The sequence below is a fragment of the Gorilla gorilla genome, chromosome 9 (assembly GCF_029281585.2).
Source record: "Gorilla gorilla gorilla isolate KB3781 chromosome 9, NHGRI_mGorGor1-v2.1_pri, whole genome shotgun sequence".
Lineage (NCBI taxonomy): Eukaryota > Metazoa > Chordata > Mammalia > Primates > Hominidae > Gorilla > Gorilla gorilla.
In genome coordinates this window covers 110,273,623-110,417,801 of record NC_073233.2, presented here as the reverse complement: position 1 = coordinate 110,417,801, position 144,179 = coordinate 110,273,623, and the positions used below count along the sequence as shown (strand labels likewise).

Genomic DNA, 144,179 nt, shown 5'->3' with positions numbered 1-144,179 from the left:
TGTATATAGTGGCCACTAATCCAGCCTCACAGCAGCATTTCCATCTGCCTCCTGCCATCTTTCCCCTGTATGGAGAACCACAGGATGCTGGTGATGTTCTATTTCTTGACTTTGGTGACGGTTACAGTATTTGCTTAATTATTATTTCATTATTTACATGTTTTGTGCACTTTTCCAAACCTTTCAATTGTTAAGAATATATGGTACCATGTATTTAAGAATATCTGGTACCGCATAATAAGAATATATATTTAAGAATATATATTATTCTTTAAGAATATATGGTACCATAATGTCCTGAATGATACCTATGTGAGCAGTCATTCGACTTGGGCAAACAAATGAGGTTTCTCATGGAGTCAATTTATGCAGCAGACAGAAAAAAAATCCTTTGAAAGACAAATACATTGTGTGCTTCCTGCCAATAACGATGTAATACTTCCTCGTTTTAGTTAATGAAAAATCACACATACTTTCAAAGTTCTGTAGACTCTAAAAAGAAAGAAAACACTCAAATGAGTCACCTATTTCCACATTCGAGGCTGAGAAGCTATATAAATTTCTGCAGTCACTAGCAGAAAACACCAAATCAACCATAGGTCCAAGAACAATTGTCTCTGAACGGCAGCTATGCGACTCACCGTGCTGTGTGCTGTGTGCCTGCTGCCTGGCAGCCTGGCCCTGCCGCTGCCTCGGGAGGCGGGAGGCATGAGTGAGCTACAGTGGGAACAGGCTCAGGTATGTCACAGCCCACTTACCTGGGGTTCCATTCTTTTGCCATCTGCATTAAGAAATGTGTTTTTCAATTATTTCCCTTCCCATGTTAGCATTGCAGTGGAATTTTCTTTGGGGTAGTTTTTCGGATTATAAAAGCAATATATGTTTTCATCAAGTAGCCATTAAAAGCAGGGTTCAGAGTCTGCTAAAATCGGGCTTGAGTTCCAACCCTCCACTCACTATGTAGATAGACTCAGGAAGGTCATCAAACTTCTCTAAGCTTCAGGTTTCCAATTTGGAAGTTGGAGATAAGAATGGTATCAACCAAATGAGGGTGTTGTAAAGCATTCAACACAATACCTGAAACATTGTTTAAATTAAGTTCTTATTTTTATTTATTATAACTTGAGATTCTTTTTCTATAGTATACAGAATATTGCCTCTTAAGATACAGCTTGTAAATATACTGTTTGTATATTTACAATACTGTTTGTAATGGAGATATTTGAAGTCAGAAAACATGGGTAGAAGTTACAACTCTCCAACAAGTCAATGACAATAGACAAGGCATTAACATCTGACTTTGTTTTCTCATGTGTCCAGTAGAAAAAATAATATGTGTTTTGTACCTCATGGGGTATTCTAGTAAGTAAATGAGGTGATAACAAAACCAACTAGCATGTATGTAACAATTGTAGTTTATAAAGTACTTATATATACATTGTGTCATTTAATCCTTAGTTCTATAAAAAGAGGAAACCAAAGTTAAATTGATTAGTGTACTTATTAGTGGTAGAGATAGAAATCAAGGACAAGTGCTTCTGGTTCAAAAATCATGTTCCTTCCAATATGCTTCTTAATAAGCAGTCTAATAAATATAAGCAGTCTACTAATTATTATTTGGTTAACTAATGGGATGATTACTTTTAAGTATTATTTGTAAATGTATGCTTTAAGCATAAGAAAAGTCAATTTTTAGTTCACATTAACTTAGACTTTTAAAAAGTTCCAGTTATAATAAGTTAGATTGAACCACATAAAGTTACTAGTATTTAACTTTTAAAATCTCCAAAACAGTAATTTTATATGGTTCCACCTAATGAATTCTCCAGAAAGAGTACTCTGCATTTAGTTTCTTTACTTAGAGTGCAGGTTGGCAGAAACTTAGTCTTTACTTGGAGGGATGTTAGCTAGGTTTAACAAAAAAACAGGAAAAGTCATCTCAACAAAGCAGAGAGATTTCTTCCAGAGGGTGTCTTGGTAAAGCCTGTAGCTCTAGAAGGGATTAAATGGGTTATTTGTTTTTAAATAAGGGATCAGTTATCAATTGTCATGGATGAACAATAAGTATTTGTTGTATTTAATGAGACAATTGTTGGTAACAAGAAAAAAAGGCACAATATTAATAAGATTTCTTACATAAATTGCATATTCCTGGGCGGTCCTAAGACAGGTAACCATTACCATCTACTCCAAATAAACTGCAAATTAGTGAGCCAATGTTTAAATGATTTTAACAACAATATTATCAGGCATCATATAACCCTACACATGTTTCTAATGTATAGAAGTCAGAACACTTGAGTTCAAATACTGGCTCCTTCAGTTACTCACAAGGTGATATTGTGCAATTTATTTCACTTCTCTGAGCTGTGTTTCTTCATATATAAAATAGGGATAACAATGCCATACTTGTTTCATAGGGTGGTTATGAGGTTTACATAAAATAAATATGTAAGTGCCTGGCTCTAGTAAGTGCTTAAAAATGTTCCTGTGAGGTTGCTATTGTTGTTAGTTCATTCACTTTTGTCGTTGTTGTATTTGTGCTGCTGGATTCCTATCCTCATATTCAGATACTGAGAACCTTTAGAGAAATTCCCAGGGACCCAACCTTGCATGGAATAAACCTGTGAGTCCTGCTGTATACTGCAATCTCCCAAAGTGGGTTTGACTAGAGATTTAACAGCAGAAAGAAGGGCTGGGAATGGAACGAGCAGAAAGAGGGAAAAGAGGACCTAGGAGTCAGGAAAGTCAAGTCAAGTTCTGCTACTAATTTAAGGTGTGAACCTGGGCACATAAATCATTTAGTTGCTATAAGCTTTGGTTCCTTCACCGGATTATTAAATTGAACTATTTAATAATTTCCTAATATCTTTTCCCAGAGCTAAAATTTTAAGACCCTTTAACTTTTAGCTGGAACCGCATCTCAGCTGGACCTTAGATAGCGCTGGTTGACCTCAGATCTCCCCCACAGGGTCTATGATAACACAGAGAAGGTCCCAGTCGTACCCCTGAGGACAGACTTGTACATGCTTCCTGATTGCTCTTACACACATCTAGGCTTTATAAAGTGTATAGTGTATTTCTCCCCAAAACATTTAAATGGATTTTTTAAAAATTGAGGGATTCTTTTCTTTTGCTCACGAAATGGCACGCCAGTGCTTCATTAGCAATATTAAATTTTCTCCTCACTAATGCACACTTATTTTTCTCTGTGACTATGTAATTATTCTGTCTTCAAATCATTATTTGAATTCACAGGAACCAAAGGCAAGAGATGTATAGGCTTCTAAGATAAAATAATATAATAAACAAGAACTATAGATTAATTACTCTCTTTTCAATAGGACTATCTCAAGAGATTTTATCTCTATGACTCAGAAACAAAAAATGCCAACAGTTTAGAAGCCAAACTCAAGGAGATGCAAAAATTCTTTGGCCTACCTATAACTGGCATGTTAAACTCCCGCGTCATAGAAATAATGCAGAAGCCCAGATGTGGAGTGCCAGATGTTGCAGAATACTCACTATTTCCAAATAGCCCAAAATGGACTTCCAAAGTGGTCACCTACAGGTTAGTTTTGCTCTGGCTCATTTTGGCAAAAACAATAAAGCCTGTTTCCTAAGGGGTCAAACATTGTTTTCTTGTTTGCTACTAGGATCGTATCATATACTCGAGACTTACCGCATATCACAGTGGATCGATTAGTGTCAAAGGCTTTAAACATGTGGGGCAAAGAGATCCCCCTGCATTTCAGGAAAGTTGTATGGGGAACTGCTGACATCATGATTGGCTTTGCACGAGGAGGTAAGAAAGATTCCTGTAGGCTAATCCTGTGTCCTGTTTTGTTTGTTCATGGTTTATATCAGTGCTCTTTTCTTATGAAGATTAAAATCCTTTAATGAGATATGATTGGTAGATAGATAGGTAATACATAGATTTAGCATTATTATTATAATTTTTATAATCTGGTAATATAGAGCCACTTTTTATAGCAGCAGTTGGCAAACTACGATGCATGAGCCAAATCCAGCCCACCTTCTGTTTTTGTAAATAAAGTTTTACTGGAACACAGTCAGGCTCCTTCATTTCCCTATTATCTATGACTGTTTGTGCTCAGGCTGCAACTGTGACAGAGATCACAAAGCTTAAACACTTGTTATCTGACCCTTTACAGAAAAAGTTTGCCAACTCCTGTTTTGTAACGTGAATTATTATTTATATATACAGTCATGCACTGCTTAACAATGGGAATACAATCTGAGAATGAGACCTTTGGCAATCTTGTCACTGTGCTAACATCATAGAATACACTTACACAAACCCAGGTGATACAGCCCACTATCCACCTAGGCTACATAGTATAGCCTATTGCTCCTAGGCTGTAAATCTATACAGCATGTTACTATACTGAATACGGTAGGCAACTGTAACACAGTGGCAAGTATTTGTGTGTCTAAACGTATTTAAACATTGAAAAGGTAATGTATTGAGCTATGACATTATCACAGCTACTATATCACTAGGCTATAGGAATTTTTCAGCTCCATTATAATCTTATAGGACCATTGTATATGTGATCTGTTTACTGAAAGATCATTATGTAGCACATGACTATATGTTTACAATATATCTAGCTAACATCAATATCAAATCAACAGAAAGAGTCGCAGCTTCCAAAGGCCTCAAGAGGCCCCTGAGAAGAGGTATATGACCTGTTGCTAATGCCTTTCATGTGGCAAGGAAGTAGGAAATGGAAACTTTCATATTAAAGAACTTAAAAATATATAACACAGCAGGGTGTGGTGGCTCACGCCTGTAATCCCAGCACTTTGGGAGGCCAAGGCAGGTGGATCATCTGCAGTCAGGAGTTCAAGACCAGCCTGGCCAACATGGTGAAACCCCAACTCTACTAAAAGAAAAATTAGCTGAGCATAGTGACGCTTGCCTGTAATTCCAGCTGCTTGGGAGGCTGAAGCATGAGAATCGCTTGAACCTGGGAGGCAGAGGTTGCAATGAGCCAAGATCACACCACTGTATTCCAGCCTGGGCAACAGAGCAAGACTATGTCTCAAAAGAAAAAAAATATATATATATATATATATATATATATTTTTTATATGGGTTTTTCTGTATGTAAAACCCATTTTTTTTAGTATATGTGTTATATATGTGTGTGTGTGTATATATGTATATATAAAACCCATATATATAAATTGTTCATAATTGCTAGTGTTTCATGGTGCAAATTTAGAGAAAAATGTTGCCCATTTCAGTCTGTTCTATGTGGAACGGTCCGGCTACTGTAGCTGAAATTTGAACTTCAACCCACAATATTGACAACACTGAAGAAAATGTTATGGGAAAGCACTAATCATGGCACTACAAGCTTTTTAAGAGCTAGATAAACTGGACTGGCCTCATATCACCTTGAAGATAACCAGCTCTGCATCACACATTAAACGACTATCAAAAGCCATTTTAAGAGATCTTGAGCATGGCTCTCTAAGAGACTATTTACTATGCCCACGAAGAATAAGCTAGGTTTTTAAGAAAAGAAAAAAAAACCTATGAAATGGTGCACAAATTACTTGCCAAATGCAGTATTCATATTCATTCTCCCTCCCACCACCCTTTGGCCGAGCAAAGTGGTCAAATTTAACAAAAGCTTAAATGCAGCCATAAGTTAGATATAACTGCATTTTGAGTCCTGTATCCAGTAAGCTTTCAATATATGGTGATTATCAGTGATGAGCAATGGTTCTGTGAAAGGAAAGTGTCTGGGCCAAGAAAGCACCCAAACTACCCTGTGAATGCAACCGACAGCACATAACAGTGTCAGCTACTTGCACTGGGCTGCCTTTTTTTTTTTTTTTTTTAATTTATTTTTTGAGATGGAGTTTCACTCTTGTCACCCAGGCTGGAGTGCAGTGGCGCGATCTCAGCTCACTGCAACTTCCGCCTCCTGAGTTCAAGCAATTCTCCAGCCTCAGCCTCCCAAGTAGCTGGGATTACAGGCATGTGCCAACATGTCCAAATTTTTGTATTTTTAGTAGAGACGGGGTTTCACCATGTTAGCCAGACAGGTCTCAAACTCCTGACCTCAGGTGATCCGCCCACCTCGGCCTCGCAAAGTGAGCCACCATGCCTGGCCTGGACTGGGCTGCTTTTTCTAGCCTCAATAATCATATAAACTGAAAAATAAAATGACTGGATAAAAAAAAAATCAGTCGCTAAGAACAATCACTCCATTTTCTTTCAGCTCATGGGGACTCCTACCCATTTGATGGGCCAGGAAACACGCTGGCTCATGCCTTTGCACCTGGGACAGGTCTCGGAGGAGATGCTCACTTCGATGAGGATGAACGCTGGACGGATGGTAGCAGTCTAGGTATAGCATCTCATGTCTCTTCTACTCCACATCCTTTTTAAAATCCTGGACTTACACTAAGTTAAATAATTATATTAATTTATAATAAGTATTGAGCCCTTGCTAAGTGCCAAACACTGTACTATATGCCTGAAATGCATTGTTTCATGTAATATACTCATAATGCTATACACACAGAAGATGGACACTCAGGCTGTGGAGTCAAGCACCACTGATCCAATTTGCTGTACGTCTACCAATTACTCTGTGTCATTGGGCAAGTTATTGAATTTCTCTGAGCCTCAGTTTCCTCCTCTGTGGAATGGAAATATAAATAGTTCCCACATCAAGGATTCTTTAAATTAAATGAGATAATGCTTATACAGTGCTTGGAATGTATTAATAATTAATTAAATTATAGCTCTTTCTTCAAATTTCCAAAAAATACATGCCCCAAATGGAAAAGAAAGAGAAGTAGAAACTATGATATTTGAGAAGTATATGCAATTCTGGAATTATTCACTATTTTCCAGAAAGAACCAACTCCATGATTTAGTATATCATATTTATCATTTTACATAGTAGGATATTATAGGCACATGAGAGAACTAATGGAGAAAAGCTCTGGCATAAATAATCCCAATTAGAGACAATTTTTTTTAAGGCTACCAAGTGGCCCTAAAAGGGAAATTTGTACTTGTGTTTGGCAAAGGGAATTCACCATAGCTTGCTGCCTTGCTGTGAAAATCCATGTTAAATTGTGATGCTGCCTCCCATTTGCATCTGGCATATTCTTTTCATTCTTCTTTCTTCCCACTTAAGGTAGGTTAAAGGCAGCTTCCTTCAATTCAATGCAACACCACCAGAGCTCTGGCCACTCCTCAAACGCTCGGGCTCACACCTTCCACATACTTGCAAAGCTTTTCAATGAGTATGAGGGAGAACAAAGGATATATGTAATACAAGCTAATGCATCAAAATCAAAAACAAAGCCCAGCATTGCCTAGAGACCCTGCCTTTCAATCTTCGCTTTCTCAAAGCCACCTTCTGTCTTCTGATATCCAAAGTCACTAACATTTATTGAACGGCCATGACTTCCCAAATATTGAGAAACTCTAGTTATCATGACAAATCTAGAGGGCAGAAATTACTGCCTCTGTTTAACAGATGAGAAACTGAGACTCAGCAACATCAATTAATCAGTCCAGAGTTGTCCAGCTAGTAAGTAGTGGAGCTACATTTCAAACCTAGGTCTTAGTGCTTTTAAAACCTTTGCTTTCCACTGCAGAGTATTGCTGCCTGAATGAAAGAAGCAAATAAAAAAAATTACACATTTTTAAGCAGCAGAAGTAGTGATGAGATTAAAGCACTCCTATTCTGATTAACCTTCTAACCCCTCTCCACTTTTGAAAGCCTAGAAACAAATAAGTAAGCTACCGTGGGCTAAAACTTGGGTATTTTTCTTTAGTTTTTTTAAATTATGATATCATATATTATATATAATATTACATAATGTATGTAGCTATTTTTATCATTACTGTTTGTCACTTCTTCGGTTGTAGGGATTAACTTCCTGTATGCTGCAACTCATGAACTTGGCCATTCTTTGGGTATGGGACATTCCTCTGATCCTAATGCAGTGATGTATCCGACCTACGGAAATGGAGATCCCCAAAATTTTAAACTTTCCCAGGATGATATTAAAGGCATTCAGAAACTATATGGTAATATTTATTATTTCAAATAAGAGGATTTCCCATTTTCCTTTTAGAGTGGGGTAGGAAAAGAAAGGCTGGGAAATGGGTATTTACCTGGAAAACCACACTGGAACTCATATCAAAAAGCCTATCGAGGGGAGGAATTGGGTACCTTAGATACTTAAAATATAACTAGGCTGTAATATACTATGAAGATGTTGATTGTGAGTTTCAGTAACATAGTATCATGTAGTAAAATTATGCAAATGATATTGTCCAGATTTTCTTCAAGCTGCCACCCACTGCTCTTCCTCTCTCAGTTTAAATAGTTTAGGAGAGTGTCCCCTGTAGGGGTGGATTGAAGGGACAAAACACCTTTCTTCATAGCGGCCCACTCCTAAGGATTCAACCCTAGATAATTATAAGTGACCCTGCTCTTCCTGTTTGCACGTACATGTAGAGAAAGTGGTTAACCACGGACAGAAACTGCTTATCATTCCTGGTCTTGATACCTATGTATATCCCTTGTCCCAATCTATGCTTTTTTGGTTTAATCAAGTTCCAAATTCAGTTTTTTTAAGTGCACTGATTTGGATTTACTGTATCGAGTCAGCCAAAAGTAGTATTTGAGAAAGAAATCAAAGGACAAGAATGAAAAGCTCTGTCTCCGGATAAAGATAAGGAAAGTAAGGTTCAAAGAGGCTAAGTGGACTGTCCAAGGTCATGTGACTGTCAACTGCTTGAGCCATGATTCCAAGTGAGGGCTATGTGACTTCATACTTTTTCTACGACATATTCCCGCCTATCACTACCCAGTAAGCTTTTTACCCTAGTAAGAATAAAAGAATACAGAATGACATCTTTAAATCAGCAGATATAACTAAACCTAGCCAGTAAAAATATCAGGATGAAGAGAATACACTGCAAAAAGATCACTTAAGATTCTTCAAATGATCACGTGAGCAATCAAAGTGCTTCCACATAATAGAGGACTGTCCTCAGGGGAGAAATATTCCAGTAAGACACTGGATTTAAGATATCAGTTCAACCTAGCATTTGCTATAAATCAGCATGTCCCAAACTGTATTCTCAGAACACTAGTCCTACAGGGTGATTCCCAGAAAAGGAGGCTATGGAGGAATAAGTTCAAGAAACACTACCTACTGTATTTCAGGTGTATAGACTATTAGAGAGTATAGAGTATTGAACAAATGTTTAACTCAGTGTTTCCTAAATTATAATCCTTTTTATGGGTCTCAATGAGTCCCATAAAATAGCACTTCAGAGAACACACTTTGGAAAATGCTGTGTAACTATTCCCAAAAGATATGACGTAAAGAACCACTGCTGTCCAAAAGATTCACAAAATGCTGACTATTGTTCGTAAAGTTATCATGAATAAAACTGAAAATACTACCCTCCCCTTACATAAAACTGTGGAACTCAAGGAATATTCTACAGCAGTCTATAAATATTTTAGAACCCTAAGAAAAATACAAAGAGACTAAAGAAGGTCTGAGGAATGCTGATTAAATTTAACAGGAAGAAAAGAGACTAGTGCATTAAAACCTTAAGTATTAGACAAAAGGGCATCTCTGGTCAGAGTTGGAAAGAAGTAACTTCCGGACAAATGGAAATAGAATTTAATTATGTGGGCTGTATATGTAGGGAGTTAATCTAAAAAGTAATATGAGCAGAAAACGTTGATTCCAAAGAAAGTGATTAAGATACAAGATTCCTAGTGCTATACTCAGAATGATAAAAATAATAGCTGGCTGGGCGCAGTGGCTCACACCTTTACCCAGCACTTCGGGAGGCCAAGGTGGTTGGGGATCGCTTGAGGCCAGGAGTTCGAGACCTGGACAACATGGTAAAACCCCATGTCTACTAAAAATACAAAAATTAGCCGGGCGTGAAGGTGCATGTCTGTAGTCCCAGCAACTCAGGAGGCTGAAGCATGAGAATTGCCGGAACCCAGGAGGCAGAGGTTGCAGTGAGTCAAGATCACACCGCTGCAATCCAGCCTGGGCAACAGAGTGAGACTCCATCTCAAAAAATAAATAAATAATAGCTAACATGCATTGAGTACTTGCAGTATCCCAAGACTTCATATGGATTAACTCATTTAATTCAAGAATTCAATGAGACATTATTATCCACATTTTACAGATTTGTAATCTGATGTTAAGAGAGGTTAAGTAGTAAACTACCTAAGGTCACACATCTAGTAAACTGGTAGAAACAAGATGCAAAGGTACCTGAGCCCTGGGCCCACACTCCAGTCAATCCTGCCTTCTTAGCCTCTGGAGGTTGTTCTTCAGAATCTTTGTCCCAGGCACAAGAAATGGGCTGAGTGAATAATAGATTATACTTTCTGTGACATTTCCTTTGCCTGTATAATCTTAGGATGGTTTTTATGCATTTTCTACATATCAGAATGTTCTTTTTTTTTTCTCTCAATAGGAAAGAGAAGTAATTCAAGAAAGAAATAGAAACTTCAGGGAGAACATCCATTCATTCATTCATTGGATTGTATATCATTGTTGCACAATCAGAATTGATAAGCACTCTTCCTCCACTCCATTTAGCAATTACGTCACCCTTTTTTATTGCAGTTGGTTTTTGAATGTCTTTCGCTCCTTTTAAGGATAAACTCCTTTATGGTGTGACTGTGTCTTATTCATCTATACTTGCAGTGGGTAGATGTCAATAAATGTTATATACACAAATAAATAAAATGTTTATTCCATGGTAAATTTATTTATATTTGGGAGCACTCTTTCTGTGAAGACATACTATACAATGAAACGAAAGACTAAGACAAAAAAAGAATCCCACCACACTATTTTGGGGTCTTCCGCAGCACCTCACCCTTCCACCCAAGAGGGAAGGTAGGAGCTCCACCTCTTTATTGTTCATTAGTGTGGCCCAAAGTTACACTAATTTCCCCTTACCTTTGTGGCCCGTGCTCTCACTCTGAGTCCTCTGGAAAGTCCAATTCTTCCCACAAATGTCTGAGAATTTCCAACAACTTAAGACTTACCACCTCACGGTCACTTCCAGCTCCAAGTTCCTACCTGCCCCTCACCTCCTGATTTTCCTGCAACCTCTCCTGCTGCAGCCACTCTCTAGGTTCCCTTCCCTTTTCCCCATGCCAACGCAGATGTTGGTGTCACCCTGTTCTCTTTAACTTTCTACAAACCAGTGCTACAGGCTTTAATGAGAATGTAGATGTTGCTGGAGATTTGCATAAATAGTGGAATTTTCTACTGTGCAAGGGTCATGAAATTGAACAAAACTAAAATTGGATATTATGGATATTATCCCCATCCTTCAAATCCTTTTTTTTTTTTTTGGAGGCAGTGTCTCATTGTTACCCAGGCTGGTGTGCAGTGGCACGCGATCTCGGCTCACTGCAACCACCGCCTCGTGGGTTCAAGCGATTCTCCTGCCTCAGCCTCCCAAGTAGCTGGGATTATAGGCACATGCCACCATCCCTGGCTAATTTTTGTATTTTTAGTAGAGATGGGGTTTCACCATATTGGCCAGGCTGGTCTTGAACTCCTCACCTCAAGTGATCCACCAGCCTCAGCCTCCCAAAGTGCTAGGATTGCAGGTGTGAGCCACCGCACCCAGCCCAAATCCTTTACTTATCCCAGATCAGGAATTTCTCATTGGCCACCTGCTTCTGCAGGCTGCAGCCTCTTGCCACCTGTCTCCCAACTCCTCTTGTCTTTAAACCCCACTCCTTCTCACTTCCCCAGAAACTCATTTTCCTGATGTCCTTCAGCTCAGGTCCTCCCTTTCCACACATAGAAACCCACTGTGTTTCTCTGGGTGAAGCACTCTCTATGCAAGGTTTAACCTTTTAGAAGAACACGGAGCTGGCAAGGGCTTTGCTGTTTCAGCCTTCTCTTTCTTCCTCCTTCTCCACACTCCCAACACCCATGAATGGCTTTCTCTATAGGGAGATGAAAAATTGAAATTTACTTTCTTACTGATAAAAATTATCCTTCCCACACATACCCTAAAAGCAGATCAATACCCCGAAATTCAGAACTATCCTGCAGCCTTAGGAAGCCATTCCAAGAATAGATCAAATGAGAGGAGAATCCACAATCCAGGCAAAAAATAAAGTATATGTGAACAAGCGTTCAAAGACCCTTTTAAAACATAAGGAAATATATATATATGATGCTAGAATGAAAAGGAAGTTATGTCATTAAATTCAAGTTCTTCATTTTGTAGAAGACAAAACAGAGATTAAATGATTTCCCTAAGGTTCACAGTAAGCAAAAGTGGTGATTTAAGCATTTTGTTGTTTGTTTAGCTCTTTGTATTTTGATTTTAGACAGCAGGAGGCAGTATCTACCTTGCAGCTAAAGTGGATATCTATTGTTCTTACCTGCCCAGCATCCCATCACCCTACTTCTGGGGACAAGAAACTGCCTCTTCCCTTTGTGTACAATCTTCGTGAGATGTCACATAGGTTGCCTCAAGCTGCCTGGGCTGAGAGAAGAGTACTGGACCCAAGCTTGGCCTATCAGACACTCTCCCAAAAACACTGGAGGGGTTATAGGTGGATTCATCCCGGCCATGGGGCTCTGGAGACACTGCCTATTGAATCCTGCACCCAGACAGATTCCCTGAAGCTGACCTGGGCCCTGTCCTTCTCATAGCTTAGGTGTAGGGCTTCTCTTCCAGATTTACAACTGACTGCACTGCCTTCCAGTACATTTTGTCTATTGCTTAAGTTATCCATAGTTAGTTCATTTCTGTGGTTTGCAAATTCCTGGCACAGTAGCTTAGTTGGCTTTCCTAGGGTATCTGCACACACGGGCTCCGTTCTGTATTTCACCACATATTATCCTTCAATCTTGACAATGAAGTAAGCTCTAACAGAGCATAGAAGTAAATAAAGTGTTCTTTTTCTGATCAAATAGCATAAAACTAACTGGTAAACAGAAATTTTTCCTAGCAAATAAGGACCCATTTTTTTAATTGTGGTAAAATACATGTAACATAAAATTTGCCATCTCAACCATTAAGTGTACAGTTCAGTTATTGTTAAGTATATTCACATTGTTGCACAAGAGAAGAAGTCCTTAACCTCAGCACTATTTGCATTTTTGACTATATAATTCTTTGTTGTGTCCTGTGTATTAAGAATACTAGGCCAGGCATAGTGGCTCATGCCTATGATCCCAGCATTGTGGGAGGCTAAGGTGAGCAGATTGTGTGAGCCCAGATATTAAAGACCAGCCTGGGCAACATAGCAAAACCCTATCTCTACAAAAAATTTGACAATTAGCCAGGCGTGGTTGTACGTACCTGGGCTCCCAGCTACTTGGAAGGCTGAGGTGGGAGGATTGCTTGAGCCCAGGAGGTCAGGGCTGCAGTGAGGCATGACTGTACCACTGCACTCCAGCCTGGGCAACAGAGCATGACCCTGTCTCAAAAGAAAAAAAAAAGAATGCTTACAGTTACCCCTGGCCTCTATGCACTGATGCCAATAGAATATCCTCAGTTCTCTCAACCAAAAAAGTCTTCAAACAGTACCAAATATCCTCCAAGAGGAAAAATAGCCCCCAGTTGAGAACCACTGAGCTAAAGAGAATAAACTATTTCATTGTATTATACTTAGTATCCCTTCTACCATTTTCACCCAGGACCCTATCATACTCTAATTCTGTACCATCCCATGAGAAAGGAAAACCAGTAAAAGATTAAGGTGACATTGCCTGTTTTTGACACTTATTTGAGGAAAAGATTGTCATATTTTAAGAAATAGAAAACACCTGAATTCCAGCTGGGCACGTGGCTAACACCTGTAATCACAACACTTTGGGAGGCCAAGGCAGGTGCATCATTTGAGGTCAGCAGTTCAAGACCAGCCTGGCCAACATGGCAAAAGCCCCTTTCTACTAAAGATACAAAAATTAGCCAGGTGTGATGGCAGGCACCTGTAATCTCAGCTACTTGGGAGACTAAGGCATGAGGATCACTTGAGCCCAGGAGGCAGAGGTTGCAGTGAACTGAGATCACGCCACTGCACTCCAGCCTAGGTGATAGAGCGACACCCTGTCTCAAAAGAAAAAAATCTGTATTCCAAAGCCAGGGTACTATGTATTTATAGAAGTCCGTAAGACTTGGGTGTATTTTGTAAATTACTTGTTATTTTTCCGGTTTTAAAGTCAATAAACTCCAGTTTAAGAAAGAGGTCTTAGCACATGAATTTGTCTTCCCTCCCTTCAAAGATTTCCTTTGAGCAGTAGTGAAGGAATAAAACAAAGCAGGAGGAGGTCTGCAATGGACAAGGGATTTCAATTAATTTCTGTAAGATCTAATACAGCTGATAGACAAAACATACCAACCTCAGCCTAGGATGTACAAAGAGGCCTACGGTGAAAATGGGAGTTAAAATTGTCCAACTCCTGAGAGGCTTTGAAATCTCAGTTAGAAGGTTTAATGAAGGCAGGGTGAAAAATGGTATTAGGTGATTAACTGTGTATGAGTACATGTGTATAAGACAATTAACTTCATTTCATCCCTTTAACAAAAATGGCAGAGAGCCAGATGTTCACTTCCAGGCAAAATATCAAAGGGTTCTTTGCTAAACAAGTTTTTTTAAAAAATTGAGAGAGAACAGGACATTTAAATTGGGTTCTGTGCCTCTGAACAAAATAACCATATTTTGGCTTTGAGGCTGGGAATAGGGAAGGCTCCATCCATCTGCTCATCCTAACTTAAATGTACGAGTGAACAAGAACATCCATGGACACCAAGCTCCTAGTCAGCTTTCTTATTGCATTGTTCTGTGGTGGACAGGTCTAGGCAAATCTACCCACAAAGGCTGAGGAAGCTGTGGGGCTGAAGAAAGAGGCTGACAAATCCAGTTTCTCAGAAAGAAACATTTAATAGTGACTTACAAACAGAAGCCTTATCTTGGGCAGCCATAAGACAAGAGGGTGGATTCCTGCACCATTACCCGCAGAACCAGTACTCACATGCCATAGGGAAAGGGTATACGTGCTTCAGAAGGGACAGGTAGGGGCCGGGCGCGGTGGCTCACGCCTGTAATCCCAGCACTTTGGGAGGCCGAGGCGGGCGAATCACGAGGTCGGGAGATCGAGACCATCCGGGTTAACAAGGTGAAACCCCGTCTCTACTAAAAACACACACACAAAAAAAAATTAGCTGGGCGCGGTGGTGGGCGCCTGTAATCCCAGCTACTCGGGAGGCTGAGGCAGGAGAATGGCGTGAACCCAGGAGGCGGAGCTTGCGGTGAGCCGAGATCGCGCCACTGCACTCCAGCCTGGGCGAAAAGTAAGACTCTGTCTCAAAAAAAAAAAAAAAAAAAAAAAAAAGAAGGGACAGGTAGGACAACTGTAGCACAGTAACGTCAAGGTTGTTTTGACCAGAAATTTATGGTAAGTACCTACTCTTACACAAGGAACAATAAATAAGCTGGAAATCTGGGAGGCCTTCACGGAACTGGGGTTAATGACAAGATAACATGGTGGATTAACATCCAAGATGGAATTGCTTTAGTCTCCACACCCCTTATTAAAATAAGATTGGGAACAAAATAACAACTCATTGAAAAAGATGGTGATACCAAAAAAATTCACCCCATAAAAAACAGAAATAATTTATAGAATAGAAGAGGTATGAGAAAAAAAAATAGGACATTCTCACAGAAATTTGGGAAGACATTACACATATAAAAAACAGTAACCAGCCAGGTGCGGTGGCTCACGTCTGCAATCTCAGCTCTTTGGGAGGCCAAGGTGGGCAGATCGCTTGAGGTCAGGAGTTCGAGACCAGCCTGGCCAACACGATGAAACCCGTCTCTACTAAAAATATAAAAATTAGCCAGGCGTGGTGGTAGGTGCCTGTAGTCCCAGCTACTTGGGAAACTGAGGGAGGAGAATCACTTGCACCCAGGAGGCAGAGGTTGCAGTGAGCTGAGATCGTGTCACTGCACTCCAGCTTGGGAGACAGAGTGAGACTTCATCTCAAAAACAAAACAAAACAAAAAAAACAGTAATACTAAGATTGTATTAAAAATTATCAGAGAATAAGCTGAAACTCTTGAAAATTGAATTTATGATTGTCAAGAGAGAAGTATAACGTAAAAGAGTTGGAAGATAAAGAAAGCCACTCAGAATGAAGAGCTGAAAGACAAAAAAATAGAAAATAGGACAGAAAAAGGAGGAAGAAAAGATCAATTCAGGAGGTCCAATACCCAACTCTGTCGGCTTTGAAATATGTCAACTTAACTAAGCTAAACTTTATTTCCCAGAATTCCTTTCTCTATGTTTCTTGTTAGGGCTGGCCACAAGAAAAATCTACATGGAATTTGGACCATGGAAGTAAAGTAATACTTGCTCTACCAAGGTTGATATGAGTCTGGTGCTGTTGCAGCTCATGCACAATTTCGTGGTTCTGCTCATTCACATTGTGAGCACAAAACACTGCAGGCCCAGGGCTCCAGCTCTCACATTATCTCTTCCTTCAACTTCTCCAACTCCTGAGTTAGGCCTGAGTGTGGATCCACACAATAATACTAGTATCTTCTATGGGGCACCCACAGAAGCAAGGTTGGAGACTTAGCAACAGGGAGAAGCCATCACAAGCACCTGTGATAGAAGGAGAAAAGTTCCAGCTTGTTACTCACTTCACAGGTCCCAGGTGTCCTGCTCTCCCCACTTTACTTCTGTCTTTTAACCGCTAACACCTGTCCTGTAACTTCAAGTTCAGCACCAGATGCAGAAGAAACAGCCAAATCAAGATCGTTTTACCAGCTCCCACAACGGTATGAGTATAAATCCCTATAATAAGTGCCTTATTTTACATCATTCTTAGTGGTTCTGCTCCTCTCATTGAACCTTGTCTGCTACAACAGCCAATAAGATTTCCAAAAATGAAGAATAGACAAAATAAAGAATAGACAAAATAAAGAAAAGAAAATTATCAAAGAAATAATTGGACATTTTCCAGTCTTGAGAAGGATGAATGGTTTGGAGAAAAACAAATCTTCAAATGAAAGAGCCAACATCACGTTAAAATTTTAGAACACCAAGAATAAAGAGATTTTAACCATGCCCCAAGATTTTTTTTTTAAAAAAAAGGACTCCAACAAAATAGAATTAAACTGACATCAGATTTCTCATCAGCAAAAATGATTCTAAGCTAGACTGAATTAAGGTCTTCAAAACCCTGAGGATGAGTTATTTTTATCCTAGAATTCTATATATACCCAGCCAAACCATCTATCCAGTGTGGTTGCGGGTTGAATTGTGTCCCCAAAAAGACAAGTCGAAGTGCTTATCCCTTGTACCTGTGAAAATGGGACCTTATTTAGAAATGGGGTGTTTGCAGAGGTAATCAAGTTAAAATGAGGCCATACTGAAGTGGAGTGGGCCCTAAACCCAATGACCGTTGTCCTAAGAAAGCCATGTAAAGACAGAACACAGAGACACACAAGGAAAACGCCAGGCAGTAACAGAGGCAGAAGCTGGAGTGATGCAACTACAAGGCAAAGAACACCAAGGACTGCTGGCAACCACCCAAAGCTAGGAGAGAGACATGGAACAGATTCTCCCTCAGATACCAACTTGGCTGACACCTTACTTTTGACCTTCTTGCCTTCGGAACTGTGAGACTTATTTCAAGCCATACAATTTATGGTACTTCTTTATGTCAGCCCTAGAAAACTGATATAAGTGTGAAGCCAACATAAACTCAATCTTGTACGACAAGAGTTCAGAAAGTCTATCTCTTGTGTACATTTTCTGAGATAGCTAATTTAAAATATATTGCAAACACAAAGGATGAAATCCAAGAAAGAAGATGTGAGATAGGGAAATGATGGAAAAAGAATCTCTGAGTGATAGCTGTGCTCTGGGGCTAGAAAGCAACCAGTCCAAATTACAACAGTAAGTCAATGTGACCTAAAAAAAAGATGGTTTTTAAGAAAAAATGAAATAGCTTCTAAACAATATATGAAATGGTGAGTAAAAATCTGTAAAATATATAGGCTGTGGTGAAGGGACATAAACTTCATCTCCCAATGGAGAAAAATGACAATCAGATATCCAAGGGAAAATGAGGAATTATAATAAAAATCATGATCCAAGTATAAGGCCACAAACTCAAACGTGACAGGAGTAATTCTCAAAGAGTAATCAGAGTAATCACTCAAAGAGTAATCAGAGAAGTGTGAGAAAGGAGAGCACATTTGAACTGAAGGGAAAATTCTCCTGTGAGAGGCAGGGGTCATGTTGGAACCAGAGAAAAGAAGTGTGGTTGTAGCTCACTGCTCAGCCCTGAGCTGAATAATGTTGACACGGTGATTAATTTAAATGCTCTTTATTGGTTGTTCAGTATTCATAATGAGCACACTGGTAAAGCTCAGGCAATTTAATGATGGATACAGAATGAAAAAGTTGTATCAATCATGACAATGTAACAATATGGGAAGTTGGGAGGTGAAGGGAAGGGAGAGATGCAGAGAATGCCAGAGGCTTTGAGAGCCTCCTATTACACGGTGGGGAATGGAGAGATGCTTCTGAAACTAACGGAACAAGAAGCAAAGATTTACATAGATCATGTAAAGTTACAAGCAAAAGCAATAATGATATAACTCTCAAAATTGGGACAGAAAGGAAGGACAGCAGAGAGTAGTAGTACAAGTGAGCAAATTTTCTGAGTAGAGGACACCTAACACTGATAAAGAAATAGTGATGGCCGGGCGCGGTGGCTCACACCTGTAATCCCAGCACTTTGGGAGGCCGAGGCGGGTGGATCACGAGGTCAGGAGATCAAGACCATCCTGGCTAACACGGTGAAACCCCGTCTCTACTAAAAATACTAAAAATTAGCCGGGCGTGGTGGCGGGCGCCTGTAGTCCCAGCTACTCGGGAGGCTGAGGCAGGAGAATGGCGTGAACCCAGGAGGCGGAGCTTGCAGTGAGCCGAGATCGCGCCACTGCACTCCAGCCTGGGCGACAGAGCGAGACTCCGTCTCAAAAAAAAAAAAAAAAAAAAAAAAAAAAAGAAATAGTGATATAGGCTGGGTGTGGTGGCCCATGACTCTAATCCCAGAACTTTGGGAGGTCAAAGCAGGAAAATCACTTGAGCCGGGGACTCATTTCCAAGTCATCAGTTCCCTTCTCTGACAGTCTTTCTTCTCTAATAAGTATGCCTGACCTATAGCAGGCCTTCATGCCAACTGTGTACTATCCCAACTCCTGTCACAGCTGTTTGGAGCAGGGGCAGACACCTGACCCACGCAGGACCAACATGGCAACGTGGTGAAACCGCATCTCTACATAAAATTTAAAAATTATGGCCGGGTGTGGTGGCTCACGCCTGTAATCCCAGCAGTTTGGGAGGCCAAGGCAGGTGGATCACTTGAGGTCAGGAGTTCAAGACCAGCCTGGCCCACATGGCGAAACGCCATCTCTACTAAAAATACAAAAATTAGCTGGGTATGGTGGCCCGTGCCTGTAATCCTAGCTACTCAGGAGGCTGAGGCAGGAGAATCGCTTGAACCTGGGAGGCAGAGGTTGCAGTGAGTCAAGATCGCACCACTGCACTCCAGCCTGAGCTATAGAGCAAGAACCTGTCTCAAAAAACAAACTGACCAGATAGATAGATAGATAGATAGATAGATAGATAGATAGATAGATGATAGATAGATAGATACATATAGGTAGATGATAGATGATAGATAGGTAGTTAGGTAGGTAGATAGATAGATAGATAGATAGATAGATAGATAGATAGATAGATAGATAGATAATTAGCCTGGCATGGTGGCACACACTGTAGTCCCAGCTACTTGGGCAGCTTTACTGGGAGGATCACTTGAGCCCACGAGGTCAAGGAGGCTGCAGTGAGCCGTCATCCCACCACAGCAATCTAGCCTGGGTGACAGAATGAGCTCCTGTCTAAAAAAAGAGAAAGAAACAAAAGAAATAGTGATGTAAGCATATTATTCAATAACATGGAGGTAACTATTTTTAGACAACTAAAAATAAAAGAAAATGTATTACTTCTGGTGGGGGAAGGAAAAAGAGAAGTTGCTTTTCCTTCTGGGAACACTTTTCCCTGTGGGTTTCATTTTCTAATTTATATAAAAGTGTTGTTTTTATTAAAAATTAAATAAATGCAATATATGTCCATGGGAAAATTTTTGAAAATAAAAATGCATACAAAGAGGAAAAATAAAATAATTTAAAATCAAACAGAAATAATTACTGTTGACATTTTGAGATATTTTATTTATAAAAAATGTGAGGAAACAAGAAAGAGGAAGGCAAGAGTGTTGCTCATATGGTATAATTACAGGTATGCTAAGGAGAGACTTTGATATCCAATGCTTCCTCCACTTCTAAGCAAATGTCTGAAAATTTATTCCACAATTGCAAACACATTTTTGAAAAAAAAAAAGGAAAGAAGTAATATATAAACACAAATTTATACCAAGAAGAAAATAACTGATACTGATCCTCTCCTGAGGCCACACGAATGGGATGAAATTATGATTCTCTGAATGGGGCAGAAAAGACAAAAAGATCTTACATGGAAATGACCAAGACAAATATCATCCAATTTATGCATTTTCTTAAGGCTGAATTTAAAATACTTTAGGGCTGCTAAAATTATAAACTAGTCTTTCTGTGATTGCTGTTCCAGGAGACGAAATCATCTTTGATGTGCCAGGAGATTAAATCTTTTCTGATTTCCATATATTTCTCCTTTTATCATTGCCTAGCTAAACTCTCCTCACCCTCTCAAAACCCACTTTTATTCTATGGTTAATCTGTGAATTTAGGATGCTGGAGAATTGGATGAATTTCCACAATTACTCAGCACATTGCCAATTTCACAGATTGTAAAACATACATTTGTACATGTTTACACTGCTAAAATAAGATGGCATCTTACAATAGCTGCTGGCAGTTCTCCTGAAGAGGATTTGGTTTTGTTTATGCCAAACATATGGGGCTCTAACAACCTGACATCACTTGATATTAAATCATTTGCTTGAGATTGTTTAGGCCACACTGTTTGTGTGAATTCTGTCAGCAAACCTGTAGGAGTGCAAGCTTAGCATTCATACATTAAGGCATTATGATGTTTTTTCCTCCAATTCCTCAAACTACAATTGAGATAGTCATTTGTCCTTGCTGCGTTTTTGTTTGTTTGTTTGTTTTTTAAACACAGTCTTGCTCTGTGGCCCAGACTGGAGTGCAGTGGCATGATCTCAACTTAGGGCAACCTCCGCCTCCTGGGTTCAAGCAATTCTCCTGCCTCAGCCTCCTGAGTAGCTAGGATAACAGGCGTGTACCACCACGCCCGGCTAATTTTTGTATTTTTAGTAGAGACGGGGTTTCGCCATGCTGGCCAGGCTGGGCCTTGCTGTATTTTTGGTGTAGCAGGTTTATTTCTCATTTATCTTTGTACCGCAAGATTAGTCATTGGTGTCTGAGCTTCATGTCAGTGTTTCCTATCAGACTCTACTTCTTTAACATCTCTTCTTTTTTAATGGCACACAAAGAAATGGTTCATCCTACAATAGATGATATTTTATTTCTTGGAAATGTGCTAATTGGAATACCAAGTTTAGATGCGGTACATGAAAAGACACCAAAGTTTATACAACAATCTTTTCTTATTTTAAATGCCAATTCTCCAGAACTGTTGGTTGCCTGTCAGTCTCTTAAGAACAAACATAAATAACTCACTTTCAAGTCATCAGCCCCCTTCTCTGACAGTCTTTCTTCCCTGAGGAGTATCCTGACCTATAGCAGGCCTTCATGCCAGCTGTATACTATCCCAACTCCTGCCGCAGCTGTTGGGAGCAGGGGCAGACACCTGACCCAGGCAGGACCAACCAGGTGCTTTCTCCATGGGGAATTGTGGAATTCCATTCACTTACTCATTCAATATGTACTGGTGGTTTACCATTGTCTTAGTCTGTTTTGTGTTACTATGCAGAAATACCTGAGGTTGGGCAATTTATAAAGAAAATAGGTTTTGGCCAAGCCAGGCACAGTGGCTCATGCCTATAATCCCAGCACTTTGGAAGGCCAAGATGGGCAAATCACTTAAGGTCAGGAGTTCAAGATTAGTCTGGCCAACATGGCAAAACCTTGTCTCTACTGAAAATACAAAAATTAGCCAGGTGCAGTGATGCACACCTGTAATCCAGCTACTTGGGAGGCTGAGGCAGGAGAATCACTTGAACCTGGGAGGCAGGGGTTGCAGTGAGCCGAGATAGTGCCACTGCACTCCAGCCTGGGTGACAGAGCGATTCTCCCTCTCAAAAAAAAAAAAGAGATTTATTTACACCGTAGTTGTGCAGGCTATACAAAAAGCATGGCGCCAGCATCTGGTTGGCTTCTGGTGAGGGTTTTTGTGCTAAGTCTTAACATGATGGAGAAGGTCAAACAGGAAGTAGGTGTGTGTGAAGCAGGGCCCAAAACTGAGGGACATCATGGTTTTATAACAACCTACTCTCAAGGGAAATAATCCGTTCCCCTGTGAACCAATCCAGTCTCCCAAGAACAACAACTCACTCCCTACTGCAAGAACAGCACCAAGCCATTCAAAAGGGATCTGCCTCCATCACCCAAACATCTTCCACCAGGCCCCACTTCCTGACACCACCACACTGGGCGTTACATTTCAACATGAGATTCAGTGGGGACAAACTGTATCCAAACCATAGCAACCATTTTCCAGGCCCTGTTCTAACCTGAAAGACACCATCCTGAACAGAGCAAGCCCTTGTATGCACATAGACACCACAGAGTAACCACAGTGAATAGAGAGGCCTAGAGACTGGGAGCTCTGAGCTGAGTCTTGTTTATGATGAGATCCCACAGGAAAGATCCCTATATTTCAGACAAGCTGCTGAAGATCCCAGAAATACTGTAAAAGTTTTCTTTCCCATGCCCTGGTTGTTCATTGGTTTCTTTAGGATTTCATAAAGCATTCTAATGTTCTTCCAATAAATTATTTTTTGGCCATGCTAGCACAAAAACAAATGAATCTAACTATAAAGGGAAAAAATAGAATGTAGTAGTATTCCTCTCCTTGTTGGTGTTATTCACCATTTTTGCCATGAAACTTTCCAGAAAAATAGAGTCGAACAATGCAGAATGAAGACCAGGTCAAAGGTGACTGAAGTGGTATATAAACAAGTAAGTTAATTATTTTTTTCTACCAGTGCCAACCTAGTGTGAAGCTAACCACAGCTGTTCTCACATCGTTGTTGTTGTTGTTGTTGTTGTTGTTGTTAAGTTGTTGTTGTTGTTGTTGTTAATGTAAAAATAATCACATGAAACAGAAAAAATATTGAACTATGTCTGAAGTTCTGTTTTGATCCTAATTATGCTCTAACTAGTAGGGAGGACTTGGGCTTTCTTCTCTTAGCTACGGATCATCATTTATTTTAATTCCCTTACTTTATAAAGCAAGACTTACGATCCTTCTAGTTCTAAAATTTAATGATCAACTAAAAAGATACTATTTGTTGATAATCTTTTATGATTTTAGAATCCTTTACATGTCAAAATATTTTGCTTCACCCTGGAGTAAATTTACGAATGCTACCAATTCTATTATGAAAAGCAAGGATGTGAAGGAAAACGTGTGTTATGAGAATCACTCATTGGGGCTCTACGAGGGAAACAACCTAGCTTACAGAGTTTAAAACTGATATAAAAGGAGCCACTTCTCTTCACCTAGCTACTTCTGGAGTTCTTCACCTCTCAGTCTATATGTCTTGATGTCCAGAATACCTTCACTGATCTCACACTCACCTAAACCTGCTTAGATGCTCCTCTTAAGAGCTGCCTCGGTAACTAACACTTTACCCCTCACATTCATCACTTACCTCATTAAATTAACAATCTTCTGTTTAATTAAGGAGTCCACTCTAGATTGTCAGCTTCTTAATGGAATTGGATATATATGTATGTGTAAAAACAGTTATTTCAGAAATTAAATGAAAGCTTCACTAACATAAACTTCCATTAAGGTTATATTCAAATTATTAAATAATTCAAGTCACTCCCAAAATACAGAAAATTGAGTTATCCACAGTACATAATTAGATCAATGCCTAAGAAATTAAGGAAAAGGAGAACTTTAAAAAGAACCACAGGTGAGGATTCTAGGAAGATGGCAGAGTTGGAACTACCAGAAATCTAGCTCCTCACCTAGACGACAATTGCACTGGAAGAATCTGTCTGATGTAACTATGTTAGAACTCTGGAGTCAATGGAAGGCTTCCATCTTCCAGGGGACAGCTTAGATGGTAAATGGTAGTGAATTTTGGTGAATTTCAGCTCTTAATACAGTAGCGGCTACCCATCCCCCACTCTAAGCCCAGTGGCAGGCGATTGTGCACCTGTTCCTGGAGCAGCTTTATATAATACAACTTTCATACAACTTTGAGAGCCAGGGTGGACGAACAGGACCCTGTCCTGCAATTATTAGGTATTTGTGCTCTGATCTCCAGATTGCTGCTTCTGATCACACAAAGAGGTTATGGCCATTGTTTTTGCATCTCCCTCACTGTTGCAAGCTCTCCCCAACTGACTGAAATAACTTCCAGGGGATTTAAATGGCCAGCACTTTTTCCTCCTTCATTTTTCTCTTTTTCCCCTTTTGGGACCAGACATTGAAGACACAACCTTAACAGACAACTGCATGTACAAGGGAAATCAGAAAGCCATCATGCATGCTCTAGGGTAGGCTCAGGCTCAGAAAAGACCTGAGAAGACCTTAAGTTTATACTTCATGCTGATCCTTGGCACAGAGACCACCTATAAGAATACAAAAAAAGGCCGGGGGCGGTGGCTCACGCCTGTAATCCCAGCATTTTAGGAGGCCGAGGCAGGCGGATCACGAGGTCAGGAGATCGAGACCATCCTGGCTGACAAGGTGAAACCCCGTCTCTACTAAAAATACAAAACAATTAGCTGGGCGTGGTGGCGGGTGCCTGTGGTCCCAGCTACTCGGGAGGCTGAGGCAGGAGAATGGCGTGAACCTGGGAGGCAGAGCTTGCAGTGAGCCGAGATCGCGCCACTGCACTCCAGCCTGGGCGACAGAGCGAGACTCCGTCTCAAAAAAAAAAAAAAAAAAAAAAAAAAAAAAAAAAAAGGATACAAAAAAAAAAGGCAAGGCAAACCCTAGGGATGGGAGAGAATCTGACTTCCATATCATTAGATTCAAATGTGATCCTTTGGAGGAGAAGAAGCATTCTGGTTTTTGGAATATATGTATTGCTATAACGCTTGGAAAGAAATAAATACAGAGTTATTTCTAATTAAAAACAAAAATAAAGGAACACAGGGAAACCCTGGGTGGTGTTAGATATTTCTATTACCTTGATTGCGGTGTTGATATCATGGGTGTTTGCTTATGTCTAAACTCAACCAATTGTACACATTAAATATGTGTAGTTATCTGTGTATCATTTATAACTCAGTAAAGCTTTTTAAAAATAATTTCAGGTGGCATAAAAGAGCTACCACAAACAAAGTCTTATTGAAGTTCCTTGGAGAAACCAACATTTACCTATGAAGAAAATGAAGAAGCATAAATTAAAAAGCAGTAATTCAGAGTTCTATATACCTGTCACCATGAACTTTCTGATGTTTCTGGTCATTTTCCGTAAACTGGAGGCCATTATCCTTAGCAAACTAACACAGGGACAGAACACCAAATACCACATGTTCTCACTTATAAGTGGGAGCTAAATGATGAGAACACATGGACCCATAGAGGGGAACAACACACCCTGATGGAGGGTGGAAGAAGGGAGAGGATCAAGAAAAATAACTAAAGGATACTCAGCTAATCACCTGGCTGATGAAATAATCTGTACAATAAATACTTGTGATGCAAGTTTACCTACGTAACAAACCTGCACATGTACACTGACCTTAAAAATTAAAAAAAACAAACAATTAGTTTATATTTTCTTTTAATTTTTACATAAAAGAAATTTCAGGTGCTTCCTTTGGCAAAGAGGAATTTTTGATTTCATTCACTAGCGGATTGAAGAACTTCTTTCTGTTTCTAATCAAAATGAAAAGGGATCATTGAAATTTCACTCAGGCTTTTCTTTTTGCTGAGGCACTGACAGGGTTCTTTGAACTGATAAAACAGACTTTAAACCAACTAAGATCAAAAGAGACAAAGAAGGCCATTACATAATGGTAAAGGGATCAATTCAAAAAGAAGAGCTAACTATCCTAAATATATATACACCCAATACAGGAGCACCCAGATTCATAAAGCAAGTCCTTAGAGACCTACAAAGAGACTTAGACTCCCACACAATAATAATGGGAGACTTTAACACCCCACTGTCAATATTAGACAGATCAACGAGACAGAAAGTTAACAAAGATATCCAGGAATTGAACTCAGCTCCACACCAAGCGGACCTCATAGACATCTACAGAACTCTCCACCCCAAATCAACAGAATATACATTCTCTTCAGCACCACACCACACCTATTCCAAAATTGACCACATAGTTGGAAGTAAAGCACTCCTCAGCAAATGTAAGAGAACAGAAACTATAACAAACTGTCTCTCAGACCACAGCGCAATCAAACTAGAACTCAGGATTAAGAAACACTCAAAATCACTCAACTACATGGACACTGAACAACCTGCTCCTGAATGACTATTGCGTACATAACGACGTGAAGGCAGAAATAAAGACGTCTTTGAAACCAATGAGAACAAAGACACAACATACCAGAATCTCTGGGATGCATTCAAAGCAGTGTGTAGAGGGAAATTTATAGCATTAAATGCCCTCAAGAGAAAGCAGGAAAGATCTAAAATTGACACCCTAATATCACAATTAAAAGAACTAGAGAAGCAAGAGCAAACACATTCAAAAGCTAGCAGAAGGCAGGAAATAACTAAGATCAGAGCAGAACTGAAGGAAGTAGAGACACAAAAAAACCCTTCAAAAAATCAATGAATCCAGGAGCTGGTTTTTTGAAAAGATCAACAAAATAGATAGACCGCTAGTAAGACTAATAAAGAAGAAAAGAGAGAAGAATCAAATAGATGCAATAAAAAATGATAAAGGGGATATCACCACCGATCCCACAGAAATACAAACTACCATCAGAGAATACTATAAGCACCTCTACGCAAATAAACTAGAAAATCTAGAAGAAATGGATAAATTCCTCGACACATACACCCTCCCAAGACTAAACCAGGAAGAAATTGATAGACCAATAACAGGCTCTGAAATTGAGGCAATAATTAATAGCTTACCAACCAAAAAAAGTCCAGGACCAGATGGATTCACAGCCAAATTCTACCAGAGGTACAAGGAGGAGCTGGTACCATTCCTTCTGAAACTATTCCAATCAACAGAAAAAGAGGGAATCCTCCCTAACTCATTTTATGAGGCCAGCATCATCCTGATACCAAAGCCTGGCAGAGACACAACAAAAAAAAAGAATTTTAGACCAATATCCCTGATGAATATCGATGCAAAAATCCTCAATAAAATACTGGCAAACCGAATCCAGCAGCACATCAAAAAGCTTATCCACCATGATCAAGTGGGCTTCATCCCTGGGATGCAAGGCTGGTTCAACATATGCATATCAATAAATGTAATCCATCACATAAACAGAACTAATAACAAAAATCCCATGATTATCTCAATAGATGCAGAAAAGGCCTCCGATAATATTCAACAACTGTTCATGCTAAAAACCCTCAATTAACTAGGTAATGATGGAACATATCTCAAAATAATAAGAGCTATTTATGACAAACTCATAGCCAATATCATACTGAATGGGCAAAAGCTGGAAGCATTGTCTTTGAAAACCAGCACAAGACAAAGATGCCCTCTCTCACCACTCCTGTTCAATATAGTATTGAAAGTTCTGGCCAGGGCAATCAAGCAAGAGAAAGAAATAAAGGTATTCAAATAGGAAGGCAGAAAGTCAAATTGTCTTTGTTTGCAGAAGACATGATTGTGTATTTAGAAAACCCCATTGTCTCAGCCCAAAAACTCCTTAAGCTGATAAGCAACTTCAGCAAAGTGTCAGGATACAAAATCAATGTGCAAAAATCGCAAGCATTACTATACACCAATAACAGACAACAGAGAGCCAAATCATGAGTGAACTCCCATTCACAATTGCCACAAAGGGAATAAAATACCTAGGAATACAATTTAAAAGGGATGTGAAGGACTGCTTCAAGGAGAACTACAAACCACTGCTCAAGGAAATAAGAAAGGACACAAACAAATGGAAAAATATTCCATGCTCATGAGTAGGAAGAATCAACGTCATGAAAATGGCCATACTACCCAAAGTAATTTATAGTTTCAATGCTATTCCCATCAAGCTACCATTGATTTTCTCCACAGAATTAGAAAAAACTACTTTAAATTTCATATGGAACCAAAAAAAAAGCCCACATAGCTAAGACAATCCTAAGAATAAGAACAAAGCTGGAGATATCACACTACCTGACTTCAAACTATACTACAAGGCTATAGTAACCAAAACAGCATAGTAATGGTACCAAAACAGATATATAGACCAACAAAACAGAACAGAAGCCTCATAAATAACCCCACACATCTATAACCATCTGATCTTTGACAAACCTGACAAAAACAATCAACCGGGAAAGGATTCCCTATTTAATAATAGTGTTGGGAAAACTGGCTGGCTATATGCAGAAAACTGAAACTGGACCTCTTCCTTACACCTTATACAAAAATTAATTCAAGATGGATTAAAGACTTCAATGTAAGACCTAAAACCACAAAAACCCTAGAAGAAAACCTAGGCAATACCATTCAGGACATAGGCATGTACAAAGACTTCATGACTAAAACACCAAAAGCAATTGCATACAACAAAAGCCAAAATTGACAAATGGGATCTAATTACACTAAAGAGTTTCTGCACGGCAAAATAAACTATCATCAGAGTAAACAGGCAACCTACAGATGGGAGAAAATTTTTGCAATCTATCCATCTGACAAAGGTCTAGTATCCAGAATCTACAAGGAACTTAAACAAAGTTACAGGAAAAAAACAACCCCATCAAAAAGTGTGCAAAGGATGTGAACAGACACTACTCAAAAGAAGACATTTATGTGGCCAACAAACATAGGAAAAAAAATCTCGTTATCACTGGTCACTAGAGAAATGCAGATCAAAACCACAATGAGATACCATCTCATGCCAGTTAGAATGGCGATCATTAAAAAGTCAGGAAACAACAGACGCTGGAGAGCATGTGGAGAAATAGGAATGCTTTACACTGTTGGTGGGAGTGTAAATTAGTTCAACCATTGTGGAAAACAGTGTGATGATTCCTCAAGGATCTAGAACCAGAAACACCATTTGACCCAGCAATCCCATTGCTGGTTATATACCCAGAGGATTATAAATCATTCTACTGTCATGTGTGGTGGCTCACACCTATAATCCCAGCACTTTGGGAGGCCAAGGCAGGCAGATCACCTCAGGTCAGCAGTACAAAACCAGCCTGACCAACATGGTGAAACCCCGTCTCTACTAAAAATACAAAAATTAGCTGGGCATGGTGGCAGGCACCTGTAATCCCAACTACTTGGGAGGCTGAGGCAGGAGAATCACTTTAACCTGGGAGATGGAAGTTGCAGTGAGCCGAGATCACACCACTGCGCTCCAGCCTGGGCAACAGAGGAAGACTCCGTCTCAAAACAAACAAACAAAAAAAATCACTCTACTATAAAGACACATGCACACGTATGTTTATTGCAGCACTATTTACAATAGCAAAGACTTGGAGCCAACCCAAATGTCCATCAATGAAAGACTGGATAAAGAAAACGTGGCACATATACACCACGGAATACTACGTAGCCATAAAAAAGAATGAGTTCATTTCTTTGCAGGGACATGGATGAAGCTAGAAACTATCATTCTTAGCAAACTAACACAGGAACAGAAAACCAAACAAAAAAAAAATTCTGAGAAGAAAGCACAGGGCAAGTGCTTCATGATATTGGATTTGACAATGATTTATTGGATAGGACACCAAAAGCACAGACAACAACAACAAAATGCACATACTGGACTTCGTGAAAATGTAAGAATTTTGTGCATCAAAAAACACTCTCAACAGAATAAAAAGGCAACCCAAAGAATGGGAGAAAATATTTGCAAATCATATATATGATAAGGAATTAATATAGAGCATATATAGAGACCTCCAAAAATTTGACAACAAAAAAATTTTGATTTAAAAATGGGCAAAGAACTTAAATAGAAGTTTCTACAAAGAATATATACAAATGATCGATAAGCACATTAAAACATGCTCAACATCACTAATCATTAGAGAAATGCAAATCAAAACCACAACGAGATACCGCCTCACATCCCCTAAGATGGCTTCTATTTTTAAAAGCTGAGAATAAGTGTGGGTGAATATATGAAGAAATTGGAACCTCTATGCACACTTCGAGGGAAAATTGTATAGCAGTTGTGGAAAACAGTACAGTGGTTCCCCAAGAAATAAAAGCAGAATTATCATATGATGCAGCGATTCCACTTCTGGGAAAGTATGCAAAAGAATTGAAAGCAGGGTCTCAAAGACACAGTTGTACACTCATGTTCATAGCAGCATTATTCCCAGGAGCTAAAATGTGGAGGCACACAAGTGTCCACTGACAGATGAACAGATAAACAAAATGTGGTATATATACACAATGGAATGTTAGCCATAAAAAGGAAGAAAATTCTGGATAAAACTTGAGGACCTTAGGCTCAGTGAAATAAGCCAGTTACAAAAAGACAAGCACTGCATGACTCCACTTACATGAGGTACTTAGAGTATAACATTCATAGAGATGGAAAGTAGAATGATTGTTTCCAGGGCCTTTGGGGGAATGGGCAACAGAGAATTATTGTTTAATGGGCATACAGCTTCAGTTCTGCAAGAAGGAAAGTGTTCTGGAGATTGATGGGGTGATGGTTGTACAAGCATACGAATGTACTTAATACCACTGAACTGTACACTTAAAAATGATTAAGACATTAAATTTTATGTTATATGTATTTTTCCTCAAAAAAGAGAAACATTTAAAATGAAGAAAGATCATAATTTAAAATTCAATTTGTAAAATACTATGTATTGAATTATCAGTTCTATTTTTTAGTATATTTTAAACATATTTTTAAATGTATAAATATAGTATAAACATATGTTTAGGTGTGGAATGATAAAGAACAAAATAGTATGCATGGTCATATCCAGGTTTTCATTATATGTGTTTTTATAATGGACAGGAATTTATTTTGTAATAATAACACCATAAAATATTTTTCAAAAGCACATAAAAAATAATTATCACAAAGTTTCTTTAGGCAAAAAGTTTCCTTAATAAGGAAGAGAAAGTTAGAAACAGGATATCTCATCTGAAAAATGAAGTGTGACTGTTAGGAAGAAACAATAACACAAGTTACCATGGAATAAAAGTGTCTTTTAAAAATGTTTGTATGAAAAAGGAACCAGCTATTTATCATTGCAGAGTTAATAATTTAGTGAAGAAATTATAGCTATTCCAGGTTTAGTTTTATTAGGCTGAAAGAAATCATTTTTAATAACACATCACCGTTGTAGAACTTCTTTTCTTCAACTTCATGTCTTCTGGAATGTTCTTGACAATAATTAAACTATATTTAACCACACATACCAATGCACTTCATGTGACTACAGATGAACAAACTAAGCCATTGCTAGGGCTTGAATGTTTGTCTCTTCCCAAACTCATGTTGAAACTTAAATATCATTCTAACAGTATTAAGAGGTGGAAGCTTTAAGAAGTGACAAAGCTGTGGGGGCTCTGTCCTCATGAGTGGATTAATGCCATTATTGCAGGAGGGAGTTTGTTATCATGGGAATTACAAAAAAAACAAGTTTGGCTCACTCTCTCATTCTCTCTTGCTCGCTCTCTCTCTCTCCCTCCCTCTTGCTTTCCACCATAGAATGATACAGCAAGAAAGTCCTCACCGGATGCCAGTCCCTTGATTTTGAACTTCCCATCCTCCAGACTCTGCAGATGTCAATTTTTGTTCTTTATATATTACCCGGTCTGTGGTATCTTGTTATAGCAGCACAAAACAGACTAAGACAGCCACTGAAAAGGCCAACTCATTTTCTCCTGGTGTTTAGATAGGATGGCATAGACTAGTAGATGCCTACTCAAACATTCATTCTCTGCTTCTTTTTTTTTTTTTGGAGAGCCCCAATTTTTAGCTGAGAATATTTCCATTGTAAATCAAAGACCATTTCTCAAACTTTCTTAACAGCAAGTATACAGAAATGTGATGTGGGATATCTAGGAAAGCTTAAAGGGACTCTGTTGGTCTTATGGTTTTCTGCTTTTCTTACATTTTGCATCCTGAAAAGCTAGCAGGAGAGGAGCTCAAACAAGATTGAATTTTATTTCTCTTTTATCTAACAGTCCAGCAGTGAACAGATCTGGGCAGGTGCGGGAGCTCTCCTCAGTATGAGGCTCCCAAGCTTGCTCTGCTTGTCTCTGATTTCCAGCCAGCAGTCAGAAATGTAGAGAGAAATGAAATTCTATTTTTTAAGCCACTGCGTATCTATATCCCCTTATCAAGAAGCTTAGCTCGTTCTCTACTGATATTAGTCCTCAAAGGACTGCATGGAGCAGGGGCCACTGCTGGTATGAAACTCCGGCACAGAGCTCTTCTGTAAAAGTGAAATGAACTATCTTTTCTTTAAATCATTATGTTCTGGGGTCTGTAGCCTATTCTAAATAATGCATATAGCAAATAGATCAGGCACACCTATCTTGCACCAGCAGGAAGAAGGCTATGAAATCTGAACAGCCTTCTACAAGCACATATTTCTAACACTTGCAAAAAGTAGAGAATAATGAGTAAAGGACAATAGACAAAGAATTGCTCACAGAAAATAGAACAAGCTCTAACCAAGAATGTATTCCATTGCCAGGGCAAGGAGTCTGTTTTTCTGCCCATTAGAATTTCGCCATTGTTATAAACCACTGAGTCCTGCTCATTTCCCATTTCCCAATTTTCCATTTGTGAAAGAGAGATTTTATTGCAGATATACCATTCTACAACATCATTACGTACTGGATGTAGGTGTGGGAGGCAAGAGCCACCCTGTCACTTGACGGAGAGGACAGCACATCACCCAGAGATCCTGGACTTGGAGATGGATGCAGCACCCAGACAGGACTTTGGGTTGTTGATATGTGGTGATTACGCTCCACTGCTGAGAAAAAACGGTGAGCCTGGCTACATGGAGGGCCAAAGGAGTGAGCTGTGATGGATCACTATTTTCTCCAGTGTCCATTCTCCTCTTCCTTTCAAAAATAGAAACACCAAGTTTTAGCTAAATACATGGCCAAGAGCTACAGACCAGAATTCCCCAGCCTCACTGGTCTCTTCCTCCAACCAAGTCCAGGCCAACAGAATGTAAGCAGACGTGAGGTGTGCAACTCCTGTGTTGCCTCTGTAAAAATGAAGCATCTGCTGGATGCAGTGGCTCATGCCTGTAATCCAAGTACTTTGGGAGGCCAAGGCAGGTAGATCACCTGAGGTCAGGAGTTTGAGACCAGACTGACCAACATGGCAAAACCCCGTCTCTACTAAAAAGACAAAAATTAGTCAGGCATGGTGGCAGGCGCCTGTAATCCCAGCTACTTGGGAGGCTGAGGCAGGAGGATGGCTTGAACCTGGGAGGCGGAGGTTGCAGTGAGCCGAGATCATGCTGTTGCACTACAGCCCACCAGCCTAGGCAACAAGAATGAAACTTCATCTCAAAAAAAAAAAAAGCATTGTCCCCAGGACAATTCTCATTCCTCCTTCCCAGCCCCTGGAAAATGGCAGCTGCTGGACAACTAGGAAAGCCTTAAATAAGTTGAAATTTTAATTTACAGCCAATAGTTCAGGTACGCAGGCTGGTACCAAACTGTAAAGGAATGGGAAACAATAAGGATAATGTAGTAACTCTGTAATCTGTCTCTGTCCACTCCATTTTAAAATTCTGAGATATCCTCTTTTTGTTATGAACATCACCTTTCTTTTGTACAATGATGGTAATAACAGGCCATAGATTATTTTTGATGTTCTTGCTTTACAAAATAAGTGTCAGCATCCCAGTTTTTAAAAAACGATATTAATCCATGAAATCCAAAAATCTGGGAACCATCACAATAGGATACAGTGACAAGGAAGTCTTTAGGTACAGAAATTACAAGATCAAATGTATTCTCTAGGAAGTCAACTAAAACGTCAGTCTAGTGAGTTATGAATTCTCCTATCCATAACCCTGTCAGAAAATGGTGGGAGAGCAGCGCTAGCAGACAAGACTATAAAAACTATTTACTAAGATAGCAAAGTACCATTAAAGAGAAATTCCTCCTTTCATGTGATTTTCTTCACTATTACTTACAAGTCTGTTTACAACATATTTTTAGAAGACATAATTAATATTCAGATATTTCATCAACAATGAAGTCCTTATAAGTAAATCCAGAGAATTACGATTTGTTCTGAGAACCACACAGGGAATGTGATTTCACTATCATTCTTAGTCATTCAACAAGCATTCATTAAGCCAGGAACTTGGGGAATGAAGAAGGATACAAAGATAAAAAAACACATAGGGCCGGGCGCGGTGGCTCACGCCTGTAATCCCAGCACTTTGGGAGGCCGAGGCGGGCGGATCACGAGGTCAGGAGATCGAGACCATCCTGGCTAACACAGTGAAACCCCGTCTCTACTAAAAAATACAAAAAATTAGCCGGGCGTGGTGGCGGGCGCCTGTAGTCCCAGCTACGCGGGAGGCTGAGGCACGAGAATGGCGTGAACCCGGGAGGTGGAGCTTGCAGTGAGCCGAGATCGCGCCACTGCACTCCAGCCTGGGCGACAGAGCGAGACTCCGTCTCAAAAAAAAAAAAACACACACATAGATCCTGCCTTCAAGAATATCAAAGTCTGATGAATAACATGGCTATGTAAAATATAACTATAACACATTTTGGCTGGGCGCAGTGGCTCACACCTGTAATCGCCGCACTTTGGGAGGCCAAGTTGGGGGGGGGGGGGGGTGAATCATTTGCGGTCAGGAGTTCGAGACCAGCCTGGCCAATATGGCAAAACCCCAACTCTACTAAAAATACAAAAATTAGCCAGGCGTGGTGGGGCACACCTGTAATCACAGATACTTGGGAGGCTGAGGCAGGAGAATTGCTTGAACCCAGGAGGCGGAAGTTGTAGTGAGCCGAGATTGCACTACCACTGCACTCCAGCCTGGGTGACAGAACAAGACTCCGTCTCAAAAAAAAAAAAAAAAAAAAAACTATAATACATTTTCAGAGTTATAATAGATGATATACAATGTGAGAGGGAGAAAGTCCTAACACTGGGATTCTATAAGTTGTTTTTTTGTTCGTTTGTTTGTTTGTTTGTTTGTTTGTTTTTTGAGACGGAGTTTCACTCTTGTTGCCCAGGCTGGAGTGCAATGGCGCGATCTCAGCTCACTGCAACCTCTGCCTCCCGGGTTCAAGCTATTCTCCTGCTTCAGCCTCCTGAGTAAGCTGGGATTACAGGCACGTGCCACCACACCCAGCTAATTTTGTATTTTTAGTAGAGGCGGGGTTTCTCCGTGTTAGTCAGGCTGGTCTGAAACTCCCAACCTCAGGTGATACGCCCACCTCAGCTTCCCAAAGTGCTGGGATTACAGGCGTGAGCCACCGCGCCCGGCGTGGGATTCTGTAAGTTGTTTTCGTGAGTTTCTAAGCTACATTCTATCAATTCTAGCATGCCGCACACAGGTCCAAAACTCCAGTTTGACATAAAGTGTTTGGGATAAGCAGAATCTTTCTAACAGGCTTGAGGACCTCCCCCCCACCACCACAGCCTGGAAACACTTTATTTTCTTGTGAGATAGCCTAAGACTCTTCTTGCCTAATCTTTCTTTCTTCAGATTCCAGACCTGCATCAGAGTCTGAAAGCTCTCCCTACCTAGTCCACTCCTTCACCCGTTATCCTTCACAGGTGTTTCCCCAAAAACCTCTTTTATGTCGAATCCGATCCTCTTGGTATTAGCTTTTAGAGAACTTGAATTAACAGAAGGAGTGTCCAGTTATCGAACATTGCATAAAAAGAACCCTAAACCGTAGCTCAAAACAACAATCATTTTATTATATCTCATGATTTGGTAGGCCAGGAGTTCAGGCAAGGCTGCCCTAGGTGATCCTTTTGTTCTGTGGGGCCGATGGGCTGGTTGGGAGGGGCTGGGATGGCTTCAATCACACGTCTGCTGCGTTACTGGAGGTAATTGGAAATCTGGGCTCAGCTGGGACTGTCAACCATACTGCCTGCTCATGGCATCTTCTCCACCATGGAGGCTGTATGACTTTTAAGACCTAGCCATAGAAGTCATATAACTTCACTTCTGCCATACTCTACTGATAAAAGTAATCAGAAACACAACCAGAGTTAAAATGAGGCAATACACACCTCCTCCTTGAAGCCGGGAATGCCAAAGAATTTGCTGTTATGTTTCTAAATCGCCACATGAGGGCACCCTTTCTCTTATGAAACCACTAAGTTTCATCAACTTCAGGAGACTATCATTCAAACCAGAAGAGATGTATTAATTCTAACCAAAAGAATACTTGCTACCACAAAAATGCTGTATGGATCAGCAAACATACGTTCTAGTTTATACCCTCTTTTGTCATTACAGTTCAATTGTCAATGCCCCAATCAACAAAAAGGGAATTCAGATCTAGTGCTTTACACTCCAGATGACGTGAATCTAAAGACCATGACCCTGGTGACCACATTAGTTTCTTTAACGGTAAAGTCTGTATTTCCTACAAGTATAGAAGGCTGTCATGAAACGTGAACCCTGGCCACTGACTGATCATTCTTGGTGTGCGAAACTGTTACTCGTTTGGTTACTAGCAAGCACACAGAGGAGAGTAAATTGCACCTGAGCCTAACCTCCGACTAAGGGGCTGCTGTGACCTACTGTTGCCTTTTGGAACTTTAATTGGGGAGGTAAAAAACATGGAGTTATGATTACCAAAGGATAATGAGTTAAACTTCAAAGGAATAACTCAGTCTTATATCCCTGTCATCTTTTGCCGAGGCATCTTCATAAAGACTAAGCACGTTACGACCATGCAGCAGTGATTTTCCTTGGTTACAGAGCAAGAGCGGATTTGCCATCCTAGTCGTTGATAATGGTGAACGTCAACTTTGTTTTGTGTGCACACATATGTGCTAAACATTCACTTGAAAGATACCTTGAGAACTACTTTGGCATAGTACAAATGCATTTGACAGGCTTTTTTGTCTTGCCTCTCAAATTAGCAAATTTCCCTAGCCCTGAATAAAACCAAGCAACTGCAGTATATAGAAAACTTTAGGAACCCTAAATAATGGATTGAAATTCTATTCAAACTTAACACCTAATTGTACTTTCTTAGTTATCAGTAACTAGACTATGTCATTCAGGGATCAATCTACCTCAAAGTAAATAGATTAAAATATCTTAATCTAAGAAATCGTTCAGTTATAAAAAATATGATTAACCTAGCACTTTTTTTCAAGTTTTTCCTCCTCTACCATAATTTTGATATGAAAAGTGGAGTTCTTGGCAGAAAAAGCAGAGTCTATGTCTGAATCATTCAGAGAAACAATGGTTAGCACAGTTTAGCACCTAAAAGTTGTCCAACAAATATTTGTTGAAGCCAGGCACTGTGGCTTACGCCTGTAATTCCAGCACTTTGGTCAAGGTGGGTGGATCACTTAAGACCGGGAGTTCGAGACCAGCCTGGCCAACATGGCGAAACCCTGTCTTTACTAAAAATACAAAAAATTAGCTGGGTATGGTGATGCACACCTGTAGTCCCACGTACTTGGGAGGCTGAGGCAGGAGAATTGCTTGAACCTGGGAGGTGGAGGTTGCAGTGAGCTGAGATCATGACACTGCACTCCAGCCTGGGCGACAGAGTGAGACTCTTCCTCAAAAAATAAATAAATGAAATAAAATAAAATATTTGTTGAATGATTGGTTGAATGAATGAATGGATAAGTGGTATTTATTTGTGTTAACTTACTCAGCTAGGATTTTCATTTACACATCTTCCAGAAGGTAGTGGTATAAATTAAAAATAATAGGTAAGATAGAGGCTAATTTAAATTTGAAATAGCTATATGGTGTCTATTCAGCTTGTTAACGATTAATACTTAGATGTTAATTATAATTTACTTAGGACAGATTTCCTTTGAACTTCATTTCTTACGTGTCCATATCAGACAATTAGGTCTTTTTAGCTAAACCCTGATATTCTGGTTATCTTAATAACCATTACATCACCAACAATGATTAAAAGGTATTACCTTAATTACTTTCAGGCGAGGAATTTATCCACTTTGTTCAGCAGCAAGAAGGGCACATGACACAGAGTAAGCAACCGTTAAATACCTGTTGAATAAGGCACTTAATTATTAAACTCCATTTCTCAATGTGAGTATATAACAAAGAATGTGCAGCCATCCCTAATCCACCCTACATATCTACATTCTGATCACTACAGCAACCCTGAAAAGTAGGTATTATTTTATTCATTTCATAAATTAGGAAATTCTCACGGCTGGGATGTGACAGCACTTGCATTTGAAGCTATATTTGTATGTTCCCAAAGTCTTTTTAATTGCCTCCCCAGGCGCAGTGGCTCATGCCTGTAATCCCAACACTTTGGGAAGCCGAGGTGGGTGGATCACCTGAGGTCAGGAGTTCGAGACCAGCCTTACCAACATGGTGAAGCCCCATCTTTATTAAAAAAGAAAAAAAATACTAAAATAAATTAGCCTAAAAAATTAGGTGGTGGCAGGTGACTCTAATCCCAGCTACTCGGGAGGCTGAGGCAGGAGAATTGCTTGAACCCAGGAGGTGGAGATTGCAGTGAGCCAAGATCGTGCCACTGCACTCCAGCCTGGGCAACAGAGCCAGATTCCGTCCCGAAAAAATAAAATAATAATAATAATTGCCTCTCCAATAAGTTAATCTTAAGGACATATACATATAGAAAACAAAAACAAACAACAATTACTGGATATCTGACTTTGTGTCTGGACTTAGTCATTTGCCTCATGATTGTCCCTGATAGCCATGTTCAAGGACAATCTATTTTCATATAGAATCATCCATCAGGGCCCCGTACTGCCTTTTGGCTCCAAATTCTGCCTCTTGGGGTTTTCCTATTAATTGTTGTCAACACAAAGACCAGACCACCATTCCCTATTCAGCCTGGGTTTCCTGTCTTTTCACAAACCAATCGTTCAGCCACCAACAAATAACCAGTCCTTGGTTCTTTTTTTTTTTTTTTTTTTTTAGTAGAGACGAAACCACACTCGGCTAGTCCTTGGTTCTTTGAAGAAAGACTATACTTACCTGAAATAACAACACAGAATTGAGCTCTAGGCAAATTTGTCCTCATAACCCAATCACTTTCTCTGATGTGTCCTCAGAAAATGCAAAATATTTTAATACTGGCCTGATGATCATAATTCTTCTCTACTCCAAAATCCTAAAGATATTCTATGTTTTATTTTTAGTTGAGACAGGGTCTTGCTCTGTCACCCAGTCTGGAGTGCAGTGCAGGCTCACTGTTGCCTCAACTTCCCAGGCTCAAGTGATCTTCCCACCTCAGCCTCCTGAGTAGCTGGGACCACAGCCACATGCCACAACACCCAACGAATTTTTGTATTTTCTGTAGAGACGGGGTCTTATTATGTTGCCCAGGTTGGTCTTGAACTCCTGAGCTCAAGCAATCCTCTCACCTAGCCTCCCAAAGTGCTAGGATTACAAGCATGGGCCACCATGCCCGACCTATATATTTTTTTCTAGCAGTTACAATCTTTCATATTTAAGTCCTTACTTATTTTTACATTTCTCCCGTAGGTAGGAATCTAATTTTTATTTTTCCATAAAAACTAATTTTTTCTCCAAAATAGACCAAATTCTCATGTGCCTGTTTCTGGGTTCTATTCTGGTCTATTCGTATGTTCCTGTACCAGTACCACATTGGTTTACCTACTACGGCTGAGTAATATGTTTAAATATCTGGTGGAAAGGGGCTGTCCCCTCTTTTTCTTTTTTTTTTTTTTTTTTTTTCTGATCGTCTTAGGCAGGGGTTAGGGAATTAGGGTTCATGGGCCCAACCCTATTCACTAACTATTTTAGTAAGTTTTATTAAAACACAACGACTCTAATTTGCTTCTTTTGAACACTGCAACAGCCAAATTGGGTAGTTGCATCCAGCCACCAAAGATTAAAATGTTTAATATCCGGCCTTTTGTAGAAAAAGTTGACCAATCCCTGGTCTTAATTTACTCATGGACATGTATACTTTTACACAAATTTCAGAATCATTTTGTAAACATTCCCAGTTCCAAGTTATTGATTGTAAGGAACATAAACTGATTCCAAATTAATACAGAAATGAATTTTATTGGGAAAGATATCAGAGAGCTCACAAAATCAGAAAGAAGGTTAGATAAACAGGCTCAGAAAATGGGCAGGAACCATGGGAGGCTTGACAACAGAGAAGGCTACACTGCTGCAGAGAGCCTGGTTAGGACACCACCAGGATGCTGCCACAGAGAATGTTCTTGCAAACCGTCCCTGCATCACCCTACCACTCACAGAAGCTTCAGAGTTCCAGAAAGGAGAATGTTACCTCCAAGTTAGGATTACATACTCATATCCTAGTCTCCAGAGAGAAAGCAGGTTCTGATTCTTCTCCTCCTTCCACAGAGAGAGGCAGGGCTCTGCCCTCTATCAAGACTTACTCAATGGAGGGTTCATTCAAAATATGAGAAGGCACATTCTCCCTAAAGTGGCTATAATTTTGCTTGGAATTGTCCTAAATTGAGGGAAAATGGTTATCCTTAAATACTGCTGCCTCATTCATGAAGATGATTTTTCTGATTATTAACTCAGGTTTCTTTTTGCCCTTTGGTAGAGTTTCAAAATGTTCTTCTGTGGTAGTCTTGTGAGTTTTTGTCTATTAAGTCCTTGATATTTTACCGGGATTTGGGATTGTTTTAGACAGTATCTTCTTTTCTATTATCTTTTTAATTTTATTATTTCTAGTACTGAAAAATGTTGCTGACTTTTGTATATTGATCTTGCAATCCCCAAGCTTCTTATTACTTCTAAGAGTTTATTGATTTACTTTAATTTTCTATGTAAATAGTCATAGCAGTCATAACACTTGGAAATGACAATTTTATTTCCTCCAATCCGATCGTTATATTTCTTAGTGTTCTATGCTATGTTATTACATTGGCCTGAGCCTCCAGTGTGAGGCAGAACATTATGATAGCCAGTATTCTTGAATTATCCCTAATTTTAAAGCAAACATTTTTCAAGATTTTCCAGGTAAACAGTAAATACCTTTTTATCACATTAAGGAAATTTCTTTCTGTTCCTAGTTTTCTGCTAATTTAAACTGTAAATAAATATAGCACCTCATGGAATGCTTTTTATGCTCTGTTGAAATGTTCTAGGTATTTCTTTCTTTGGTTTCTTAATATGGGAAATCACATTAATAAATTTTTCAAATGTAGAATTATCTCCTTGCAGTCCTAAGAATTAACTATAACTGGTCATGGTATGCTATATTTTTAAATCATGATATATTATTTCAGTAATTACCAAATTCAGTTACCTAATGCATATTAGTATTCTTGCATTTATGTTCAGAAGTGAGAACTATCTGTAATCTACTTTATTGCACTACTCTTATCAAGTTTTGATATTAGGGTTATATTGGCTTCATAAAAGGAATTAGAAGTCTTTTTTTTTTTTTTTTTTTGGCAGAGTCTCGCTCTGTTGCCCAGGCTGGAGTGCAGTGGCATGATCTCAGTTCATTGCAACCTCCACCTCCTGGGTTCAAGCAATCCTCCTGCCTCAGCCTCCTGAGTAGCTGGGACTACTGGCATGCACCACAACGCCCGGCTAATTTTTGTATTTTTAGTAGAGACAGGGTTTTGCCATGTCGGCTATGCTGGGGAATTTTTAAAAGTTGAAATGATTACAAAGATTACAATTTGTTCTTTAAAAAGTTAATACAAATAAAAAAATAGCCAAGTTGACTGACCACACAGGAAAACTCCGGTTTTACTTACAGTCCTGAGATAATTATTAATAGTTGCCCCTTTCATTCTCAAAATATCACTATTGGGCAATAAATTATCCACTAGGGTAAACCTACAATAACTGACATGGATTTGATGTCACATACTAGCTCTATTACTGTGATGAATTCCCCTGGCCTCTCTGAGTTTCAGGTTTCCCATCAGCAGAATGGAAACTGTGACATTTACCTTCCTGGGTAGTTTGAAGAACAAATGAAATAAAGCAAGTAAACTGACTAATTATTTTTGAAAGTTAGTTAATTTCAGCCGTGGGCATCCGCAACAATTCACAGATTTAAGCAAAAGTTCAGCACCCAGATTCAACCCCCAACAGAATTCCGAAGCCTTCTTGACCAGAAGCAGGAAAGTTCATACGAGGTTAGACCACTAATGCCCAGCCCCCACCCCTGCCACCTGCAGCCCTATCTACTAGGTAACTGGGGATATTCAGGTTTGATCTATGGACCCTGAATGCAGGCTCATTGCAATGCTCCATTCTGAAAATCAGGGAAGTCCAAGTTTAAAGACATCACCTTCAGCCACTCCTCAGACCCATCATATGTCCTGCCAATTGTCTCATTCATCAAGTCCTTCTCCTGGGTATTTCCTTTCACTTGTTTATCCTCCTCTCCACAAATATGTGGCAGGGTGTAAATGCTCACTATTTCAGTACAAAATCTTAACTGTTTTTGTTTTTCTTCCCTTTTTTGGATGGACTAGAAAGTGAAATGCAAATATTTTCCCTCACTTTGGATTAGTAATCCCTCCCTTTCCTGGAGGAAAGAGGAACATGTTTTTCAAGTTATGAATCTGATGAATTATAAAAGCATATGGTGAAAGAACAAGAGGGAGAAATATCCACCCAAACTAGAGATTACTTTAGAGGTCCTGAAGAGAAGAGATCTGTAGGTCTAGAAGCAAGAGGACCCATTCTCTGCTTGGGTCATTACTATGGGAAGCAAGACTCCAGGCAGGAGGTACTCAGTTCATCTAGGAAAACAAAGCCCTAGGCAATGGGTTGCAGAGCTTTGCCAAATAGTCCAGTGTCCTATATATGTCACGGAAACTGCCAGATGCTGCCAGACCTGCCAGTATTGTGCAGACACAGACAATGGGCATGTCAGCATTGACTGATGTGGGAGGTGACCAATGACTAAGGAAGGCCTCCGGAGCCTTGGCAGAGTAAGGGAGTGTGACTGAGGTGGGACCCAAACCTACTGGAGTGATTTACATTCACCTTCCTACCAGCCTAATGCGTGGCAGCTTGGAGTCAAAATTAGGTGGATTCATAGGTCATAAATGTTATACTTCTCTCACACTTGAGCTTTCAGACGTAAGAGTCAAACATTATAATACAGGAGATTCCTAATTCAGGGTGTAGATCTAGTAGTTGAGAGACTACCCCCGGAGGAAAGATTTCTCTGCTGACCATTCCCTGGTTACCCTTCCAGATTTATTCTGGCCACACTCCAACCATGCTTCAGCCTCTCACACCACACTGCTCACCAGCCTCAGCCTTGATTGTCAGCCCCAGAAGCTGGGCCAGGTTTTCAGGGTTGGGCTTCAGTACCTCCTCTCTTGCCCTGTCTTGATCTGGTTCATCTCAAGAACAAGACACTTGCAGGATGCAAGGAGTTTCACCTCTTCAGTTTCACCTTTCAGATGCTCTGGGCTGGCTGTGTGTCCCCCTGTGACTCTCAAATCTGTATCTTCAGTCCTGCCCTCACTACAGAATAGCAACTCGTATGTATGAGAATTCTACTGGACATCCCCTTGAGTCTCCTACATAAAAATCAAGAACCAGATACTAAAAACGAACCTATTAGCTCATGCTACCCTGCCCTTTGATGTCACCATCTCAGTGATTAGAACCACGACCCAGTTGCTTTAATCAAAAACCCAAAGTCACTAATTCCTTTAAAATGTTCTTAATTCACTATCTTCTCCAGTCCCATTGCTGCTGAGTTAGGTCAGGGCCTCATCATCTCCTGTTTGAATTATTACAACAGCCTCCAGTTTGTCCAGTTTTTGTATACACTCCACAAAGCCAAACTGATCATTCTAAAACACAAAGTGAGGTCAGTCCCCTTTTCACACTCTTCAGAGATGCCCTACTACTCTTGTTGTATGTCATACAAATTATGACCCCTGGCCAAATCCAACCTGCAGCCTAATATTGTACGGCCCTCAAGCTAAGAATGGATTTTGTATTTTTTTAGTGCCTGCAACCAAAACAAAACAGGAACATCCAATGGTGGCCATATCTGGCCTTCAAAGCCTAAATTATTTACTAGCTAGTCCTTCACAGAAAAAGTTTGCTACCCCACTAAAATTTAGATAGCCCCACTCTGGCGCTCCTATACCCACTTCCCCCCTCACTCAGGACAGGAGTCTCTATGGGTCCAAAGGGCTGTTCTTCCCAGAGCCTGTGTCCTCCCTACTTACAGACAACACTCCTGGAACACCCAGCCCAAAGAATCTGAGTCTGCTTCCAGACCCATGAAGCCACCAGGCTGCCAAGGCTCATTCTTAAGCCTTAGAGGAGGCCAAAAGGCAGATGTTTTCATGAGGATAGGGCATAGCTTAGACATGCAGGCTGGGCTATTCACAGATGTGTGTGAGGATCTTTAAGTTGGAGGAGAGGAAACAGGAAGACAGCCAAAAACCTGTACTTCTGCTCTTGCCCTGAACCTCACAAGTGTTACGACAAGCCTGCTTAGGATGCAATACTTTAAAATTCCCTTGCATGGTAGCTAAGGCTCTTCATGATATAGTACTTGTGGACACTGCACTCAAGGCAAGTGTGAACCAGGCTGACTCTTTATACACCATGCTGTTTTATCAGCTCCCATTTACTGGCCTTCCTTTCATTGCCCATTCTCCTAGTGGAATCTTCTCATCTTCAAGACTCAACTCAAGGGTCAACTTCTCCATGAAGCCTTTCCTACTCTCTTATAACTGAAATGCAGGTTCAGTTGCTCACTGCTTGCAGAGTCCAATGAACAAGAGCAAGGTCTGGTACAAAAAAAGTAACTTTTATTCCAAAGCTAGTTTAGGGGAAGAAGTATAGGCTTCCTGTCTTAATGGTATTGCTTTGCTTTTGGAGCAAAAAGCGGACACTTTAAAAGCCAGGGGAGGAAGCAAGCAGGCAGGGAGTGTCCATGTGATAGCTTGGTACCTGATCTATCAGGCAGTTGAGTTGGTATCTTCATAGGCAGAAATAGATTGTAAAGGTGGCTGAAAACTCTCCAGGTGGCAGAGCATTTCCTGGCAGGACTTTGGGTTATAACTCAACAGTTATCTCTCAAGGCAGCCTCCTGGTGGGTGAGAGGCTATAATTGCATTTCTAAAGAGCTAAGTAGGAAGCAGGGGAAAGGAAGAAAGAGAAAATAAGAAAGAGAGAGAAAATAATTAAACTATCTCTTAGAAAAGTAGGGGTTATGGGTTACATTTCTCTCATAATCTCCCATCTTTTCTCCTCATTTAGTCTTAGTAGCCTCAATGTCCCTATGAAAATATCTATCATAGCACCTATGACACTATTATACCTAGTTCATTGTGTCTGTTTTCCTCCATTAGGCTAGACTCTCATTGAGGACAAACCCTTGGTCTAATTTGTCTCTATAACCTAGTCAGTGTAGTTGAGTATACACATAATATATCCTCAATGACTGTTGAAAAAATTTATGAATAAATGAATATGTATGATCAGTAAACCTTACCACATCCTGGGATCCCTTCTTAAAGTGTATAGATACCTATATACGCCAAGTGACCATGGGGTCCCATTTTTATCCATACTAAATTAGAATCAAACTAGAGTCATAGAACTATAAGGGAGCAAAATTTTATCTCTACTCCCTGGGGTTTTTCAGCTGGGTCTGAGAATTAAGTTGACATAAGACAGATCAACAGAAGAAAAGCACGCAAATTTGTTTAATACAAGTATTATGTAGCACCGGGGTCTTCATGAGGAAATGAGCACCCAAAGTCACAGTTAGAGTTGAACACTTACATTCTGAATTTAACAAAAAAAATTCAAAAACTTATGAAAATGTGACAAAGTTAAAGGGCTTGATCTAGGGTAGTTAACGGGGTAGAAAAGAAACTAGGAAGATAAGGGTTAGTTTAACAAGGTTTGATTGTACAGATTTCTCTCCCTATATTTTGCTTCAACTTCCCTTCCTCAATGATAAGAATAACGTTTCCTTCTGGTATAGGGAAAACACCTTTCACATGGGAATTTCATCTCCTGCTTTCAAGAGATAGAAAGAAAGAGTGATCTTGCACCTGCTGTTTTTCAAGTACCTTTATTTCATAATAGTCAATATGCCAGAGGAGCATATTTTGAGGCAGCATGTTTTTAACTCCTTTATTTCTCCCATCTGAAACTTCCCTAGAAGTTTCATACATTAAAAGCTGAGCAGGTGGCGGTGGAGAGAAAAACTGGGTTAGTAGCTGAGTGGCAAGAGATCTGCAAAGGGAGAGAAGAACATAGATTACAAGTATGAATCATCAGGAAAGAACAAATCTAAGGACATTTCATCATATCCCATTAAGCCAGTCTCCCATCCCTAGAAATAGGTCAGTCCATTAAAATCGTGAGCCTCATTTATCTGATGGGGAGAATTAATATTTATCTTGCCCTTTAAATGGTGCCAATTAAACACTATTTGTCCTAAGTTCTTTACATAGAAGCAGCTTTCTTCACCAATGATCAAGCAAGCTCCTCCTAGTCTGACTGTTAGTGAATCTAGTCCCTGACAATTTTGGAGTGAAATAGCATGATCACAGCTCACTGCAGCCTTGAACTCCTGGGCTCTAGCATAAATTTAACTTCTGATTGGAGTGCTTCCAATGTTTGCATAGTAATACTGAACTCTTGTGCATTACTATAGAAAGGCTTAGAATGGCCTTTTCCAAAAAGTAAGTTCCAAAGCCCAGGAACAAGATCTCAATACTGAAGAGAACTTAGAATTGTGATATACAAATGAGTTTTCCATAATGTCACTTCTGGTACATTTGTGTGGTACTACTTTGTCAACAGCTGAGCCCACACTTGTAATCTGACTGGCATTTAAAGTGGAGTATCTGGCAATGGGAGGCATCGGATATTCGAGTCTGCATCATCCTGACAATATAGATGGGAATACCGTATATACTTTGTTGCCACATAAGATAAAAAGACTAGTGTTGTTCATGGATGAGGTTAGAGTGGAACTTGTGACCCACCAGTCTGGGGTTTGTTATGTTTTGACACATGTCATGTTGGCATCTGCACATCCCCATCTTCCCATGTCCCTGTTAGTCTGTAGAAGCAGAACTGCTGCAAAATACCTGATATAGGAGTCCTGCAGTTTGGCTTTGGCAGCTATAAGGTGTGGTTTTGTCATCTGACCAAGTTAATCTACATCTTTTGTCTATCCATATATAATCTTTGGTTTTTGGAAGCCCAGTTAGGGGCTGAACTACCCTGGGTTGCACAGGGCTGGCTTGTAGGCCAGCTATGACATCCAGTGATTTGACAAGGGCTTGTATCACAAGAGTCAGTGCCAGGACCATCTGTGACCTTCATGAGAGGTTGAAGATGTCACCTATAGAACAAACCACAGGATTTGGTTCCAGCATACCCTTGGTATGTCACCCAGGAAGGGTCCGGCACCACGATTATTTTCCATACAAAGGAAAAAATGTCCCTTTAATGACTTACTTGAGCAAAGGAGAGCCTTCGAGCTTCACAGAGATTTTTCTCTATCAAATTAACTCACCAAAAGAAGTAGAAAGATATTATTTTCTTTTCTCTTTTTTTCTTTGAGACAGGGTCTCACTCTGTCACCCACGCTGGAGTGCAGTGGCATAATCACAGCTCATGATAGCCTCAGCCTCCTGGGCTCAAGGAATCTTCCCACCTCAGCCTCCCGAGTAGCTGGGACTACAGGAACACAACACCACACCCAGCTAACTTTTTGCATTTTGTTGTAGAGATGGGGTCTCACCACGTTGCCCAGGCTGGTCTTGAACTCCACTCATTTAAACTTCCCAAAGTGCTGGGATTACAGGTGTGAGCCACTGTGCCCAGTGATATTATTTTCTTGGTCATGGATACCATACCCTGTCATACAACCATTTGCCAAGTTGGTCCACCAGGTACTTGCACTGGCAGAAATTAGTTTATTTTGCATAATCTGGATGGCACTGGCATAACCAGCAATCAGATTAGTTAATGTGGCCAAGTTTGGAAAACTGGTGTAAGGGGAGTTAGGTCTGCACTTAACCTGTTGAGAAAACTGTCAGGGTTAATAAAAGAGAGACATAGTTTCAAAAAAAGGTCATAGTGGAGGATCGGAGGGCCAATCGAAGAGACTGAGACAATAATCTCCACAGTCAGCCGTTAAATAAAAGGCCAATAAGTCAACACGATGGAGGGATTGGTGAACAGGTCTGTTCATAGGTAGTCTGTGATGAAGGAAGAGGGTTTGTTTGTTGTTTTCTGATCTCTTGTTGTTTTTATATTTATTGAATTTGAGAGGCTGAAAAGAGGAAGAAAATATTAATAGGTGTAAGCAAAGTTTCTTGATCTGTGATCTTGGGAAAAACTGTCTACTTCATGATATTGTTTGCTTCCTGGGCCTGGGTCTCGACTCTGGAAATCCTTACTTAAAGGTCACCTGTAGGGACGGTCTTCCAATTGCCCTGGGGGTGGTAATCTGGGTCTGGTTTGGCATGACTTGCACGAATCCAGGAGGATTTTTCTTTTATTTTGATAGCAGTGTAGGTGGTCAGTGGTACTTTGCAAGGGCATTCCCAGTTAGGTGACAGCATATGTTTTCTTCTAAAAGCCTTGATGTACTCTGATTTCCCAATCAAAAGGTTTATAGTAAGGTCTGTCAGTCAGCAGAAGCCATGCTCTAATGTCTTAGAGGACTTGGTGAGGCATGTTGGTCTCCTCCAAAAATCTGATGGGATTTATTAGAAGTGCACTGAGAATAATTGACGCTATGACTAGCTATACACAGACCCTATTACATTTAGAGCATATCATCAACAGGTACAAGGGGCATGGCTTCTGCTGACTGACAGACCTTACTATAAACCTTTTGATTGGGAAATCAGAGTACATCAAGGCTTTGTTCACTGAAGTCCCTGTTCATTCAATCCAGAAATGGAAGGTTTGGAGCTGCCAGTAGGCATGGGGCAACCAAACACTATTTCAAAAGAGGTTAATCCATGTCTTCTATTTGGAGTATTCTAGATTTTTATAAGGGGTAATGCTTTTGTTTTTGTTTGTTTGTTTGTTTGTTTGTTTTTATGGAGTCTCGCCCTGTCTGGAATGCAGTGGCGCGATCTCAGCTCACTGCAACCTCCACCTGCTGGGTTCAAGCAATTCTCCTGCCTCAGCCTCCCAAGCAGCTGGGATTTCAGAGACGCGGTTTCACCATGCTGGCCAGACTGGTCTCAAACTCCTGACCTCAAGTGATCTGCCTAGCTCGGCCTCCCAAAGTGCTGGGTTTACAGTGCTGAGCCACCGCACCCTGCCCATTTTTTTTTACAAGGTGTAATGCTTTCAGCCAATTAAGTCCAATTTCTTGACAGACTTGTCCTAAAGTTACTTTTGTGTCTCAGTGTTTACATTCCACTTGTTCTGAGGATTGGGAATGATATAGGGTATTAAATTTCAATGAATATCCTAGAATTTTTGCAAACAACTGTTTTATTTCTGCTGTAAAATAAGTTCCAGTGGTCTGATTCAATCTATAATAGAATGTCCAAATGAAGAATGATCTGTTATTTATTATTTATTAATTGATTAATTTATTTTTGAGGCAGAGTCTTGCTCTGTCTCCCAGGCTGGAATGCAATGGCACGATCTCAGCTCACTGCAACCTCCGTCTCCCAGGTTCAAGTTTCCTGCCTCACCCTCCCAAGTAGCTAGGACTACAGGCGTGCACCACCACAGCAGGCCAATTTTTGTGTCTTTTGTAGAGATGGGGTTCTACAATGTTGGCCAGGCTGGTATCGAACTCCTGACCCCAAATCATCCACCTGCCTCAGCCTCCCAAAATGCTGGGATTACAGGCGTGAGCCACCACACCTGACCTGTTATTAATTTCTTTACCACTGTTATGGTGTCAGCACATCTAGTCAGATAGCGCTCAATCCATCCACTAAACATACAGACAACAATCAAACAGTAAGAAGAGCCTAAAGTCTAATGTCTTAGAGGACTTGGTGAGGCATGTTGGTCTCCTCCAAAAATCTGATGGGATTTATTAGAAGTGCACTGAGAATAATTCAGTTAGAAATTTTGTAAATACCAAGGCAAAACCAATTATCTTTTCATTCCTTAACTATCCTCTGTCTGTACATATGTCCCATCTGAAGGGAGATAAGTGCTTCAAGCCAAGAAGTTAAAAAAAGGGGGGCCACAGGAACTCCATTGGCCCCATGTATAATACACCTGACAATTATCTGCATTCTTTTGTATTCATTTGTGGGTTTTTTTGTTTGTTTGTTTGTTTGTCGCACTGTGGCCATTCTCTGGTAATCAATAACACCAGTAAGCAATAAAGGCAGGTTAATAAAGGATGGAAAAGAATAGGAGGGTTCTTTGGGGCTGCATTCTTAGTGGCCTTCTCCACCCTCTCGTTCCCTAGAGATATAGTATCAGTCTCCTTAGGATGAGCTGAACAATGAGCAATAGCAATTTGAATAGGGAGGTGAACAGCCTGTAATAGAGCAGCAATTATATGCTAATTGGAAATAGGATTATCAGCAGAAGTTAAGAATCTGCTGGACTTCCAGATTGCCAATAGTGTGGCAGACACCCAAGGCATATCTGGAGTCAGGGTAAATAGTGGCAATTTTTCCTTTTGCCATTACACCAGCTCTAGCAAGATCTATACATTCGGCAGCTTGGGCTGACTTTACAGTGGACAAAGAGGATGCCTGAAGTGTTTCACAAGGGAAAACTACGGCTTCACAGTTATGTTTCCTGGAAATGTCATCCACAGAAGCCATTACAAAATAGAAATAAGTCTGGATTGTCTAAAGGAGTATCTAGGAGGTCTTCTTGTGGCTTTGAGACCTTTTCTATAGCTGCAAGGCAATCATATTGAATGGAGTAAGGCTCTCCATCATCAGGCAGGGGCAGTAGAGCAGCTGGATTTAAAGTGTTACAACAATGCAACATGATGGAGGAGCTGGTAAACAGGGCCTGTGCATAGGTGGCCTGCCATCTGGGGAAAGGTGCTGTATCTTACGAACTTGTAAGAGAACAGACAGCATGGGGAACATATGGATGAATGAAGGAGTGTAATATCAGAATATGCTGGCTTTGTCAATTATTAGGGTGGTAGCTGTGGCTACTGCACATCGGCATGGGGGTCCAATTGACATGAGAAATATGCTACAGGGTGTACCAGAGAGGCAAAAAAATTGTTCCGAATATCTGCAGCAATCCTATTGTGTCATGGCAAGATGGGCGAAAAGGTCTGTCAAAATCAGGTTAGCTGAGAGCAGGGGATGTGGATGTTAATTTTAAGGCTCCGGAGGAGATTTATGGATCTGCAGGCCAAGAAAATGGGCTCAGAATTAGTATCTGGGAGGAGGGTATAAAGGAGCTTAGCAAAGGCAACAAAATTAGGAATATATTGGTGGCAATAACTAGCTGCTCCTAGAAATTTACATAGATTTTTTTTGGGAGGGGAATGCACAAAATTGACTCTAGGCATTTTGGGGCAAGCTTTTGAGTGCTCTGAGATATGACAACCTAGCAATTCAGTCCTACATAAGTAACAGTTATTTGCACCCACTGAAGTTTAGGTTGGAAGGCTTTATGGCCTCTGTTGAGCTAGTGCCTTTAGGAAAATGAGGGAGTCTGGAAGAGTGGGTTGCTTAGTTCAGTAACAAACTAAAGGATCATATCGGAATAATGAACAAGAGTAGAGCCTTGGGTAAAGGACACAGAGTCTAAGCTGACTTTAAGGACTCGGGAAAACACTGAAAAGGACTCATGGTATCCCTGACCTATATGAGTTCATGTTCATTTTCTCCCTCTAAATGTAAATGTGAAGAGAAATTTTGAGTCAGGGCGCGATGGAATTGAAAAGAAAATTGAGCAGATGTCAATCATTGTAAATCAGGCTGTATCAGCAGAAATTGAAGTAGAAATGTCAGCTGGATTAGGGACTAAGGGGTGGTGAAAAATCACAAAGGAGTTTATGGGCTCTTAGATCTTGTACAAATCAATAGATTTTATTCCTGTCTGAATCAAATGTTCCTTATTTCTTTACTGGCAAGATTAAGGTATTACAGAGTAAGGAAGCAAATAAAGACAAGAACACCCTCTGTAAAAGACAGTCTATTATAAGTTTGTTGACCTAAAGGAAGAAGCTGAGGCAAAATTAAAGAGTTTTTCTGTGCCAAGGCTGAGGATTGCAGCCTGATTCCAGGTTGCCTTGGCAAGCCTTTGGGAGAACAAAGGAAAGGCTCAAGTTTTTAAAGAAAAAGGATGAATCAGGAGAGGGAGTGATTACAAAATACGTTCATCAAGAATTCTCACTGATTTACAGAAATACATTGGTTAGTGATTGTCTATACGTTGTTAAACTATAGGGTATATGACATCTTATGGCTGTATGGCATCAGTTAGTCTATAGCTCATATAGCACATATAGCTTCAAGAGGTAATTCTTTAGCTCAAGGGCGAATGAAACCTGACTGCTGTTATATTATAAATACCTCTCTGGGCCTGATAATTTAAAGGAGTTTGCATTCCTTAGATAAAAAGGGTTTTTTTTTCTTTCTTTCTCAGGTTTAATTTCTTGCTCTGCATTTTGTGAGAGGGCATACTGAGCTACTATCAGGAAAGATTTATTCTTTTCCAGGCAATACCTACAGGCTCCACACACAGTAGCAATTCAACCTCATTGGCATGTGAGGCTGGGAGATGAGTTGAGACATCCTTAAAGGTTGCTTCCTCTTCAGAGGATTTAAAATCAAGATGAATTTCCATTAGGGAAAGGAGGAAGTCTAAGGCCAGGGAAATAAAAATGCTTCTCTCTTTACATTGTATAACACATCTCCACCTAACAGGTTTGTTGGTGAGGACTCAGAAGCTAGAAAACTTTGACTGAAAACACTCCCACAGGATTGACAAGCATTGCATATTGGTTTCTACAGAAATACAATTATAATTCAGCATTAATCAGGCTGCACTTTGGCCCACTTCCTTGTTGCTGAAAGGCACATAGCACTAGAATCTGAGCATCTGCAGATGTAACCACATTGTTCCTCTGGATAGGATTGCTGACATTAGGGTTGTAAGACTGTTTAAGAGTTGATTTGCATCCCCATTATTCCTACAAACAGGATCTCTGACATAAGAATCATACGTTTTGTTTCATACCCTGAATTCCAGCAACCACTTTAAAGACCAGCATAGAGGAATGGGATCAGCATGAAAATACAGCTTCTTCAACTCCCATGTCATTAGTTTACCCTGTACCCTTCAACCAATCAACAATCTCCACACTTTGGCCTACTCCAAAATCCTTAAAAACCCTAACCCCAAATTCCTCAGGGAGGTGGATTTGGGGTTTCCTCTCATCTCCTCGTTTGGTGGCCCTACAATTAAACCTCTTTCTCTGCTGCCCCCAATATGTGTCTCCACATATTGATTTGCTGTATACATTGGGCAATGAATCTATTAGAGTTACAGGATGGGTGTTAAGAAGGCCTAAGGGTATTGCAGTGGCCTGATACATGGGCAATGAAATACGTTGCCCAGAAACTCCGATAGCTTGAATAGAGGCAGAGGTGACAGGCAGAGAGATCCTCTGAGCAGATGGTAGGGACAGTTGCACCAGTGGCAATTAAGTATTACAGTTCCCAGCTGGCCCTGTGGCCCATGTCTATAGTCTGAGGCTGAGACAGGAGGATTGCTTGAGCCCAGGAGTCCAGTCTGTGCAACATAGCTAGAGTTTGTCTCTTATAAAAAAGAAAGAGAATTTCAGTTCCCAATCCTCTACTGTAAGTTTAATAGTGGGATCTAGGGGGTGACTGAAAATTAGCTGACGTATTGTCCCACAGAAGAGAGAAAGCTGACCTTGTGAAGGTGCTGGGGTCTAGGGAGATTGTTATTTAAGCTTTCCTTTCTCATAAGTCTAGGACAGCTGTTTTTCCAATGCCCTTGTTTTTTACAATATCTGCAAACATCTGAAGACAAAGCTCTGTGGTTGGGGAGAAAGGTGAGTGGGTTTTGAGTTTTCCCTGGAGTTATGATTTTGTTTTTGTAAAGAATCAATTTTCAAAGCAAGTACTATTGACTTTAATCCCTTCTTCCTCTTATTTTCCTGCAAGTTATTTTTAAAGAATTGCATAGCTCCTTCTATAATAACATTCAGAGAATGACCTGTCCAGCCAATGACACTATTTTGGATTTGCCTCTTTGTATCAGGGTGATTTCTAACCAAGGCAGAATTTAAAAATTTTTTATGTCCTAGGGCTTCAGAATTTAATGCAGTGAACCTTTCAAAAGTTTGTATAAATCATTCCATACAGGCCTTCAGATGTTCCCCTTTCTTCTGAGTACATAATTCAACCCTAGACCACTTCACCTTAGAGGAAAAGGCCTCTAGTATTGTCCCTATCAGGCCCCGTAACTCAGCCATTTCCTGGTCAATTGTAGGAGGGCCTGGGAGAAGTTCTGGCCACTTAATCCCTCTAGAGGTAAGACATTCATTTGGGGGCTTTCTGGAATGTCTGATAACCACAGTATAATCATGGGTGTAAAGAACACCCCTTAGTAGCCCGTGGAGGTTCCTATGAATGGGGTTATAAATGGCCACTAATCTTTCTAACTCCTCTCTAAATTTGATAGGCTCTTTCAAAAGTGGAGACAAAAGGGCTTTGTAATTTAGAAGATCTGTTTCTGTCCAAGGGACATGAATTCTTTGCAGTAGGGATCCAGGATATATTCACAGGAGGCATTGCATAGGAAGGTCTGTGGCTGAGGAGTCTGATTACAGAACACCAGGAAGTAGGAGGAGTTGTAAGGTACAGCAAAGCAAGACTAGCTGCACGTACCAGGGCCTGTGCCAGGTTTATTTTCTGGCTGTCGGCATTGACACAAGTGACCTGTATACTCTGAGCCTAGAGATCAGGCTGGAGTGCTCTCTGAAAATTTTGCAAGGAAAGGAAAGATAAAGCAGGCAGTTGATGTTTAAAGGATTTTCTAGGGAAGCTGGAGTTTTAGAACTTACATAAAAATTTGTGGAGGAGGTGGGACTGGATTTTGAGGAGGAGAGTTTAAGCCAGTGGCCCAGAGATCAAAAGATCTTCTGGAGGATCAGGGACTGGAAGTTGGAGATAAAGGGGTATATAGGAACCGAAATTGTCTCCTTGCAAGTTTCACCCATTGTTCTTGGAATACATGTTTGCCTTCTTCACGTGAGAGATTCCATATTTTTCAGAGAAAAAGATCTCATACTTCTCCCACCCTGAACCACTTTTCCAAGCTCCGTTCCTCCAGTTCTTACTAACATGTTCCTAGACCTTTCACCATCTCCTTACATGCCCTGTTCTCAACATCCTTCTGATATTGAACAAAATATTCAAGAAGAGCTGTGAAACAGATGAGTACAACATAATTGAAACTGATAGCCTTAGGCCTATTCTAACAGTGTAAACATTTCAGAGCTCAGGGAATCCCTAAAGATGATCTAGTCTAAGCCCTTTACTTCACAAATGAAGAAACTGAAGTTGATTACTCATCAGAGCAAGGCACAAGACCGGCTCCTGGTCCAGTAGATAGTCAGGAGTGGACCCAAGCCTAGAATTTCCAGTTAATTATCTTATTCTATTTGAATTCTTATTCTGATGCAACACGGAAAACCCCCTGTTAGATCTGCAAGATCTAGCTCCCTGCCAAAGACTATTTATTCTCTCTAAAGAGATGATGAAATTATTTTAGAAAGAGGGCCAAGTGTCCTATTTGAGAGGAATAATTGATAGTCATTTTATCTGTTTCTCATGAATTATCAGCTTCTTGGTAGCCTTTTAAAGAAAGGCTTAATAAAATAGTTTACAACTTGTTAAAAGAGCTATAGAAAATTATATTAAGTTCTTATATAAACTCTTTGTATGATATTAAATTTTTTAGGTCAAACATAAACTGAATCTCAGTAAAAATTATAAGACAGAGGCAATTCAGCTTAAACCATAAGTGGTCCATGTCATACATCTTTTATCTCCTATAGAGAGAAAAATAAACTTAAAACTAATTTTTTAGAACAAGAAAGGATAACCCATTTGCATCCCTATTTATCACTTCCTTTCACTGTGTTCACTTTTTTCAGGACAAAGTAGTAAACCAAATCAAGTAGAAAATGTCAAATTTTTAGTGAAGACATTTAAACACTTCAAAAGGGTGAGCAGTTACATTCCTTTTAAAGAATTCTATCTTAATATTGATGAGAGAATAGTTAAAAAAGGATTATAAGGCCTCCTTTGCATGTAATATGTATAACGTATAGTGAGACAATTTGTAAATAATCTAGTGAAAAACTGGTTTTACTAATTTGTTTCCCTAAAAGAAATCTGCCTGTTTGTAATTGAGAACTTCCTGGAAAATGAACAATAAACACATAAAAGTTTTACTTTTATGTGCGTTACAAACTTCGGCTGTCAACAATTTGCACAAATTATTTTGGGAAGAATCTTCCTATATGCTCTTCCCTCTGAAAGACTGGTAATTTAAAATAGGAAAATGCACAATCATACAGTGGTAGAATTGCATTAGGGAGTCACATAGAGACCACTCTAGATTTTTTTTTTTTTTTGAGATGGAGTCTCACTTTTGTGGCCCAGGCTGGAGTGCAGTGGTGCAATCTCAGCTCTCTGCAACCTCCGCCTCCCAGGTTCAAGCAATTCTCCTGCCTCACCCTCCTGAGTAGCTGGGATTACAGGCATGCGCCACCATGCCCGGCTAATTTTTGTGTTTTTAGTAGGGATAGGGTTTCACCATGTTGGCCAGGCTGGTCTCGAACTCCTGACCTCAGATGATCCACCCGCTTCGGCCTCCCAGTGTGTTAGGATTACAGGCATGAGCCACTGCAGCTGGCCCGCTCTCGATTTTTATCTTGAGAATTGCAGATAACTCTGTTGGGTCAGTTTTCTTACACTGTAATCATCCTCACTTTTGATACTTCCATCTACTTCAGTGGTTTTCAAAGTGTGGTCTGGTAGCATAGACAACACCTGAGGACTGGTTAGAAATGCAAATTTTCAAGTCTCACATTAGACCTACTGAATCAGAAAATCTGGCGGAGGGGGCAGCCCCCATATTTTCATAGGTCTGCCAGGAGATTCTGACGCATGTCAAAGTTTGAGGATCAGTGTTAGTCCTCTATAGCAATCCACCACATTTTGTTCCTTTATCCTTCCAAAGTTTTTACCCTTACAGGAACTATATCACCCCATAGAGGTAAGAAAGGAAAAAGCAGCCCCTGACAACTGAAAGTTGGCCTGGCACTCATATTTAGGCCTTGGTGTGGAACATAAACAGTTTCACTGAACATCAACATCAGACCAGAGCACTCTGTGATCATGACAAAAACAGGAGCACTCCATCATGATGTCTGAACAGAAAAACAAACATGTCCAAACCACAAAAATAACCAAAATATCCCCCATCCTCTAATATGAGAGGATCTTGCCAATTAAAGCTTTAGACTCAGTTTATTCCTGCCCCCTTCAATAAGATTTGTTAAAATACCCAGTCATAAAATTGCCTCTACTCCCTTGACAGCAACCAATCCTGGCAAAGCTCCACTTCTCAGTATCACCTAATACAAGCCCAAATCCTAAAATAAGCCTTTCTCACTCGCTTCTACTAAGATGTCCCAGGATGTGCAATCTGCCTTGCTATAAACGTAACCACCTAATGGGCTTGTTACAGTAGGTAACTAGTCAGACATGAGCAGGGCAGCAGACAACCCCCACCCCCAACACCACCGGGAATATCAGGCAACCGTCAGGTGATGGTCAGGTGGTTGTTAACTGTCTCTCTAAAATGATAATTGGTCACAGCCAGTGCCAGGGGAAAGGCAGTTCCCCAATAGGTAGAAAAAAATCTGAAACTGGTGATCAGCAACTTTCCAATAAGATCTTAGGAACTGAGCAAATGGGTCCAAGCATGTGCACTAAGAGGCAAAATGGTGGAGCTTAACTGCTATAGGACCTTCCTCTAGGAACACTCTACTGGTAAGGGAAGAACGACTTAAGTGAGCATGCGTGCAACTCCAGTAAACACACTGTGTATGCAGCCTCTCCCAAGCACTGGCAGGGCACTGCGCATGTGGAGAGCACGCCCCAAGGTAAGAATCAGGGCAGAAGTAATGCAAGACCCTGGAAGTATGCCAACATATAAAACCAAGTCAAAAGGTCAAACCCTGCACTTGATCTTGAAACCGCCTTTGCAAAATTATGACTGAGCCAGTGAAAGAGATCTAATTTAACAGACTCCATCTTGCTTCTAACCTCCAAACCGTCCTTGTTCATTCCTGGGCATGGACTGAACTAACTTTGAGAGAAACTTAGTTTATAGTTTATAGTTTAAACAAAGACAGTAACAGCCCTTTCCTAAAGCAGACCTCCTTCTTGCCTGGGGACTAGACTGCCTTTGTAGGACTAACATTAGCCACAAGATTATAAATTATGGTTTAGGAGTCAAGCAGCTGGAGGCTACAACATTCTGACGCTCCCTAAACTGCTCCTAAGATCAGTGCTTGAGATGTTTTGCAGACCCTGCACTTGATGGATCAGCTGGCACCACCCAGATCAATAAACTGGCTCATCTGATCTTGTGGTCCCACCCAGGAATGGACTTAGTACAATAAGATGGCTTCGACTCCCTATTATTTTTCATCTCTGACCAATCAGCACTCCTGGCTCACTGGCTTCCCCCCATCCACCAAATTATCCTTAAAAACTCTGCTCCCCCAGTGCTCCAAGGGACTGATTTGAGTAATAATAAAACTCTGGTCTTGGCCAGGTGTGGTGGCTCATGCCTGTAATCCCAGCACTTTGAGAGGTCGAGGCAGGAAGATCATCTGAGGTCAGGATTTCGAGACCAGCCTGACTAACATGGAGAAACTCCATCTCTACTAAAAATACAAAATTAGACGGGCGTAGTGGCGCGTGCCTGTAATCCCAGCTACTCGGGAGGCTGAGGCAGGAGAATCGCTTGAACCCGGGAGGCGGAGGTTGTGGTGAGCCGAGATCACGCCAGTGCACTCCAGCCTGGGCAACAAGAGTGAAACTCTGTCTCAAAAAAAAACAAAAACAAAAAACAAAACTCTGGTCTCCCGCACAGGCAGCTCTGTGTGAATTAGTCTTTCTCTATTGCAATTCCCCTCTCTTGATGGATCAGCTCTGTCTAGGCAGCGGGCAAGGTGAAATCCTTGGGCAGTTACAATCTCTCAAGTCACCTGTTTGGCCCTCTTCCAAGTGTACTTTATTTCCTTTCTTTCCTGCTCTTAAGCTTTTTAATAAACTTTCACTCCTGCTCTAAAACTTTCCTTGGTCTCTCACTCTGCCTTATGCCCCTCCGTGGAATTCTTTCTTCTGAGGAGGCAAGAATTGAGGTTGCTGCAGACCCATATGGATTTGCCGCAGCCAACATACTTTGGTGCCGCGTCACTAGGATACATTCTGCTGCTAACAGGTTCTTCCCGCCCACTGCACAGACAAAACCAATTCACTGTGACCATGACATTGCAATAAAGAAAGAGTTTGACATGATGCTGGCCACCACACGTGAGAGACAGAGTTATTACTCAAATCCATTGCCATGAAAATTTGAAGGCCAGGGCTTTTCAAGTATAGTTTGGCAGGCCCTGTTGGTGAGGGTTGGTGGGTCCAGGTAGACCCATTGGTCATCAGAAATGCAAAAACCTGAAAAGACATCTCAAAATGTCATTCTTAAATTCTACAGTGACGATGTTATCTGCAGGAGTAATTGGAAAAGTTGCAAATCTGTGACCTCCGGAATAACAACTGGTAATGTTTGCGTCTATCCCTTAACCGAATTCAGGCTCCTCACAGCCTCCTAACCTAGTGGCCTTTCATAAGCTTTACCAAGGTGGTTTAGTTTTGGTCAAAGGCTATTATCATTTAAACTGTAAACTAAATGTCTCCCAAAGTTATCTTGGCCTAAGCCCAGGAATGATTAAGGGCAGTTTGAAGGTTAAAGGCAAGATGAAGATTGGTTAGATCAGATCTCTTTCACTGTCATCATTTTCTCACTTAAAATTATTGCAAAGTGATTTCACAAACCCAACTTGATCAATAATAGGTGTGCTCCTGTTGGTCTTTGGCTGGAGGGCATTGACAGAGGATTATTGCAGCAGATCCTGGCCAGTGCTACTTTAGAGCAGTGCCCTTCCATGAACAGCTGGTTCCCAGTCCAAGGCAAGTACAGAAATTGGGAGTTGTCAGAAGAATTGACAGCAATTTGACAAAGTAATTTTATGTCTGTTGGTTGGATCCAAAAATAGAACACTAGGCTTGTGTTTCCCTATGCCAGTTTAAATTTCATTTAGCTAGTAAGTTTTAATTGTATCTTACAGATGACCTGCAGTAGATTAAAAAAGAAAGAAAGAGGCCGGGCGTGGTGGCTCACACCTGACAACTTTGGGAGGCTGAGGCAGGTGGATCACCTGAGGTCAGGAGTTTGAGACCAGCCTGACCAAAATGCAGAAACCTCTTCTCTACCAAAAATACAAAAATAGCCAGGCATGGTAGCACAGGCCTGTAATCTCAGCTACTTGGGAGGCTGAGGCAGGAGAATCACTTGAACCTGGGAGGCATAGGTTGTGGTGAGCCAAGATTGCGCTATTACATGCCAGCCTGGGCAACAAGAAAGAAAGAAAGAAAGAAAGAAAGAAAGAAAGAAAGAAAGAAAGAAAGAAAGAGAGAGAGAGAGAGAGAGAGAGAGAGAAAGAAAGAAAGAAAGAAAGAAAGAAAGAAAGAAAGAAAGAAAGAGAGAGAGAAGGAAAGCAAGCAAGCAAGCAAGCAAGAAAGAGGGAAGGAAGGAAGGAAGGAAGGAAGAGAGAAAGAGAGAGAAAGAGGCTCCTCATCAGAAATAGTTTGAAAAGCAATGTCGTAAACCGTGTCCTAACACTATCCTATTCTCTAATGCTTTTCTTTCCAACACTGCTATTACATTAAGATTCTTAAAATTCTGCTTTTAATGTGTAACATTCTTCTCAAGCATCTTTAACATTATAATCTCCTCTGTTTTCTAGTTGAAGATGGAGAAAACTAATATATTTTGAGTACCTACCACATGCTATAAATTGTGCAAATCTAAACATACTCCAATACCCATGACTTTATTTTTTAAATTGTATTAAATAAATTTTATCGTGTATGTGTATTTAAGGCATACAACATAATGTTGTGGGATACATATAGACAGTAATATGGTTTCTATAGTGAGGCAAATTAACATATCCATCATCTCATGCAGTTACCCATTTGTGTGTGTGTGTATGTGTCACGAGGAGCTAAAATCTACTCATTTAGCAGAATTCCCAAATAAAGTACAATTTTATTAACTATAGACTTCATGTTGTTCATTAGATATCTAGATTTGCTCATCCTACACATCTGCTACTTTGTAAACTCTAACCTACCTGTCTCCATTTCCTCCCTCCTCCCAACCCCTGCCCTTCCCCTGGTAACCACAACCACAATTTATTTTTTCTCTCTGTATATTTGACTTTTTTTTTTTTTTGAGATTCCACATGTAAGTGAGATTTTTGCTGGTGGAGGGTGTCAATGCCTGAAGGGTTGAAGATCAGGAGCAATGACTGGATTACAGAATGAAGAGGACTTACTGAACAATTCGCTTCCAAAAGAAAAGGGAGAAGAAGAAATCCAAGAAGACATCAGCACTTTCACCTTTTATGTCTTTTAGGTTTGACAGGGGTCTGCTATTCCACCCTCAATTCAGGCGAGTCTGATAGCAGCAGTGAATCTGAATCTGTCCGGGTCTGCAGCAACCTCAATTCTTGCCTCCCCAGAACAAAGAATTTGACTGAGGGGCATAAGGCATAAGGACAGATCAAGGCAAGTTTTAAAGCAGATGTGAAAGTGTATTTAAAAGTTTTAGAGCAGGAACAAAAGGAAGTAAAGTACACTTGGAAGAGGCCAAGCAGGTGACTTGAGAGATCAAGTGCGTGGTTTGAACCTCAACCTGGGGTCTTATACGTTGGCATTCCACATGCGCAGTGACCTGCCAGCACTTGAGAGGGGCCGCTTGTGCACTGTGTTTACTGGAGTTGTACGCATGCTCACTTGAGGCATTCTTCCCTTACCAGTCGAGTGTTCCCAGAAGGTCTTACACTAGTTAAACTCTGCCATTTTGCTGCTTGGTGAACATGCGTGAACCCGCCCGCCCAACTCCATCGGGAAGATGCTGATCACCAGTTTCAGGTGTTTCTACCTATTGGGAGACTGCCTTTCCCTGGTGCTGGCTGCAACAAATTGTTATTTTGCAGAGGCAGTTTAACAACCGCCTGACCATCAACCTGATGGTTGCCAGACATTCCTGATGAAGGAGGGCCTCTCCGGCCCTGTTCATGTCTGCCTGGCTACCTACTGTAACAAGCCTTGGCTCCAGGTCATTCGTGCTTCTCAAGGAAGAAAACCAGAGTTTGCTTTGGTAAATGTCTCCATGGTAAAAGCCAACCTCTTTGACCTTTTTGTGTTTCTGCTTTCACTTACTTTTTAGCCTCTGAAAAATCCTGACTTCCTCATCGATTTACTGAAGTCTTCTTCATTAAATGTCATTTTATATTATACTTTCTCCAGTATTTTTATGCATTTTCACTGTGGGTCAGCCAAGAAAAATGACTCACTGACTGGTAGTTCTATTTACTGTTCATCTGGAATTTCACTGTTTTCATTTCAAAAATGTCTTCTTTATTGAGTGTGTTAAAGCAAACTAAACATGGCCTGAGAAGGACTCCATACCTCTATATTTGAGTCCTTGTGGATGAACTGCTACCTAACTTAATAGGTAGGCAAGATTGAAAACCTAACTTAGGAGTATGTGCCTGTAACAATCGCTGAGTCTTGGCCAATCCCAGCAGCCATGGCTCAACCAGTCGTTTACTGCTGAGTGTTCAAACTGTGTTCAAATAAGGCAAATGCTGAGCTGTAACCAATCCAGCTGTTTCTGTACCTCACTTCCAATTTCTGTACATCACGTTACATTTTTGTCTATAAATTTGTTCTGACCGCGAGGCACTCCTATGACAGAGGTACTGTCAGAGGTGCTTGAACCTGAGCAATTGTATCTTAAATAGGGGCTTGATAAGATAACGCTAAGACCTACTAGCCTACATTCCCAGTAAGTTAAGGCATTCTTAGTCACAGGATGATACATGAGGTCAGCACAAGATACAGGTCATAAAGACCTTGCTAATAAAACAGGTTGCATGCAGTAAAGAAGCCTGCTAAATCCCACCAAAACCAAGATGGTGATGAGAGTGACCTCTGGTCGTTCTCACTGCTACACTCCCACCAGCACCATGACACTTTACAAATGCCATGGGCATGTCAGGAAGTTACCCTATATGGTCTAAAAACAGGAGGCATGAATAATCCACCCGTTGTTTAACATATAATCAAGAAATAACCATAAAAATGGGCAACCAGGAGCCCTCAGGGCTGCTCTGTCTATGGAGTAGCCATTCTCTATTCCTTTACTTTCTTTGAATCTCTTTCGATTTAGGCTAGAAGTCCAATGCGCTTATCCATTGCACCACAGAGCCTGCTTGCTATTCCTTTACTTTCTTAATAAACTTACTTTCACTTTGCCATATGAATTTGCCTTGAATTCTTTCTTGTGTAAGATCCAAGAACCATCTCTGGAGTCTTGATCAGGACCCCATTCCGGTAACAGTACTATTATTTTCCTTATATTACAGTTGAAGAAATGGAAGTTCCAAGAAGCTAAGGGACCTAGGCTTGTAGATAGAGGAGAGGACAGATTGAAGGTCATGCTGTCAGGTGGCACAGCAAATGTATAACCAGGAAGATATGCAGCCATGCATCTCTGGGGTCAGCACACACTTGTGTCTCTTGAAGTCATGGGTTTGGTTCCAGGGTGGCTGTTTTTTCTGGCAGCTGGATAGGACACTAAGGACACCCTTGTCAATTGAACTCTCCCTATTTTACCTAAGAGGAAATAAATTTGTGGTTTGTGCTCCACAATTAGAAGTGGCAGAAATAAGATCAGAATCCTTACCTTCCAACACTTATCAAGTGTCTATCCACCGTACTACACAGCTTCCTTAATCCTGAAGTCAGACATTTTATTGGTGTTTTATAAACTATCTGAGCAAACCGATGTGGGAGATACACAGATTGTATTATTTATATAGAAATCCAGCAAGTTGAAAATTGTTCTCACCCTGGGTCAGTTTGTTATTGTAACATTTACAATTTACAGCAAGCAATAAAACAAGATAATACAAAACAAAATAATCTGAACAATATGAACCCTAAACGAAGTAACAAATGTCCAGTTAGATTCTATTATAATGCCACCATTATTAGAGCCACTCCAGCTTTCTAGTATGCCAGAGGGCCATGTGAACTAACTGGTTCTACAAGAAAAAAAAAATGTTTTAAGTGTAAGTAAAACTTCCTCCATCTGCTAAGGCATACTGATCTTCTGTAAACAGGTACAATAAAATATAATATAAATAAAAGCCAAGGCTTCCCTGAATGAGAATGTGAATTATCACCTCCCATTCTCAGCTCATCTCACCAGTCTCTTGTGTCTCAGCCACCAGTAAGCCACCTGTTGGTCCTTCCCAACAAGGCTATGCAGGAGGACAGGTCTCTGGATGACCTTGACCCACCCAGATTTCTTACAGAATGCACTGAGAATATGACATCCTGACATAAGGAAAAAGGCCCGGAACCACCGGGCTATATTCTGCGACACTTGAGCTCAGCAAGCCCCGTGGCACCCAGGATATAAAAGCCCAGGGTGGTGTGCTTTCGGTGTCCTTAGCTGTATTGTGACATGGGGTCTGTGCAGATAAGACTCCACCCCACCCTGGATGGCTTTCCTGAGCTCTGGAGGACCAGCTTGTCAGGGATCCTAGGCTTTGGTTTATCCTTGCTGCTTATCTGTGAGTATTAAGTCTGTTTGCCTAACTTGGTATGTATGAGTGTTCTATCCCACCAGACTCATACAAGTGGTAGAGAACCTTTGCAGGCTAACCCTTATTAACAAGAGTGAAGATCAGGCCTTGAAACAGATTCAAATCCGGACACACTACCTCTGAGACTCGGGTACTCACATGTTCTAGCTAAGTATCTAAGTACTCCACTTAACCCACCTGCGATAAACTTGAGGTTACACAAGGAAGGAAACCTGCCATGTTCACCTTTGTCTCGCTACCACCTACCACAGCCCTAATGCATACTAGGAGGACAATACCTATCTTTGGAATGCTGTCACATTAGATAATAAAGGACTCAATGAGTTAACGGATATCATGGTGACTAAAAATCAGGGATAGAATGGTTCAAATGTAGCGTATTCCTCCTGTGGTCACAGACAATGTCTGTGTGGAAACATTAGAAGATTTCAGTTCATCTCAAACCCCAGATAAACCACTAGTGAGATATGGCTGATAAAAATGGCACAGCCTTAAGATTGACTTAACAGGAGTATGGTGCTCAGAAGAAAGAAGGTTAATAGGGGAGTCTTCACTCCTGTGTCACTTCCCAGGCATTCTAAATGCTGTGCTCAATCTAATGGGAGCTGGTCCTTCTTTTGTCCTTTCTCTTCACATTGTTTATCTTCCACTTCGAAGAAGGCTTTCCGCCCCAACTTTTCTCTCTCTACCATCCTTCTTGGAGTTCTTTCTGGTTCCACAATACCAGTCCCCACACTCTCAACTTATATCTGTTTCCCTGGAATCCCTATTACAATGCTATAGCACTTACCTTTTTGCTTAATCTTTTAGCTATTTATATACACATCTTCTTCAACATTGCAAAGCACTGCTCAAAAGAAAGCAATTTTCATTATCTTTTGTTAGATTTGCTCCATGTATGTTTTATATCTATTACTTCTCTTCGCATCATTAGATTGTAACCTCTGCATTTCTTTGTAAATTACATGTTGCCCCTAGCTAGTTGTTCTGAACAAAGAACAAATGTTGCTAATCTGGTGATCTACAAGCCATAATAAGAGGAAGCTGACATGTTAGCAAGGAACAAGAACATACACTCCAAGACAGGAGTGAGGTTTTGAAACATCCCTTAGTATATAACTACATACATGTATTTTCTAGTTACATTATTTTCATGTCCACAACTTGGTAAGCAACTCAGGATATAAGCAGATAATTCCCAGAAAGGAAATAAAAATGGCTAATAAACATAGGCAAAGATGTTCCATCTCAGTGATTAAGAAGGGAAGTTCAAATTAAACAAAATGAGACACCGTCATTTGCCCATCACATTGCCAAAAAGTATCATCACATTTATGTTAGTAAAAATCAGAAATAACTGAAATATCTGTCAAAAGTGAAATGCTAAAATAAATTACATCCATGCTCTGAATACTTCGTAGCCATCACAATGAAACATATACATTTGTGTATACATATGGAAAAATGATTATGACATACTGTCAAATGTTTTAAAAGCAAGTTGAAAAGCATGTATTTTTGGGAAAAACCCATATGTTCTATGTTTCTATGTTCATATAAATACATATTCAAATATCTACGCAATTGTAGGTGCAAAACCTAAAACTAAAACAAAGATACAAACAGAAACAAAGGTCTGGAAAGAAAAACACTCAAGTGCTAACTGTGGTTACCCCTAGGGAAGTAAAACAGGAAGGATTTTTTCTTTTTATTTTAGATACTTCTGTGCATTTTTTGTTCAAAACTAAAGTAATACTTTTGACTTTCTTTGAAACGAAAAATAAAACCAATAAAATTTGTAGTCATAAAAGTAGTTATAAAATGTTTTAACTATTCTAGACAACAGTGACCCAACTTCAGGAACTGCATGCATGAGTAGTCTAAGTATTCTTTATAACTCTATGCTCGCAAAATTATTTACACATATTTGTGTCAGTTACAGAAATCTGAAGCCCTATGTGGAAGCCTAGAAGAATTGTTTCTATATTGCAGATGAGGCAAGAAAGAAACAAAAAGAAAACAAAATTTAATACTTTATAAATTGACAACCCAGGGACAGGGCCCTCAGAAACAATTTACCTGATTCTTCTTGTTTTATGTTAGGGATCAGAAATTCAAATGCAAGTATCAGAAATTAAGAAGCCAGCTGGGAATAAAACAATACGGAGAGTACAGAGAGTTCAATACTGCATAAAGGGAGCAGCCATTTCATAACTCCTGTTGAGAGGATGGGTCTGGTATTATCAGATTGTTCAATGTTTCCAGAGAAACCAGGAATCAGAATTTTTATATTGATACTCTCAGGTTTTAAATTTTAGCAACCAATTTTTTAAAATCCTAAATGCTGTGTTGATAAACACTGTGAAAGCCACACAAAACTTATCTCCTGGCTGGATGTGGCCTGCAGCCTCCTGTTTGCCATTTTTGGGTTTTCCAATCTTTGAAGCATTCTAGTGGAAAAATTCTAACACAAAAGTCCCCAACCTTTTTGGCACCAGGGACCAGTTTTGTGGAAGACAACTTTTCCACGGAGAGGTGGGGGATGGTTTCAGGATGAAACTGTTCCACCTCAAATCAGGCGTTAGATGCTCATAAGGAGTGCACAACCTAGATCCCTCATGTGTGCAGTTCACAATAGGGTTCGTGCTCCTATGAGAAGCTAATGCTGCAGCTGATCTGACAGGAGGCAGAGTTCAGGCGGTAATGGCTCGCCCACTGCCACCTCCTGCTGCGCTGCCCGGTTCCTGACAGGCCACGAACAGGTAATGGTCTGCGACCCAGGGACTGCGGACCCCTATTTTAATACATCCTTCAAGACTCAGATCAATTCCCTCTTCTTACAGTAGCCCTTTGCCTGTGGTATTACAGACTATTAGAATTCAAAGGCAGGTGGATTGCCTGAGCTCAGGAGTTCAAGATCAGCCTGGGCAACATGGCGAAACCCCATGTCTACCAATAATTTTATATATATATATATATATATATATATATATATTAGAGTTCAAAGATATTTCAGAAATATCTTGTTAAATCTCTCATTTGTTGTAGTAAGATATATAACATAAAATTGGCCATATTAACCAATTTTAAGTACACAATTTAGTGGCATTAATTACAGATGCAGTGTTGTGCAACCACCACCAGCTATTTCCAAAAATTTTCTGTCACTCCAAACAGAAGCTCTGTACCCATTAAACAATAACTTTAATTATTGCCTCCCCCAGTCCCAGACAACTTCTAATCTACTTTGTTTCTATGACTTTGCTTATTCTAGGCACCTAACATAAATGGAATGATTCAATATATTTCCTTTTGTGTCTGGCTTATTTCACTTAGCATAATGTTTTCGAGGTTCATCCATGTTGTAGCATGTATCAGAACATCATTTTTTCATGGCTCATTAATATCCCATTATATGTGAATACCACAATATCACATTTTCTTTCTTTTTTTTTTTTTTTTTGAGACGGAGTCTTGCTCTGTTGCCCAGGCTGGAGTGCAGTGGCACGATCTCAGCTCACTGGAAGCTCCACCTCCCGGGTTCACGCCATTCTCCTGCCTCAGCCTCCCGAGTAGCTGGGACTATAGGCACCCACCATCACACCCAGCTAATTTTTTGTATTTTTAGTTGAGATGGCGTTTCACTGTGTTAGACAGGATGGTCTCGATCTCCTGACCTCATGATCCACCCGCCTCAGCCTCCCAAAGTGCTGGGATTACAGATGTGAGCCACTGCGACCGGCCCACATTTTCTTTATCCATTCATCTTCTGATGGACAATTGAGTTGTTTTTACCTTTTGGAGATTGTGGGTCACGCTTAAAACATTTGTGTACAAGTATGTGTTTGAATATCTGCTTTTGATTCTATACCTACGAGAATTACTGGGCAGGGTATACTGGGTATACTGGGTATTACTGGGTAATGTATACTGTGTAATTCTATATTTAACTTTTTGAGGAACAACCAAACTGTTTTCATAGTGACTGTACATTTTACATTCCCATCGTCAATGTATGTAAAATGCTCATTTTTAAGATGAAGAACCCATGGGCAACGCCAGTGAGACAGCTCAACCATAGACACAGGAAGTCAGCTGCAATGCACAGCTGACATCAGAAACCAGGTATCTTGACTCTCAGTGTAGACACAGCCCTCTTTCCAAGGTTAAATCCATTAAAATTTAAACCAGATGATTAGGCAAATGGCTGGAATGTCTACGCAAAGACCTGGTCGCTACAAATAGATCACTTGATATGTTTAGAAGAAAGAATTTGAGTAAGTTCTAGACTTTTTTCTCCATCATGGAATATGGTTTTCTTTTACCCTTTTCTTCCTCAGGCCTAGGCTCTAAAAGTAGATTAGATCATATTTGTTTTTAGCCTCGTATCTAATTGTAGGATAGTCAGAAAATGTCTTTTATCATTATTAGAACTATAATTCTAAAATAACAGCTTAAAAAATTCCTTGAAATGTCATACGTATTATTTCAGAAAAGCTGAAAAACTCAGAAAAGTAGAAAGGAAAAAAAAAGATCACTCAGAGAATGGTCAACCAGAAATATGACTATTAATCTTTACCTTTTTTCCAGACTTTTTTTTTCTAGGAATGGTATTTTTGTTTGGTATATATTATTGGAATTATAAAATCTTAAAGCTTATGGCAATTATTACATTTTGGGGTGAAGTTTAAAAATCAAATAAGGAAAAATAGATATTAAGTTCTACATTTAGTTAGTACTTCTTCCTACCAACTTACAGCCCTCATAGTTTGGTGACAGTTTTGGTGGAGTGCTATTACTTACTTGCCCACGTGGAAATGGGTCATTTACTTAAATATAACACCTGCAGGGACATGGCCACACATTATACTATTTTGCTTTTTCTTCCATGCCTTATACAATGCTGCACATACAATAGATGCTCAGAAAAAAGCTTGTGGATGATTTTTACTGATTTCATGCCATCATTAAGGTTAATACCCTCAGAATCTCCATAGGCAGTAGTAGCCCAACCCAGGCCCTGCAGGGCCCAGTCTTGGAGACTTTCACATTCCAAGAAACTTGGTTTAGAAATCAAAGGTAATTTAAAAGTTATTTGAATCTTTACTGTCATTGCTTGAAGAATATTAAAGAGAATTCAACTTGTAACCCATAATGGTAGTCTTAAATCCTCCTTGGCCCCATTCTTCTTCTTTTTTCCCCCCTTTTCTTTTTTCCCTTCATTCCTCTTGCTTCAGTATGTCCATGGCTGACTTAAAGCCCCCCTCTCAAAATCTCTACCAAAATTCTCTCCGAACTTGATTCCTTGTGATTCTTGGTTTTGCTTTTCGTCCCCCTTCCTTTGGCTTCTATTCCTTCTTTCTTCCCACCAGGAAATCACAGCCCTTGGCATCATCTTGGCACTCACACTTGTTTCTTCACTCAGCCCTTTTCTCCTTGGTCACTGATTCTGCTCCATGAGCAGTCAGAAATGGAGCTGGCAAGCTCAGCCTCTCAGCTGGAGACACTGGAGTCAGGGCTGAAGGGAGGAGAGAGGAGAAGATCACAAATGCTTATCATCTAATGTCCTTTCTTTTATTCTCATTACACAGTGAAATTCTAATATATTTACTTATTGGGGGTGGGCTACATGAAAGGTATCTGGAAAAAATATGTGGCAATTATAAGGGTAAAATGATAAAATTTTCTTTGAGGAGGGAGAACACTGCCTACCCATCCTCCCCTCTTTAGGGTGTCACCCTGACAACATAATAGTTCTGACCTTTTGATTTTACATGCAAGGTCATGGGCCTTCTGACCTTTGAAACTGTCAACACTTACCTCTGGGATTTTGCTGAGGTCTCTCTTCGGTACAACGATGGGTGTAATCAGACATCACACAGTACATCCTTTTGTCTCTCATAGAAATAAGAGGTTTCAGACCAGGCGCAGTGGCTCACACCTGTAATCCCAGCACTTTGGGAGGCCAAGGTGGGCAGATCATGAGGTCAAGAGATCAAGACCATCCTGGTCAACATGGTGAAACCCAGTCTCTACTAAAAATATAAAAATTAGCTGGGCATGGTGGCGGGCCTGTAGTCCCAGCTACTCAGGAGGCTGAGGCAGGAGAATTGCTTGAACCTGGGAGGCGGAGGTTGCAGTGAGCAAAGATTGCGCCACTGCACTCCAGCCTGGGCGACAGAGCGAGGCTCCGCCTTAAAAAAAAAAGAGGCAAAAGGCAAAGTATACCTGGTATATGATCACTAGACTGGTAAGGGAAAAATGCCACAAGTGAGTGTGCATACAACTCCAGTAAACACAGTGCACATGCGCCCCCCCAAAAAGCCAGTAGGCCACCGCACAGGCAGACAACCCCCACAAGGGAAGAATAAAGGGAGAAGTAATGCAGACCCCAAAAGAATGCCAACATATAAAACTCCAAATCAACGGTCAAACAGTACACTTGATCTCTCAAGTTGCCCGCGTGGCCCTCTTCCAAGTGTACTTTATTTTCTTTCATTCCTGCTCTAAAGCTTTTGAATAAACTTTCACTCCTGCTCCAAAATTTGCCTCATTCTCTCACTCTGTCTTACGCCCCTCGGTCAAATTCTTTCTTCTGAGGAGGCAAGAGTTGAGGTTGCCGCAGACCCATATGGATTCACCACTGCTAACACAAGTAATACTCAAAATGCAGTATTCCTGGGTGAGAGCAAACTTAGGGAGCATCCAATAGTGCTTACTTCCCTCTTGACCCATGTAGATACCAACAGATGATCACTGAAATATTGTATTCAATTTGGCTAACTCTGTATGCATTCCTGATGAAGGTTGCTATAAGAGATTCAGAAATGACAGAAGGACAGTAGGACAGAATTCAAAAAGTGTGGGTTAGTATTCCAGGATATGGGATGTGAAGCTACCACTCACCCAGTTGCTCAAGCCACAAACCTAAGAGGCTTAATTTCTCTTTCCCTCAGCCATCATATCCAATTGACTCTACTCTCAATCCACATCCTAAATCCATTCACTTCTTCCATTGTCACCACTTCTACCCTAGTTCAAGCCCCCAACAATAGCCTCATAACTGGTCTCTTTCTACTCTTGTTCCTCCATAGAAGCTGGTGTGATGTTTTTAAAAATATATAAAGCATAAGATGACTTGCCAACTCTCAAATGGCTTCTCATCACATTTTGTTTTGCTGTTCTTGTTCTTTCCATACATCATATTTAAAATAAAATCTAAATTCCTCATCTGAAAAGGCCCAGATCTTCCCTTGTACCTCTCTGTTCTTATTCACTGAGCTTCAGGCACATTGGCTTTCTTTTTATTCCCCCAACACACTATGCTGGTTGAAATGTACTTCCCCCTTGTTTTCACATGGCTCCTTCTAAGGACTCAGTTTAACTGTTACCTACTACAGAGGACTTCCCTGACTGCTTATTCTGAAGTCACCACCCAGTTGTTCATCACATCGGTGTGTTTTCTCAGCACTTATTTATAGTTGTTTCTTGTGTGTGTATATGTGTGTGTATTTGTGTGTTCAACTGCTCAATTTTTGTTGAATGAATGGACTTGTAAGCCCTACTTCTCCAATTTTTTAGATGAGCATCAGAAAATATTGAGCAGGGGTTAAGACTAACAATTTTCATCTTTTTTTTAACCTTCTCTACAACAGCAATTTTATCTTTTGTCAATTTCTCTGTCATGATTAGCAATGAAACTTTCGCTGTGGAAAGTGGTTAGGTTCAGAGGCAGCAAAGAGGAATGGCCTGGAGACTTGCAACTCACTCCATATGTAGACTTGAAGAAATAAGAACACCAAAGGATCGGGGTGGAGAGCAGTGGCTTTAAACAGAGAAATAAAATAGGCTGAGTTCCTATAGCCTCCTACAGAGAAGAAACAAAAAAAGTCAAAGTAGGAGCTGATAAATAACGGGATTTAATTAACACTGGAAAGGCCCATGAGGCTTCCCTACATGCTCCCTACAAAACCTCTGAACTCACATCTCTCCTCTTCCTACTGTCCTCAGAGCACAACATAATCCTGCCTAGAACTGACACTGAAAACTCATATTACCACCTCTCATCTGGCCAAATCCTTCAGATTCAGACAAAGCTCCCCCACTCCCTTTCTGAGAAGTCATCCTTACAAACTTCAGTCCACACAGAACTCTCTCTTTCTGATCTCGTTTCAAGAGGAAAATCCAGTTGCATCAGAGTTCATTGTTCTCTGCTTATTTTTTTGTTTTGTTTGTTTGCTTGCTTTTGGAGACAGAATATCATCATCACTCAGGCTGGAGTACAGTGGTGCAATACTGCTCACCGCAGGCTTGACCTCCCAGGCTCAAGTGATCCTCCCACCTCAGCCTCCTGAGTAGTTGGGACCACAGGCACACACCACCATGCCCGGCTAATTTTTTATTTTTTGTAGAGATGAGATCTTGCTATGTTGCCCAGGCTGCTCTTAAACTCCTGGGCTCTTGTAATCCTCCCAAGTAATCCTCTTGACTCAGAATCCCAAAGTGCTAGGATTATAGGCGTCAGCCACCATGCCTGGCCTGTTTGCTTTATCTTTGCTTCTACTTGTTTTATTTTCACTTTTGCTCATCTGAATCTAAGAATCCTATAAGTGTTGAACACAAAATACTCAATAAATTTTTTTTGATTAATTATATAGATTCATACTCTGTCTGCAGTTTCTACTGTAAAGGAGGAAACCAGAAGGAAAAACCTAAAGGTGAGGGAAGAAGAAAGTGCAAGAAAAATAGGGGCTCTAGAATACAAGAAAAAGGAAGCAGAGGTACAGGAATGGGGAAGACACCCAGCAAATGAGCTTTCATTGTGAAGACTTAATCACAGTTTATAACATGTTGTCAATCTGCTAAAATGGAAGTTGACAGGAAATTGGCAGAAACAGAGAAATGGACACAGGCCAATTTACTCTCTTTTGTTAAATCTCTCCAGTGCCTTGCCTTATTTGCAACTACTTCAGTCTCAAAGCCAGGCAGATTCTGGTTCTTTCCTTATGCAAACATTGATTATTAACAGACTAATTCATACATAGCTAGAAGATAATTATCTGTGCACATTAAGCCAGATGAGCCATCCTCTATCACCTGCTTCTTTTTAAAAATGAATCAAAATTTACTGTGGGATATAAGTAAATCTCACTGAGAAAACATGAAATCTCTCTATCTTTTTACAATCATAACAAAAGCAGCTTTTACCATTCATTTTTAGAAACCAACTCACATTTTTTCCCTTAACAACATGTGTAAATTTATTGTTCTATTTTTGGGGGTGGGGATGTAATTTTTTTCAATTGTGGTTATATATACATAAAAGTATCATCTTAGCCATTTTTACATGTACAGCTCAGTAGTATTATGTACATTCAAACTGTGTGTAACCATCGGCCCCCATCCATCTTCATAACTCTTTTTGTCTTGCAAAATTAAATGAAAACTCTGTACCCATTAAACAAAGCTCCCCATTCTTCTCTCCCCAGCCTTTGGTAACCACTGTTCTATAATACTTTCTGTCTCTATGGGTAGAAACCAACTAACTTGTAAAGGACTCACTAGTGTCTATCATTTTGTGAGGCAGATAGACTTGTGTTATTCTCTATTGTTTCCCAGCACCTAGCATAATGTCTGGTACATGTCAGGTGTTCAATAAATGTTTGCACACTGACTAAGTGAATGAATGATAGTTCCAACTCCTGGTCCGCCCTCAGGTGACCCTAAGTTAAAGACTCAGACATACAGGAAATACAGGTTGGATGCAAAGAGAATATTATCGATGGAGAAGGACACCAGCATTTTGCTGCTCTATTTGTCTCCACCCAAAATTCATTCCACAAATATAAACTGAATGCTTCTACATGATGGAAGTGCATTAGAGCCTCAAATACAAAGATGAACACATAGACTGTGCCTCCAATGTATGCTTTCCCACGATCACTTCATAGCATTGATTACACTCTAGTGTAATCGTGTATGTACCTGCCCTGCCACTATACTGTAAGCTCTGGCTAGGACATTGTCCATCACATAGTAAGCACTCAATAAATAGTTGGCGAATCATCTAATGGAGACTGTAGCCCACTGTGGGGAAAAAGACGCACAATCATACAAAGTCAGGATCCTTAGTTGTATGAAAGAAAAGCTGCTGACTCTTGCTGATATAGCAGAAAAGGATTATATTGAAGATATTGGGTAGCTCTCAGGTGTGTTGGAAGGTGTAGAGATTCAGGACTGGGGCCATTCCTCTGGGAATAATGCACAAAACCACTGCAGAACTAGCCCAGCAAGAAAACTATCACCATTGCAGCTCTCCATCAATACCACTATTACATCAGAAACTCCATGTTGCAACCACTGAGAAACTAATGTCACTGCTAGTGCTGCCAACAAAGGCAGCCGCCTGGCTATTAGGGCAATTCATACCAGCAAGGCAAGGAGCTCCATAATGAGCCACTTTCCTCTGGTAGCTCATACCTGAATTTAAGTTTGATATGGATGAGCCTGACTGGCAAAGCCTAGGTTATATTCTTGAGCCCAGTTGTAATGGAGGCTGGGAATCTGAGTTCTAAATAAAAGAAAGTAGGCTGGGTGCGGTCGCTCACGCCTGTAATCCCAACACTTTGAGAGGCCAAGGCAGGTGGATCACTTTATTTCAGGAGTTCAAAAACAGCCTGGCCAACATGGGGAAACCCCATCTCTACTAAAAATACAAAAGTTAGCAAGGCATGGTGGCACATGCCTGTAGTCCCAGCTACTCAGGAGGCTGAGGCATGAGAATCGCGTGAACTTGGGAGGCGGAGGTTGCAGTGAGGTGACATTGTGCCCCTGCACTCCATCCTGGGCGACAGAGCAAGACTCTGTCTCAAAAAAAAAAAAAAAAAAAAAAAAGGAAGTGATTCGTATGACATGAATCCAGCAGCAATATGCAATAGGCACTTGGCCAAAATATGCATTCACTTTTTTATTCTCATGGAACTTGTATTTTTGTAGGACAGACAAAAAATGAACACATAAATGAACATAATGATGGATAGCACTAGATGCCACAAAAAGAAACAGAGCTGTAAACTAGGGTATTCAAGAAGGGCTTTTCTCAGATGAGCAGTGTTGAAGGATGTGAGGAAGCAGCAAGTACAGAGGCTCCGGGATGGAAACTGACTTGACATTTCTAAAGTGCTGCAAGGAGGCTGGAGCTGAGAAGTGAAGGAGAGGGTAGAAAATGAGGTGGAAAGGGCAGCCACGGACCATGTCACGTAGGCCTTGCAGGCCATGGTTTCAGACTTTGTTAAGTGGCAAGGGAATGGCATAATCTGACATGTTTTAAAAGAATGACACTGGCTGCTATGTGGAGAATATTTTATAGAGAACAAGGTTAGAGACCCAGCTGATCAATGTATGAGCAGAGGGATCCAAGCACTAAAATCTGCCCAGATGGTTGGGGAGATGGGATATGAAGGGAATCTTGAGAGAAGAGTAGAAACTGCCTAAGAGAAAAGGTTAGAGGGCATCTTGGGCAAAGGGAAGAACAGGAGCAAGAACACAGGGGCGTGGAAGGCCCCAGCATATTTGGAAAACTTTGAGTGCTCTAGTGAGGTTACAGAGAGGGATCCAGACATGAGGCTGGAAAGGAGGAGAGATCTAAATGGCCAAGGGCTGCCCATGCTGTTCTTTTAACTTTTCACATCACCAAAGTAAAATGTTGGTACAGTGATGGGGCTGAACCTGAGGCACAACTGGGGCTACAACTTCTCTGGGAGGCTAGTCCTCCCAATAGAGTTTCCAAGAGAGCAGGAAGGCCACACACTTCCTTGCTCTTTCCCCTCTCCTCAGACTAGAAAAAACATGGGCAACCCACAGTACTGAGCTGTTAGTATCAAAGATGGGCACACCCACTCACTGTGGTGTGGCAATCAGATAGCAGAGATCTGAAGGTGTCTCCAACAGGTCAGTACCCGGGAAAAACTGTCCAAGTAAATAAATATCTTGTTCTCCACACTGTCTTAGTCCGTTTCTGCTGCTATAACACAAATACCTTAAATGGGATACTTTATCAACAAATTTATAAACAATAGAAATCTATTTGTCCCAGTTCTGGAGGCTGGGAAGTTGACAGAGCAAGGCCTCAACAGATTTGGTGTCTGGTGAGGGCCCTCTGCCTCACAGATGGCGTCTTCCTGCTGTGCCCTCACAGTGCAGAAGGGTGAAACAAGTTCCCTCAGGCCTCCTTTACAAGGGCACTAATCCCATTCATTAGCAACTAAATCACCTCCCGAAAGCCTCACATCTTTTTTTTTTTCTCTTGAGACAAGTCTCACTCCGTCTCCCAGGCTGGAGTGCAGTGGCGTGATCTCGGCTCACTGTAACCTCCACCTCCCAGGTTCAAGCGATTCTTGTGCCTCAGCCTCCCGAGTAGCTGGGATTATAGGCACGTCCCACCACGCCCAGATAATTGTATTTTTAGTAGAGGCGGGGTTTCACCATGTTGGTCAGGCTGGTCTTCAACTCCTGACCTCAAACGATCTACCCTTCTCAGCCTCCCAAAGTGCTGGGATTACAGGCATGAGCCACTATGCCCACCCAAGTCCCACATCTTATTATCATCACCTTGAGGATTAGGTTTCAACACATGAATGTGGTGGGGATATAAACATCCAGACCTCTTATTCCACCCCAGATTCCCAGGCTATAAGTACACTGAGCCTTAAAGGAAGTATTAGCTGTGGGTTGGTGAAGAGAATAGAGGAGAGCATTCCAGAAGGAAAGAACAACGTATGCAAATGCCAGGAACCAGAAAGCACCCTTCTCCATGGGCAACAGAACCAAGGCTGGAAAGACAGGTTGGGCCTAGATTGTGAAATGCTTGGATAATGGGGTAGTCACCAGAACGGTTTATTCCTAAACCAGATTCCCCAGTTAAATAGAATAACCAAAATCGAAATGTGCAATGCTTGCTTTTTGTCCATGATAAGATGCAGGGGAAACATTTGCAGGTTGGCTGACTGAATCCACAGATGGAAGTCTCTGTAAATTTAGGACAGATTGTCTTAGTTAATCTCTAGGACCAGTCAGACCTCTGTAATGATAGATTTGCCTGACATGAGAAAGTTCTACCTCTTATAACACAGTTTTGAGAAGTTAACTGCAATGTGGCCTTTATGTGATGAAATCTGGCTCAGGTGCCAAAGATCTGCAACATTAAGACCTTTGCAGGTGGGGATTCACTGTGATTTTAGGTTCCTTGGATCCTTCAGTCTTCTACTTCAGCTGAGGGTTCCCTCCCAAGCCAGGACTCAGCCTTTGTTATTCTCATCCATTAGCCACAGGTAGCTACCTGTCACTTCAGAGTTCTGAGCACGATGAAAATGCAGACTTTACAAGCACTTCAAGTCAAGACAAGTGATTAGCACTGGCTCCAAGGGTTTAAAAGGAACTCAGCCAAAAACTGTTCAAAACTGGCCATTTCATCTGAACTGGGACAGCAGGGCACAAGGAGAGAAGAGGCTGGTTGGATTAATGCAGCCCCCGCTTTCCATGGCTCTACTGTATTTCAGTGAGAGTTGCTACCAACTCCTGCGCGCGCCCCCACCCGCCCACTCCACTAATCTCTTGTCTTAATCAGAGATACAGGGAACCCGCGGAGAAGATGAAGTACAACTGGGATAAGAAGATCGTAGGTGTTTTACGTTTGAATTTAAGCAACAAATCTGTCGAGCTGTTTTTCTCCATTTCCCCCTTAGGCTGGGTCACGCGAGGGGAAAGCTCCGACCGCCCAGGACTCCTTAGAGTGAATCCCATCCCCTCAAGTTCCTCTCCAGAATCTCCCCCTCCTCCCGCCTTTGCCCTGCAACTCCTCCCTCTCACTCTGAGTCGCACGCACCCCTGTCCCCTCCCTGCCCGCAAAACTACTCTTCAAAGGCTTCCTTCCGGGCACCGCGAAGCCAGCGTGCTCAGCATTCGGGGAGGCAGCGGCGCTCGCCTTCATCCAGGACAACAAAACTGCCATTTCCGAAGAGAAAGGAAACGGCTCGCGGTTTCTGGGGTTCCCAAGCGCGCGCCTGCGAGGGAGGCCGCGAGCCGAGTCGCCACGCCCAGAACCCCGAGCCCGCCCCCCGCGCCACCCAGCCCGGCCCCGCTGCCCCGGCTGCGCACGCGACGCCCCCTCCAGGCCCCGCTCCTGCGCCCTATTTGGTCATTCGGGGGGCAAAGCGGCGGGAGGGGAGACGTGCGCGGCCGAAGGGGAAGCGGAGCCGGCGCCGGCTGCGCAGAGGAGCCGCTCTCGCCGCCGCCAGCTCGGCTGGGAACCCACGAGGCCGCCGCATCCTGCCCTCGGAACAATGGGACTCGGCGCGCGAGGTGCTTGGGCCGCGCTGCTCCTGGGGACGCTGCAGGTGCTAGCGCTGCTGGGGGCCGCCCATGAAAGCGCACCCATGGCGGGTAAGTGGCTGCGGGGGTCGCCAGCCCCGTTCGTGGGAGGCAGCGCGCTGCCGAGGCTTGGGTTCCCAAGTTGGGCTCTGGTACAGAAAGTTCCGCGTGTCTCTGGCCGAAAGCTCGGGGCGGACCCAGAGGTGACCGGGCGGGGTGGGGGAAACTGAGGCCTGGACCAGTCACCCGCTGGCCCCGGGGCCGCCTGCTGAGGAAATTGCCTGGTGCTTCCCCTCTCGCTTTTTGGAAGCGGCGGTCGCAGGCCGGGACGGGTGCGCATAACCTGTTGAGTTACCGCAAGTTGGTTTTTACAGCCTTTCCCTGAAGTTAATGTTTGCCGAGGTTAGAGTTTCTAAGGCTTCCGTTTGTAAACAAGATTAGCTGAGTTGAAAAATATGTCTACCTAGGCCCGCGGAAACGTCTCCCAGTTAGTCGGGGAGCTTTTCAAGCGTCCCCCCGGCATTTCAGCGTCTAATATTGTGCAGTATTATCCAGATGAATTACAATCTTAAGGTCCCCCTGACGCTCGAAGTTAGACTTCGGGGCTCTTGGAGCTAGTTGGGAGCTTTTGGGGAGCGCGCCCCGCCCTCGCGGTAGTTGAGGCGGCCGCCCCCATGGCGGGGACGCTCTCCACCCCTCGTGTGCCATAAACACCCGGCCGAGGCGCGCGGCAGCTGCGCAGCGTTAAGGGCACAGCTGCACGGTCGCCGGTGGCCCATGTCGTCGCTAGTAAGGTCGTAACAGGATGATGTTGACTTTGCTTTTCTGTGTAGGGCGGAATTTGTTTCGTTTTAGGCCCTTGGCCCTTTGGAGACTTCAAACAGCCCTTTTTGGATGAAACCAGGAAGTTGGGATTTGTTGTGCAAATACTGTTTTCCTTGGTCAACTGTTAGAGAAGTCAGGTCCCTAGGTAATGGTCAGTAAACTAGGATAAGTTAAGTAACCCAAGGTTTTCATGGTTTTAAGTTCTATCCATCCACTGTATATTTTAGCCTTAGCTTCGTTTTATCCAGCAAGAGAAAAAGGCAGTTTGTAAATCTGGAAAGTTCAGGCACAACACTTGCTTTTTCTGGAATAACCTGGGTGAATTAACAATTTTTCTTTGTTTTGCTGAAGTGTTTTTGTTTGCTTAATTGTGCGTCTGACAAACTGGCTTCGCAGACCTAATTTTGAGATCATTTAAGAAAAAAGTGGTAAAATCATGTCCGTCGTGTATCTTGGTCCTAATTTTATACCAATTATCTCATGAGGTGAGGTCTCCATTTTTAAAAATTTGTTGCTGTGTTTGTGAAGATAAGCCTTACTGTTTCTCCAATGAATTACCGATTAGAGAAACTGTGAGTGACCAAGCTTTTCTTTCTTTTGCCCTGATAACACAGATTTTTTTTTTGCCCTATTTTAGCACTCACTGTTTGTTCTGTTTATTACTTAATGTCTTACTAGAGCTTAGTCCCATTTGGAAAACTTAAAATGCTCTACAGTAGGCGAGCCCTGAATTCATAAACTAGTATAACCAACCAGAGGTGGAATCTGTTTCTACAGACTATATAATGTCACCTTGCAACTAGACTAAAAGGTATACAATAGAAGATTTCTCAAAAAAGCTAGTAACTGTTAATCGTAGTCTTCATGTATAGTGTAATCTGTATACAATGTCATTACGAAGTATAGTGATTTTTAGCCATCATACTAAAACTCTTATGGCTGATTTTTTACTGGGTACATATTCTGTGCATCCCACGCTATGCTAATTTAGGTCCATAAATCATCCCATTGAATCCTCACAGTATCGTCCCCATTTTATAGATAAGTAAGCTAATTTATGGCAAGTAAAACAATTAATACATGTTTGGTTTCAGATCAGAATCCAAATTTTCAATTAACCATTTCACCACTAAGCCACGTTAGATGATGATGGCTCTTGAAGTAGATAATACTTTTATTCCACAGTACTACCATTGCCTAGAATATTGTGGGAGAAGATAAAAACATTATTGAAATTCTGCTTTTAAAATATTCTTCACAGTCTGCTGCATAGCTTTATAAATATCAGTTGAAGGAGGAGGGAGACTATGAGCAAGTTTGCAGATCAGCAAACAGGATTTATTGTAGTATTCCAATGAATGACATTAACATTAACAGGATGGGAGGGGCGGCTGTTAGTCATTACTCTTAGTGGCAAGTGACAGAAACCCACCTTGAACAACTGTGGAAAGAAGGGACTTTTTTGACTTGTAACTGAAAAGTGCAAGGATTGAGGTGGCTTGAAAATGGCTGTATTCAAGTGTTCAAATAAGTCGCCAAGAAATTAAGAAATCATCGCGTTAAGAGTGACAATAGCAGGGAAGCAAAAACAGGTTGTTGTGTTAGCCCAGCCAAAAGATGATGGTGAGTGGCAATGGAGATAAAAGGGTGGATTCTAGATCTATGGGGGGTTGGGACTAATCACTTGCTGATGGGTTGGAGGGTGGGATGAGGAAGAGAGAAAAATCAAAGGATGACCTCTTGGTTTTGGGGTTGAGCAGCTGGTAATGCAACAATTGGGAAGGTTGGGGGAGGAGCAGGTTTATAGTAGAAAATCAGTAGTTCCATTTTGGCACTCATATCTGCCGGCTTAGGAATCAAACTATCTGGTCCAATTCCAGTCTCTGCCACTTTGTATCTGGGTGGCCTTCTTTGGGCCTCCGTTCTTGTCTGCAAAACAATACTCCTAAGAATTGTTGAGAGGGTTAGATGAGCTAATGCACATAACCCTGGCTTGTGGTAAGCACCTAATAATGTTGGCAATTGTTTGCTATCTGCTGCTAAATACATCTACGTAGTCTGTTGACCTTGATCTTTTTCAAGTTAATCTTACACTGTATCCTTTTGTGATAAATAGATGATAGTCCCATCAAGAAGAAGAAATTCTCACAAAGAAGAAATTTGCCCAAGAAGTAAAGATAAATCCTTCAAAGTTACTGCTTTTCTTTGTACTTGGAGGATTTTTTTTTAAGTGGGGGAGAGTTCATCTTTGTGGAAAGGACACAATAATACACTTGCTCTCTCCTTATGTGTTATACATATTTAATCTTCATTAGACAAAGACTCAAAACGAATAAAGCACTCTGAAACGTTGCTTAATTGGGACATAGAAATCTCTTACATTTTTTCCAAATCTAAAGGTACTAATTTAAAAATTAAAACCCTACTGAGAAGGTGCAGTTAAATAAGAAAATCCTATTTTATCCCTCCATTGTATGAAATTAGGGGTGTTGGTTGGGTGGTGCAAGACATAGAGATGCCTGTGAGTAGAAACGGCCTCTCCTGAAATGGTCCACTCCACTCAGAAGAGCAGAGCCGTCAGTGGCAGAAATTGGCCCATCTGTCCCCAATTGTGTGGGTAAATGAATTTTGGCAAAGCTATTGCATTCGGTGGCTGGTATATAGTAAGTACTATGTAAGTGTTTGTTACATAAGCTAGATGTTTATCTTGAAAAACCTGGTAATACAGTCCCTTTTACTGACAGCTTCAAGATATGTTTCATAACAACAGGGGCCAAAGTAGAACTTCCTGTGGAATAATCTACCCTCCTGACACCACTACCCCTACTCCCGCTAGGCAGAAAACCACATACTGCCAGTATTCTTAGTTAAATGTTCTTTCATAACAGGATATTTCTTTATTTTTACAGCATCTGCAAACATAGAGAATTCTGGGCTTCCACACAACTCCAGTGCTAACTCAACAGGTGAGTTTTAAAAGATTAAAAAAACAAATTTTCATTTGTCTAGGATACATGAAGTAATAACAGCCAGGGAAGTAGGCATAAGCTGGTTCACTGACCTGTTTTAACCCTGAGTTCTTCACCCATGAATCCCAATAACCTGCCCTAGTGCCCTATAGTTAGACATCAGTAAGTGATAGTTCACTGGATTAATCTCTCTCAGTCTTGTAAAGATGTGAATAAATTCTAAAACAATTTAGAAATCAGAAATCAGAATTTCATGTTATGAATTTTTGAAGCACATTTTTAGATGTGAGGGTTTTGTAGTTTGCCTGTAGATATGAAATGTCAGCACAGAAGTCTGCAGGTCCTATTGATGAAACAAGTCACTCTAAACTAGTCAGCCATGGCAGCCTTAATATACCTCTGCTGACTCAAAGGAGACCCTACTTACATTTCACCCATTAGGCAGACTCAACCCAAACACTTGGTGAGGCCCTTACCCTGTGATTTTAGTTTGGGACAAAGCCTTGGGCCTCTGAGTTCACTAGCATGGAAAGATGCAAGAACCAGGCTGATGTCATCAATATCAGTAGTAAATCATCAAGGTTCGTTTCTTGTAAACAATTTTTGAGTTATCTTCTCACTACCCTTAATCTTCACAGTTGACTGAGTTGGAAACTAGAAAAGGGTACACCAATCCTATCACTAACTTGTTTTGTTTACTTTTATTCAGGGAATATTTATGGACTCTAATGAGCTAGCACATCCTAGGTTCTAAGAATACAAAATGGACCAAGCCTTAACTTCTAGGAGTTTTTGTTTTTTTGTTTTTTATTTTGTGGCAAAATATACATGACATAAAATACATAACTAACCATTTTTTTTAAAGTGTAAAGCTCAGTGGCACTACGTACATTCATGCTGCTTTGCAACTTGCTGGAGTTTTTATTCCTGTGGGGCATCCCAGTGTTTCACTTAGTTTATGTTCTTGGTTTACTGCTGTTCTTTGTTTCATTATCTCTGCCTTTTAGACTGGTGTCTGGTGGTATGTAGTCAGGACATACTTTAATTCTAGTTTTAGTAATTCTACAGAAAACGTTTTCATTGAGAGGAAAAAAAGTCTAGAGGGATTACTCCAAAATGTAATAGTGGTTATCATTGGGTAGTTGTGAGAGGGTCTTAGTTAAAAAATATTTTATTACACTACTAGATACCTTTTCCTTTTGTCCTTTATTGAATCTAATTCTGCACTACTGAACTTTTAACCTTGGGTAGACAAAGGAGGTAGAAGAAACATAAAGACAGTAATATTAGCAATAGACACCATTTTTGAATGCCTACAACTTATAAGATACTCCTCATACATTAACTAATTTAACAGTGGTGAGGTAGGTGTCATTTCTGGTTTACACATGGGGAAATTGAAACTCAAGAGTGGTTAGGAAATGCCCAAGATCACATGACACTAAGTGTCACATTCAGGATTTGAAACCCAGTTGTATTCTAAAACCTATGTCTCTTTATCACACTGTCTGAAGTGTGGTGTGGCCTTACTTTTAAAACATGCTTTTCACTGTGAATGATTATTAAAAATCAACTGAATACTTTGAGGGCAGCTCCAGAGTCAGTGGGATGATTTCAAATGCCCCTTCTAGCACAGGGAAATTTTTTGAGAAAGAAGAAAAGCATTGCCTCAAATTTTTCTAGAAGGAGAACAGATAATACAACTATTAAAAATGTTTTTGCACAATGTGTTTTACGTCTCATAACTGTCGCATTCCTCTTTGTATCTTGAAAACACTTTTGAAACATGTTAAGTTTGTGTATTTTTATAGGATGGATGCTTAACTGTTTTTCTTTTTAGTTACATAGACCATTGTTGAAGCTTTGTTTCTTTGAACATACTGTTTACCAATTTATTTGGTGCTATTTATTTAGTGCAGTTTCTGTGGCGCCATATTTCCTCTCACTAGGAAAACAGCATCTTTGGCAAATTCCATTATGTGTATTCCAGGAATGTACTGTTGGAAAAAGCAGAGACTGCCTGCAATACTACTTAGAATGTTGGGTGTCTATCACTTTTATAGGACTCACCACGTTGGAATTTCAGAGAATCTTTTTTTCTCTTATTTTGGTCTCCAAGTTCCTTGAGAGTGAAATCTATGATTTATTCATCCTAACATCTCACTTTATGCCTGGGGTGCATAGTAGGTATGCAGAATATGTATATTTTTGGTTGGTTGAACTCAATTGTGGAGCGACATAGATATTTTGTAATTGCTGACTTGCCTTATCAAAACACTAATATATACATTTTGCAGATGTGTACCGGTTTGTGCTCCAATCCTATACATTATTACAGCTGTTTTTCTGTTTATACAGTAATATAGGTACTTGAAGTCAAACAGTAGGAATAAAGGTTGCTTTCCAATGTACCACTGAGTTACTTGTAACAGTTCTATTTTTTTATGTCCTCTAATCATTATTTGAAGACAGCTGTACTTTTGACATTCTTGTCTGCAGGGACTTGTTTGACACACTTTCAGCTTATACAGAAAATAATTTCCCCGTATTTCATTTGCAGTCAGAGTATTTAGATTCTGTGGATGGATGAATTTACACTTTATAGTGCAAGGAAGACACATACCCAGATTATTTTTCATAATGGGTTTGGGCAAGGATGTAAGGAAATGTGGCATGGTCTAGATTGGAGTGCACATCTCATCAGTAACTAGAACAGCAGCTCAATATCATTCAGGATACAGCGGTCTCCTTGATCACATAGCATTGATACTTCCCAACAGAGGATCTGAGAGGATTGGGTTACCATCACCCAATCTGAAGCTCTTCTCTTGGACATAACTTGCACCAACTCCTTTCCAAAGCCGTTTATCTCTTAATCATGTATGTTCCATTTATTATGATTGCCATTAGTTTGGTTACTCATCCTTGGCCTAGTCATTTGGGCCACTCTAGTGGGGTTAGTTTTGTCCATAGACATGGCAGGGATGGGTAGTTGTGAGAGGGTCTTATTTTAAAAATGTTTTATTACACTATTAGGTACCTTTTCCTTTTATTCTTTATTGGATCTAATTCTGCACTACTGAACTTTTAACCACCATTTTGAGCACTTGGACCTGGCTTGCATTTAGATTTCTACAGAAGAAGGCAGTGGAAATTTGGGAACAGCTTATTCTGTATTCCAATTTTTACCCCCGATTGCAACAATGAAAGTCTTACTGAAGTGGAAAGAATTTATCAGGTATATAATCCTGTATGTCACACTACCTTCTTCTATTTACTTTAGATAAAATGTTTTATGTGTGAAAAGAATATTAGATGGAAACTTTCTGTGAGTTTGTAAGTCAATCAAAGACAGGAACCAGTTGGCCTGACAGGTTGCTTTAGTTGCAGATGGTGATACAGATGAATGATTGATTGATTGATTGATTGATTCACTGATAGATGCAAATGTTGATAGATACAGCGATAGATACACAGAGAGACATAGAGATATCAATACTAGTTTTTAACTAGAGATTGGATGTAGAAAAGAATTTTTCTAACTAAAGAATTCATAGTACACTTAACTGCTTCAAATCCTCAGAAAGTTAATTGTGTTCAACTCATGTTTTTGAGATTGCGTCTGAAAATTGATGGCAATTTTTTTTTATACTTCAAGTTCTAGGGTACATGTGCACAACGTGCAGATTTGTTACATATGTATACATGTGCCATGTTGGTGTGCTACACCCATTAACGCATCATTTACATTAGGTATTATCTCCTCATGCTATCCCTTCCCCCTTCCCCCCACCCCACGACAGGCCCTGGTGTTTGATGTTCTCTGCCCTGTGTCCAAGTGTTCTCTTTGTTCAGTTCTCACCTATGAGTGAGAACATGCAGTGTTTGGTTTTCTGTCCTTCAGATAGTTTGCTGAGAATGATGGTTTCAGCTTCATCCACGTCCCTACAAAGGACATGAACTCATCCTTTTTTATGGCTGCATAGTATTCCGTGGTGTATATGTGCCACATTTCCTTAATCCAGTCTATCATTGATGGACATTTGGGTTGGTTCCAAGTCTTTGCTATTGTGAATAGTGCTGCAATAAACGTGTGTGCATGTATCTTTTATTTATTTATTATTATTATACTTTAAGTTCTATGGTACATGTGCACAATGTGCAGGTTTGTTACATATGTATACATATGCCATGTTGGTGTGCTGCACCCGTCAAGTCGTCATTTACATTAGGTGTGTCTCCTAATGCTGTCGCACCCCACCCCCACCCACGACAGGCCCTGGTGTGTGATGTTCCCCACCCTGTGTTTACGTGTTCTCATTGTTCAGTTCCCACCTATGAGTGAGAACATACGGTATTTGGTTTCTTCCTTGCTGTAGTTTGCTGAGAATGATGGTTTCCAGCTTCATCCATGTCGCTGCAAAGGACATGAACCCTTCCTTTTTTATGGCTGCATAGTATTCCATGATGTATCTGTGCCACATTTTCTTAATCCACTCTATCACTGATGGACATTTGGGTTGCTTCCAAGTCTTTGCTATTGTGAATAGTGCCACAATAAACACACGTGTGCATGTGTCTTTATAGTAGTATGATTTATAATCCTTTGGGTATATGCCCAGTAATGTGATGGCTGGGTCAAATGGTGTTTCTAGTTCCAGATCCTTGAGGAATCGCCACACTGTCTTCCACAATGGTTGAACTACTTTACAGTCCCACCAACAGTATAAAAGTGTTCCTATTTCTCCACATCCTCTCCAGCACCTGTTGTTTCCTGACTTTTTAAATGATTGCCGTTGTAACTGCTGTGAGATGGTATCTCATTGTGGTTTTGATTTGCATTTCTCTGATGACCAGTGATGATGAGCATTTTTTCATGTGTCTGGCTGTTGGCTACCTAAATGTCTTTTGAGAAGTGTCTGTTCATATCCTTTGCCCACTTTTTCATGGGGTTGTTTGATTTTTTTCTTGTAAATTTGTTTAAGTTCTTTGTAGGTTCTGGATATTAGCCCTTTGTCAGATGGGTAGATTGTAAAAAATTTTCTCCCATTCTGTAGGTTGCCTGTTCATTCTGATGGTAGTTTCTTTTGCCATGCAAAAGCTCTTCAGTTTAATTAGATCCCATTCGTCTATTTTGGCTTTTGTTGGCATTGCTTTTAGTGTTTTAGTCATGAAGTCCTCGCCCATGCCTGTGTCCTGAATGGTATTGCTTAGGTTTTCTTCTAGGGTTTTTATGGTTTTAGTCATGAAGTCCTCGCCCATGCCTGTGTCCTGAATGGTATTGCTTAGGTTTACTTCTAGGGTTTTTATGGTTTTAGGTCTAACATTTAAGTCTTTAATCCATCTCGAATGAAATTTTGTATAAGGAAGGGATCCAGTTTCAGCTTTCTACATATGGCTAGCCAGTTTTCCCAGCACCATTTATTAAATAGGGAATCCTTTCCTCATTTCTTGTTTTTGTCAGGTTTGTCAAAGATCAGATGGTTGTAGAAGTGTGGTATTACTTCTGAGGGCTGTGTTCTGTTCCATTGGTCTATATCTCTGTTTGGTACCAGTACAGTGCTGTTTTGGTTACTGTAGCCTTGTAGTGTAGTTTGAAATCATGTAGCATGATGCCTCCAGCTTTGTTGTTTTGGCTTAGGATTGTCTTGGCAATGTGGGCTCTTTTTTGGTTCCATATGAACTTGGAAGTAGTTTTTTCCAATTCTGTGAAGAAAGTCATTGGTAGCTTGATGGGGATGGCATTGAATCTGTAAATTACCTTGGGCAGTATGGCCATTTTCATGATATTGATTTTTCCTGTCCATGAGCATGGAATGTTCTTCCATTTGTTTGTGTCCTCTTTTATTTCGTTGAGCAGTGGTTTGTAGTTCTCCTTGAAGAGGTCCTTCACATGCCTTGTAAGTTGGATTCCTAGGTATTTTATTTTCTTTGAAACAATTGAGAATGGGAGTGCACCCATGATTTGGCTCTCTGTTTGTCTTTTATTGGTGTATAGGAATGCTTGTGATTTTTGCACATTGATTTTTTTATCCTGAGACTTTGCTGAAGTTGCTTATCAGCTTAAGGAGATTTTGGGCTGAGATGATGGGGTTTTCTAAATATACAATCATGTCATCTGCAAACAGGGACAATTTGACTTCCTCTTTTCCTAATTGAATACCCTTTATTTCCTTCTCCTGCCTGATTGCCCTGACCAGAACTTCCAACAGTATGTTGAATGGGAGTGGTGAGAGAGGGCATCCCTGTCTTGTGCCAGTTTTCAAAGGGAATGCTTCCAGTTTTTGCCCATTCAGTATGATATTGGCTGTGGATTTGTCATAAATAGCTCTTAATATTTTGAGATATGTTCCATCAATACCCAGTTTATTGAGAGTTTTTAGCATGAAGGCTGTTGAATTTTGTTGAAGGCCTTTTCTGCATCTATTCAGATTATCATGTGGTTTTTGTCTTTGGTTGTGTTTATATGCTGGATTACGTTTATTGATTTGCATGTGTTGAACCAGCCTTGCATCCCAGGGATGAAACCAACTTGATTGTGGTGGATAAGCTTTTTGATGTGCGGCTGGATTTGGTTTGCCAGTATTTTATTAAGGGTTTTTGCATCGATATTCATCAGGGATATTGGTCTAAAATTCTTTTGTTGTATCTCTGCCAGGCTTTGGTATCAGGATGATGCTGGCCTCATAAAATGAGTTAGGGAGGATTCCCTCTTTTTCTGTTGATTGGAATAGTTTCAGAAGGAATGCTACCAGCTCCTCTTTGTACCTCTGGTAGAATTCGGCTGTGAATCCATGTGGTCCTGGACTTTTTTTGGTTGGTAAGCTATTGATTATTGCCTCAATTTCAGAGCCTGATAATGGTCTAGTGAGGGATTCAACTTCTTCCTGGTTTAGTCTTGGGAGGGTGTATGTGTTGAGGAATTTATCCATTTCTTCTAGATTTTCTAGTTTATTTGCGTAGAGATGTTTATAGTATTCTCTGATGGTAGTTTGTATTTCTGTGGGATCGGTGGTGATATCCCCTTTATCATTTTTTATTGCATCTATTTGATTCTTCTCTCTTTTCTTCTTTATTAGTCTTGCTAGTGGTCTATCAATTTTGTTGATCTTTTCAAAAAGCCAGCTCCTGGATTCATTGATTTTTTTTTTTTTGAAGGGTTTTTTTTGTGTCTATCTCCTTCAGTTCTCCTCTGATTTTAGTTATTTCTTGCCTTCTGCTAGCTTTTGAATGTGTTTGCTCTTGCTTCTCTAGTTCTTTTAATTGTGATATTAGGGTGTCAATTTTAGATCTTTCCTGCTTTCTCTTGTGGGCATTTAGTGCTATAAATTTCCCTCTACACACTGCTTTAAATGTGTCCCAGAGATTCTGGTATGTTGTGTCTTTGTTCTCATTGGTTTCAAAGAACATCTTTATTTCTGCCTTCATGTCGTTATGTACCCAGTAGTCATTCAGGAGCAGGTTGTTCAGTTTCCATGTAGTTGAGCGGTTTTGAGTGAGTTTCTTAATCCTGAGTTCTAGTTTGATTGCACTGTGGTCCGAGAGACAGTTTGTTATAATTTCTGTTCTTTTACATTTGCTGAGGAGTGCTTTACTTCCAACTATGTAGTCAGTTTTCAATAAGTGTGATGTGGTGCTGAGAAGAATGTACATTCTGTTGATTTGGGGTGGAGAGTTCTGTAGATGTCTATTAGGTCCGCTTGGTGCAGAGCTGAGTTCAAGTCCTGGATATCCTTGTTACCTTTCTGTCTGGTTGATCTGTCTAATGTTGACAGTGGGGTGTTAAAGTCTCCCATTATTATCGTGTGGGAGTCTGAGTCTCTTTGTAGGTCTCTAAGGACTTGCTTTATGGATCTGGGTGATCCTGTATTGGGTGCATATATATTTAGGATAGTTAGCTCTTCTTTTTGAATTGATCCCTTTACCATTATGTAATGGCCTTCTTTGTCTCTTTTGATCTTTGTTGTTTTAAAGTCTGTTTTATCAGAGGCTAGGATTGCAACCCCTGCTTTTTTTTGTTTTCCATTTGCTTGGTAGATCTTCCTCCATCCCTTTATTTTGAGCCTGTGTGTGTCTGCATGTGAGATGGGTCTCCTGAATACAGCAGAGTGATGAGTCTTGACTCTTTATCCAATTTGCCAAGTGATGAGTCTTGACTCTTTATCTAATTTGCCAGTCTGTGTTTTAATTGGAGCATTTACCCCATTTACATTTAAGGTTAATATTGTTATGTGTGATTTGATCCTGTCATTATGATGTTAGCTGGGTATTTTGCTCGTTAGTTAATGCAGTTTCTTCCTATCATCGATGGTCTTTACAATTTGACATGTTTTTGCAGTGGCTGGTACGGTTGTTCCTTTCCATGTTTAGTGCTTCGTTCAGGAGCTCTTGTAAGGCAGGCCTGGTCGTGACAAAATCTCTCAGCATTTGCTTGTCTATAAAGGATTTTATTTCTCCTTCACTTATGAAACTTAGTTTGGCTGGATATGAAATTCTGGGTTGAAAATTCTTTTCTTAAAGAATGTTGAATATTGGCCCCCTACTTTCTTCTGGCTTGTGGAGTTTCTGCTGAGAGATCTGCTGTTAGTCTGATGGGCTTCACTTTGTGGATAACCCGACCTTTCTCTCTGGCTGCCCTTAGTATTTTTTCCTTCATTTCAACTTTGGTGAATCTGACAATTATGTGTCTTGGAGTTGTTCTTCTCGAGGAGTATCTTTGTGGTGTTCTCTGTATTTCCTGAATTTGAATGTTGGCCTGCCTTGCTAGGTTGGGGAAGTTCTCCTGGATAATATCCTGAAGAGTGTTTTCCAACTTGGTTCCATGTTCCCCGTCACTTTCATTTACACCAATCAGACATAGATTTGGTCTTTTCACATAGTCCCATATTTCTTGAAGGCTTTGTTCGTTTCTTTTTACTGTTTTTTCTCTAAACTTATAATCTTGCTTCATTTCATTCATTTGATCTTCAATCACTGATACACTTTCTTCCAGTTGATTGAATCAGCTACTGAAGCTTGTGGATGTGTCACGTAGTTCTTGCACCATGGTTTTCAGCTCCATCAGGTCATTTAAGGTCTTCTCTATGCTATTTATTCTAGTTAGCCATTTGTCTAATCTTTTTTCAAGGTTTTTAGCTTCTTTGCGATGGGTTCGAACATCCTCCTTTAGCTCGGGAGAAGTTTGTTATTACCGATCGTCTGAAGCCTTCTTCTCTGAACTCGTCAAAGTCATTCTCCGTCCAGCTTTGTTCTGTTGCTGGCGAGGAGCTGCATTCCTTTGGAGGAGAAGAGGCACTCTGATTTTTAGAATTTTCAGCTTTTCTGCTCTGGTTTCTCCCCATCTTTGTGGTTTTATCTACCTTTGGTCTTTGATGATGGTGACGTACAGATGGGGTTTTGGTGTGGATGTCCTTTCTGTTTGTTAGTTTTCCTTCTAACAAGTCAGGACCCTCAGCTGCAGGTCTGTTGGAGTTTGCTGGAGGTCCACTCCAGACCCTGTTTGCCTGGGTATCACCAGCAGAGGCTGCAGAACAGAAAATATTGCAGAACAGCAAATGTTGCTGCCTGATCCTTCCTCTGGAAGCTGGGAGGTGTCTCCCAGTTAGGCTTCTCGGGGGTCAGGGACTCACTTGAGGAGGCAGTCTGTCCGTTCTCAGATCTCAAACTCTGTGCTGGGAGAACCACTGCTCTCTTCAAAGCTGTCAGACAGGCAAGTTTAAGTCTGCAGAAGTTTCTACTGCCTTTTGTTCAGCTATGTATGCCCTGCTCCTAGAGGTGGAATCTACAGAGGCAGGCAGGCCTCCTTGAGCTGTGGTGGGCTCCACCCAGTTCGAGCTTCGCGGCCACTTTGTTTACCTACTCAAGCCTCAGCACTGGCGGACGCCCCTCCCCCAGCCTCGCTGCGGCCTTGCAGTTTGATCTCAGACTGCTGTGCTAGCAGTGAGCGAGGCTTCGTGGGTGTGGGACCCTCTGAGCCACGCGCGGGATACTATCTCCTGGTGTGCCATTTGCTAAGACCATTGGAAAAGCGCAGTATTAGGGTGGGAGTGTCCCGATTTTCTAGGTACCGTCTGTCACGGCTTCCCTTTGCTAGGAAAGGGGATTCCCCAACCCCTTGTGCTTCCCGGGTGATGCAATGCCCCGCCCTGCTTCGGCTTACGCTCCGTGGGCTGCAGCCACTGTCTGACAAGCCCCAGTGAGATGAACCTGGTACCTCAGTTGGAAATGCAGAAATCCACCTATCTTCTGCGTTGCTCACACTGGGAGCTGTAGACTGGAGCTGTTCCTATTCGGCCATCTTGGAACCCGTTGCTGGTAATTTTTAACATCATCCAATTTTGTTTAAAGGAATGAAATGTAGGAAAATAATGCAATATTATGCTCACTCAGTGAACAGCTGTTAGTTTGGACTGCCCACTCCGTTAGTCACTGTTTTAGGCACAAGGCATAAAGTGGTAAATAAGATGAATAAGTTCCTGCTCTCATGAAAATAATATCCAGGTGGAGAGACATAGCCTATAAGGAAGTAAACAACTAAAAAGATGATTTTGGGTTGTGATTAAAAATAAATAGGCTGGGCACGGTGGCTCATGGCTGTAATCCCAGCTCTCTGGGAGGCTGAGGGGAGCAGATCACTTGAGGTCAGGAATGTGAGACCACCTGGCCAACATGGTGAAACCCCCTCTCTACTGAAAATACAAAAATTAGCTGGGTGTGGTGATGTGTGCATGTGATCCCAGCTACTTAGGAGGCTGAGGCAGGAGAATTGCGTGATCCCGGGCGGCAGAGGTTGCAGTGAGCGGAGATTGTGCCACTGCACTCCAGCCTGGGTGACAGAGCAAGACTTTGTCTCAAAAAATAATAATAATAAATAAACAGGGTAAAACACCTATCTGCCTCCATACATAAAGAGGGTAATGTGGAAAAAAGTGACTAGGAAGGGCTGCAGATTGGTTGGTCAGGGAAGCCCTCTCTGAGATGGGGTCATCTGAGCTGAGACCTGCATGACAGGAAGGAGCCAGCCCTACAAATGGTAGGGGGAGGAACATTCCAGGCAGAAGCCCTGAAACAGGATGAGGAACATGTATTTCAATAAAAGAATTCTATTTTGAGACATCAAAAACAGAGCAGGCCCCAGCAGACAAGGTCAGAAATGTGGATTCTGACGACTTAGAATGTGGATTCTTGTTAATGTCTCTGGGTCTTTTTAAATTCTATAGTGATTCTAAACCACTGTGCACTCTCATACACCCTGTACTCTCAAGACAGCAGATACAATAATAAATTGGAACTGCACTGGTGCTTTCTTTCCTGAAGTATGCCTCCATTCTTAAAGTTGTAAATAGGACCCAAATTAAATGCTTCCAATTCAGATTAAGGACTACTGCTATTCTTTATTGCGATGTGAACTATGAAAGGGAACGTTTAACATTTTAAACGTAAAAAAAATTTTTTTTTTTTTTTTGGAGATGGAGTCTCATTCTGTCACCCAGGCTGGAGTACAGTGGCTCGATCTCAACTCATTGAAACCTCCGCCTCCTGGGTTCAAGCAGTCTCCTGCCTCAGCCTCCCAAGTAGCTGAGATTACTGGTGTGTGCCACCACACCCAGCTAATTTTTGTATTTTAAGGGTTACAGAGATGGGGCTGGGCTGAGTAACCAGCCTGTCATGTAAATTCTGGGAAAACCCAGGAAATAGTGAATTTGCCTGTGGGATGGTGGGAGTAGGGAGAAGAAGTCATGATGAATGGGTATTAGAAGAGATAAGCAGTGAGGGAAAGTACACAAACTGAAAAAGCACACAAAAATCCCAAAAACGAAGTGCACAACGGCAACAAAACTAACAGGAAAACAAAACTTGAGGGCATTTAAAAAATATTTGTTTTTTTTCCTTTTCAAAAACCGGAAAAACAAAAGATGGTGTAGAACATAAAATACAAGCCAAAAAAAGTAGACCTAGGCCAGAAAAATCAACTACCAAACTCTGGGTTCCTGTTGTTTTTCCATAATGCAGCCATCTGGCTCACAGTGGGTTCAGTCTAAATTCTAGTGTGAATAGGAGAATGAACTCAATTGGCATTTAATACTTGACATTCTTTTTTATTGTCTTTCTTTTGCATTAAATACTCCTTTTTCACAGAGAGCAGGCAGGCTTGCTCTAGATTCCCATGACTTCTTCTTTCAGACTAAAATTGATGACTTACCCCATCATGTTGAGTAACACAAAGATTTCTCACGAATAATTTTTCCCAGATGTATGAAGTTCTTAGGAAGAAACTTTGAGTTAAGCAGTAAGTAGAGTTAAACAATAATTGGTACTAAACATTAACTGCATGGCTCTTCATCTCTTTGCGTGTCTGTATTTTTTAAATACATAATTTTGTTTACAATCTATTAGTGAAGTAATTCATGCACCAGTCTTCCTGGCTTTGAATTACATTTATTTATAAGGAGTTAAATTGAGGCTGGGCGCGGTGGCTCACGCCTGTAATCCCAGCACTTTGGGAGGCTGAGGCGGGCGGATCACTTGAGGTGAGGAGTTTGATACCAGCCTGACCAACATGGCAAAACCTTGTCTCTACTAAAAATGCAAAAATTAGCCAGGCGTGTGGTGATGCACGCCTGTAGTCCCAGCTACTCGGAAGGCTGAGGCAGGAGAATCACTTGAACCTGGAAGGTGTAAGCTGCAGTGAGCCGAGATCATTCCACTGCACTGCAGCCTGGGCAATAGTGGGAAACTCCATCTCAAAATAAAATAAATTAAAAAATAAGGAGTTAAACCAAGAATATTTTCATAATGGCTTTTGGTTTCTTCGTTTTGTCTTTTTGTTAAGGAAACTTCATGCATTTTTTTTTTAAGTATCTTCACTGAGATGTAATTCACATACCATATAATTAAATTTATATAATCACACACCCCATTTCAAGTGTACAGTCCAGTGATTTTTAGTATATTCACAGGTATCTTTAACCATCACCACAGTCAAGTTTAGAACAGTTTCATCACCTCAAAAAGAAACCCTGTGCTGTTTATCACTCCCTTATCCTACCTGCTGTTCCCCCACCAGCCCTAAGCAACCACAAATCTACTTTCATTTTCCTGTTCTGGACTTTCATATGAATGGAATCATGTAGTATGTAGTCTTTTGTGACTGTCTTATTTCCATACTTCATTCTCTTTTATGGCCACACAATTCACGCTATGGGTATGTCACATACGGTTTATCTATTCATCTGTTGATGGACATTGGAGTTGGTTCCACCTTTTGATATTATGAATAGTGCTTCTATGAATATTTGTGTAAACACTTTTGCGTGGACATATATTTTCATTTTTTATTGGGAATATACCTAGGAGTAGAATTGCTAGGTCATATGGTAACTTTGTTTAATGAACTGCCAAACTGTTTTCCAAAGTAGCTACACCATTTTAGATACACACCAGCAGTGTATAAGGGTTTTATTTTCTTCATATCCTCACCAGTCCTTGTTGTTGTACGGTTTTTTGGTTGTATCTAACCTAATGGGCATGTGATGTGTTTTTGATTTGCATTTCCTTGATAACTAATGAGTTGAACATTTTTTCATGTGGTTATTGGTCATTTGTATATTTTCTGTGAAGAAATGTTTATCCAAGTCCTTTGCCATTTTTTAAATTGGGTTGTCTTTTTGTTAGCTTGTCTGTGTCTGTTATTTTTTCTGATTATAAAGATAATACAGGTTCTAGTGGAAAATTATTTATTTATTTTTATAGAGACAGAATCTTGCTTTGTTGCCCAAGCTGGTCTCAAACTTCTGGGCTCAAGCAATCCTTCTGCCTTGGCCTCCCAATGTGCTGGGATTACAGGTGTGAGCCACTGTGCCCAGCCCGTTGTAGAAATTCTGGAAGCAAAGTATATATTTTTAAATAATTATTCAGTGTACTTCCACCACAAAGCTATTGTATATTGTGGTGACTATAGCTCACAATATGTTGTATACTTGAAAATTGTTAAGAGAGTAGATTTTAAGAGTTCCCATCACATATTGATGGCCAGTTGATTTCAGACAAAGGTGCAAGAATACACAATGGGAAAAGGACAGTCTCTTTAATGAATTATGTTGGGAAAACTGGTTATCCACATGCAGAAGAATGAAATAGCACCCTGATCTCAGACCACATGATTTCCATATGGAAAAATCAACTCAAAATGAGTTAAAGATTTAACATGAATCCTGAAGTTGTAAAACTACTAGAAAAAAATAGGAAAAACTACACAACATTGGTCTGGGCAATGATATTTTAGATTTGCCCCCAAAAGCACAGGCAACAAAAACAAAAATAGACAAGATTACATCAAACTGAAAAGCTTCTGCATGAAAAGGAAACAACAGAATGAAGAGACATCATACAGATTTGGAGAAAATATTTGCAAGCCATTTATTTGTGAAAGGGTTAGTATTAAAAATATATAAAGAACTCAACTCTATAGAAAGAAAATAAATAGTCCAATTTAAAAATGGGCAAGGAACCTGAATAGACAGACATTTCTCAAAAGAAGACATACAGATAGCCAACAGTTACATGAGAAATTGCTGAATATTAACAATCATTAGGGAAATGCAAATTAAAACCACAATGAAATGTCTTCTCACACCTATGAGAATGGCTATTCTCAAAAAGACAAAAGATAACAAATGTTGGTGATGATGTGGACAAAGGGGGACTCTTGTACACTGTTGGTGAGAATGTAAATTAGTACAGCCATTATGGAAAACAATATGGAAGTTCCTCAAAAAATTAAAAATAGGATTACCATGTGATCCAGCAATCCCACTTCTGGGTATTTATACAAAAGACTGGAAATCAGTATGTCAAAAAGATGCCTGCACTCCCATGTTCATTACAGCACTATTCACAATAGCCAAGTGTATTTATCTGTTCTCACTGCTATAAAGAAATATTGGAGACTGGATAATTTATAAGGAAAAGAGGTTTAATTGAGTCACAGTTCCACATGGCTAGGGAGGCCTCAGGAAACTTATGATCATGGCAGAAGGCACCTCTTCATAGGGTGGCAGGAGAGAATGAGTGCCAGCAGGGGAAATGCCAGATACTTATAAAACCATCAGATCTCATGAAAGACTGTCACGAGAACAGCATAGGGGAAACCACGCCTATGATTCAGTTACCTCCCACCAGCTCGCTGCCATGACACTTGGGGATTATGGGGATTACAATTCAAGATGAAATTTGAGTGGGGACATAGCCAAACCATATAATTTTACCACTGGCCCCTCCCAAATCTCATGCCCTCAGACTTGATGCCTTCCCAGCAGTCTTCCAAAGTCTTAACACTTTCCAGCATTAACCCAAAAGTCCAGAATCTCAACTGAGATAAGGCAAGTCCCTTCCACCTATGAGCCTGTAAAATCAAAAGCAAGTTAGTTACTTCCTAGATACAATGGGAGTACAGGCATTGGGTAAATACGCCTGTTCCAAATGGGATAAATTGGCCAGAACAAAGGAGCTGCAGGCCCCATGCAAGTCTGAAATCCAGTAGGGCAGTCATTAAACCTTAAAGTTCCAAAATGATTTCCTATGACTCTGTCTCATATCCAGATCATGCTGATGAAGAGGTGGGCTCCCATGTCCTTGAGCAGCTCCACCCCTGTGGCTTTGCAGAGTACAGCCCCCTTCCCAGATGCTGTCACTAGCTGGCGTTGAGTGTCTGTGGCTTTTCCAGACACAGTGCAAGCTGTTGATGGGTCTACCATTCTGGGGGCTGGAGGACAGTGGCCCTCTTCTCACAGCTCCACTAGGCAGTGCCCCAGTGGGGACCCTGTGTGAGGGCTCCAGCCCCACATTTCCCTTCTGCACTGCCCTAGCAGAGTTTCTCCGTGAGGCCTCCACACCTGCAGCAAACTTCTGCCTGGACTTCCAGGCATTTCCATACATTCTCTGAAATCCAGTCAGAGGTTCCCAAACCTCAATTCTTGACTTCTGTGCACCCACAGGCTCAACACTACATGGAAACCACCAAGGCCTGGGGCTTGCACCCTCTGAAGCAATGGCCTGAGCTGTACCTTGACCCCTTTTAGCCATGGCTGGAGCTGAAGCAGCTGAGACGCAGGGCACTATGTCCCCAGGCTGCATAGAGCAGGGGGCCCCTGGGCCTGGCCCAGGAAGCCATTTTTCCCTCCTAGGCCTCCAGGCCTGTGATGGGGGGTGCTGCTGTGAAGGTATCTGACATGCCCTGGAGACATTTTCCCCATTGTCTTTTGGTGGTTAACATTTGGCTCCTTGTTACTTATGCAAATTCTTGCAGCCGGCTTGAATTTCTCCTCAGAGAATGGGTTTTTCTTTTCTGTCACATTATCAGGCTACATATTTTCCAAACTCTTATGCTCTGCTACCTCTTGAATGCTTTGCTGCTTAGAAATTTCTTCTGCCAGGTACCCTAAATCGTGTCTCTCGAGTTCTAGTTCCACAGATTTCTGGGGCAGGGGCAGAATGCCACCAGTCTCTTCGCTAAAGCATAGCAAGAGTGACCTTTACTCCAGTTCTCAACAAGTTCCTCAAATCTCCATCTGAGACCACCTCAGCCTGGACTTCATTGTCCATATCACTCTCAGCATTTTGGTCAAAGCCGTTCAACAAGTCTCTAGGAAGTTCCAAACTTTCCCACATTTCCCTGTCTTCTTCTAAGTCCTCCAAACTGTTTAAACCTCTGCCTGTTAACCAGTGCCAAAGTCGCTTCCACATTTTCAGCTATCCTTAGAGTAGCACCCCACTCCCAGTACCAATGTACTATATTAATCTGTTCTTACACTGCTATGAAGAAATACCCAAGACGGATTAATTTATAAAGAAAAGAGGTTTAATTGACTCAGTTCCACATGGCTAGGGAAGGCTTCAGGAAACTCACAATCATGGCAGAAGGTGCCTCTTCACAGGGTGGCAGGAGAGAAAGTGCCAGCAGGGAGATGCCAGATGCTTAAAAAACCATCAGATCTCCTGAGAACTCACTCACTATCATGGGAACAGCATGGGGGAAACTGCCCCCATGATTCAGTTACCTACCACCGGGTCACTGCCATGACACATGGGGATTACAATTCAAGATGAGATTTGGGTGGGGACACAGCCAGCCCATATCACCAAGTTGTAGAATCAACCTAACTGTTCATCAGCAGATGAATGGATAAAGCACATGTGATTCATATACACACAATGGAATACTATTCAGCTTTAAAAAAGCAAATGTGCAAATTCTGTTATTTGAGACCACATGGATGGAACTGCAGAGAGTAGAATGGTGGTTCCCAGAAGCTGCAGGGTGGGGAAAAAGGGGAGATGATGGTTAAAGGATACAGAGCCTCAGAGAAGAGGAATACTTTTTTTTTTCTAGTTCTATTGCACAGCATAGTGAATATAGTTTATCGTGTATGGTACCTTCCAAAATCGCTGAGTAAAATTTCAACGTTCTCACCACAAAAATAAGTATTTGAGGTGATGGATATGTTAATTAGCATGATTAAATTATTCTACATGTATTCATAAATCATACCATCACTTTATACCTATAAATTTATACAGCTGTAATTTGTCAGTTTACAAAGATAAGTATGTGAGGTAATGCATATATTTATTTAGCAATTCCACATAGTGTACATATATCAAAATATCATGTTGTACACCATAAATACAGTTTTTTTAAAGTATCCCACCAACTACTTTTAGTTTTTCTTTTTTAATCCAACAACATAAGCACAGTTTCCTAAAATGGGAACTGACCCTTTCCTACAAAACATTTCATTATGGTTACATCTTCATGACATGAAAACAACTAGTTGAAAAGTGATGATTTTTTTTAGTCTCTTACCTGACTGTTCAGTAAGAATTGGTTTGACTACTTTTTTCACCCCACATTGAATTTGGTTCACTAGTTTAGTGGTCCCTCTCCCATGTCATCCCCACCCAATATGTGTATTATGTTGTATTTTGGGGAAGATACAAAGAGAAAAATTGCTTTGCTGTTAATTGAATTTGGGCAAGCTACTTAATCTCTGCCTTCTCACTTCCTGCTATGAAATAGAGCTGATTATAGAAAGATGGCTGTCTCATGCGGCTAAGAGAGTATAGCCATCTCATGGGTTAAATGAGGTAACATGTAAAGCACCTGGCACAAAACCAGGACCTAAATAAATGTGTTTTTCGTAGCTCTATGGCCACACTTACCTTTTTGGTTCCTCCTTTCTCTGCCCTCTCTGCCATGAGACCTTTGCATGTTCTGTTCTCACTACCTGAAGAGCTCTTCCTTTCATCTTTGCCTTTTTCTGGCTACCAGTTACCCTTTCAGCCTTTAGAATGCTCAAGCTTGTTTCCTCAGGTCCAGTCCTAGACCTCTAGGCTTATAACTGGGATACCAGCCTTCAGAGGAGTTTGTGGTTTACTGGTTTATAGTAATGTAATGTGATGCTTCATCTCACTCTGCCTCCCCAACTAGAAAGTCAGCTCCTTCAGGGGGAAGGCTGATTTTACTCACCACCACCTTCCCAGCACCCAGTGCTGTTTTTGTTGAAACAGTAAAGGATATGCGAATGCTATGGGAGGAGTAAACCAGTTTTTGAGTTTTTTGCTTGCTATACCAGCCTTAGTTGTGAGATGGAGCCCCTTGGTCAAAACAAATCACCACCTGCACTCTGGTCTTCTCACTTAACAGAACAGGGGAGAGTTGCCACAGTTGTCTTCTGTGGTCCCGGGCAACTCTGTTCTTTGCCTCTTTGTTTCCATAAAGATAAAGCCCATCCAGAAAAGGCAGTCATGCTGGCTGGGAGAGGTGGCATGGGGAGGGGGATGGACAGAGCAATTCGGAAGATCAGAGAGGCCTCTGTCCCTACCCAGGGCCATGCTTGCCACCGGTCTTCCTGCTGTGTGGTGCTCCCATCTCACAGGCTGCTTCTAGAGATGCTCAGGTTGTTCAGGCCCTGTGGCTTTTGGCAAGGCAGGAGCATCTGTGCTTCTGCTGACATAAAAGAGGGTAATAAAAGTGACACGGGAAAGGGGTGTTGTGAGGCTTTAGTGATGGTGGAGCAGTGTTGCTGAAGTCCCTCAGGGAGTTTGGATTTGATTGCAGTGAGTCTGGCTACATCTGAAGCCTATAATAGTTTACAGTACAAGATGCTATGTATAAGATGTCAAACATTTGTTTGGTAGAATGCTATGATTGTCAGGAGTTTACCTTTGCACTGAAAATAGTCTTGTTGGTTTGGTGTAAGTAGAGTCACATTGCAGTACACACACAGGCATTCATGCTTTTATGTTTGTTAATTGTAAGGAAATGTTTTCTCAAGGCAAGAGTCAAAGGTTAGCAGAGTGCCAAAGACCTTCTCAAAGAGGAAAGTCTCATTTTAGAAACTTCATTTTGTACACCCAAAACTTGCCTTTCAGTAGTTTCATGTAATGTTTCTGCTGACACGAGTTAAAAAGTGCATTCTGTTGTAAAGGAGGAAAAAAACTGAAGAGGAACCGTAAGCGTGATTATGAAGAGAAAAGAGCAGGAAGAAAGCAGACATCATCCCAGATTTAAATTTCATATTGTTAAAATCATTTGGTTGCAAGCAGTAGAAATTATCTATAACTAACTTAGATAAACAAGGACTTGTTGGACACCTGCTGTCCAACATTCACAAAACCTAAAGAAGAAAACTGAACTAGATCTAGTGTGGCTAGGGATTTCAGGGACAGGAATTAACAAATCTCCTGAGGAGGCTGCCATCAAAATGACTGTGTTAACTGTTGTCCATCTGGTATATTCTACTCACATTTCAGACTCCTGCGAGAGGCTGATTGACCTGGTTTGAATCTCGTGCCTACCCACTCGTAGTCCCTCCAGACCCCAGGGGGTGAGAGAAGGGTGGTTGCCTGAAGGAACAGTGGAACAGGAGCTGGGCAGGGAAAAAAGAGCAGATGTTCATTCTACTGGCCACATAGCCACAGTCAGTGGTAATGATTTTGCCTGGCCAGACTTGGTGGCCAGTAGTTACTAAGTCTCCTTTCTCTTCAGAAACATCTGCTCTTGTCAGAGTTATAGCCTATTCTTGATGAGCTGCAGCAAAAATGTTGTACCACTTAAATTGGAGATGGATCATTTCCTAAGGATCTCAGAATATCTTTTTCAGTTAGCTTTATAAAGTAATTGTCCAGATGGCCATTTAATTTATGACATGGATAAAGTAATCTAGGGGAAAAAACACTTCTTTAAAATGACTTTTTTTGGCGGGGGGGGGGCCGGGCACACTGGCTTACACCTGTAATCCCAGCACTTTGGGAGGCCAAGCGGGGTGGATCACCTGGGGTCAGGAGTTCGAGACCATCCTGGCCAACATGGCAAAACCCCGTCTCTACTAAAAAATAAAAAAAAAAAAAAGCTGGGTGTGGTGGCAGGCACCTGTAATCCCAGCTACTTGGGAGGCTGAGGCAGGAGAATTGCTTAAACCCTGGAGGTGGAGGTTGCAGTGAGCTGAGATTGTGCTACTGTACTCCAGCCTGGGTGACAGAGTGAGACTCCATCTCAAAAAAATAAAATAAAATGACTTTTTTTAAATTGTGAAGAATATAGGTTAAGATTATATTACAGTAGTAACATGTAATAATGTATTCAGGATAAAAAACTGAAGTTAGATCTGAAATATCAACATCCTAAACTAAGAAAAACCTTTTAAATTAATGTACTCTTATTTTTTTCTTCTTAGCTAATAGTAAATAACGATAGACTCACACTCCCAGGAAGGGTGAGGAAGGGACAATTCAGACCTCTGTAGACTCCATGCATGGCCTGGTTAAATCACTTTTTTTATCAGCATCTCATTTTTCCTCCCAGCAAGTTTATATCCTCCTTGAGGAAGAGTGTCTTGCCAGAAGATTATTGTGATAATTTTTATAAGATATGTATATTCTTTTCGGAATCTCAGAGTAAATATTCTTTGTCTTCCTAAATGAACTGGTAGAATGTTTACATTTTCATTCTATTTCTGTAGAATTTTTTTTTTTAATTGAAACAGAGTCTTGCTCTGTTGCCCAGGCTGGAGTGCAGTGGCGTGATCTCGGCTCACTGCAACCTCTGCCTCCCGGGTTCCAGCGATTCTCCTGCCTCAGCCTCCCAAGTAGCTGGGACTACAGGTGTGCACCACCACGCCTGGCTAATTTGTGTATTTTTTAGTAGAGACAGGGTTTCACCGTATTGGCCAGGCTGGTCTCGAAATGCTGACCTCGTGATCCACCTGCCTCAGCCTCCCAAAGTGCTGGGATTACAGACGTGAGCCACCGCACCCAGCTATTTCCGTAGAATTTATAGCCTCCCTGTTGCAGTGAGCCGAGATCGTGCCACTGCACTCCAGCCTGGGCGACAGAGTGAGACTCTGTCTCCAAAAAAAAAAAAAAAAAAAAAAGAATTTATACCCTCCCTATTTCTTCTCTCCCACTTCTGCCTTCTCTTCCACTTCTGCCTTCTCCCCTTGTTCCTCATAGTTCTTGGGCATGTGCTACTTCAGCAGGGACCTGGGTCCTCTTTTGTGAAATTGAGTCAACAAAAAGCTCAAGGAACAAGTTAAGACTGAAGACTGATTGAGTTCATTTAAGTGTGGTAGGATTGCATGGTGCCATTTGATATTAAAAGGCATCTATTGTTTAAGAAACTAAACAAAAGCCAGCTGTGTTTGAACAACAGTGTTTGTCAGTGAGCTAGCTAGATATGGAGGATAAAGATATGTATAGTGTGTTCCAGCCACAGACTAGACTGTGAAAAAGAGAACCAGCAAAAAAAACCCCGCAAAACAAAAAACCCTGCAACTTAATCTCAGAGTTCTCTCCTGTAATAGACAGTAATACATTTATAGTTAGAAAACTTCAATTTGGTTTGGCAATATCCCAACTATAGAACATCAAATAACTGATATATATACCCAGACACAAAACTTTTTATCAACTGAATAGCCAGTTGTGGATTTTGAGCAATAAATTGGAGGGGGGGAACTACTTTAAAAACATTAAGTCATGAGTTTATTCAATCTGTATCTTTGTCTTCTAGTAAGTAAATTTGCTTTCATTGTTAAACAGCAGCAACAAAGGGACACCAAAGATCTTTGCATACCTTACTTGGTTGTAAACTTTTTGAAGTCAAAGGTAATGTTTCTAACTTCTTTGCAGTAGCTAAAACTTACATAACAGCCTCTTTAAGCAGGGAAAATTATTGTAAAGAAATTGCTCTTAGATAACTTTCCACTCAAGGGTTTTAAGCTTTTTGTTTTGTTTGTAAAATCTTTTACGATGAACACTTTGTAAGTCTACTAGTTAGCTCAAAGCAGTTTTCCTTGAGGACCCACATCTACTCCAGGCTGGGAGACAGAGCGAGACCCCATCACTTAAAAAAAAAAAAAAAAAAGATAATAAATATAGAGGGAAATGAATTGTGATGCGGGCGTAAAAGTGCTGTCTGCATCGGCTTCCTTCTATTACTGCTTCCTAAAGTTGTTGTGAGGATTAAATGAGTTAATGTAGGTAAGCATTCAGAACAGTGCCTGGCACATAAGTGCTATGGATGTGTTAACTGTTATTGTTAAGAACGATCTAAACACAGTGGTCAGGAATGGCAAAGTCAAGAGTTCTGATAGGATACTATGGTTATTTAGACTCAAAAGCAAAGCTGCCAAAATCCAGCTGACCTTCCTTTTGATATTTAGAGAAAATTCTGTTACCTAAGACTCTGATACTTCATTATAGCCACTCAACAAATGTTCATTTGTACATTCTATGTGTTGGGCACTGTGCCAGGTACTGAGGGAGCTACAGAGACATGACATAAATATCACCATGAGGTGCTTAAAATTTAATTGGAAAGTTAATAAGAACAAAAATAACTATAGTAAAAGGCCAGTATGCTAAGTACAATAATAAAGGTGCAGATAACGTAAGTGAGCACTCAGAAGAGGGAGAGCTTACTTTCAGTTAGGAAAATCTCGAGGGCCGGGCCCAATGGCTCATGCCTGTAATTCCAGCTCTTTGGGAGGCAGATTGCTTGACTCCAGGAGTTAAGACCAGCCTGCACAACATGGGGAAACCTGTCTCCACAAAAAATACAAAAATTAGCTAGGTGTGGTGGCGCATGCCTGTAGCCTCAGCTTCTTGGGTGGGTGAAGTGGGAGGATCAACTGAGCCTGGGAGGTTGAGGCTACAGTGAGCTGCAACCATGCCACTGCACTTCTAGCCTGGGCAACAGAGTGAGACCTTGCCTCAAAAAAAAAAAAAAAAAAAAGAAAAGAAAAAAAAAAAACAATCCTGGAGGAAATAGTGCTTGACCTAGGTCTGAGTGGATGTGGCATTGATAGATGGACAAACGAAAAACAGACAATGCTTTTTATCAGTATCATTGGAGGACACAACATGAACAGTGGTGAGGGGGAAGGAAATGGGTCTATGCTCGAAAGAAGGTCCAAGCCAACCATCTTTATTATTTGCACATAACCTGTTATAAAATGATACTGCTGGTGTTCATAACAGTGGTAACCATCTGTTGAGCATGATGCTGTTGCCAAGCGTTGTTGTTCAGGGTGTTTCATCCTTGTTATTACATTCCATACAATAACCATATGAGTTAAGTGTTATTTTAGCTATTTTAGAGATGAAAAAACAGCTACACAGAAGATGACTGTGCCACAATTTCAGCACAGAACTGGTTGGTGCAAAAGCCTCTGTTTCTTTCTGATATTCCTGGGTGCTGCTTGGAGATCACAAGTATTTGATTGACAGATATTAGACACATATGCTATCATTTTGAGAATAGAAATGGATACAAATTAGGATATTCTTCATTCTCACTTCTGTAGTTTCAACAAACAGGTTTTCTGCCTCTAGTGTTTCCTGGAAACACCAAATAAAAACATATTTTTGTCTTTGACCAAGAGTGTGCTTCTGAAAAACTTGCTCAGTGAGCATGCAATCAGTACAGCATTGGGTGGTCTGGAGGGAACATTCATTCTGGCTGTAGTGGCTTGAGGACCCATATCTACAAGCTTTGACCCGCTCCCTTTTCTGTGCCAGGTAAATAGTCTTATCTATATAAATCAAATTTGAACTCTTAGAATGGAACTCAGGGTCTTCTGTGCCCTGACTCCCCTCACTTACTGAGTTTCTTTTTTTTTTGAGACAGATTCTTGCTCTGTCACCCAGGCTGGAGTGCAGTGGTGCAGTCTTTGCTCATTGCAGACTCCGCCTCCTGGGTTCAAGCGATTCTCCCATCTCAGCATCCCAATTAGCTGGGACTACAGGTGTATGCCACCACGCCTGGCTAATTTTTTGTATTTTTTAGTAGAGGTGGGGTTTTGCCATGTTGGCCAGGCTGGTCTTGAACCTCCTGGCCTCAAGTGATCCACCTGCCTTAGCCTCCCAAAGTGTTGGGATTATAGGCGTGAGCCACTGTGCCTGGCCCTGAGTTTATTTTCAAATCTGTAAAATGGCAGTAAGTGTACTTCTATAAAGTATATGGAATACTTGATAAAGTATTCACTGCTTTATAAATACATGATAAAGTATTCACTGCTTTATAAATACTGTTTTTATAATCATAGTCTTGTGAGACAGTTACATCCTCAGGTTTCTTTATAAATATGTAGGGGTCTTTGTTCCTACACTTGAGTGGCTTCAGATGGCTTATATTAGCTTTTGTCTCCTTTTTGGTGACAGACTCAACTGTTGTGTCTTTGTATTGGCATTATGCCTCCCTCTAATAGCCCACTCCTCCCTCAATTTGCTGCTTTTAATCAGCAGTCAACTAGAAAACCACATAATAGAACTTGTTAGCAGTGTGTCTAAAATTAAAGTCATTTTGTTCTTTTCTTTTACAGGAGATGATTTTTAAAAAACTGAATTTGTTTAAAACTTTTATATATTTTTTAAAATCTTGATAGCCTTTTAAAAATTGTAGGAGTTAATAATGCACGCACTTAATATTTTAAGTAATGCAAAAGTGTATAAAAAAAATAAGTATGCGTTCCTCCCTCCCTTTGTCTTCCCAATACCTCCCTAGAAATAATCACTGTTAGCTGGTGTGACTGTACAAAAAAGGCATACACATAATATTGTACAACTTGCTTTTTTGACTGAACTATGAATTACTGATTTTTTGTGTTAATACATTATTGGTTATCTATTGATACATAGCAGAACCCCAGAACTAAGTGGTTTAAAACTGCGCTTATTATCTCATGGTTCCTATGTGTCAGGAGTTTAGAAGTAGCTTAGCTGGGGTCAGATCTGAGGTTGCAGTCATGAAGGCTTAACTGGGGATAGAGAATTTTCTTCCGGTGTGGCTTGCTCACATGGCTGGCTATTGGCAGCCTCAGTTCTCTAGATGAGGTTCCCCATAGGGCTGCCTGAGTATCTTCACAGCATCATGCCAGGCTTCCCTAAAAGGGAGTGGACTTTAAAGGGAGCTGGGAGGGAGCTATCCTTATTATGACCTAGCCTCAGAAGTCGTATAGCATCATTTCATTCTGCCCTGTTCTCAGAAGAGAGTCTGGTTAGGTCCACCCACAAGAGAAGTGGAATGAGGCTTCACTTTTTGAAGGGGGGCTTATCAAAGAATTTATGGACATATTTTAAAACCACCACAGTATGTATAGCTGTATCTCATTCATTTGCATGTTTGCACTGTGTTACATAGTAGGGATATACCGTAATTTTTCCTTAGCTATGCCCCCATTTGTGGTTATTTTTACTCTTCTGAACAGTGCTGCAGTGAACATAAATACACACCTTTAGCAGCTTGAGCTAGGATTTAGCTAGATTCTTAGAAGTGGGATTGTCGAGTTAGTAGGTGTTGGGTTCTGAGGGCCTGAGAGGTAGCTCTCCTGTAACTAAAAAACCTGAATGTGTACTAACATGTTTTATCTTTCAGCTCTGTTCTGGGTAGATTGTTCAGAAAGGTATTGGAGTTAATCATTGCATGATGCCAGACTCGTGGAAACATAAAACATCTTAAAACATAGCTCTTAGGATAAAAATTTTAAATACTGTGAGAAATGAATGAAATAGAGCTAAAGATGTCAACATGAGTGAAATTCATAAACATAATATTGAGTGCAAAAAGCAAATACATTTTGCATGATGCTATTTATATAAAATTTAAATGTATGAAAAGCACAGTATTATGTTGCTTAGAAATAGATTGGTGTGAAGTAAAAATAAAGAGAAATGTGTGAGAATGATAAACCCAGAATTCAAGATAGTGGTTATTCTGAAAGGGATGCAGTTGAGGAGGGGCACACTTTTTGGGGATTTCCTAATTGGCAGAATGATGAGAACACAGATGTTTGTGTTATTCTCTTCATTTTTTTTTTTCCTTTTATTTGGAGATGGAGTGTTGCTCTGTCAACCAGGCTGGAGTGCAGTGGCACGATCTCAGCTCACTGCAACCTCCCCCTGCCAGGTTCAAGCGATTCTCCTGCCTCAGCCTCCCGAGTAACTGGGATTACAGGCGTGCGCCACCACACCTGGCTAATTTTGTATTCTTTAGTAGAGACAAGGTTTCGTCATGTTGGCCAGGCTGATCTCAAACTCCTGACCTCAAGTGATCCACCTGCTTTGGCCTCCAACTGTGTTGGGGTTACAGGCATGAGCTACCACACTCGGCCATTCTTTCCACCTTTACCATCAACATTAGTGATGAATTGTGTACACTGTATTGATTGATGATGATTCTAGTGCAGTGAAGATAGTGGTAAAATTAATGCCTAATCAGTATGTACAGTTAATATCAAATACGCCAGACTCTAGAATTCAGGTAGTTTTTTGTTAAGAAACACTAAACTAATGACAAGAGCACCAGGCTCAGAGCAGCTCAAAGACCTAAGTTAAAGTGTCTTCACTGCCACCTCCAACAGCACTTCAGGGCATTTATTTAACCTTCTGGGTCTCATCTGCAAATTGGGAGGAGCAAACCCATCTCCCATTGCTGTTCTACAGATCATGTGAAATTTTTTAAAAATTAAAAATATGAAAAGCATCTAGCATGGTGACTGCACACAGCAAATGTTCAATATTTGCTTCCTACTTCCCCAGATTACTGCCATCTTCAGTTTGGTACCATTACTAACATTAAACAATATGTGTTTTTAGTAACTGGCGAAGTTTCCATTTTTCCTTTGTCTTGCAAGAAAACATGTTCAGTATTAAATATTAAATTTTCTAGTGCCTTTACACAATGAATTAAAATTATTTACTAGTATACTAAACTGTACAGTTGTCATCTCTAGGGATTTCTTTTGTGCTGACATTTGAGCAGACAGTTTTTTTTTTGCTGACTGAATATCTCTTTGTTGTGCTGCTTTGAGCTTGTTAATGACCAAATTCTTATGTGGCAGCTGCACATTACACATGCTTATTCCCCGTGTTTAGACCATAAATCTTCTGTAACTGAGTGACAGCACCACCTGCACAGCCTTTCAGGGTTGCAAATACAGCTCTAATAATGTTATTTCAAAATATTTCAGATGTGTTTTTTCACACATTTTAGTCCCGCTGTGACAATAAAATGATATTTTAGAGTATGAGAAGTTGTTGTTATTATTTCATGTGGATTTTATAATGGAGACAGACTGATAGTATGTCTTGTATGCAGGTTTATAGAACATGGGATATCAAGAGTATTTGGTACATACCCAGTGGAGGTTTATAAAATACTTGGAGTAATTCTGAGCTTGTTTATGTTGTTATTTTTCTGCTAAAATCTGTTTATCCCCTAGTTTTTTTGTTGTTGTTTTCTTTCGAGATGGAGTCTCGCTCTGTCACCCAGGACGGAGTGCAGTGGCACCATCTTGACTCACTGCAACCTCCGCCTCCTGAGTTCAAGCAATTCTTGTGCCTCAACCTCCAGAGTAGCTGGGATTACAGTCATGCACCACCCCGCCTGGGTAATTTTTGTATTTTTGCAGAGACAGGGTTTCACCATGTTGGCCAGGCTGGTTTTGAACTCCTGACCTCAAGTGACCCACCCACCTTGGCCTCCCAAAGTGAGCCACCAGGCCCGGTGGCCCCCTAGTTTTATCATTCTTAGTCAGCAGTGTGTTAAAGGTTAACAGTGGATCATTGACACATTCACTCATCTATCCTAACCAAAGTTTCTTGACTTTGTGATACTGCTCCTTGTGACTGGCAGCCTAATAGTGATGAAGTGCAGGGACTCTTAGCCAACCTGAGGAAGTCTAAATCTTGGCTCCTCCCCTTACTAGTTTGTGACCCTAGGCAAGTTACTCAACCTCTTTGTGCCTTAGTTTCATCTGTAAAATGGGGATGACAATAACATCTGCCTCCTAGGGTTATGAAAATTACAAATGTTTATAAAATATTTAGAACAGCGTTCGGTGCAGAATGAGCACTGTTGAAGTATTCATTGAATACTGCTGGGACAGACAGATACCTATGGAGCACACAGGGCTCTCAGCTTTTGTGAGCTCATTCCAGGTCAGATCTATGCCTAGACAGTAAAAGACATTTGCTGTTCTCTTAGTCACGTTAGTAGTACAAACTGATAAGAATGGTGAGGAATATAAAACATTAACAATGATGCTTTCCCTTTGGCCAAACATAACCAGAAGCCTTGCGGGGCAAGGGAGCCTGTCAATGCAGTCTGTAAGTGTCACCTCTCAGGGCAGAGAGCAGGCTGGATGAGGATGGGGAAGGGATCTGGAGATGCAAATAGTTTCTAAGACAGAGTGTCTTAATTCCTATATAATTCATATGTTTGTGCATATTTTTATATAAAAACCATTCTTCCCCATTGCCTTCCAATATACTTTCTAAGTTTCTACAGAAAGAAATTTGGCCGCAGCATGTAACTGGAAGGGAATATAAAAATTCTGAGTTGCTTACAGTGTATTTCCTGGATTAATATTTCAAGGCTTAAAACAAGGGAGAAACAGTTCATTTTATGCCTAATCCATAAAAGCCATTCCAAGCATGGGAGAAATGTTGAAGAGCTGATGGATAGAATTGATAATGCTGCCTTGCAGCTAGAAATGCAGGCAGAACTACCCACCCCATCTTAATACCTCTAATCCACACTAATAATTTGTGTTCCTAAATAGAACAATTGAATTCTCCTTTTAGATTAAATAAATCTGTTCCTTATTCAGCCATCTCATTATTCTTCTAATAGAGACCTATTGAGCTCACTTTACTATTTATGTCTTCAAGGGTATAATGCTAGTGTGGAATATACTGAATTTTAAAAGTAGTTTAAAAAATGCTTTTAAAAAGCCATTGTCTAACAGACTGGACACGCAGTTGCCCTGGGGAGTTTAGGTAGCTGAGAGCTGATGAAGGAGACTTTCTAGTTCTCTTGGTGATTTCTTGCTAGAGTACCATTTAAAACTCCTTCTGGAGGTTTGTGAAGGAACCTTTCTTGCCTCACACCATTGGATTAATTTCATGTCCAGGCAGGTATACAAGGTACATGATTAACCCTGGTGTGACAATTGATGTTGGTAGCTAAAAGTACTTATTCAGGATATGAGGAAACATGAACAAGGATTGAAATTAAATATGGATGGATGAATGAATGAATGAATGAACGTTTTTAGTACAACGTGTACCTTAATTTTTAGAATAGTAAACATGAAAAGCCATAAACTTGAATGCATGCACTTTTTGTTTTTCTTTCTAACTTTTATTTTAGGCTCGAGGGTACATGTGCAGATTTGTTACATGGGTAAATCATGTGTAACGGGTTTGGTGTACAGATTATTTCATCACGCAGGTAATGAGCATAGTACTCAATAGGTAGTTTTTCCATCCTCACCCTCCTCCCTACTCCTACCCTCAGGCAGGTGTTGGTGTGTTATTCTTCCCTTCTTAGTGTCCATTGTGTACTCATTGTTTAGCTCTCACTTATAATTGAGAACATGCAGTATTTGATTTTCTGTTTCTGTGTTAATTTGCTTAGGATAATGCCTTCCAGCTGCATCCGTGTTGCTGCAAAGGATGTGATTTCATTCCTTTTTATGGCTGTGTAGTATTCCATGGTGTATATTATTAATACCACATTTTCTTTATCCAGTCTGCCACTGTTGGGTATCTAGGTTGATTCCATGTCTTTGCTATTGTGAATAGTGCTGCAGTTAACGTATGTGTGCATGTGTCTTTATAATGATTTATATTTTGGGTATATGCCCAGTAATGGGATTGCTAGGTCAAATGGTAGTTCTATTGTAAGTTCTTTGTGAAATCTTCAAACTGCTTTCCACAGTGGCTGAACTAATTTACATTCCCACCAGCAGTGTATAAGCATTCCTTTTTCTCCATGGCCTTGCCAGTATCTGTTATTTTTTTATTTTTTACCATTCTGACTGGTGTGAGATGCTTTCTCACTGTGGTTTGATTTGCATTTCTCTAATAATTAGTTACGTTGAGCATTTTTTTTATATGCTTGTTGGCTGCATGTGTATGTTTTCTTTTGGGAAGTGTCCATATCCTTTCAATAAGGGTTGTTTTTTGCCTGTTCATTTAAGTTTCTTATAGATTCTAGATATTAGACCTTTGTCAGATGCATAATTTGCAAATATTTTCTCCCATTCTGTAGGTTTTCTGTTTACTTTGTTGACAGTTTCTTTTGCAGTACAGAAGCTCTTTAATTAGGTTGCACTTTTCAACTTTAGTTTTTGTTGCAGTTGCCTTTGGTGTCTCTGTCATGAAAGCTTTGACAGGGCTAATGGCCAGAATGGTGTTTCCTAGGTTTTCTTCTAGGGTTTTATTTTTTTTTTGCTGCCTCCCTCCCTTCCTCTCTTCTAGGGTTTTTATAGTTTTAGATTTTACATTTAAGTCTTTTTAATTCATCTTGAGTTGATTTTCATATATGGTGAAAGGAAGGGGTCCAGTTTCAATCTTCTGCTTATGGCTAGCCAGTTATCCCAGTACCATTTATTGAATAGGGAGTCCCTTCCCCATTGCACTTTTTTTTTTAACTTTATCAAAGATCAGATGGCTGTAGTTGTGAGGCTTTATTTCTGGGTTATCTAACCTGTTCCATTGTTCCATGTATCAGTTTCTGTACCGATACCATGCTGTTTTGGTTACTGTAGTCTTGTAGTATAGTTTAAAGTCAGGTAGCATGATGACTCTAGCTTTGTTCTTTTTGCTTAGGATTGCTTTGGCTAGTTGGGCTCTTTTTTGGATCCATATGAATTTTAGAAGAGCTTTTTTCCACTTACGGTGGTTTGATATCAATAGCACTGAATCTGTAAATTGCTTTTGGCAGTATGGCCATCTTAATAATATTGATTCTTTCTCTCCATGAGCAAGGAATGGTTTTCTATTTGTGTTATATCTGATTTCTTTGAGCAGTGTTTCATAATTCTCATTGTAGAGATCTTTCACCTCCCTGGTTAACTGTATTCCTAGGTATTTGTATGTTTGTGGTGGGGGAAGGGAGTGCTGCTGTGAATGGGATTGCATTCTTGATTTGGCTCTCAGCTTGGGCATTATTGGTGTATAGAAATGTTACTGATTTCTGTACATTGATTTTGCATCCCGAAACTTTGCTGAAATTGTTAATCAGATCTAGGAGCCCTTGGGCAGAGACTGGGGTTTTCTAGTTAGAGAATCATATCATCTGCAAAGAGAGAGTTTGACTTTCTCTTGGTTACCTGTTATGACTTTCTCTTGGTTTCCTGTTATTTCTTTCTCTTGTCTGACTGCCTAGGACTTCCAGTACTGTCTTGAATAGGAGTGGTGAGAGTGGGCATTTTTGTCTTGTTCTGGTTCTCAAAGGGAGTGCTTCCAGCTTTTGGCCACTCAGTATGATGTTAGCCGTAGGTTTGTCATAGATGGATCTTATTATTTTGAGGTATGTCTCTTTAATACCTAGATTGTTGAGGGTTTTTAACATAAAGGGATTTTGAATTTTATTGAAAGCCTTTTCTTTGTTTACTGAGATGATCGTGGTTTTTTTAGTTCAGATTATGTGATAAATCATGTTTATTGATTTGCCTATGTTTAACCAACCTTGCATCCCAAGAATAAAGCCTACTTGATCATGGTGGATTAGCGTTTTGATGTGCTGGTGGATCAGTTTGGTAGTATTTTCTTGAGGATTTTTGTATCTATGTTTATCAGGGATATTGGCCTGAAGTTTTCTTTTTTTGTTGTGTCTCTGCCAGGTTTTGGTATCAGAATGTTGCTAGCCTTATAGAATGAGCTAGGGTAGAATCTCTTCTTAATTTTTTGGAATAATTTTATATTTTATTAATATATGTCTGGTAGAACTTGACTGTGAATTGGTCTGGTCCAAGGCTTTTCCTGATTGGTAGATTTTTTTATTACTGATTTTATGTCAGAACTCATTATTGATCTGTTCAGGGTTTCAGTTTCTTCTTGGTTCAGTCTTGGGAGGTTGTATGTTTCTGGGAATTTATCCATTTCTTCTTCCAGGCTTTACAGTTTGTATACGTAGTGGTGTTCATAATAGTCTCTGAGGGTTTTTTGTATTTCTGTAGGGTTGGTGGTAATGTTTCCTTTATCATTTCTGATTGTGTTTATTTGGCTCTTCTCTCTTTTTTCTTTATTAGTCTAGCTAGAGTCTGTCAATCTTATTTATTCTTTCAAATAACCAACTTTTGGGCTGGGCATGGTGCCTCACACCTTGTAATCCCAACACTTTGGGAGGCCAAGGTGAGTGGATCACCTGAGGTCGGGAGTTTGACACCAGCCTGGCCAACATGGTAAAACTCTGTCTCTACTAAAAATACAAAAATTAGCTGGGTGTGGTGGCACATACCTGTAGTCCCAGGTACTTGGGAGGCCGAGGCAGGAGAATCACTGGAACCCAGAAGGTGGAAGTTGCAGTGAGCTGAGACTGCACCATTGCACTCCAGCCTGGGCAACAGAGCAAGACTGCATCTCAAAAATAATAATAATAATAATAATAATAACAACAACAACAACAACAACAACAACAACAACCAACTTTTGGTTCCATTGATCTTTTGTATGTTTTTTCACATCTCAATTTCATTGAGTTCAGCTCTGATTTTGGTTATTTCTTTTCTTCTGCTAGCACTGGGGTTGGTTTACTTTTGTTTTTCTAGTTCCCATAGGTGTAAAGTTAGGTTGTTAATTTGAGGTCTTTCTAACATTTTCATGTGGGCATTTAGAGCTGTAAACTTTCCTCTTAACACCGCTTTAGCCATGTCTCACAGATTCTGATATGTTGTGGCTTTGTTTTCATTAGTTTCAAAGAATTTTTTTATTTCTGCCTTTATTTCATTGTTTACCCCAAAGTTAGTAATGAGCAGATTGTTTAATTTCCCTTTAATTGTATGGGTTTTAAGAGATCTTCCTGGTATTGATTTACATTTTTATGCTGTGGTCTGAGAGTGTGGTTGGTATGATTTTGAGAATCATAATTTGTTGAGAATTGCTTTATGGCTGAGCATTTGGTATGTGCCATGTGCAATTTTAGAGTATGTGCCTTGTGCAGATGAGGAGAATGTATATTCTGTTGTTGGGTGGAGTGCTCTGTAGATATCTGTTAGATCCATTTGGTCAAGTGTTGAGTTCAGGTCCCAAATATCTTTGTTAGTTTTCTGCTTCAGTGATCTGTCTAATACTGTCAGTGGGGTTTTGAAGTCTGCCACTATTGTGTGGTTATCTTAAGAGTCTATAGGTCTCTAAGAACTTGTTTTATGAATCTGGGTTCTCCAGTGTTGAGTGTATATTTATATAGGATAGTTAAATTGTCTTGTTGAGGTAACCCTGTATCATTATGTAATGCCCTTCTTGGTCCTTTTTGATTGTTATTGGTTTAAAGTTTGTCTGAAATAAGAATAGCAACCTCTGTTGTTTTTTGATTTACATTTGCTTGATTTTTCTTTGTCCCTTTATTTTGAGTCCATGGTTGTCATTGCAGGTGAGACTGGTCTCTTGAAGCTAGCTTATGATTAGGTTTTGCCTCTTTATCCAGTTTGCCATTCTGTACCTTTTAAGTGGAGCATTTAGTTGGTTTACATTCAAGGTTAACATTGATATGTGTGGATTTGATCCTGTTACTGTGTTGTTAACTGGTTTCTATGTAAACTTGGTTGTGTAGTTGCTTTGTAGTGTCATTGGTCTGTGTACATAAGTGTGTTCTTGTGGTGGCTGGTAATAGCCCTTTATTTCCATGTTTATCCCTCTCTTAAGAACCTCTTGTAAGGCAAGTCTGGTGGTAATGGATTCCCTTAGTGCTTGCTTGTCTGAAATGAATTTTATTTTTCCTTTGCTCATGAAGTTTAGCTTAGCTAGATAACGACATTCTTGGTTGAAATTTCTCTTCTTTAAGGATACCGAATATAGGCCCCCAATCTCTTCTGGCTTAGAGGGTTTCTGCAGAAAGGTCTGCTGTTAGCCTGATGGGGTTCCCTCTGTAAGTTACCTGCCCCTTCTCTCTGTCTTTAGTATTTTTCCTTTTGTGTTGGCCTTGGAGAATCTGATGACTATATGTCTTGGGGATGGTTGTCTTGTATGGTATCTTGCAGGAGTTTTCTGAGTTTCCTGAATTTGAAAGTTGACCTCTTTAGTGAGTTTGGGGAAATTTTCATGGACAGTATCCTCAAATATGTTTTCCAGATTGCTTGTTTTCTCTCCCTCTCTTTCAGGGATGCCAGTGAGTTGTAGGTTTTTGTCTCTTTACATAATCCCATATTTCTAGGAAGTTATCTTCATTTCTTTTCATTCTTTTTTGTTTCTTTGTCTGAGTTGATTGAAAGAACTAGTCTTTGAGCTCTGAGTCTCTTTCCTCAGATTGGTCTCTTCTGTTGTTAATACTTGAAATCCTTGTCGTGAATTTTTCAACTCTATCAGATCAGTTTGGTTCTTTCTTAAAATTGCTATTTTGTGTTTCAGCCCTTGTGTCATTTTACTGGATTCCTTAGGTTCCATGGATTGGGCTTCAACTTTGTCCTGAATCTTGATCTTTGTTGCCCTCCAGATTCTTAATTCCATGTCTGATGTTTTAGCCATTTCAGTCTCATTAAGAACCATTGCTGGAGTGGCAGTATGGTTGTTTGGAGGTAAGAAGACACTGCAGCTTTTTGAGTTGCCAGAGTTCTTGCGCTGGTTCTTTCTCAGCTGCGTGGGCTTTGAAGTTGCTGTCCTTTGAGGCTTTTGCTTTTATATTCTTTGATGCCCTTGATTTGACTGTGGCATAAATTGGGTTCATTTTGACTGGCTTTATTTCAGAATGCTTTCAGGGGGCCAAGGCTTAGCTCAGCACTCCGGGGCTGTGTGCTCTAACCCTGGAGGTCTGGGACCAGGCCTACAGCTTTGTTTTCTGGCCCCTCAAAGTTAAGCACCTGAAGTTAAGCACCTGCTGTGCTGGAGGGACTTAGGTGTTCCTGGTCCACTGGCAATAACATTCCAATGTGGGGGTGCCAGCAAAAGCACTTTGTCAGGACAGTGGCAGCAGGGTCCACGTGTATGTGCCAGTGGTGATGGGGTGGTGGGGTCTGTGCACATGTACACCAGTGGTGCATGCACTTTTAATTAAACTTATCTAGCTAGAGGAACCATCTCGAGATGGTTTCCAACAAAGTTTTGACAGAGCAAGTTTTTCCAAGTTCTTTCTCTTGGTGTGGACTAACACATACCTTAATAGAAACTTCTGAAGTATAAGTCTCACATTTAAGAGGAATACAGCCTTCAAAAGTTCTTAAATTTCTCTGAAATGGAAACATTTATATGAGTTGCTGGAAGATGGTGTGCATTTTTTAAGCTTATTCTCACATCAAAAGGTCATTTTACCTTTCTTTCCAATATATGCATTTTTGCTATAAATCTCTCAGCATAACTTGAGTTGCATCCCACAAGTTTTTAGGTCATAGGTTCCTTATCAAAATATTTTTAAATTAATTTTTTTTACTTTATCAATAATTGGGAAATGTTACTTATTTTCTCATCCTTTGGGAATTAGCGTGTGAAGAATTCTGTAGTTTTTAGGTACATTGAAGGTATGTGAAGAAGTCAGATTTGTTAACATTGTTGAGAACCTGTCATTTCCTTATGAATTTCTTGGGGTCTGTTCTTTTGCTTAGAGATGTTGACAAAAGTCCAACTCTATAAAAAGTATCTACTTCTCTCCATCAGGTCTATCGTATTTTGTTTTATATATTTCTCATCTTGTATATGAAATATATTTTCCTGTTAGATTAACCATTTATGAGATGTCTTTTCTTTTTAAAAAATTTCTAGTGATACTTTTCACCTTAAAGACTTGCATATGATATCAATAGAGTTGTTATCTTTTTTTTCTGGCCAGTAGTTGTATTGTAAAATTTCTTTTCTTTACTCTTACTTTCAATACTTTTTAGCATTTCTATATCTTATATTTAAGTTGTATTACTTATAAACAGTTAAATCCAGTCTCATAATCTCTGTCTTTTAAATGGCCTGTTGATTCTGTTTGCTTTTTTTTTGAAACGGAGTTTTGCACTGTTGCCCAGGCTGGAGTGCAATGGTACGATCTCGGCTCACTGCAACCTCCGCCTCCTGGGTTCAAGTGATTCTCCTGCCTCAGCTTCCTGAGTAGCTGGGATTACAGGCATGCGCCACCGTGCCCTGCTAATTTTGTATTTTTAGTAGAGACAGGGTTTCACCATGTTGGGTCAGGCTGGTCTTGAACTCTTGACCTCAGGTGATTCGCCTGCCTTGGCCTCCCAAAGTGCTGGGATTACAGGCATGAGCCACCGTGCCTGGCCTCTATTTGCTTTTAATATACCTTTAATATGATGTGTAGACTGGTTCTTGAACATGAGTAGAATTTCGCAGAGCTGAGAATGGGTGGGAAGCAGCCCAGGCACCTGAAGTAACATAACAAAGCAACAGAAATAAAAATGAACTGCATGCTAGGGGATAGGTGGTAGATAGATCTTCCTCCTGGGGCAGGAGGGTAGGCAGCAGAGGGCAAGTGGGGCCTTGTCTGTAATGGTGAAGAGTTCAGACATACCTTGGGTGCCCCCCAACTGTATATGCTCCAGACTGTGCTAGGCACTTGCACAGTTTGGAGCATATACTAGAAATTATCACGTTTTCCCAGAACTGTGTCTGACACTTTGATAGAATGAAATGAAAATATAAGACATAGTTCTTACAAATCATTCATTCGAAAAGATAAACAAGACCTGGGAAAATACTGTTTCTCTATAATCATACGGCACTTCCGACACCAGATGTGTGTTGTTTTTTTTCCCACCTCAGCCAGTTCTCAGACATCAGCTGAGTGTCCTACAATCCAATTCAATTCTGACTCTATCTACTACCTATCTGGATTTAGTGTCAGATCCCACCAGTTAAGGTCTCAGCCCACAAGACTGCCTGCCCTCAGTTCAGCTGCTAATTGCATGTTCAGCTCTTGTACTCCTAATTAACTATAAATCAGGCTTTCCCATAACCCCCTCCTTGGGTTAGATAATTTGCTAGAATGGCTCCCAGAACTCAAGGAAACACTTTATTTACATTTATTGGTTTATTATAGAGGATATAACTCAGGAGCAGCCAAATGGAAGAGATGGTTAGGGTAAGGTCTGGGCGTGGAGGAATGGTGCGCAGAGCTTCGATACGCTCTCTGGGAACACCGCCGTCTCAGCACCTCCATGTGTTCACCAACTCAGAAGCCCCTCAGATCTCAGTACAGGAGTTTTTATAGAGCTTAATTTCTAGCTTTCCCAAAGGTTGATGGGTGGGGCTGAAACTTCCAACCCGCTAATCACCTGGTATTTCTGGTGAGGAGCCCATCCTGAGGCTATCTATGGGCCCTACCCTATGGCAGTTGATTAGCCAAAAACTCAGGTTTGAGCAAAAGGGGGGTCCTCATGAATAACCAAAGACACGCCCATCATTCAGGAAAATCCCAAGGGATTTTAGAAACTCTGTGCCAGGAACCAGGGACAAAGACCAAATATATTTTGTATTGTAACACACAAGATACATTAATTTTTAAAATAATAATAAAAGTTCAGAAAAATGAACAGTAGGTGTTCGATAAAAAGGAAGTTGCCTGAGGAGGAGGTGAAAATCAAACTGGCCCCTGGTATACATATTGTAACTGTGTTGTTTCCTTCTAGACCACTCTCCATGCTGATAAGGATCACGTCTCTTCTGTGTGTGCAGAGCCTCCTAGCATAGTTCTCGGTACAGAGAAGGTACTAAACAAGCCTATGGAAAGACATGAGGGAGGAGCAAGCTGCCAGCCAAACGGGTGTGATAAGGAGGAATAGCAGAGTGAATTCTGCTCCCTGGAGAGCAAGAATGCCAGGATGAGAGGCTTGGGGAGTTTTGGGCAGGAACAGGGGGAAAATATCAGTCTAGCCTTATGCTCTTGTGGCTGTGATTCATGCCTTTTTTTTTTTTTTTTTGTAACTGACAGGGGTTATTGTGGATTGAGTCTGTGGAAACGGAATGGAATGGGCAAGACCTATGGGAAAAGCGTAAGGAAGCCTGGACACTGTCTACAGTGCCCCGTCAACTTTGCCCATCTGGTAGTCTCATCCCCTAGGAAGCCAGGCTGCTTTTCTCACCCTCTCTGCTCAGCTTCTTTGCAGTTCAATTCCAGTTCTGGGAATGAACAGGATCACCTTTCAGGCTATGTTTCCTTACACAGACCTGAACTATGTCTCAGTTGTTAGTTCTCATTGTCCTTAAGACAGGTCATTATCGCTTTAACTGGAAGTGCCTCTTTCATTTATTGCCAGAGGAAACAAACATCCTATTTATGTTCATAGATATCAGTGGAATGAATGATAGTTTAACTAAAATGTGGTAGTAAATTTACTGCAGATATACTGTAACTTATTGGAATCCCTAGTTGTTACTTTTCTGTGATCATATACAATTGTTTTTCCCTTTTGAAATTTTAGTTTTTGAGTTTAAAAATTTAGGAATTTATAAAACATTTTCAGAAAATGTACAGTTCTTTATCACGATGTGACTTTTTTAAGCTCAGTTTTCTCTTAGATTTTTTTTTTTTTTGAATCTAGATTTATCTAGTTTGTTTGTTTGTTTGTTTGTGACGGAGTCTTGCTCTGTCACCCAGGCTGGGGAGCAGTAGCGTGATCTCGGCTCACTGCAACCTCTGCCTCCCAGGTTCAAGCAATTCTCCTGCCTCAGCCTCCCGGATTACAGGCGCCCGCCACCATGCCCAGCTAGTTTTTGTATTTTGAGTAGAGACAAGGTTTCACCATGTTGGCCAGGCTGGTCTCGAATTCCTGACACGGGTGATCTGCCCGCCTGCCCGCCTGGGCCTCCCAAAATGCTGGGATTACAGGTATGAGCTACCACACCCGGCCTGTCTAGGTTTTTTTAAAGATCTTTTTTTTTTAAAATCTAGATTTTCAATAGTGTGGATTTTTGATCTCCAGGTAATTTGAATTCAGAAGAATGTTTAGAATGAATCTGTTGACTCTGTGCAATGAGGAAAGGCCTCTTTGCTTTCTAAGCAATGAATGTTTCTGGAATTACACTGATATTTAGTTGATGGGGTAAGGTTGTAAATTCTATAGGAAAGAGATTCTCAAGGTTTTCATGTTTTAAAAAATTCCCAGAACCCCATATAAGAGTAGTTCTTAAATTTACTCAAGCTGCAGACCATTCTTAGAATCACAGACCCCTCAAAATAACTATGGCACCAGAAATTTATGGTTTATGTCTTGAATAGCTTAGTATTTTTGACAACTATACTAGGAAATGAAAAGCTGCTACTGTCCCATTTAAAAATAACTGAGATTTTAAAAAATTGGATGTGTATTTTCAACTCTGGTTTAAGTGTGTATTTGATGCCCTGATGAAAACAAATTGTCATCCTTAACTTTGAGATATTTAGGTTAAAGGAGAACAATATTATTAAATATTTAATATTTAGTAAATATTTTTGGACTCAAGGTTATAGGAATAAGGTTATTTCAACATAGCAGAGATAGTCGGAATGAATCCAGACTTTGAGGAGTACTTTTACTTGAAACTAGAAAAATGGACTGCTTCACAGTGTCCTTGGCCTTGTTGCAATATGGTGGCTGTCTGGTATTAACAGAAAAAGGTCTGGGCCTCACTTTCTTCTTTTTGGGTGTTTGCATTGATAAATGAAAAATATCCCAATAGTGTGTTCTTCCATAAGATGTTATTCGGATGGTAGTTACGGTAACCATGGGAGCTCGGATATCTCACAGTGCCTACTCCTCAGCCTCCCATAGGGAATTGTACAGTGCAGCTCTGTAGGGGAGTTACATTTAATGAAATTAATGGTTATAAAGAATTAATTGAGCACTTCTCAGGGACTGTGGGAAGTACTCAACACAGATTATATCAGTGAATTCCCCCAGACTCTTGTGATAGCCCTGATTTATAGATGAGAAAGGGTAGTGAATCTCAGAGAGATTAAGTAACTTGCCTGAGGTACCCAAGCCAGTAAATTGCTGAGCTGATCCAGAGCTTGAGCTTATACTCACCATGCCTAGGTAACATTACCAGGCTTGGTAAAAAGAAGAGCTCAGCAAATGGAAGCTCTAATTCTAATCACAGAAAAATTAGGAGTAATAATTTTACCACCAAACAGGAATGAAGAACTGATTGGGCTGTTGGAATATATTTTTTACAGCAGTGCCAGACATCACTCATAGCCACATGTGCATTCTTTGTCGTCTTTCACTGTGGGCTGAACACTGCAGCTGCTGGGAAGGAAGGTGCATGGATGCTGTTATTACAGCCCTTTGCTTCATTTTTCCTGTAATTATGTTAGTTGAAACCAGGAGTTAAATAGAGAAATTCTTATATCTTTGATTGACATCTATAGATAATCTCAACTTTCATTAAAACAAGTTTTGTGAGTGGTTTGACAAGTATTTACGGACTTCATATCATGGTGACTAGTTTCAAAGATCTGCAGAAAGAACCAGCTCAATAGAATCACTAGTGCCAGTTGTACCGTTGCACAGAGACATATTTTTTATAAATGAAAAAACCTTTGAAGCTGAGTGTATTAATTTGCTTGGGCTGCAGAAACAAAGTACCAGAAACTGGGTGGCTTAAACAACAGACATTGATTGTCTCACAGTTCGGGAGGCTGGAGTCAGAGGTGAAGGTGTTTACAGGGTTGCTTCCTTCTGGGGGCTTTGAGAGAATCTGTTCCATGCCTCTCCTCTGGCTTCTGGTGGTTTGTGGCAATCCATGGCATTCCCTGGCTTGTAGAGACATCACCATGATCTCTGTCTTCATCTTCACAGGGTGTTCTTTGTGTGTGTTTGTGTGTCTGTCTCCAACTTTTCACTTTTAATAAGGACACCAACCATAATGAATAAATAAGCCTAACCTAATGACTTAATAACCTTTGTAAAGATTCTCTCTCCAAATAAGGTCACATTCTGAAGTACTGTGAGTTAGGACTTCAAAGTATGAATTTGGGCAGGGTGGAGAGGGGAACAATTCAACCCTTAACACTGAGCATGGACAACTGTATGTCACACACAGCCTTTCCCTGGTGGCTCTACCCTCCCAACTGCACTAGCTGAGGTGTTATAGATAGAATGTCCAATTCACTGAATAAGTTGTATTTAGTAGGGTGCAGCTCCTGTCCAGAATAATACCAAAATAATAAAACTCTACAGTGATTCAAAATTGAAACTTGTCCCTTCTGCCAGCCCAGGCCTGCTTCAGGCTTAGAAGCCTTGCAGTGGCAAAGCTAATGTTGTTGACTTCCTTGTTCCACCTCTTCTCCTCACTTCTGCTGTTTGCCACCCTTATGGAATCAGGCCTAGAGAGGCTTAAGGGACAAAAGCTGTTTGGTTGATGGCTGGGATGTTTTCATTTGGCACAGGTGCCCTCTGGATGGCAGATGTGTGGTTCTCATTGGTAGGTTCCTGGGAGATCCTCCTGCTAAGCCTCCCCCTCCAGCTCTCGGTGCAGTGGGCCTCTCCTCCAGCTGGCCCTTGCTTTTGGTGCTCCACCCCCTACTGGTGACCTCCCCCTCTCTAAGCTGTACTCTCTTGGGAAGCTATCTTTTTTTTTTTTTTTTTTTTTTTTTTTTTGACGGAGCCTCGCTCTGTTGCCCAGGCTGGAGTGCAGTGGCGCAATCTCAGCTCACTGCAAGCTCTGCCTCCCAGGTTCACGCCATTCTCCTGCCTCAGCCTCCCGAGTAGCTGGGACTACAGGCACCCGCCACCATGCCCGGCTAATTTTTTATATTTTTGGTAGAGACGGGGTTTCACTGTGTTAGCCAGTGATCGATCTCCTGACCTCGTGATCCACCCACCTCAGCCTCCCAAAGTGCTGGGATTACAGGTGTGAGCCACTGCACTCGGCCCCAGGAAGCTATCTTTTTTAAGGCAATCTCATGTCAGTTATCTTCCATGGAGTTTGATTTGGTTCATGGGAAACAAGAACCTTTGCTGTTAGTGGAGGTGTGGTCTACTCCCAGTGCAGCCTTTTAAACTTAGCTGATGGGTAGATAGAGCTCAGTCACAGTGTCTCACGTTTGTTAAGGCTTGAATCAAATCCTACTGTCTGTGTCCATCCAAGTCCAGTAGATGCTTGTCCAGCTCTTCAGGTAGTGCCCTAGAAGCCTTCCCAGGCTGGTGTGAGGTGGAGGATGGCATTCTCCTCTTTCCCCCCATAGACAGAGGAGGGAGTGGACACCCTGCACACTGACACCCTCCAGCAACATATGCGCCTCAGATTCTTCAACCTTAGCTTATTGGAGGCTGGAGGAGACTGAGTGGCTAAGATGGGCAGACTTAGTTGAAGCTTCACCCCTTGCAAGTCCCACATGGATGGTCCGTTCTGCATCTCTTTGCAGGTGTTAACTGTGCCACTCATAGAGGTGCCAGTCAGCATTTCAACAGTTAAGGGAGAGGGAAGAAGACCAGAGTTGGGATGGTATCATTTGCAGAGGAAAACAAGTGACTATTTACTTATTACAGAAGAAGATTGGGTTATCCAATGTGAATTCGGAGAGCATCCTTGCATTTCATTTATGCTTAAAAGCATCAGGAAACACAGTTTAATGCAAAATTTCCTTTCGCCTGTTTTGTCAATTCATAGAAATCGACAAAGAAATTGACATAGAAATTGACAATTTTTTGTTTCTTTAGCACATTTGGATTGACTTAGCAGAGAACTAACCTATTATAGCTTCCCATTTTTGCCCATGTGACTTTGTACAGTATCTTTGAAGAATTGTTATACCAGAGGGCAGGGGGAGGGGTGTGTGTGTGTTGAATCCAAAAGCAGCATTGTGTTCATTGTTTTATTCTGCAGGATCATTCTGTTCTAAAGATAGGATATAAACGGTGGTTCTTTGCTGTATTTAATTTCATTGCAATAGAATCCATTCAGCATTTTAAAATAAAAGGTGATTATTTTAATGTTAAATTCTATTACTTATATCTCTATAGAACATTCAGACTCGAATAAGAAAAGATTAGTTCATTTGAACTTAGTGCATTTGTATTACCTACTTGGATAATTATTATTTATTTGCCTATGTAGTATAAAAGCATTAATTCCTTTGGCCTTATTAAGAAAATAGATCAGGCCGGGCACGGTGGCTCACGCCTGTAATCCCAGAACTTTGGGAGGCTGAGGCGGGCAGATCACAAGGTCAGGAGATCAGATCGAGACCATCCTGGCTAACAAGGTGAAACCCCGTCTCTACTAAAAATACAAAAATTAGCTGGGCGTGGTGGTGGGCGCCTGCAGTCCCAGCTACTCATGAGGCTGAGGCAGGAGAATGGCGTGAACCTGGGAGGCGGAGCTTGCAGTGAGCTGAGATCACGCCACTGCACTCCAGCCTGGGCAACAGAGCAAGACTCTGTCTCAAAAAAAAAAAAAAGAAAGAAAGAAAATAGGTCATACTCAGTAGAAGAGATCACAGAGACCCAAAGTTGAAGAAAGTAGTAGAAATTCCAGTAGTAAAACCCGATATGCAAGTAAGCAGCACTATTAAAACCAACTTGTTTTGACAGTTAAGTCAAAAATAAATATAGCTGGGGCCGAGCGCGGTGGCTTAGCCTGTAATCCCAGCACTTTGGGAGGCCAAGGCAGGCAGATCACCTGAGGTCAGGAGTTCAAGACCAGCCAGGCCAACATGGCAAAACCCCGTCTCTACTAAAAATACAAAAATTAGGTGGGCTTGGTGGTGCACGCCTGTAATCCCAGCTACTAAGGAGGCTAAGGCAGGAGAGTTGCTTGAACCTGGGAGGCAGAGGTTACAGTGAGCCGAGATCGCAGGCACCGCCCTCCAGCCTGGGCAACAGAGCAAGACTGTTTCAAAAATAGTAATAACAATAATAAATACATATAGGGGCCAGGTGCAGTGGCTCACACCTGTAGTACTAGCACTTTGAGAGGCTGAGGTGGGCGGATCACCTGATGTCAGGAGTTTGAAACCAGCCTGGCCAACATGGTGAAGCGCTGTCTGTACTAAAAATACAAAAATTAGCCAGGCGGCGTGGCATGTGCCTGTAATCCCAGCTACTGAGTAGGCTGAGGCACGAGAATCGCTTGAACCCAGAAGGCGGAGGTTACCCTGAGCCGAGATCATGCCACTGCACTCCAGCCTGGGTGACAGAGTAAGACTTTGTCTCTAAGTTAAATAAATAAATAAATAAATATCAATCTGTCTGTCTTTCAAGAATAAGGCCAAAATAGTTGTGGAAGATAGGATAATATATGAAGTATCATTTTTGGTACTTGACAACAGTGGCGGGGCAAGGAACCTAAGGCATTGGTACTGCTCTCACTGGGGGAAAGGAGAAAGCAGGTCCAGTGGTTAATTCTGAGTACCTTAAGTATGTGGACATACATAATACATACATAATAAAATGGGAGTATATAGGTGTCTTAGTACATTTTGTGTTGCTATAAAGGAATACCTGAGACTAGGTAATTGATAAAGAAAATGTTTATTTAGCTCGAGGTTCTGCAGGCTGGAAAAGTTCTGCAAGCCCTGGCTGGAAAAGTTCTGCAAGCCCTGGCTTCTGGGGAGGGCTTTTATAAAGCTGTGCCACAACGTAGCAGAGAAGGTCAAAGGGGAAGTGGATAACTGCAAAGATAGAAAACCTGAGGAGCATCCTGGCTTTATAACAACCCCCTTTCATGGGAACTCATTTCCACAGGAACTGATCCAGTTTTGCCAGAATGAGAACTCACTCACTACCACGTGAAGGGCATCAAGCCATTTATGAGGGATCTGCCCCCATGATCCAGACAACTCCCACTAGGCCCCACCTCCCAAGACCGCCACATTGGAGATCAAATTTCAATATGAGTTTTGATAGGGACAAACAAACCAAATCCAAACCATAGCAGTAGGCAACACAGGAAACCAAAAAACCTGAAAATAAACTATGAGACAGGAAATGAATACAGAAATATATTACATCATATTAAATGGACAAAGACATATTAAAAGCTTTCATTCCCTAGACGTTGTATCCTCTAATAGGTACCTATAGTTGTAAACGTTAGTTAAATTGTGGTGTTAAAAAGAAGATGCAGTATGAAATAAAATTAACACAGAAAGGTTTGCTTCTGGTTATAGGCCATATTTTATGCAAAAAGAAGGAAACCTTTGCTGGATGAAAACAAAAGTAATCGAAGTTTATTCTAAGGAGTATTGGCTGGGCACGGTGGCTCATGCCTGTGATCCCAGCACTTGGGGAAGCTGAGGCGAGCCGATCACTTGAAGTCAGGAGTTCAAGACCAGGCTGGCCAACATGGTAAAACCTTGTCTCTACTAAAAATACAAAAATTAGCCAGCATGGTAGCAGGCACCTGTAATCCCAGCTACTCAGGAGGCCAAGGCAGGAGAATCACTTGGACCCAGGAGGCGGAGGTTGCATTGAGCCGAGATCTTGACACTGCACTTCGGCCTGGGTGACAGAGTGAAACTCCATCTCAAAAAACAAAAAAGTTAAGGAGCATTAACAAGATCTGTACCTATATGTTTTTGTTTACATCATACCCCCCAAAAAAGAAAAACTCAGTTGCAGGTGTGAGCAAAGGTATTGTTTGAGTTGTGTATTTTAAATCACTAATTTTTCTTTTCATACAAAATTGGCTTTTGGACTTTTAAAACTTTCACAGATAGTTTTAGAACTGTCCTTCCAACTATGGGAAATTATTATTACCAGTATGACAGCTAGCCACATTCTGCGATGGTATTTCACTTCCTAATGCATAGTGGGAAGTTGGCTTTACTTTTACAAAGAATAACTCACTTGGACTTCCCATTCTACCAGGAGGGTTAGAAACATGCAGCTACTGATTTATTGTCCTCAAAGCCCCTTAGAAGGTATAGCAGAGAACTGGAAATTTAAAAACCATTTTTATATTCATTAGTTTATCCATCCATTCAACAGATATTTGTTGAAAGCCTATTATGTGATATGAAATACGTTGAGATGTTCAGACAGAGATGAGTAAGACATGTCCCTGCACTGAGGGAACTCTATCTTCTGGGGTTTTTTTTTTTTTTTCTTCATATCTTCCCCAAAATTTCTAACTTTATATAAATTTAGACTTGGTTTCTGTTGAGTCGTTTACTAGTTTGAGACATTTTATTGCAGTATAGTGCAAAGTATTAATGGGCTAAGTATGTTAAATGCTGCTATATTTGTAAGATCTCTTGCTTTGTCTGTGACCATGAAAGTCTCAGTGAAATGGGATCTTATTCCCTAAATCATAGCTCTGGTTTTAATGTTTCTTGATATTATTGCAGAGACTCTCCAACATGTGCCTTCTGACCATACAAATGAAACTTCCAACAGTACTGTGAAACCACCAACTTCAGTTGCCTCAGACTCCAGCAATACAACGGTCACCGCCATGAAACCTACAGCGGCATCTAATACAACAACACCAGGGATGGTCTCAACAAATATGACTTCTACCACCTTAAAGTCTACACCCAAAACAACAAGTGTTTCACAGAACACATCTCAGATATCAACATCCACGATGACCGTAACCCACAATAGTTCAGTGACATCTGCTTCTTCATCAGTAACAAGTATGTATTAAAGCTGACCTTTTTTTCCTATGCTGCAAGTAGTTAAATGCCACATTTAAGTCATTATTCTGTCTGGCAAAAATAATATAGAAACTTTATATGCCTAGATTTCCCTTAATTCCTAATTAAATGTTCTTAACACAGAAAATCAGAGAGCTTTAATTACAATGTTAAAAAATAACACTAAAGCCCTTTTTTGTTTTCTTTTGTTCTAGTCACAACAACTATGCATTCTGAAACAAAGAAAGGATCAAAATTTGATACTGGGAGCTTTGTTGGTGGTATTGTATTAACGCTGGGAGTTTTATCTATTCTTTACATTGGATGCAAAATGTATTACTCAAGAAGAGGCATTCGGTATAGAACCATGTAAGTTTTGAATGGCCAGGACTTTTTGAAAAAAATTGTTGGTGCACATCTTTACTTATGATAGAATATCAAGCCAGTGCTCATCTCAGGGATGAATAATTGATAGATTTATGAGTTATATTCCCGTTAACCCTCTTGGCCCAAAGTAAATTGTTTATGTACAAGCTTGTGATTATAATTTGCAAATGAAAATGGATGTATGTACTTAAAAAAATGTATTTTACTAGTGTCAAACACACTTTACAGGAGACCAAAGTTAACCCACCCTGAAATTTTCACTTATACCAATAATCGTAAGAAATACCAGTTCCCAGCAGGCTTTTGACTTAGTATGTATGTCTGTTGTGGTACTAAATAGCATCCTTGGTAAAACCATGGCTTTTGTTTTCCATGACAAAGACAAAAAAAAATTCCTCTGACAGCCTCATTATCCCTGAAAACTTAAATGAGTGGTTAGTATAAATAATATAATTTATCATTTTACCTGTAGCAAAACTCTCTTTAGATGTGCATTATCAACAAGACCTAATCATGTTTACTCTACATGTAGCTCTTACAGGTCTGATGGTTTGAGGATATATCCAAACTTTTGTTGCTCCAATAGTCCTTTTTGTTTTTGTTTTTTGAGTCTTGCATGTTGTCTTAGTTCATGCTGACACAACAAAGTATCATACAGCTGGGTGCCTTAAACAACAGACATTTAGTTCTCACACTTCTGGAGGCTTGGAAGTCCAAGATCAGGGTGCCACCATGGTTGAGTTCTAGTAAGGGCCTTCTTCACATGGCAGAAAGAAGGCTAGCTAGTTCTCTGACCTCTAATTGTAAAGGTATTAATTCTGTTCATGAGGGGTCCACCCTCACGACCTAACTACCTCCCCAAGGCCCCACTTCAAAATATCATCACACTGGGATTAGGGTTTCAACATACTCATATTGGGTGACACAAATGTAAGAGCTAATTCACTTTTTTTATTGTTAATGTATATAAATACCATAGAACAGATGACTGTTTTCCAAAATTTGCCCTGTGGGTTAACATTTGACATACATGTGTCCCACACACACAGTTCCTATATCAAAAAGTGTGGGAAATGTTGACTAAAGTAAACTAAGACAGTTTACTATAAGACTTCTCTAAGCCTTTAAAATATTGATATACATTATGATTTTCCAGGATGGAATACAGTATGAACTCTTTCCCAAATTTTTAACCAAAATACTTGTTGAATGAATAAATCCCTCCCCCTGCCCCTCTTCAATGGGAGCTAACACTGTCTATCTCTTGGAACTAGTATTGTGTGGAACACATTTTGGGAAATGTTGGAATAGGCTATTAGAGGGAATCTTCCAGTTTTGACACTACATATGATTCAGTACACATAAAAGTAAATCAAACTTCTTGATAGATTTTAAGAACATGGAAGTTTCCCAGATTTTCCGGTTATTGACATAAGCTCTAAATAAACATCGCATCATAAATGAAAATTGGATCTAACAGTTATATTACTAATACTTAAACAAAAATAATTTAAGAACAGATTTTTTTTTTTTTTTTGAGATGGAGTTTCCCTCTTGTTGCCCAGGCTGGAGTGCAATGGCACGATCTCGGCTCACTGCAACCTCTGCCTCCTGGGTTCAAGCTATTCTCCTGCCTCAGCCTTCCCAGTAGCTGGGATTATAGGTGCCTGCCACCACGCCCAGCTAATTTTTGTATTTTTGGTAGAGATGGGGTTTCACCATGTTGGCCAGGCTGGTCTCAAACCCCTGACCTTAGGTGATCCTCCCAAAGTGCTGGGATTACAGGCGTGAGCCACCACGCCTGGCCTTAAGAACATATTTTTAAAAGTTATATTTCAATAAAGTTATGTTGCATATATTTATCGTATCAAACTCACTTTAGCTTTCATGATCACATGACATCAGACACATTCACAGTGGCGTGGCTGTAGGCTCAAACTGATTTTAAAAGAATATTAAGGTGGTGGTTTGTCAGATTAAAGGCATATTCAGAAACATTCTTTTTTAAGGTCAATACATGAAAGAATACATAAAAGAAACCATGACTAAACAGAGTGCTTTGCAGTGGCTCTGTCACCCAGGTTGGAGTGCAGTGGTGCGATCACGGGTCACTGCAACCTCAGCCTCCTGAGCTTAAATGATCCTCTTACCTCAGCCTGCTGAGTAGCTGGGACTACAGGCATGCAGTGCCACACCAGGCTAATTTTTAAATGTTTTATAGAGATGGTAGTCTCACTGTTTTGCCCAGGCTGGTCTCAAACTCCTGGGCTCAAGTGATCCTCCGTTCTGACCTCCTAGAGTTCTGGGATTATAAGCATGAGCCACTGTGCCCAGCTAGAAAGAAATATTTAATAGGGACTTACTTACAAACAGAAGCTATGTCTGTGTCTGTGATTGCAGCAAGACAAGATGGTGGATCCCCATGCCATTAACCCCCAGATCTTTAACCACTACAGTGTATTGGATACTTAAGGAACTTTACACAGAACAGTGACCATTTGGATTGTGCAGCTTGAAATTGTTCTAATCCTACTTTACTAACAAATAGGAACATAACTAGTTTTGATAGAAAAAACAAAGTAATTGTAACTTTTAATATATTACAGAGATGAACATGATGCCATCATTTAAGGAAATCCATGGACCAAGGAAGGAAGACAGATTGATGCTGCCCTATCAATTAATTTTGGTTTATTAATAGTTTAAAACAATATTCTCTTTTTGAAAATAGTATAAACAGGCCATGCATATAATGTACAGTGTATTACGTAAATATGTAAAGATTCTTCAAGGTAACAAGGGTTTGGGTTTTGAAATAAACATCTGGATCTTATAGACTGTTAATACAATGGTTTTAGCAAGTTCATAGTAAGACAAACAAGTCCTATCTTTTTTTTTTTTTTGGCTGGGGTGGGGGGCATTGGTCACATATGACCAGTAATTGAAAGACGTCATCACTGAAAGACAGAATGCCATCTGGGCATACAAATAAGAAGTTTGTCACAGCACTCAGGATTTTGGGTATCTTTTGTAGCTCACACAAAGAACTTCAGTGCTTTTCAGAGCTGGATATATCCTAATTACTAATGCCACAAAGAAGTTATACAATCAAAGTAGATGTGAAGCATAATTTAAGAAAAACATCATTTTTTGTGCTTTAAACTGTAGTAGTTGGTCTAGAAACAAAATACTCCAAGAAAAAAAGAAAATTTTCAAATAAAACCCAAAATAATAGCTGTGCTTAGCCCTGTTAGGGATCCATTGGAGCATTAAGGAGCACATATTTTTATTAACTTCTTTTGAGCTTTCAATGTTGATGTAATTTTTGTTCTCTGTGTAATTTAGGTAAACTGCAGTGTTTAACATAATAATGTTTTAAAGACTTAGTTGTCAGTATTAAATAATCCTGGCATTATAGGGAAAAAACCTCCTAGAAGTTAGATTATTTGCTACTGTGAGAATATTGTCACCACTGGAAGTTACTTTAGTTCATTTAATTTTAATTTTATATTTTGTGAATATTTTAAGAACTGTAGAGCTGCTTTCAATATCTAGAAATTTTTAATTGAGTGTAAACACACCTAACTTTAAGAAAAAGAACCCCTTGTATGATTTTCAAAAGAACATTTAGAATTCTATAGAGTCAAAACTATAGCGTAATGCTGTGTTTATTAAGCCAGGGATTGTGGGACTTCCCCCAGGCTACTAAACCTGCAGGATGAAAATGCTGTATTTTCTTTCATGCACTGTCGATATTACTCAGATTTGGGGAAATGACATTTTTATACTAAAACACCAACATATTTTAGAATAAATTCTTAGAAAGTTTTGAGAGGAATTTTTAGACAGGACATTTCTTCCTTCCTGATTTGGATATTCCCTCAAATCCCTCCTCTTACTCCAAGCTGAAGGAGAAGTACTTTCAGATGCATTATGTTAATGGAGAGAAAAAGCACAGTATTGTAGAGACACCAATATTAGCTAATGTATTTTGGAGTGTTTTCCATTTTACAGTTTATATTCCAGCACTCAAAACTCAGGGTCAAGTTTTAACAAAAGAGGTATGTAGTCACAGTAAATACTAAGATGGCATTTATATCTCAGAGGGCCAAAGTGAATCACACCAGTTTCTGAAGGTCCTAAAAATAGCTCAGATGTCCTAATGAACATGCACCTAAATTTAATAGGAATACAATAAAACTGTTGTCAGCTTTTGTTTTGCAGAGAATGCTAGATATTAAGAATTTTGAAATGGATCATTTCTACTTGCTGTGCATTTTAACCAATAATCTGATGAATATAGAAAAAAATTATCCAAAATATGGATATGATTGGATGTATGTAACACATAGAGTATGGAGGAAATTTTCTGAAAAATACATTTAGATTAGTTTGAAAGAGATGTGGGCTGATGGCTGAGTTGTATGTTACTAACTTGGCCCTGACTGGTTGTGCAACCATTGCTTCATTTCTTTGCAAAATGTAGTTAAGATATACTTTATTCTAATGAAGGCCTTTTAAATTTGTCCACTGCATTCTTGGTATTTCACTACTTCAAGTCAGTCAGAACTTTGTAGACCGACCTGGTTTCTTTTTGAATACTTGTTTCTTTAGCACTTTGAAGATAGAAAAACCACTTTTTAAGTACTAAGTCATCATTTGCCTTGAAAGTTTCCTCTGCATTGGGTTTGAAGTAGTTTAGGTATGTCTTTTTTCGCTGTATGTAAGTAGTATAATTTGTTACTTTCAAATACCTGTACTTAAATGCAGGTTTTTTTGTTGTTGTTATCTATAAAAATTGAGGGAAATGGTTATGCAAAAAAATATTTTGCTTTGGACCATATTTCTTAAGCATAAAAAAAATGCTCAGTTTTGCTTGCATTCCTTGAGAATGTATTTATCTGAAGATCAAAACAAACAATCCAGATGTATAATAGGCAGAAGCCAATTTTAAAATTTCCTCGAATAATCCATGAAAGGAATAATTCAAATACAGATAAACAGAGTTGGCAGTATATTATAGTGATAATTTTGTATTTTTCACAAAAAAGGTTAAACTCTTCTTTTCTTTATATTATAATGACCAGCTTTTGGTATTTCATTGTTACCAAGATCTATTTTTAGAATAAAATTGTTCTCCTTCTAAAAGTTTTAAGTGTGTGATTTTGCTTCATTTCATTAAACTCAAGATAAATAGAAAACACTCAAAAGGGCAGATTGCAAGTGTGGTTGTCTGGGTAAGGAGCAGCAGCACTACCTGGGAACGTGTTAGAAAATGCAAATTCTTTGGCCCCAACCATGTTGAGTTGGAAATTCTGGGGTAGAGCTCAGCGATCTGATTGGGTTTTTAGAGACAGGGTCTTGCTCTGTCACCGAGGCTGGAGTGTAGTGGCACAATCATAGCTCACTATAACTAACTTTGAACCCCTTGGCTCAGTTCCAGCTATCCTCCAGCCTCAGCCTCCTGAGTAGCTAGGACTACAGGCATGCACCACCACACCCAGCTATTTTTAAAACATTTTTGTAGAGACGGGGTCTTGCTATGTTGCCCAGGCTAGTCTCAAACTTACAGCGTCAAGCAATCCTCCTGCCTTGGCCTCCCAGAGTGCTGGGATTACAGGACTCACCCACTGCACCTGGCCAGCAATCTATTTTAATGACTCTACCATGTGATTCTGATGTGCACCAAAATTTGAGAACCACTACTCAAAGGATTTTTATTTGCAGCTGCTGCTTTATTAGGCTGGACAGAATTTTAAAAATTGGTATACTAATGGTAGAAAATCTACCATTCTCTAGATAAATCAGTTACACATCCATTAGTGTATAGCATGGTATTTTCAACAGTCTTTTTCTTCTGTAAAAGTAGATATAATTTAGGCTGGGTGCAGTGGCTCACACCTGTAATCTCAGCACTTTGGGAGGCTGAGGCAGGCGGATCACCTGAGGTCAGGAGTTCGAGACTAGCCTGGCCAACATGCGAAACCCCATCTCTACCAAAAATACAAAAATTAGCCAGCTGTGGTGGCGTGTGCTTGTAATCCCAGCTACTGGGGAGGCTAAGGAAGGAGAATCGCTTGAACCCGTGAGGTGGAGGTTGTAGTGAGCCGAGATCACACCACTGCCCTCCAGCCTGGGTGACAGCAAGACTATGCCTCAAAAAAAAAAAAAAAAAAAAACTAGATATAATTTATATCTGAGAATGGATTTAAATATTTGTTATAAGACAACCAAGGTAAAATGATGCTGTCTTAAGAAAAAAAAATTTTTTTCTTTGAGTTTTGCTCTTGTCACCCAGGCTGGAGTGCAATGGCATGACCTTGGCTCACTGCAACCTCCACCTTCCAGGTTCAAGCGATTCTCCTGCTCCAGCCTCCCTAGTAGCTGGGATTACAGGTGTCTGCCACCACACCCAGCTAATTATTGTACTTTTAGTAGAAATGGGGTTTCACCATGTTGGCCAAGCTGGTCTCGCACTCCTGACCTCAGGTGATCCATCCACCTCAGCCTCCCAAAGTGCTGGGGTTACAGGTGTGAGCCACTGCACCCAGCCAAAAAAAATTTTAAGTACCCTCCTATAGTCAAGCTCTGATGCCAGATTGCTTGGGGTTAAGTGCTTCCTCTACTACATACTAGCTGTATGACCTTGAGTAAGTTACTCCTCTTATCCTCCATGTCATCTGTAAAATGGGGATGGTAACAGCACTTACTGCACAGGGTTATTGCATGAGGATTATATAGGATACTTCATGTAAATTATTTAGGATACTGTCTTGCACAAGTGCTTTTAAAAAGTCTTATTAATCCCGACAAAGCCAATTTTCTGATACCTAAGGGGGAAAAAAGTACCCTCTTTCGATATTTCCGCCTCCCTCCTCACTTTGCTATGGCTTCACAATGGCCACAGTTTACTTCCCCAACAACTTAAGGTGTGGGTATGTGTCTTGCTTTTCAGTCCATAGGTATGAGAGTGGATGTAATAAACATGATGTCTGTTCTGGGGGTAAAAAGGCCCTCCTAACTTTCATCTAATCACTTTTTAAAAATTACATTATACCTACCAAAAAATGCACAAATCAGAAGTATATGGAAATTTTGGCAAGTGATGTCACCAAAATGGTGGAGTAGGAGATAACAGCCTTCATGCCCTGTCAAAAGAAACAAATATACACTGCTATCCACAAACCAAAATAGCCCTGGAGGGCTCAAGGGCAATTGTCTTAATATATGTATGTATGTTTGTATGAATTAATGAATGGCAGGATCTCTCACTGTGTCGCCTATGCTGGAGTGCAGTGGTGTGATCATAGCACACTGCAGCCTCAAACTCCTGGGCTGAAGTAATCCTCCCACCTCAGACTCCCCAGGTAGCTGGGACTCAGGTGCCACCATGCTTGACTAAGTTTTTGGTTGTTTCTTGTTTTTGTTTCTGAGTAGAAACAGGGCCTCACTATGTTGCCTAGGCTGGTCTCAAACTCTTGAGCTCAAGCGATCCTACTGCCTCAGCCTCCCAAACTGCTAGAATTACAGGCATGAGCTACTGCATCTGGCCTCAAGGGCCCATTAAAAAATGTGCAACAACCTAGTGGAGAATTAAAAGAAAAAATGCACATAAAAAATTGCTTATGAGATCAGAATGCCTGAGACACCAGAAGATGGCTAAGAAGAAAGGCAGGCACTATCCGTATCAGTCATGTGGCCTGCTCTGCAGAGGATACCACCTTCTTTTGCCACAAAGGTAACCAACAGCCATGGCCATAGCAAGCTAGTTTGCACTCCAGAGCCAAGATCTCTCTGCATGTCCACACTCCAAACACCAACTCAGCTGCCATTGAGAGCCCATGCTCCAGGCCCTGACTCCAAGGCTGGGCTGTGCACACCTATACTGCAAACAGTAAAGCCACTGCCATAGTAAGGGAGTTTACACCCTGGGCCCCAGAGCCAAGGTTTCTCTATGTGTTTACACCCTGGAGACCAGCTCAGTCATCACAGAGGGCCAGGCCTTGCCTCCACACTAAAGCCGCTGTAGCTGTGTGCACACTTGTGCTCTTGTCCCTGCCTGTTTCACAAGCTCCCATACTTCACATACCATTATCAACTGTCAGCAGGGTGTCTGTGCCCTGGGCACCAGTGCCATTACCACCCCAGAGCTATAGTCCCTTTACACATGCTGCTCTGTGGGCATCACTCATCAGGCACCAGTTCCATTGCCACCTCAAGTGGGCTTGCATGCCAGACCCAGTGTCAAGAAGGATCCCTTTAGCCACAACTTCCCTGGTTGGGGAAAGAGAGATCAAGAGGACCCTACAGTCATCATCACCGAGCACCCCAACAGCCCTTACCACTGCTGCAAACACTGACAGTGTTGGTTGCTGAGGATCCCTGCAGTTTTTAACAGTGATCTCAGCTGAAAGAGCTACAAGGAGACTACACTGTTGCATCCTCACAGCTGCCAGAATCACTGCACCTCACCCAGCCAGTGCCCTCACATCCCCCTCTCACAGGGGAAGTCTTTCCTTAACAAAACCAGTCTGAAAAGTCTGGAAGAGGTGACTGCTGCATCAAATGCTCAAACATCAACGTAAGGTAAAAAGAAACATGAAAAGCCAAGAAAACATCAATATCAAAAGAACACAATAATTTCCCAGTAGCTAATGCCAGAGAAATGGAGAGCAACAAACTACACAACAAAGAATTCAAAGTAATCATTTTAAGGAAGCTCAGCAAACCAAGGAAATACAGAGGAACAATTCAATGAAATCAAGAAAACAAAATGAGAAATTTAATAGATTGAAATTAAAAAAGTTCCATAGCTGCAGAGTACAACAAATGAAAAATGCAATAAAGATACCAGGTTCAACATGGCTGACTAGATGCAGCTAGGATGTGCCTCTTCCACCAACAGGAACCAAAATATTGAGTAAATCACATGAACAGATCTTTTAAGAGAGAACAGGCTGGGTGCGGTGGCTCACACCTGTAATCCCAACACTTTGGGAGGCCGAGGTGGGCGGATCACCTGAGGTCAGGAGTTCGAGACCAGCCTGACCAACATGGAGAAACCCTGTCTCTACTAAAAATACCAAACTTAGCCAGCCGTGGTGGCACATGCCTGCAATCCCAGCTACTTGGGAGGCTGAGGCAGGAGAATCACTTGAACACGCAAGGTGGAGGTTGCAGTGAGCCGAGATCGCGCCACTGCACTCCAGCCTGGGCAATAAGAGTGAAACTCAGTCTCAAAAAAAAAAAAAAAAAAAAAAAAAGAGAACACTGAAATTCAATAGAAGATGGGAGACACTGGTTAAAGAGGGAAGTAATGGGACTGCGTGCTTGGCATCACCAAGTGCCAGGACTGGCCCCAGACCAGGACCCAAGGAAAGGGTGAGTGAAGGAACTGTGGGGTACCACATTCCTGCCATAGGCCTCTGAAATCTTAGCTACAGAAGAGTTCCATGACCCCACAGACCTTTAGACTGGCAGAGGGAGCTAGGGAACTACCTGGTGACCACACACACACAGGTCACTTGAACTCGTACAGAACCCCAAAGGCTTCTACGTGCTGGACAACTTAAGCAAAGCGTGACTCTGGGCACCAACCCCCAAGACTCTATGTCCTGCCGTAAGCTGCTGCAGCTGCTGCTGTCTGCCAGGCCAGGGAATGAGCACGGCCCAGGCACTCTCACTCTTATATGCCACAAAGACAGGCTACATCTGAGCATGCCCCATGCCTGCTCATCCCTCCCAAGACTGCCTGCCTGGCCATTCCCATGGCTTGTTGGGGAGAGAGGGGACAGGGGGAACCTGACCCCACAGTGTAGCCACCATTGCCCCATCTGAGTGTTTTGTTGGCAGCCTGGGGGCAATTTGCTCCTCCCTATCACAGCTGGTACTTGAGCCCAAGGGGCCAGTGGACAAGTCTGCTGACTTGGTACTTGTTCCCCAGGACTCAAGCACACCATGCAGGAGCATGGAGATGTATGATCTGATCTCAAGCAGGGTAGGAGCCCCCACTGTCAGAACCACAAAGAGCATGGTGTGGGTTCATGCAGTGGCAGGGAAGCATGGTGGCCCGCCCTCCATAAGACTAAACCAGAAGGGTATGGCCTAATAACAATGGTTTCTGCCCCCAAGGAGTCACATGGCCTGTGGCTAGGCAATTTGAATGCAGTTGGCTTGGGACTAGCATAACCATTCTGCTCTGCTGCTGACAGCTAGATACTGGAGACCTACCAGCTCAGGGGTGTGGGAGCTGGGTGGGTCCCACTGCAACGTGGTACAGTGAAAACCCTGGGCTGTCCCAATTCCCCTGAATGGGCTCTGTAGCACAGGAGAGGCACCTCCCGGCCTCTCTGGAAGATTGCCCCAGTGGCCTGGAAGCTGACCCTAGACCCTTGCCAGCCACCTTGGCAGCAGAGCCGGGATGGGGACCACTGGGAACCCCATGGGCCCACTCATTGCCCAAGAACTCTGATACCTCTCCTGATTAACAAAGGCCAAGTAAAAATTTTACACCATCTCAACTACCTGGCGCCTGCAAGTGCCAGCTACTGGCTGGGAGGTCAACCTCCAGGGCCCATCACTTCTACTGACACCACCGGACAGTGCTTGGCCGTCTCCTTCCTGCAAGCTCCACCTACTGGCCCGTAGAGTGAACTGCACAACCCAATGTAATTCCTGCTGACTGAAGTACACAGCTCTGGAGAACGAGATAAGCCTCCCAACACCTCCACCTTCCCATCTCTGTAGGAGAAAGTGAACCCGCTCACACACACAGTACACCATTACTACAACCTAAAAAACAACCAGCATTTGAGAAAACCACTACATTAAGGCTATTATTAATACAGAGCTTTGGCCCCCTAGAAACAAAGAGAAGCAGAATATGCACTTACCTTGCAATGCCCTACTTCAGAAATGAAGGAGAGATAAAGACTCTCAGACAAAAGCTGTGGGGGTTCATCTCCGCTAAACCTGCCTTATAAGAAATGTTAAGGGAATTCTTCCAGCTGAAAGAAAAGGATGCTAATTATTAACAGGAAAACATGAATATGAAATTCACTGGTTAAAAAGTAAGTACACAGTCAACTCTAGAATACTCTAATACCATAATGGTGGTTTGCAAATCAACTTATATCATTAGTATGAATGCTAAAAGACACAACTTTAGGCCAGGCATGGTGGCTCACGCCTGTAATCCCAGCACTCTGGGAGGCCAAGGCAGGCAGATCACCTGAGGTCAGGAGTTCGAGACCAGCCTGGTCAACATGGCAAAACCCCATCTCTACTAAAAATACAAAAATTAGCCGGCTGTGGTGGCAGGCACCTGTAATCCCAGCTACTCAGGAGGCTGAGTCAGGGCGAATCGCTTGAACCCGGGAGGCGGAGGCTGCAGTGAGCTGAGATTGCGCCACTGAACTCCAGCCTGGGCGACAGAGCGAGACTCCGTCTCAAAAAAAAAAAAAAAAAAGGCACAATTTTAAAAAATAATAATAGCTATAATAATTTGTTAATGGATATATGATATAAAAATATAAATTGTGACATCAAAAACAAAATGGGGAGCACGGAGTAAAAGTATACAGTTTTTTTTAATGCAATGAAAATTATTAGTCTGAAATATCCTGTTATAAGATGTTTTATATAAGCCTCATGGTAACCACAAACTAAAAGCCAAGAGTAGATGCACAAAAAGTAAACACTAAGGAATGAAAGCATGCCACTAGAGAAAATCATCTAATCACAAAGGAAGACAGCAAGAGAGGAAGAAAGAAACAGAGGGTCTGCCAAACAACTAGAAAACAATTAACAAAATTGCAGTAGTGAGTCCTTATTTATCAATAATAATCTTGAATGTAAATGGGTTAAATTCTCTGATATGGTTTGTGTATTTGTTCCCTCCAAATGTCATGTTGAAACGTGACCTCTGTTATTGAAGGTAGGGCCTGACGGGAGGTGTCTGAGTCACAGAGGTGGATTCCTCATGGGCTTAGCATTATCCCCTTGGCGACAAGTGAGTTCGTGTTCTGAGTTCACCAGAGATCTGGTTATTTAAAAGAGTGTGGGACTTCCCCCCTCTCTTGCTTCCTCTCACCATGTGACATTTGACTTCACCTTCTGCCATGAGTAAAAGCTCCATGAGGCCCTCACCAGAAGCTGAGTAGATGCCAGCACTGTGCTTCCTGTACAGCCTGCAGAACTGTGAGCCAATTAAATCTCCTTCCTGTATAAATTACTCAGTCTTAGGTATTCCTTCATAGCAACACAAAATAGATTAACACATTCTCATATGAAAAGACAGAGCAGCTGAATGGGTAAAGGAAAACAAGACCCAACTACATGCTGCCTACAAGGACACACATGGTTTGAAAGAGAAGGGATGGAAAAAAGATATTCCATGAAAACAGAAACCAAGAGTGCAGAAGACACTATAGTTTTATCAAATAGAATAGACTTTAATTCAAAAACTGCAAAAAGAGACAAGGTAAGTATATGACAAAGGGGTGAATTTGCAAGAGGATGTAACAATTGTAAATATATATGCTCCCAATGTCAGACCTCCTAAATACAGTCGTACCTCAGTATCTTGAAGGACTGGTTCCAGGCCCCTGGCAGATACCAGAAGACACACATATTCAAGTCCCATAATTGGCCCTGCAGAACTCTGCAGATACAGATTTTGCATCCCACGAATACCATATTCTTTATATAGGTTTGGTTGCAGATGTGAAACCTGCTGATACAGGGGGCCAACTGTATTTACTGCAAAAATAAGCAGACCCACGCAGTTCGAACACGTATTGTTCAAGGGTCAAACTGTAGGCAAAGAAAGAAAAAACGCGTTCCTTTCTGATCTGAAGGAAGAAATAAAGGGCAACACAGCTGAAGAGGACGTTAATACCCCACTTTCAACAATGGACTTACCATCCAGACAGAATATCAGTAAGGATATATTAAACTTGA

At 40.7% G+C, this 144,179-nt stretch overlaps 2 protein-coding genes and 2 long non-coding RNA genes across 4 annotated transcripts; 2 read left to right on the top strand and 2 right to left on the bottom strand.

Annotated features, from left to right (window-relative positions):
• Nucleotides 1–583: 583 nt before the first annotated feature.
• On the top strand, nucleotides 584–10,825 carry MMP7 (matrix metallopeptidase 7). Its single transcript, XM_031016085.3, has 6 exons — nucleotides 584–738; nucleotides 3,345–3,571; nucleotides 3,657–3,805; nucleotides 6,261–6,389; nucleotides 7,931–8,092; nucleotides 10,529–10,825. The coding sequence occupies exons 1-6, from the start codon at nucleotides 631–633 to the stop codon at nucleotides 10,555–10,557; spliced, it is 804 nt and encodes a 267-aa protein (XP_030871945.1). The 5' UTR covers nucleotides 584–630; the 3' UTR covers nucleotides 10,558–10,825.
• A 22,386-nt stretch (nucleotides 10,826–33,211) lies between these two features.
• On the bottom strand, nucleotides 33,212–65,300 carry LOC109028869 (uncharacterized). The gene is made up of 3 exons (XR_002007849.1): nucleotides 65,187–65,300; nucleotides 38,563–38,647; nucleotides 33,212–33,506 (listed from the first exon to the last, which is right to left on the bottom strand). It is a non-coding gene; the product is annotated as an uncharacterized lncRNA (long non-coding RNA).
• A 5,240-nt stretch (nucleotides 65,301–70,540) lies between these two features.
• LOC129525484 (uncharacterized) lies at nucleotides 70,541–71,644 on the bottom strand. Its single transcript, XR_008669820.1, has 2 exons — nucleotides 71,433–71,644; nucleotides 70,541–71,130 (listed from the first exon to the last, which is right to left on the bottom strand). It is a non-coding gene; the product is annotated as an uncharacterized lncRNA (long non-coding RNA).
• A 7,515-nt stretch (nucleotides 71,645–79,159) lies between these two features.
• On the top strand, nucleotides 79,160–136,367 carry TMEM123 (transmembrane protein 123). Its single transcript, XM_004052028.5, has 5 exons — nucleotides 79,160–80,051; nucleotides 83,714–83,770; nucleotides 130,542–130,832; nucleotides 131,048–131,201; nucleotides 133,826–136,367. Exons 1-5 carry the CDS (start codon nucleotides 79,952–79,954, stop codon nucleotides 133,848–133,850), a joined length of 627 nt encoding a protein of 208 aa, XP_004052076.1. The 5' UTR covers nucleotides 79,160–79,951; the 3' UTR covers nucleotides 133,851–136,367.
• Nucleotides 136,368–144,179: the final 7,812 nt, after the last annotated feature.

Bases quoted from the DNA above. Each gene is read 5' to 3' on its own strand.
- TMEM123 (XM_004052028.5), top strand. From the start codon at position 79,952: ATGGGACTCGGCGCGCGAGGTGCTTGGGCCGCGCTGCTCCTGGGGACG. The intron at 80,052-83,713 runs GTAAGTGGCTGC...TTATTTTTACAG, and splicing joins TGAAAGCGCACCCATGGCGG to CATCTGCAAACATAGAGAAT. The intron at 130,833-131,047 runs GTATGTATTAAA...CTTTTGTTCTAG, and splicing joins TGCTTCTTCATCAGTAACAA to TCACAACAACTATGCATTCT.
- MMP7 (XM_031016085.3), top strand. From the start codon at position 631: ATGCGACTCACCGTGCTGTGTGCTGTGTGCCTGCTGCCTGGCAGCCTG. The intron at 739-3,344 runs GTATGTCACAGC...TCTTTTCAATAG, and splicing joins TACAGTGGGAACAGGCTCAG to GACTATCTCAAGAGATTTTA. The intron at 3,572-3,656 runs GTTAGTTTTGCT...GTTTGCTACTAG, and splicing joins TCCAAAGTGGTCACCTACAG to GATCGTATCATATACTCGAG.